We start from the raw sequence: 144,179 nt of genomic DNA on the forward strand, positions 1-144,179 counted from the left end.
TACCATAGCCTTGGAGAGGAAAGGAGCAGTCACCAAAGGAAGACATTTAATTGCTGAAAAGAAAGTTATGATGCTATCAAACAGGAGTTGGGAAGTACAGACTGGGAGTAATTGTTCCACAGAAGGGGCATAGCAGATGTGTGGAGACTGTTTAAGGAGCAGTTGTTGCGAGTGATGCACAAATTTGTTTCTCTGAGACAGGTAAGAAGGGGTAAAATTGAGGAGCCTTGGATGAGGAGAACAGAGCCAGTTCTCATTAAAAAATAAGAAGGCAGCTTATGTAAGGTGGAGGAAGCAAGGATCTAGCACAGCTTTACAGGATTACAGGCTTGCTAGAAAGGAGCTCGGAAATGGACTGAGGAGAGCCAGGAAGGGGCACGATAAAGGCTTGGCAGGAAGGATTAGGCAGAACCCAAAGGCATTTTACTCATAAGTAAAAAATAAGGTAATCAGGGAGAAGGTAGGGCCAATCAGGGATAGCGTAGGGAATTTGTGCGTGGAGTCTGAGCAGATATGGGAAGCCCTAAATGAGTTTTTCCCTCAGTTTTCACTAAGGAAATGAGAACTTTGTTGTGAATGAGAACTTTGAGGAGCTGGGATATAGGCTTGAACAGATCAAGATTAATGAAGTTGATGTGTTGGAAATTTTGGTGAACATTAAGATTGATAAGTCCCCAGGGCCAGACCAGATTTATCCTAGGTTGCTCCGGGACGTGAGAAAGGAGGTTACTAAACCGCTGATGAAGATCTTTGCTTCCTCACTCTCCACAGGAGTCATACCAGAGGATTGGAAGGAGGTGAATGTTGATCCTCTTTACAAGAAAGGTAATAGCGAAATCCCTGGCAATTACAGACCAGTCAGGCTTACGTCTGTGGTCAGCAAGGTTTTGGAAAGAATTCTGAGGGATATGATTTATAACTATTTGGAAAAGCATAGCGTGATTAAAGACAGGCAGCATGGCTTTGTGAGGGGCTGGTTGTGCCGAACTAATCTTATTGAGTTCTTCAAGGAGGTGACAAGATAGGTCGACAAAAGTCGAGCAGTGGATGTGGTGTATATGGACTATAGCAAGGCATTTGATAAGGTTCCCCATGGTAGGCTCATTTATAGTCAGGATGTATGGGATACAGGGAGATTTAGCTATCTGGTTTCAGAATTGGTTAGCTGACAGAAGGGAAAGAGTGGTTGTAGAAGAAAAGTATTCTGCCTGGAGGTCAATGTTGAGTGGGGTCCCGCAGGGCTCTGTTCTTGGGCCTCTGCTCTTTGTAGTTTTTATAAGTGACTTGGATGAGAAGATTGAGGGGTGGGTTTGTAAATTTGCAGACGACACAAAGGTTGGAGGTGCTGTTGATAGTATAGAGGGCTATTGCAGGCTGCAGCTTAACATAGACAGGATGCTGAGCTGGGCTGAGAAATGGCAGATGGAGTTTAACCTGGATAAATGTGAAGCGATGCATTTTGACTGCTGAATATAGGATTAAAGACAGGAATTTTGACAGTGTGGAGGAACCGAGTGATCTTGGAATTCGAGTACATAGATCCCTCAAGTGCATAGGGTTGTTAAGAAAGCGTATGGTGTTTTGTCTTTCATTAACATGGGGATCAAGTTTAAGAGCTGCAAGGTTTTGCCACAGCTGTACAAGTCCCTGGTGAGACCACACTTGGAATATTGTGTCCAGTTATGGTCGCCCTACTATAGGAAAGACACAGAGGTTTTGGAGAGGGTGCAATGAAGGTTTACCAGGATGCTGCCTGGACTGAAGGGCTTGCCTTATGAATAGAGGTTGACTAAACTTGGACTTTTCTCTCTGGAGCGAAGGAGGAAGAGAGGTGACCTGATCAGATATAAAAGGTAATGAGAGGCATGGATAGAGTCCATGGCCAGAGATTTTTCCCCAGGGCAGGATTGACTGGAAAGAGGGGTGATAGTTGTAAGATATTAGGAGGAAGGTATAGAGGAGACATCAGAGGTAGGTTCTTTACACAGAGAGTTGTGAATGCATGGAACACATTGCCAGCAGTGATGGTGGAAGCAGAGGCATTAGGGACAGTTAAGTGCCTGCTGGATATGCACATGGGCAGCAGTGAATTGAGGGGTGCGTAGGTAAGGTTATTTTATTTTACGTTACAATTAATCCTCGGAACAACATTGTAGGCTGAAGGGCCTGTTCTTTGTTGTACTTTTCTATGTTCTATGTTTGATTCACTTTGGAAAGAGTAACAGGAATACAGGGTACTGAGCTAATGGTAAGATTCTTGATTGTGTGGATGAGCGGAGAGATCTCGGTGTCCATGTGCATAGATCCGTGAAGGTTGCTACCCAGGTTCTTAGGATTGTTAAGAAGATGTACGGTCTGTTAGCTTTTATTGGGAGGAGGTTTGAGTTTTGGAGCCATGAGGTCATGTTGCAGCTGTACAAAACTCTGGTTCAGCTGCACTTGGAGAATTGCATTCAATTCTGGCCACCACCTTATAGGAAGGATGTAGCAGCAATGGAAAGGTACAGAGGAGATTGCCCAGGATGTTGCTTGGTATGGGGGAAAGGTCTTGTGAGGAAACGCTGAGGGATCTGAGGCTGTTTTTGTTAGAGAGAAGAAGATTGAGAAGTGATTTCATGGAGACATACAAGATGATCAGAGGATTAGATAGGGTGGACAGTGAGAGCCTTTTTCCTTGAATGGTGATGGCGAGCACGGGGGGGTGGGGAACATAGCTTTAAATTGAGGGGTGGCAGATATAGAACAGATGTCAGAGGTAGTTTCCTCACTTAGGGAGTAGTAAGGGTGTGGAACGCACTGACCACAACAGTAGTAGATTTGCCGACTCTATGGGTATTTAAATGGTCATTGGATAAACATATGGATGAAAATCGAATAGCGTTGATTAGATGGACTTCAGATTGGTTTCACAGGTCGGTGCAACATCGAGGGCCGAAGGGCCTGTAACTGTGCTGTTATATCCTATGTTCTAATATTGGACCATGCTGCATATTGGAACATGCTGGGTAGCCCCAGCAGTGTTCCTAATGGGCAGTGGTCTCTGTTCCCAGGTTAGGTTTAATCTTCCCATTCCTGGGGAGGGAGGGTGAAACAGCACCAGTGAAGTCCAGTGCTGGACCCAAGGCTCTGCCAAGTGAGAGAGATGGTTTGATAGAGGGGACAAAGTTTGGTGTAAGAATCAGGGAAATAGTCTCACATCGGGAAGAGACATGGTCAACGTGAGGTCAGGGCCAGTATAAGGTTCAGGTGGGTGTGATGGTCCTGAATAAGTATGTGAACAATATAAAAGCTGTGAATTCACAAACATTGCTAAACATGCCCTGCTGCTCAGAACCTTTGGGAAATGTTTCTGGAACCCATGGATTCACCCTCTCATTGTCAACGCCTCTGAATCAGAGATGGACAACGGAAGTAGACACCTTGCTGTCTTGGTGCCGAAAGAAGAGAGAGTGAAATTCCACTGAGGCACTCCTGGTGCAAGAGGTGAGTCCCCATGTGGTACACGCTGCCCATGTTAGACACTGAGTCAGGGGAACCTCAGTTGGGGAGAACAGGAAACACAATGTCACCCACAGAGCATTCAAGCATAAGCCCAGCCCAATATCAGCTGTTACACAGAAGCTGCTGACATTTCTATCTGATGGGTTGAAGCCACAATGAGATTGGTCCCAAATCCTCAGCCTCAGTGTGGCACCATTCACTGAAATTTGGAGTCAGCCCATATCAGGTCCTTGTGGACATACAGTCATGGGGCTGGAGTTTTATTGTTCATATTCTCCAACCCAGCAAATTTTCAAAAATAAACCTGGTAGAGAAACATAATTGAATGTGTTCAATATAAAAATATAACCAGAAATAAATTGTCTTTTTAAAGTCATTTCAAGTTGCACTGCCGAATGCTGGCTCCTGGTGGTCATCTTGCTTCCATACACTCGGAGAAGCAGAGTCATTTTATTCGAAAGAATTCATCTCCATTCAAAAAGTTTTGGATTGGCTTGAATGATATGTTCAAGGTAACGTTACTGGCATTGCTGCTTTACAATATTTAGGGGAAACAAACTATATTTTTAAATAGTGTGAGTTTATATCTCCACAGGAGGGGACTTTCCTCTGGACTGATGGATCTTCATCAGATTTTATAAATTGGAAGATGAACCAACCCGATAACCATCAGGGGAAAGAACACTGTGTGCACACCGCCGGTAAGTCAAGGCTGCCGAATGTCTCAGGGAAAGGCAAATAGATCCCTGGGTGAGATTCCAACTGGACTCCATGTGGTTGAGTTTACTCGGACCGAGGCTCCTATCATTCGAGTCTCACTATTCCACCGTCCACAACACAACTGAAAAAATCATATAGATTTTATCAAGATAGTCAGTTGAAAAGCTTTACATATAGCAGGTTCTAAACAGCAAGGTCAATCCATCAGGTTTCTTCACAATTCATTAATTTATTACCAGTATAAATTATTGAATTGAGTATTAATTGATTTAACATAGTAAATGATGTTAAAGTACAAAAACTTATTATGAATCGAAATATCCCCCGAGCATAACCACATACACATGCACACACATACAGACAGACACACACTCACATACTCACATGTACACACACACAGAGGCATAGACACGCACAGGCGCACACACACACAGACACACACACACACAGAAACACACACAGAAACACACACACACAGAAACACACACACACGGAAACACACACTCCCCGGCCACCAACGCCTCATCTTCACCATGGATATCCAATCCCTCTACACCTCTATCCGCCATGACCAGGGCCTCCAAGCCCTGCGTTTTTTCCCTCTCCAGATGTCCCCAACAGTCCCCTTCCACCAACACTCTCATTTGTTTGGCCGAACTGGTCCTCACTCTTAACAATTTCTCCTTTGAATCCTCCCACTTCCTCCAGACCAAAGGGGTAGCCATGGGCACACGTATGGGCCCCAGCTATGCCTGTCTCTTTGTTGGCTACGTAGAACATTTGATCTTCCATAATTACACTGGCACCACTCCCCACTTCTTCCTCCGCTACATTGATGACTGCATTGGCGCCACCTCGTGCTCCTGCGAGGACGTTGAGCAATTCATCAACTTCACCAACACATTCCACCATGACCTTAAATTTGCCTGGACCATCTCTGACACCTCCCTCCCCTTCCTGGACCTCTCCATCTCCATTAATGACGACCGACTTGACACTGACATTTTTTACAAACCCACCAACTCTCACAGCTACCTGGATTACACCTCTTCCCACCCTACCTCTTGCAAAAATGCCATCCCATATTCCCAATTCCTCTGCCTCCGCCGTATCTGCTCCCAGGAGGACCAGTTCTACCACAGAACACACCAGATGGCCTCCTTCTTTAGAGACCGCAATTTCCCTTCTCACATGGTTAAAGATGCCCTCCAACACATCTCGTCCACATCCCGCACCTCAACCCTCAGACCCCACCCCTCCAACTGTAACAAGGACAGAACGCCCCTGGTGCTCACCTTCCACCCTACAAACCTTTGCATAAACCAAATCATCCGCCGACATTTCCACCACCTCCAAAAAGATCCCACCACCAGAGATATATTTCCCTCACCACCCCTTTCCGCCTTCCGCAAAGACCGTTCCCTCCATGACTACCTGGTCAGGTCCACGCCCCCCTACAACCCACCCTCCCATCCTGGCACTTTCCCCTGCCACCGCTGGAACTGTAAAACCTGCACCCATACCTCCTCCCTCACCTCTATCCAAGGCCCTAAAGGAGCCTTCCACATCCATCAAAGTTTTACCTGCACATCCACCAATATCATTTATTGTATCCGTTGCTCCCGATGTGGTCTCCTCTACATTGGGGAGACTGGACGCCTCCTAGCAGAGCGCTTTAGGGAACATCTCCAGGACAACACCAATCAACCGCACCGCCCCGTGGCCCAACATTTCAACGCCACCTCCCACTCTGCCGAGGACATTGAGGTCCTGGGCCTCCTTGACCACCACTCCCTCACCACCAGACGCCTGGAGGAAGAACGCCTCATCTTCTGCCTCCAAACACTTCAACCCCTGGGCATCAATGTGGACTTCAAAGGTTTCCTCATTTTCCCTTCCCCCACCTCACCCGAGTTCCTAACTTCCAGCTCAGCACTCTCCCCATGACTTGTCCGGACTTGTCCTACCTGCCTAGCTCCTTTTCCTCCTATCCACTCCACCCTCTCCTCCCTGACCTATCACCCTCATCCCTTCCCCCACTCACCCATTGTACTCTATGCTACTTTCTCCCCACCCCCACCCTTCTCTAGCTTATCTCTCCACGCTTCAGGCTCACTGCCTTTATTCCTGATGAAGGGCTTTTGCCCGAAATGTCGATTTCGCTGCTCCTTGGATGCTGTCTGAACTGCTGTACTCTTCCAGCACCACTGATCCAGAATCCTGTTCTGGCACCTGTCAAGTCACTAACCTCTGATTGTTGTCTCTGTCGTCAAATAATTCTACAGAGGCCGGTATCCCATCACTAAGTCACACTTTCGTTATACATGAACACTCCTTCACTGCAGTACAGCCTCATAAAGAGGCACATACCAAAGTGACAGCTTCTCTGATATTACCCTTTATTTTCCTTTTTCTCCTTTCTTTTTTTGTGTGAAAGACACAAGGTGCACACGTCTTTATTCGGTTTCACCACCAGAAAGAAAGGAAACACCCAAGTGGCCAGGGACAAGCAGTGCCCTTCACATCAAAGGGTAGTGCTGTGTGATCAAACAGTGAAAGAGAGGGCAGGGGTTAAATCAAAATAGAATTGGATGGGGAAATAATACACTCCACTACTTTAAATCTGTCAGCCAGGGCTCCCTGACTGGAGCAGAGTTATAGCCCCAATCAGGGAACTCATATTCTATGAGATCTACACAGCTGACCTCGTTACAATCACTGCATCCCTGACCCACTGAATCTGAGGATATAGGCTGCACCTTTTCCTTGGAAAGCTTCCTGGGGGTGTTTTAGCTCCAGGTCAGGTTCTTCTGACTTGGAACCCAACACGGGAAGCGTGTAAAGCACAGGAGCTCTCCCTTTGCTCCAGGAGCAGCTCGGTAGAATTTCACTCCCTGCTTTCAGTGACAAAGACAGCGAGGCAGCTACTTCAGTTATGTCCATCTCTGATTCAGGGGACTCGAGAATGCTTGAAGGAGAGGGTGGATCCACAGGGTCCAGCAGCATTTCCCAAAGGTTCCCAGGGGCAGGGCACGGTTTGCTCCTGCACCATTTGTGAAATTGCAGCTTTCATTCAGGAATGTTGCACGTAGCTGAATGTTATACATTACTGACCCTGGTTTCACATCGACCATGCCTCTTACTGATGTAGGGCCTTGTACATGATTCTTATATCAAACTGCATACCCTGTATCAAAATGTCTTTTACATTTGGCAGAGTCTTGGGTCCAGCATTAGAGTTCTTGATACCATTTAACTCTCCCCTGGATTTGGGAAGATTCAAACCTGTCCTACCCACGAGTGACTCTACTGGTGCTGTCCCTGTAGTAGCATGTGGCATCGTCCTTGAATCAAACAGGAACTGTGACAGCTTGGTCTTGTCCACTCTGTCACCCAGGTAGGTCACTTAGCGAGCCTGGAACACAAGTTCCCCTTCTAAAATCTCCAAAGGGCTATGTCCAATTTCTCAAAGTGTTCCTCATTAGTATTCCCTGTTTTTAGGATAAATAGTGATCTGTGTAGAAATTTGTACAATGTTCTTCATCATCTGCTGAAAAACTGCATACGCTGCTGATACCCCAGAGAGCAGTTTTGTATATTGTTATAACCCTTCTGGATGTTAATTGTAGTGTACCTCTGGGAATCCCCTCTCAATGCAATTACAAGTAACCATGGCTCATGTCCAACTTTTAAAAGTGCAGCACCTCTCCCCCACACTCCCATCAGTGCTCCATGTAAACCCTCTATCGCAGGGACTGGGTATTTATCCTGCTGTGGAAAGCAGTTCACTGTTAGTTTAAAATCCCAAAGAAGATGAACTGACCCATCGGCTTCAAAATTGGTATGACCAGTGCTGACCATTCTGCAAACTGGTTTGATAATTCCTTCACTTTTCAGCTTTCTGATTTCTGCTTCTACTTCTGTCCGTAAGGTAAAAGGCACAGGGCAGTCCTTGCAGAATCACAGAATTGCTTCCTGGTCAATATGCAGGATGGTCTTGGCTCCTTTGATAGTCCCTAGACCTTCCTGGAAACTTCCGGAATTTAATTAGGACTTGACTCAGGCAACTACTTCCAATTGAGGAATGTTAAGCCAGTCTCGGTGAATCTCTCGCAGCCAATTTTGCCCCATTAAGACTGAGCCTGAGTCTTTGACTACAAGTGTTGGTAACTGAACCAGCTGCCTTTCAGAAGAGACTGGAACAGAGGCTGGACCACTAATCTGCAAAGGGTCCACAATGTAAAGTTTCAGGTAGGCTGAACAATTTCCCAAAGTTAAGGACTGGAGTCCTAAACAAATTTTACTAAAAACTGCTTCTGCGATCACTGATGTGTTGCAGTGGTATTGATCTCCATGAGAACCACTTAACCAGAAGGTCATCTTGTTTGGTTCTGATTTGAATGTTCCAAATTGGATGCGTGTGAACTTTCCAAGGTGTGAACTCTCCTGGATACCAACCTATGAGCTATCTTACTCAATTTCTGTCAAGTAGGACTCTTTTGCTGTCTCGAGGCCCCATACTAGCAACAATGACAATGGCTTGCTGGCCAGAATCCAGAAGATAATTTTAACTGCTGGTTGAGACTTGGCGTTGTTTTGGGGTTTTGCTGTGGGCAGACCTTGAGTCACTCTGATCAGGATATGCTCTGAGTAAAGCTATGCAATAGTCTTCACTCAAGTGGTGTTCCCTAACCTCAATCAGACTGGCGAGGCTGTCCGCTTCCCACAGAGTACCCTAGACTCATATATGCTGAAGAAGGGCTCATGCTCCTTGGATGCTGCCTGACCTGCTGCACTTTTCCAGCAACACATTTTCAGCTCTGATCTCCAGCATCTGCAGTCCTCACTTTCTCCTGAACTCATATACTCTACTTGCTGCATTTTCCAATGATAAAGCCAGTTATAGCGCCTGGGTGAAATCCAGCTGAGCTTCAGTTAGCAGGTATTTTTGCACAGTTAGATCATTAATATCTAAGCAGATACTCTCTAAGCATCTCATTGAAGGTTAAACCAAATTTCCAGGCTTCTGCCAGTCTTTAAAACCTCATCAAAAATTCTGACATAGATTCCACTAATTCTCGAATTGCTGAGTAAAAGCAATAGTGTGTCAGAATTCGAGGAAGCTTTTAGCACAATCACTGGTAATTGAACCAGCTGCCTTCACAATTCCTTAACACTATCAGTCAATTCTTTTAGATTAGATTAGATTCCCTACAGTATGGAAACAGGCCCCTTGGTCCAACAGGTCTAGACTGACCCTCCAAACAGTAACCCACCCATACCCATTCCCCAACCCTAACTCCTGACTAACGCATCGAACACTATGGGCAATTTAGCATGGTCAATTCACCTAACCTGCACATCTTTGGATTGTGGGAGGAAACCTCCTGAAAGGTAAGGCAAGCTCCTCATCACAGAAAAAGCTGTGGCTCCACAGGTTGTCAGGAGAATTACTCGTTGCTTTGTATCTGCCACAATGTCATTTGTCCAGAAAAAAATAACAGATTCTTTCCCCAGACTAGGCCCAGTCATCAATGGTAGTCAAACAAGACAAGCATCCCAAAAAACATATGATGTAGGAAGTGCTTACCCCAACTCAAAGATGTCTGTTGTGAGCAACTTTCTTCAGCATTTCCCTTTATTCTTGGTGCCACCACCAAGTCACCCCTTATTTACGCATGATCAGACCATTCCTATACTACTGCCTAATACAAAGTCAGACATTCAGGCACTCTATATCCTTGCCATTGATCCTTTTCCTGTCAGCCAGGGCTCCCTAATTGGGCCAGATTAACAGTGTTGAAAAGTGTAGCACCAGAACAGCACAGCTGGTCAGGCAGCATCTGAGGAGCAGGATGGTTTGGCATTAGCCCTTCATCAGGAATGTAGGGGGGAATGGTGGCTGAGAGATAAATAGGAGGGTGGGGTGGGTGCGAGGTAGCTGGGAATGTGATAGGTAGATGCAGGTGGGAGTTTATAGGTGGGAGGGAAGGGTGGATTGGACAAGTGGGAAGGAAAATGGACAGGTAGGACAATTCAAGAGGGTGGTGCCGGGTTTGACGTTTGGATCTGGAATGAGGTGGGGAGAGGGGAGATAAGGAAACTGGTGAAATTGATGTTGATGCCACGTGGTTGGAGGGTGCCAAGGTGGACAATGAGGCCTTCTTCCACTAAGCATTGGGTAGCTTGAATTTGGCGGTGGAGGAGGCCCCAGGACTTTCATGTCCTTGACAGAGTGGGAGAGGGTGTTGACGTGGTTGGCCACAGGGCAGTGGGGTTGTTGGGTGCAGATGTCTCAGAGGTGTTCCCTGAAACATTCTGTGAGTTGGCATCCTATCTCCCCAAAACAGAGGAGACCACATCGAGAGGAATGGACACAGCAGGGATGAGGTGTTTGGATGTGCAGGAAAATCTCTGCTGGAGATGGAAGGATCCTTTGGGGCCTTGGATGGAGTTGAGGGGAGGGAGGTGTGGGCATAGGTCTTATACTCCTTGTGGTCATGATTTGGAGATGCCAGTGTTGGACTGGGGTCTACAAAGTTAAAAAACACACAACACCAGGTTATAGTCCAACAGGTTTAATTGGAAGCACACTAGCTTTCGGAGCGATGCTCCATCATCAGGTGAAAGGCTTAACTGACAATCGATTTTTCAATGTATAATTTCAGTTACATCACACTGTAAATTTTTGCTATAAATTCTGTGTGTTAGGATTGAGCCCTCCACTACCACCTGATGAAGGAGCGTCGCTCCGAAAGCTAGTGTGCTTCCAATTAAACCTGTTGGACTATAACCTGGTGTTGTGTGATTTTAACTTTGTCCACCTCTTGTGGTGGCGTTAACAGAGCCTTTCAGGAAAGGTGTATTCTCAGGGGTCCAGCAGGCTGACCTTGTTCCAGTCACTACATCAAGTCTTGCAGATGCAGCTTACCCAACAAATCCAGTCCTAATGTCCCACAGTCACTCTCTCAACAGAACAAAAAGGTTCCACAGGGATTAGTGTTAGGTCCATAATTATTTAAACCATGTACTAATGATTTACAGGATGAAAGGGAACCTACAGTTACCACTTTGTGGATCACACAAAAACGAGGTAAGCCGGGAATGCCACAATGAGTCATCAATCGGATAGAGTCTGGTCAAATGAGTCAGCAAAATCTTGACAGATAGTCCATAACGTGGAAAAATGGTGGTAATGCAGTTTGTCAGGAAGCCAACAGGAGATGAATATGATTTCAGTGGGTTCAGTCTGCAGACCAGTGCAGCACAGTGGGATGTTTAGAGTCCTCAGGCAAAAATCCTAAAAGGCCAGCATACAAACTCCACAGATAATCACAAAGGCAGGTGGAATGCTGGCCTTTCCTTTAAAGGGAATGGAGGATTGGACTGAGACGGCTTTTGAATCAGGAAAGGAATCAAGGTTATGGGGAATAGGCAGGAAAGTGAAGTTGTGGATGATCAGGTCAGCTGTGATCTCATTGAATGGCAGGGAGGCCTTGATGGGCTGAATGGCCCACATCTCCTTTGGCAGCTGCCTGTCCCACCCTGAGCCTCGTTTTCTTTAGAAATTGCAGAGATCAGCTGGACAGAGCAACAAGGATTCACTGAAGCCAGGCATTGTTTAAACACAGCCCGAGCAGGGGCCGACAGCAAAGTAACACTCATCACCAATCATGTGACTTACAACAAACCTTGTTCTGAATAACCTCCAATACCCGCGGTGAGGTTTCACAATCCTCTTTGAAGAAACCACTCCAGATCAGACTGTAACATGTGATCAGCCTGTTCCATCTCAGCCTGCTCCAGCCAGTGATCAGACAACTCCTGTTCCTGAGAGAGCTCGCTACCGCCCTGGGGCTCATTCCCTTATACTGCATTTCCTGTCAGCAGCCAGTGAGATCAAACCTTGACACTGTCCTGTCTTCAGTGATTGGTCAGTTTGACCACGGGCAAACATCACAACAGTGTCATCTGACACAGTCTGTTCATCTTCCACTCAGTAAGATCATTGCTTGTTTTCTCTGGAAAGAGGCTTATTTCCCAGCTTTAATGAACCTTGACCTCAGGCCAGTCTGTTCAGGTTGTTCATTGAAACTATTTTCTTGCAGCGGAACTGATTTGCAGATGCCGGCGTTGGACTGGGGTGTACAAAATTACAAATCACTCAACTCCAGGTGAAAGTCCAATAGGATTAATTGGAAGCACTAGCTTTCGGAGCGACGCTCCTTCATCCGGTGGTTGAGACAACAGGTGGATGAAGGAGCGATTCTCCGAAAGCTAGTGCTTCCAATTAAATCTCTTGGACTATAACCTGGAGTTGTGTGATTTTTAACCTTGCAGCAGAAGTTTGTGTTGTTTAATGAACCATCGGATATTTATACAGCATCACCCTGTGGCTATTGACAAATAATAATCACACATCTCGTAGACAGTGTCTGTTTTAAATCAGAACTCAGAACTTCAGCCAGATAGTGACAACACTTACATTATTTAATGTAAATACACATCCGTTCAGACAACACTGAAAAGAGTAATGAAGACATCGTCCAACTAATTGATCTTTCAATAGAGAAGCTTCAAATGATTTTCTTTTCCCCATTGTGGCTGACCCAGTAAATGTAAGGTTGTGACCGATATCCGACATCAAGCAATGGGATAATGACAAGATGGGATCGAGGTAACTCAGTTGGATGGATGGTTGGTTTGCAGAGCAGTGTGATGCCAACTGTGTGGGTTCATATCTCATCATCAGTTTGAGGGTACCATGAAGGACTCTTCTTCTCAACCTCTTCCCTTGACTGAGGTCTGGTAATCCTCAGGTTAAATCACCACCAGTCACTTCTCTCTCATGAGAGAGCAGCCCCTATGGTCTGGTCAAACTATGGCAATGCAACAACAACAATTGACGAGATTATTGATGCTCCCAAAAACAGAGGATGAACCAATCACACACACAGTTGTCTAATTCACTGACCTCATTCTCTCTTTCCTCCAGGGAAGTTACTTTACTGGAACGTTATGTTCTGCAATGTCAAATTACATTCCCTTTGCTCCTACAAACTGCCAGGGCTCTGCTCTACTAAAAAAATCCAACAATGCTCCATGGATCCTGTCTGGAAGTGGATGTAGTGCCTCCATCTACTTGTAGTTGCGGTCACAGCCAATGATGACTGTGCTGACCTAGTTTCTCAGCCAAGAATAAAAATTGCATCATGAGTTGTGTCTTTGTTACTGTGAGTCTAGTTTATAGCAGCCTTCCTGTCCCACTGATGCTTCCTACCCATCTGTTCTGTCAATGCTATACTGGGGAGGAGACAGCAGAACGGGGACATGGATAGTTGATAATTCATTTCCACAATGTGAGTATTACTGCAAGGTCTAATTCTATTCCCCTTTGTGAAGGTGCTGGCTGTGAGCTTCCTTCTTGAATTAGTGCAGTGTGACTGGAACAGGTACACCCCGTCTTCACAGGGAGGGTGTTCTAGGATCTAGATACAGTTGGGATGTGGGTTAACCACTGCAGAATTCACAGCCTCTGACCTGTATGTTATACAGCTGATCCTGCAAGTATTCTGGTTAATAATATTCAACTATGTTTATGGGCATTTGAAAAGCAAAGGCAATTGGTTGGATTATCTCTTGCTGACAATAATATTTGTGCATTATAAATGGTAAGTCACAAAGTCAAAGATAAAGCAGCAGAAGATACTTGTCCAAAGGGATTATCCTGAGGAAGTGGTGGTACTGTGGCTCCGTTGGTTAAAGCATCTGGCTCATTAAATACATTTGCACAGAGACACGAACAGGAAAGGTTGAGAGAGACATGGGTTATACACAGGCAAGTGGGACTAGATTAGTTTGGGCAGCTTGATTACAAGGATGAGTTTGACCAAAGTGCCTGTTTCTGTGCTTTTTGACTCAATAACTCCGTGAGTCGGTGATTGTTGTTACTCGCGCTGTCTCTCTGCGCACCACCTCAAATCACACATTGTGCAGTTAATGAGTTCCAGGGAGCAGTGAACACGCTGGGCAATGGTTCCATGGGAAGGTATCAAGGTGGGAGAGATGGAGAGGATGGTGTGGGTGTCAGAGTTGGGAGTCAACTGGAGATGGGAGTGTGGAAGGGAGATAGGGTTGTGAGGGTTTGTGGGTAGAGAGAGCTGGAGAGCACAGGAGGAGGGGCAGAGAGAGTGAGGGAAGACCCACCAACTGTCAGGCCCTCCTTGCCCAGTTACATTTAATTTGTAATAATTTCATCGCCCATCTCCCTGCAGTGAAGGTGTTTAGGGTCAGATAATGCTCACAGCTGACTTGCACAAAGCGACTGATCCTTGCAAGTTTAGCGTGAAGTGCATATACTTTAATGCAAGGAGTAGAGTGGGTAAGGCAGATGAACTTTGGGCTTGGATTGGTGCCTAGGAGTAAGATGTTATTGGGATCACAGAGACTTAGTTGAAGGAAGAGCATGGTTAGCAACTAAATGTTCCAGGATATAGATGCTTCACACAAGACAGGGAGGGAAGTAAAAGGTGGAGACGAGTTGCATTGCTGGTCAGCGATAATATCACGGCTGTGCTAAAGGAGGACACTGTGGTGGGCTTAAGCAGTGAGGCGTTATGGGTGGAGCTGAGAAATAAGAAGAGTGCAGTTACATTGGTGGGGCTTATTACAGGCCTCGCAACAGTGAGCATGAGGTAGAAGAACAAATAGATAAATAGATTCGTGGGCGGCACTGTGGCACAGTGGTTAGCACTGCTGCCTCACAGCGCCAGAGACCCAGGTTCAATTCCTGCCTCAGGCGACTGACTGTGTGGAGTTTGCACGTTGTCCCTGTGTCTGTGTGGGTTTGCTCCAGTTCCCTCCCACAATCACAAAAATGTGCAGTTCAGGTGAACTGGTCATGCTAAATTGCCCGTAGTGTTAGGTAAGGGGTAAAGGTATGGGTGGCTTGCGGGTGGATGTGGACTTGTAGGGCTGAAGTTTACACACTGCAAGTAATCTAATCTAAGATTATGGAACGATGTAGAGGCAACAGGGTGGTGGTGATGGGAGATTTTAATTTTCCCAACATTGTTTGGGATTCACTTCATGTCAGAGTTCTGGATGGGTCAGAATTTATAAGGAGTGTCCAGGAAAGTTTTCTACAGCAGTATGTCAGGAGTCCAACAAAGGAAGGGGCCATATTGGGCTTGGTGTTGGGGAATGAGTCAGGCCAGATGGTAGAATTTGCAATGGGGGATTTCTTTGGGAATAGTGACCACAACTCTGTAAGTTTTAGAATGCTCATAGACAAAGATGCGAATAGTCCTAAGGGGCAAGTACTAAACTGGGAAGAGGCCAATTATATCAAAATTAGGCAGGAGCTGGGAAATGTAGATTGGACATAGGTATTTGAAGGCAAGTCCCCATCTGATATGTGGGAGGCTTTCAAAGATAGCTTGAAGATAGTGCAGGATAGGCATGTCCCTTTGAAAACAAGGGATAGGAAAGGCAAGATTCGTGAACCGTGGATGACTGGAGAAATTGTGCGACTAGCCAAGGGGAAAAGGAAAGCATACATAAGGTCCAGGCAGCTAAGAACAGAACTGGCCTTGGAAGAATACCGGGAGAGTAGGACCATTCTTAAACAAAGAATCAAGCGGGCGAAAAGGGGTCATGAAATAGCTTGGAGGACCAGAATTTGGGAGAATCCCCAGGCCTTTTATTCTTATGTAAGAAGCAAGACGGTAACCAGAGAAAGGGTTGGTCCACTAAAGGATAAGGAAGCAAGGTAGTTTGTTGAACCTGAGAAAATGGGTGGGATTCTCAATGATGACTTTGCATCAGTGTTCACTGAGTAACAGGAGGTGGTAAATGCTGAGATTAGAGACAGAAGTTTGTTTACTCTGGATCACATTGACATAAGGAGGGAAGATGTGTTGGGTAGATGAAGGGCCTTAGATGTCATATACATGGACTTTAGTAAGGCATTTGACAAGGTTCCCCATGGTAAACTAATGGAGGAAGTGAAGTCACATGGTGTGCAGGGTGATCAAGAGAGGAGGATAAAAAAACTGGTTGAGTAACAGGAGACAGAGAGTAGTAGCTGAAGGGAGTTTCTCAAAATGGAGAAAGGTGACCAGTGGTGTTCCACAGGGATCAGTGCTGGGGCCACTGTTGTTTGTGATATACATAAATGTTCTGGAAGACGACACTGTTGGTATGATCAGTAAGGTTGCAGATGACATGAAGATTGGTGGAGTAGCAGAAAGCGTAGGAGACTGTCAAAGAATACAAGAGAATATAGATAGACTGAAGAGTTGGCAGAGAAGTGGCAGATGGAGTTCAATCCAGGCAAGTGTGAGGTGATGCATTTTGGGAAGTCTAATTTTAGAATGAACCAAACTGTAAACAGAAGAGCCTTGGGAAACGTTGATGAGCAGAGAGATCTGGGAGTTCAGGTCCATTGTACCCTGAAGGTGGCTGCACAGGTGGATAGAGTGGTCAAGAAGGCACATGGTTTGCTTGCCTTCATCGGACGGGATATTGAGTATGAGAGCTGGAAGGTCATGTCAAAATCATACAAGACTTTGGTTTGTCTGCATTTAGAATACTGTGTACAGTTCTGGTCGCATTACCAGAAGGATGTGGACATTTTGGAGAGGGTGCAGAGAAGGTTTATGAGAATGTTGCCTGGTATGGAAGGTGCTAGCTATGAAGAGACAGTGAATAGAAAGAGATAAGTTTTTTCCCAGGGTGAGGGATTCAATAACGAGAGGATATGCGTTCAGTATGAGAGTTGAAAAGCTTAAGGGGGATATATGCGGCAAGTACTTTACACAGAGGGTGGTAGGTGCCTGTAACACGTTGCCAGCAGAGGTGGTAGAGGCAGGCACTGTAGATTCATTTAAGGTGCATCTGGACAGATACATAAGTAGGTGGGGAAGAGAGTTATTCAGATACCGAGAATTGGGCGACAGGTTTAGACAGTGGATTTGGATCGACTTGGGCTTAGAGAGCCAAAGAGCCTGTCCCTGGGCTGTAAATTTTCTTTGTTCTTTGTTCTTTAACCATGCCTTCCATATTCTCATCTGAATCATTAATATAAATGAGAAACAAAAGAGAACCCACACCGATCCCTGTGGAACACAGCCGGGCGCAGGTCTCCAGTTCGAGACCCAACCCTCCCCCACTTTCTGTCTCCTTCTATGAAGCCAACTTTGTATCCAATTGGCAACCTCACCCTGAAATCCATGTGGACAACTTCATGAATTAATCTCCTATGTGGAAACTTCTCAAATACTTCACTAGCAGGAGGTCAGAGGGTATTGCTGCTGTGGGCAGTGTTAGGACAAGTGGCTGATAAGACCAACTTGACGCCTCCGTGCCCACTTTACTGCCAAAGCCTCAATAATATCTGCATCGAGTGACACCATGATTCATGGCTGGAATGGAGCTGACATGGAAGATCTCTACGTCAATCACAGCTGAAGGCTGCTCTCCTGTCGGAGCTGGGGTTTATTTCACACACACCATTCATCTGTAACTATCCTCCACTCCCTCTGTTTGGAATTTAAACCGGCCATTATTGGGTCATGTGATTGCAGGTTGAGTCATGTGTTTGCTATAATTTTTCGAGAGGTTTTAAGTCGACTCTGCTGGGAATGGTTCTGGGTGGATTACTCTTCGAAGGGTCGGTGTGGATTTGTTGGGCCAAAGGGCTGGTTTCCACACTGTAGGGATTCAATGATTCCATGAAACTGCTGTTGATACCCAGTCTACCCAACATGTGACTCCAGACTCATAGAAATGTGTTGACACTAAACTGTCCTCTGGGCAATTAGGGATGGGCAATAAATGCTGGTCAGTAAGAAATTAAAAAGTGTCAGTATTCCTTAAATTCCAATGCCATCTGAAATGAATTTACTCTCCCCATTTCTCATCCCTGGTGGGTCTCCTTCAGTCACTGACAGCACTGAGAATGTAACCTGTTCGGGCCAGTTTTCACTCTGGGGATCTGACTTGCCCAGTGCTGACATTCTGACAGAACCTGAATATAACAGGGAAGTACAGTGGGAGGAACTGTCTTTTACATACCTTTGGGAGGCAGAGCTCTGATGAAGAGTCATCTAGACTCAAAATGTGAGTTTGCTCCCTCTCCATGGATGCTGCCTGATCTGCTGTGATTTCCGGAGTTTTTTGCTTTGGGTCTCGGGGTTGGGAAGTCATGCCGAGGTTATACAGGACATTGCTTCGGCATCTTCAGGACTGCTGTGTCCAATTCTGGTTGCCCTGTGACAAGAAGGATATTATTGAGTTGGAGATGGTTCAGAAGAGATTTACTAGGATGGTGCTAGGTATGAAAAGTTTGAGTTATAAATGATTGGGAGGTGCTGGTGTTGGATGGGGGGTGGACAATGTTAAAAATCAGACAACAGTTGGTCTTTAACCTGGTATCATGTGATTTTTAACTTGGAGTTAGAAAGAAAGGAGATATAGGCTGGGACTTCTTTCATTGGAGCATAGGAGTTTGAAAGTTAACCTTATATAAGTTTTTAAAATTATAAGGGATATAGATAAGGTTAATGGGAGATGTCTTTTCCTGAGATTGGCAGATTTCAAGTTGGGGGGCATATTTTTATGGAGAGAGGAGAAAGATTTGACAAAGAACATGAGGAGCAAATGTTTCACACAGAGGGTGGTTTGCATGTGGAATGCAGTTCCTGAGGAAGTGGTGGATGTGGGTACAGTTACAATGTTTAAAAGACACTGAGGTAAGGACATGAATAGGAAAGACGTGGAAAGATATGGGCCAGGAGCAGACTGGTGGGACTAGTTTAGTTTGGGATTATGTTTAGCATGAACTGGTCAGACCCTGCTGTATGATTCTATAACTCTATGAATTTATATACAATTAACATAACAACAGAACAAGCTGATGTAATTCAGCAGGCTCAGGCGACTGACTGTGTGGAGTTTGCACGTTCTCCCCGCGTCTGCGTGGGTTTCCTCCAGGTGCTCCGGTTTCCTCCCACAGTCCAAAGATGTGCGGGTCAGGTGAATTGGCCATGCTAAATTGCCCGTAGTGTTAGGTAAGGGGTAAATGTAGGGGTATGGGTGGGTTGCGCTTCGGCGGGTCAGTGTGGACTTGTTGGGCCGAAGGGCCTGTTTCCACACTGGAAGTAATCTAATCTAAAAAGCAGGTCTGGCAGAATCTGTGGAGAGAGAAACAAAGTTAATGGTTTGAGTTTGATACGACTTTGACATCCTGTTCCCAGAAATTGACAGGGAGATCTTGAGGAAGAGGAAATGCTGAGGTGAAGCGGGTGAAGGTAAAACAAAGGGAGAATTTAATGTGAAATTGTTTGTTTAATTTGGTGACATATGTTCTAAGAGTCACCAAGAAATCAGAAAAGGAATTCAGGAGAAATGTCTTTATCCAGAGTGGTGAGAATGTGAAACTTGTTGGTATGTGGTGTGATTGAGGAAGGTCACTCAGAGCTAAGTTGCTGGAATCTCCATTGTAAGTTATTCGGTTCATTCCTCAGTGTTTCTAACGGTGAGCAAACACGGGAAATCAATGAAGCTTCACATTTGTATCTTGTTACAAAAGCTGTAAATATGGATGATCACATTTTAACTCCCACCACCTAATTTTAAGAGCTGAGACTTGCTGGGATTAAACTCATTTTCAAACAACTGGATGTAAAATTGCTGCAGTGAGCACCTGACCACAGGTTGAGGGTCGTCCAGGAACCCAAGGTGGAAGAAACAAAACTGGCTGCACCAAAATTCCCATTTTACTGAAGACATTGAAACTAGTGGGCGGCACCGTGGCACAGTGGTTAGCACTGCTGCCTCACAGCACCAGGTTCAATTCCCGACTCAGGCGACTGACTGTGTGGAGTTTGCACGTTCTCGCCGTGTCTGCGTGGGTTTCCTCCGGGTGCTCCGGTTTCCTCCCACAGTCCAAAGATGTGCGGTCAGGTGAATTGGCCGTGCTAAATTGCCCATAGTGTTAGGTAAGGGGTAAATGTAGGGGTATGGGCGGGTTACTCTTTGGCAGGTCGGCGTGGACTTGTTGGGCCGAAGGGCCTGTTTCCACACTGGAAGTAATCTAATCTAATCTGAATTAGTGTCAAGGATATTGCATCTCTGGGTTTAGTTCACACTTCCATGAAAATTGGTGTCTGCGATTCTTCAACTTGAAAGGACAATGGACTCAGTCTGGGTTTAAAATTTAATTTAGATGTAGTTTAATCTGCATAGTACCAGTTAATCATCCATTTACTGACTAGCTGAAAAATGAATTTCTTTGAACTATTATTTAATTTATTGTAAAACCTAATTCTAAATAGCAATTAGAGTTTTGCAAATTCACAAGATTAATGACTCAAATAGTCCCTAATGGAGCTTGATGATCAGCTTGCTCTTCCCATCAGGATCATGACAACATGCAGAGAGAGATTTTGTATAATCCACACACAGGCTTATCACTGACCTTTGTATGTTTGTGTGAGTTTGTTTATTGAAACCTGACACAGCCTGAAACCTAAATTACTGGCCATAACAGCAACCTGGTTGGATTTCACATTGACTGAGATCAGTGGCGGACTGGGACTAGAAAAGGAAACAGCATCACCCTCCAGCCTCAGTCACATTGTACCTTTGGGTCATGACCAAAACTGAATCCAAAGACAAAGAAGTGACATTGGAAATGAGGCAATTTTCTTTGAAGAAAAATGGGCTTTTTTATGTATTAGAGTGAAAATTATACCAACTGAGTTATCTATTCATCAAAGCAAATATGATTTTTGCAGCATAGTGTAATACATTTATATGTTTTTCAGGCATTATATAGTGACAAACTGGAAGGTGTGCCTTGGCACTTCAAGGTCAAATTTAGTTCAAAACCAAAGAATGAAAAAATTACAATAAGACCATCAAATACAGGAGCAGGATTAGGCCATTTTGCCCATCGACCCTGCTCCATCCTAATCCTGACTAACACGATTCTCAACCCCATTCTCCTGCCTTCTCTCTGTAACTTTGATCCCTTGAGAAATCAAGAACCTGTTGGTCTTTGTCTTAAATACTCTCAATGATTTGGCTTCCACAGCCTTTTGTAGCAATGAGTTCCTTAGATTCACCACCATTTGACTTTAGTAATTCCTTGTCATCTCAGTTCTAAAGCACCATCCCTTCAATCTTAGTTTGTACCCTCAGGCCCTACTCTCTCTGATGCCCAACACCTTCTCCATGTGCTTTCTATCCAGGTCTCTCAGAATTCTGTATACTTCAATGAGATTCCCCCTTATGCTTTCCTGATGAAGGGCTCCTGCCTGAAACGTCGATTTTCCTGTTCCCTGGATGCTGCTTGACCTTGTGTGCATTTCCAATGTCACTCTAATCTTGACTCTAATCTCCAGCATCTGCAGTCCTCACTTTTGCCTAGTAGCCCCATCTGACCAGAGGCTTCTCTCTCATTAGAGAGAGAGAGAGAGAGAGAGAGAGATGCCAGGTGGTGATTTAACCTGAGGGTGACCACACCGCAGGCAGGGGGAGAGGTGGAGAAGACAAGTCCTTTATGGTAACCTCGGCTGCTGCAGCAATTGAACCATGTTTTTGATATTACAAACCAGTCCCCAAATCTCCTTAACACAATTCACAAAATAAAACTGAAATATCTATTTTATTTTATATATTGCACTCAAATGACATTCCCAAGTTGGTGTCATAGTCAAATTCAATTCTTGACAGCCCATTTATGAAGTTGTACCTGTCCTCCCTAATATAACCATGCACCAACATCCTTGTTTAATTGTTTTGCTGCAGCTGGTTATTGCTGCTCCCTTTTTCCTCAGAAATATTTCTCAAGGTGTAGCCTCGGGCACTTTGCCAAGTGATCTTCATGATCACACAGGCTGTATTGTTTCTGTTTGAGGGAGTGGTGTGACCATCTCATGGAGCTGTCTGTGGTTGTATCACAGGGGCCTGGTTTAACTGCTGTCCCAGCACGGTGGCATCAGTACAGGTTGGTGCTGAAGGTTGAGAGAGTGACAGTCCCACATTCCAGACTGGTTCCCAATCATTCCCACCCTACAACCCCCAGCATTGGAACTCACTTGAAATTGGGCACTGGATGGCTCTTAATCCCACTGGAATAGATGTCCTATTTTAATCATCATCATTGGCACCCAGTCATGTAACTGGAACGTGTTAAAATATTTCATTCAAGGGATATGGGCGTGGCTGACTGGGCCATCACTTATTGCCCATCCCTAGTCGCGATTGTGAAGTTGGTGGGAAGCTGCCTTCTTGAACAATTCCAGTCTATTTAGTGTTAGTAGACCCACAATGCTGTTAGGAAGGATTTACATAATTTTGACCCTGTGCCAATGAAAGAACAGCGATATATTTCCAAGTCTGGATGGTGAACGACTTGGAGGGGAACTGGTAGGTGCTGGTATTCCCAACTATCTGCTGCCTTTGTCCTTCCAGATAATAATGGTCAATCATTTCCAAAGTGCTAAGGGGTCACTACATGACAATCTATTGTGCATCTTGTGAATTACAAACATTGCAGCTCCTGAACATTGATGGTGGAGGGAGTCAATGTGCACAAATCTCTACCAATATGAAGGTTTAGGTCAAAATAAGCAATTCGCACTGAGAGTCCAAAGGATGCAGCCGTGCATTCTAATGGCCAGGTGATGATAGGGCTCATAAGTTCTCATGAAAAGAAAGTAAGTTAGTAAGTTTGCAGATGTGACGTAAATTGGTGGTCCTCACTTTCTCCTGAACTCATATACTCTACTTGCTGCATTTTCCAATGATAAAGCCAGTTATAGCGCTTGAGTGAAATCCAGCTGAGCTTCAGTTAGCAGGTGTTTTTGCACAGTTAGATCATTAATCTCTAAGCAGATACTCTCTAAGCATCTCATTGAAGGTTAAACCAAATTTCCAGGCTTCTGCCAGTCTTTAAAACCTCAAAAATCCTGACACAGATTCCACTAATTCTCGAATTGCTGAGTAAAAGCAATAGTGTGTCAGAATTCGAGGAAGCTTTTAGCACAATCACTGGTAATTGAACCAGCTGCCTTCACAATTCCTTAACACTATCAGTTAATTCTTTTAGATTAGATTAGATTCCCTACAGTATGGAAACAGGCCCTTCGGTCCAAAAAGTCCAGACTGACCCTCCGAAGAGTAACCCACCCATACCCATTCCCCAACCCTAACTCCTGTCTAATGCACCTAACACTATGGGCAATTTAGCATGGTCAATTCACCTAACCTGCACATCTTTGGATTGTGGGAGGAAACCTCCTGAAAGGTAAGGCAAGCTCCTCATCACAGAAAAAGCTGTGGCTCCACAGGCTCTCAGGAGAATTACTCGTTGCTTTGTATCTGCCGCAATGTCATTTGTCCAGAAAAAAATAACACATTCTTTCCCCAGACTGGGCCCAGTCATCAACGGTAGTCAAACAAGACAAGCATCCCAAAAAACATATGATGTAGGAAGTGCTTACCCCAACTCAAAGATGACTGTTGTGAGCAACTTTCTTCAGCATTTTCCTTTACTCTTGGTGCCACCACCAAGTCACCCCTTATTTACGCATGATCAGACCATTCCTATACTACTGCCTCATACAAAGTCAGGCATTCAGGCACTCTATATCCTTGCCATTGATCCTTTTCCTGTCAGCCAGGGCTCCCTAATTGGGCCAGATTAACAGTGTTGAAAAGTGTAGCGACTGAACAGCACAGCTGGTCAGGCAGCATCTGAGGAGCAGGATGGTTTGGCATTAGCCCTTCATCAGGAATGTAGGGGGGAATGGTGGCTGAGAGATAAATAGGAGGGTGGGGTGGGTGCGAGGTAGCTGGGAATGTGATAGGTAGATGCAGGTGGGAGGTTATAGGTGGGAGGGAAGGATGGAGTGGACAAGTGGGAAGGAAAATGGACAGGTAGGACAATTCAAGAGGGTGGTGCCGGGTTTGACATTTGAATCTGGGTTGAGGTGGGGGGAGGGGAGATAAGGAAACTGGTGAAATCGATGTTGATGCCACGTGGTTGGAGGGTGCCAAGGTGGACAATGAGGCCTTCTTCCACTAAGCATTGGGTAGCTTGAATTTGGCGGTGGAGGAGGCCCAGGACTTTCATGTCCTTGGCAGACTGGGAGAGGGTGTTGACGTGGTTGGCCACAGGGCAGTGGGGTTGTTGGGTGCATATGTCTCAGAGGTGTTCCCTGAAACATTCTGTGAGTTGGCATCCTATCTTCCCAAAGCAGAGGAGACCACATCGAGAGGAATGGACACAGCAGGGATGAGGTGTTTGGATGTGCAGGAAAATCTCTGCTGGAGATGGAAGGATCCTTTGGGACCTTGGATGGAGTTGAGGGGAGGGAGGTGTGGGCATAGGTCTTACACTCCTTGTGGTCATGATTTGGAGATGCCGGTGTTGGACTGGGGTCTACAAAGTTAAAAAACACACAACATCAGGGTATAGTCCAATAGGTTTAACTGGAAGCACACTAGCTTTCGGAGCGATGCTCCATCATCAGGTGAAAGACTTAACTGACAATCGATTTTTCAATGTATAATTTCAGTTACATCACACTGTAAATTTTTGCTATAAATTCCGTGTGTTAGGATTGAGCCCTCCACTACCACCTGATGAAGGAGCGTCGCTCTGAAAGCTAGTGTGCTTCCAATTAAACCTGTTGGACTATAACCTGGTGTTGTGTGATTTTAACTTTGTCCACCTCTTGTGGTGGCGTTAACAGAGCCTTTCAGGAAAGGTGTATTCTCAGGGGTCCAGCAGGCTGACCTTGTTCCAGTCACTACATCAAGTCTTGCAGATGCGGCTTACCCAACAAATCCAGCCCTAATGTCCCACAGTCACTCTCTCAACAGAACAAACAGGTTCCACAGGGATTAGTGTTAGGTCCATGATTATTTAAACCATATACTAATGATTTACAGGATGAAAGGGAACCTACAGTCACCACTTTGTGGATCACACAAAAACGAGGTAAGCCGGGAATGTCACAATGAGTCAGCAATCGTGTAGAGTCTGGTCAAATGAGTCAGCAAAATCTTGGCAGATAGTCTATAACGTGGAAAAATGGTGGTAATGCACTGTAACATGTGATCAGCCTGCTCCATCTCAGCCTGCTCCTGCTGGTGATCAGACAACTCCTGTTCCTGAGAGAGCTCGCTACCGCCCTGGGGCTCATTCCCTTATACTCCATTTCCTTGTCAGCAGCCAGTGAGATCAAAACTTGACACTGCCCTGTCTTCAGTGATTGGTCAGTTTGACCACGGGCAAACATCACAACAGTGTCATCTGACACAGTCTGTTCATCTTTCACTCAGTAAGATCATTGCTTGTTTTCTCTGGAAAAAGGCTTATTTCCCAACTTTAATGAACCTTGACCTCAGGTCAGTCTGTTCAGGTTATTCATTGAAACTATTTCCTTGCAGCAGAAGTTTGTGTTGTTTAATGAACCATCGGATATTTATACAGCATCACCCTGTGTCTATTGACAAAGAATTATCACACATCTCGTAGACAGTAGTTTACAAAATACCATGCAAGGACTGCACAAAACACTATATAGGACAAACAGGAAGACAGCTAACAATCCGCATCCATGAACATCAGCTAGCCACAAAACGACACGACCAGCTATCTCTAGTAGCCATACATTCAGACAACCAGCAACATGAATTTGACTGGGAAAACACCACTATCATAGGACAAGCCAGACAGAGAACAGCCAGAGAATTCCTAGAAGCATGGCATTCATCCCCAAACTCCATCAACAGACACATTGACCTGGACACCATATACAAACCACTACAGCTGAAACTGACACCCGGAAACGGCAAGAACATCCATCAACAGACACATCGACCTGGACCCCACATACAAAGCACTGCAGCTGAAACTGACACCCGGAAGTGGCAAGAACAAACCAATATAAATACCGGAAGAAACATCAAAGCAGCGCTTCACACGAGGCTCCAACAGCACTGATGATGTTCCCTAGCCAGGGAACGAAACGTTTGCAGCAAAAACTTCCAGCTCGGCGAGCAGAACCACAACAACGGATACCTGAGCTACAAATCTTCTATCAGATTTTAGACAGTGTCTGTTTTAAATCAGAACTCAGAACTTCAGCCAGATAGTGACAACACTTACATTATTTATTGTAAATACACATCCGTTCAGACAACACTGAAAAGAGTAATGAAGACATCGTCCAACTAATTGATCTTTCAATGGAGAAGCTTCAAATGATTTTCTTTTCCCCATTGTGGCTGACCCAGTAAATGTAAGGTTGTGACCGATATCCTACATCAAGCAATGGGATAATGACAAGATGGGATCGAGGTAACTCAGTTGGATGGATGGTTGGTTTGCAGAGCAGTGTGATGCCAACTGTGTGGATTCATATCTCATCATCAGTTTGAGGGTACCATGAAGGACTCTTTTTCTCAACCTCTTCCCTTGACTGAGGTTTGGTGACCCTCAGGTTAAATCATCACCAGTCACTTCTCTCTCATGAGACAATAGCCCCTATGGTCCTGTCAGACTATGACAACACAACAACAACAAATGACAAGATTATTGATGCTCCCAAAAACAGAGGATGAACCAATCACACACCCGGTTGTCTAATTCACTGACCTCATTCTCTCTTTCCTCCAGGGAAGTTACTTTACTGGAATGATATGTTCTGCAATGTCAAATTACATTCCCTTTGCTCCTACAAACTGCCAGGGCTCTGCTCTACTAAAAGAATCCAACAACGCTCCATGGATCCTGTCTGGGAGTGGATGTAGTGCCTCCATCTACTTGTAGTTGCGGTCACAGCCAATGATGACTGTACTGACTTAGTTTCTCAGCCAAGAATAAAAATTGCATCATGAGTTGTGTGTTTGTTACTGTGAGTCTAGTTTAAGAGAGTTAACTTACAGAGTTGTGGTCACTATTCCCAAAGAAATCCCCCACTGCAAATTCTACCATCTGGTCTGACTCATTCCCCAACACCAAGTTCAATATGACCCCTTCCTTTGTTGGACTCCTGACATACTGCTGTAGAAAACTTTCCTGGACACTCCTTATAAATTCTGACTCATCCAGAACTCTGACATGAAGTGAATCCCAAACAATGTTGGGAAAATTAAAATCTCCCATCACCACCACCCTGTTGCCTCTACATCGTTCCATAATATACAGGGGGACAACATTATCTACCCTCCAGTCCTCCGGCACCTTAACTGTGTTTAAGGATGCCAGAAAGATATCTGTCAGGGCCCCAGCTATTTTCTCTCTCACCTCCCTCAGCAACCACCTGAGGAAGTGACCAAGTTGATAGATTAAGGAAGGGCCTTAGATGTCATATACATGGACTTTAGTAAGGCATTTGACAAGGTTCCCCATGGTAAACTAATGGAGGAAGTGAAGTCACATGGTGTGCAGGGTGATCAAGAGAGGAGGATAAAAAAACTGGTTGAGTAACAGGAGACAGAGAGTAGTAGCTGAAGGGAGTTTCTCAAAATGGAGAAAGGTGACCAGTGATGTTCCACAGGGATCAGTGCTGGGGATTTGTCAACATTAAAATCCTTTAGCCTACCCAACACATCTTCCCTCCTTATGTCAATGTGATCCAGAGTAAACAAACTTCTACCTCTAATCTCAGCATTTATCATCTCCTGTTCCTCAGTGAACACTGATGCAAAGTCATCATTGAGGATCCCACCCATTTTCTCACGTTCAACAAACTACCTTGCTTCCTTATCCTTTAGTGGACCAACCCTTTCTCTGGTTACCCTCTTGCTTCTTATATAAGAATAAAAGGCCTTGGGATTCTCCCTAATTCTGCTCCTCAAAGCTATTTCATGTCCCCTTTTCGCCCGCTTGATTCTTTGTTTAAGAATGGTCCTACTCTCCCGGTATTCTTCCAAGGCCAGTTCTGTTCTTAGCTGCCTGGACCTTATATATGCTTCCCTTTTCCACTTGGCTAGTCGCACAATTTCTCCAGTCATCCACGGTTCACGAATCTTGCCTTTCCTATCCCTTGTTTTCAAAGGGACATGCCTATCCTGCACTATCTTCAAGCTATCTTTGAAAGCCTCCCACATATCAGATGGGGACTTCCCTTCAAATACCTGTGTCCAATCTACATTTCCCAGCTCCTGCCTAATTTTGATATAATTGGCCTCTTCCCAGTTTAGTACTTGTCCCTTAGGACTATTCGCATCTTTGTTTATGAGCATTCTAAAACTTACAGAGTTGTGGTCACTATTCCCAAAGAAATCCCCCACTGCAAATTCTACCATCTGGTCTGACTCATTCCCCAACACCAAGTCCAATATGACCCCTTCCTTTGTTGGACTCCTGACATACTGCTGTAGAAAACTTTCCTGGACACTCCTTATAAATTCTGACTCATCCAGAACTCTGACATGAAGTGAATCCCAAACAATGTTGGGAAAATTAAAATCTCCCATCACCACCACCCTGTTGCCTCTACATCGTTCCATAATCTTCGATTAGATTACTTGCAGTGTGTAAACTTCAGCCCTACAAGTCCACATCCACCCGCAACCCACCCATACATTTACTCCTTACCTAACACTACAGGCAATTTCGCATGACCAGTTCACCTGACCTGCACGTCTTTGTGATTGTGGGAGGAAACCGGAGCAAACCCACGCAGACACAGGGACAACGTGCAAACTCCATACAGTCAGTCGCCTGAGGCAGGAATTGAACCTGGGTCTCTGGCGCTGTGAGGCAGCAGTGCTAACCACTGTGCCACAGTGCTGCCCACGAATCTATTTATCTATTTGTTCTTCTACCTCATGCTCACTGTTGCGAGGCCTGTAATAAGCCCCACCAATGTAACTGCACTCTTCTTATTTCTCAGCTCCACCCATAACACCTCACTGCTTAAGCCCACCACAGTATCCTCCTTTAGCACAGCCATGATATTATCCCTGAGCAGCAATGCAACTCGTCTCCACCTTTTACTTCCCTCCCTGTCTTATCTGAAGAATCTATATCCTGGAACATTTAGTTGCTAACCATGCTCTTCCTTCAACTAAGTCTCTGTGATCCCAATAACATCTTACTCCTAGGCACCAATCCAAGCCCAAAGTTCATCTGCCTTACCCACTCTACTCCTTGCATTAAAGTATATGCACTTCAGGCTGCCAGTTCTTTTGTGTTCATCTGCTGTCTGCCTACTCTTCCCCTTGGTAAAGCTGACTTCGTAATCCTTACTGTCTACAGTTTCCACCTCACTGTCTAGCAGACTTCGCTTCTGGTTCCCAACCCCTGCCACATTAGTTTAAAACTTCCCCAACAGCAGGTACCATAAACTCCCTCAAGGACATTAGTTCCAGTCTGGTTCAGGTGGAGACTGTCCAATTTGTAATAGTCCCACCTTCCCCAGAACCGGTCCCAATGTCCCACAGATCTGAACCCCTCCCTCCTACACTGTCCCTCAAGCCATGTGTCCATCCTGCCTATTCTCTCATTTCTACCCTGGCTATCACGTGGTACTGGTAGCAATCCCGAGATCACTACCTTTGAGGTGCTCCTCCTTAAAGTCTCTCCTGGCTCCCTGAATTCTGCTTTCAGGACCTCATCTCGTTTTTTAACTTATATTTTACTTGGTGCCTATACGCACCTCGACAACTGGCTGTTCACCCTCCCCTTTCAGAACGCTCTGCAGCCGATCGGTGACATCCCTGACCCGAGCACCTGGGAGGCAACATACCATCTGGGAGCCTCGTTTTCAGCCACAGAACCGCCTATCTACTCCCCTTACAATAGAATCCCCCATGACTATGGCCCTATGAGTCTTTTTCCCACCCTTCTGAACAGCAGTGCCCACCACGGTGCCATGATCCTGGCAACTGCTGCCCTCCTCTGGTGAGTCATCTTCCCCAACCATATCTTAAACTGTATACCTACTTTGGAGGGAGATGACTGCGGGGGACACCTGCACTGCCTTCCTACTCTTTCTCTGTCTGTTGGGTCTGAGAGACCCATTCAGTCTCTCTCAGCAATTCCAATCTGCGGTGTGACCAATTTAGATTAGATTAGATTAGATTACTTAGATTAGATTACTTACAGTGTGGAAACAGGCCCTTCGGCCCAACAAGTCCACACCGACCCGCCGAAGCGCAACCCACCCATACCCCTACATTTACCCCCCTTTTACCTAACACTACGGGCAATTTATCCTGGCCAATTCACCTGACCCGCACATCTTTGGACTGTGGGAGGAAACCGGAGCACCCGGAGGAAACCCACGCAGGCACAGGGAGAACGTGCAAACTCCACACAGTTAGTCGCCTGAGTCGGGAATTGAACCCGGGTCTCCAGGCGCTGTGAGGCAGCAGTGCTAACCACTGTGCCACCATGCCACCCATTTACTGAATGTACTATCCACGACCTCCTCAGCATTGCAGATGCTCCATAGTGAGTCTATCCACAGCTCCAGAGCCGTCATGCGGTCAAACAAAAGCTGCAGCCAGACACACTTCTTGCAAGTGTAAGAGTCAGGAACATCAGCCACATCCTTGAGCTCCCACATCAGGGAAGTGGCACATGCCACAGGCCTGAGGCCCCCTGCCATTGTAAGCTTAGCTTTATAGCAACAAACTAAAACCAAACAACACACTTGAATATATGAAAGAAAAGAAAGTAAGTTAGTAAGTTTGCAGATGTGATGTAAATTGGTGGTGTATTGGATAGTGAAGAACGCTATCTAAGATGACAAAGAGATCGCAACCAATTGAGTAAATGGGCCCAGGAGCGGCAGATGGTGTTTAACGAGGATAAATACAAGGTATTGCTTTTTGGTAAAAACAAACAAGAGTTGGACGTATCCGGTTAAAACCAGGGCCTTAGGTCATACCGTAGAACAGCAAGATGTAGGGGTTCAGGGACATAATTTGAGAGTTGCATCACATGTAGACAGGGTGGGTAAGGAGGCTTTAGCACACTAACCTTCATTGCTCAGGCCTTTCAGCGTAGGAGTTGGAACGTCATGTTGAGGTTGTACAGGACATTGGTGAGGTCTCTTCTGTGTCCAGTTTTAGTTGCCCTGTTGTAAGAAAGGTATGATTAAACCGGCGAGGGTTCAGAAAATATTTACCAGGATTTTGCCAGGAAAAGAGGGTTTAATCTATCAGGAGAGGCTGGAAAGGGTGAGACTTTTTTCACAGAATCGGAGGAGGTTGAGGGATGACGTTCCAGAGGTTTATAAAATCATGACGGGTATAGATCAGGTGAATGCCAACTGTATTTCTCCTCGGGAGAGGGATTTCAAGTCAAATGGGCACATTTTTAAGGTGAGCAGAGAAACATTTAAAAAAGAAATGAGGGACAGCTATTTTACACAGAGAGTGGTACATGTGTTGAATGTTAAAAAGCTATTTGGACAAGTGCATGAATAAGGAATGTTTGGAGGGACTTGGAGCAAGTGCAGGCAAGTGGGACTCGTTTACTTTGGGATTATGTTTGACATGGACAGGTTAGTCCGAAGGGTCTGTTTCTGTGCTGTACGACTCTGTAACTCTGTGATACTGTAACATGTACTGTCCTCCCCTGAACATGAGGTAGGCTGGCAATTAAATCAGTGTTCCACATGACTCATCCTTTCCATCGCATCAATAAAGGTGTTATATAAAGGTGTGTGTTTGTTGGATGGTGAGGTGGTCTCTCGTGGTAATGGTGCAGCAGTTCCATGTATTCCCATCGTTTCCATTGTTGCAGCTGGAGGTGCTGTAGTTCCAGTATAGAACACATGGTGGCAATGTTGAGACTAATGTTCCTGTAGCGAAACACAACCATCTGCTGGCCTATCTTGGTACTGCCAGTGCCCTGAATTATAACCATTGAAGCTTCCAGCAAAAGCAAATCTCTCCAGCTCTCTCTACCCACAACCCCTCACAACCCTATCTCCCTTCTCCACTCCCATCTCCAGTTCACTCCCATCTCTGACACCCACACCATCCTCTCCATCTCTCCCACCTTGATACGTTTCCCTGGAACCATTGCCCAGCGTGCTCACTGCTCCCTGGAACTCATTAACAGCACAATGTGTGATTTGAGGTGGTGCGCAGAGAGACAGCGCGAGTAACAACAATCACCGACTCACGGAGTTATTGAGTCACAAAGCACAGAAACAGGCACTTTGGTCTAACTCATCCTTGTAATCAAGCTGCCCAAACTAATCTAGTCCCACTTGCCTGTGTGTGACCCATGTCTCTCTCAACCTTTCCTATTCGTGTCTCTGTACAAATGTATTTAATGAGCCAGATGCTTTAACCAACGGAGCCACAGTGCCACCACTTCCTCAGGATAATCCCTTTGGACAAGTAGCTTCAGCTGCTTTATCTTTGATTATGTGACTTACCATTTGTAATGCAGAAATGTTATTGTCAGCAAGAAATAATCCAAATAATTGCCTTTGCTTTTCAAATGCCCACAAAAATAGTTGAATATTATTAACCAGAATACTTGCAGGATCAGCTGTATAATGTACATATTCTGCAGTGGCTAACCCACATCCCAACTGTATCTGAATGCTAGAACACCCTCCCTGTGAAGACAGGAGTGTACCTGTTCCAGTCACACTGCACTAATTCAAGCAGGAAGCTCACATCCAGCACCTTCCCAAAGGGGAATAGTGTTGGACCTTGCAGTAATACTAACATTGTGGAAATGAATTATAAAAACTACCCTGTTCTGCTGTCTCCTCCCCGGTATAGCATTGACAGAACAGATGGGTAGGAAGCATCAGTGGGACAGGAAGGCTGCTATAAACTAGACTCACAGTAACAAACACACAACTCATGATGCAATTTTTATTCTTGGCTGAGAAACTAAGTCAGTACAGTCATCATTGGCTGTGACCGCAACTACAAGTAGATGGAGGCACTACATCCACTCCCAGACAGGATCCATGGAGCGTTGTTGGATTCTTTTAGTAGAGCAGAGACCTGGCAGTTTGTAGGAGCAAAGGGAATGTAATTTGACATTGCAGAACATATCATTCCAGTAAAGTAACTTCCCTGGAGGAAAGAGAGAATGAGGTCAGTGAATTAGACAACCGGGTGTGTGATTGGTTCATCCTCTGTTTTTGGGAGCATCAATAATCTTGTCATTTGTTGTTGTTGTGTTGTCATAGTCTGACAGGACCATAGGGGCTATTGTCTCATGAGAGAGAAGTGACTGGTGATGATTTAACCTGAGGGTCACCAAACCTCAGTCAAGGGAAGAGGTTGAGAAAAAGAGTCCTTCATGGTACCCTCAAACTGATGATGAGATATGAATCCACACAGTTGGCATCACACTGCTCTGCAAACCAACCATCCATCCAACTGAGTTACCTCGATCCCATCTTGTCATTATCCCATTGCTTGATGTAGGATATCGGTCACAACCTTACATTTACTGGGTCAGCCACAATGGGGAAAAGAAAATCATTTGAAGCTTCTCCATTGAAAGATCAATTAGTTGGACGATGTCTTCATTACTCTTTTCAGTGTTGTCTGAACGGATGTGTATTTACAATAAATAATGTAAGTGTTGTCACTATCTGGCTGAAGTTCTGAGTTCTGATTTAAAACAGACACTGTCTAAAATCTGATTGAAGATTTGTAGCTCAGGTATCCGTTGTTGTGGTTCTGCTCGCCGAGCTGGAAGTTTTTGCTGCAAACGTTTCGTTCCCTGGCTAGGGAACATCATCAGTGCTGTTGGAGCCTCGTGTGAAGCGCTGCTTTGATGTTTCTTCCGGTATTTATATTGGTTTGTTCTTGCCGCTTCCGGGTGTCAGTTTCAGCTGCAGTGCTTTGTATGTGGGGTCCAGGTCGATGTGTCTGTTGATGGATGTTCTTGCCGTTTCCGGGTGTCAGTTTCAGCTGTAGTGGTTTGTATATGGTGTCCAGGTCAATGTGTCTGTTGATGGAGTTTGGGGATGAATGCCATGCTTCTAGGAATTCTCTGGCTGTTCTCTGTCTGGCTTGTCCTATGATAGTGGTGTTTTCCCAGTCAAATTCATGTTGCTGGTTGTCTGAATGTATGGCTACTAGAGATAGCTGGTCGTGTCGTTTTGTGGCTAGCTGATGTTCATGGATGCGGATTGTTAGCTGTCTTCCTGTTTGTCCTATATAGTGTTTTGTGCAGTCCTTGCATGGTATTTTGTAAACTACTGTCTACGAGATGTGTGATAATTCTTTGTCAATAGCCACAGGGTGATGCTGTATAAATATCCGATGGTTCATTAAACAACACAAACTTCTGCTGCAAGGAAATAGTTTCAATGAATAACCTGAACAGACTGACCTGAGGTCAAGGTTCATTAAAGTTGGGAAATAAGCCTTTTTCCAGAGAAAACAAGCAATGATCTTACTGAGTGGAAGATGAACAGACTGTGTCAGATGACACTGTTGTGATGTTTGCCCGTGGTCAAACTGACCAATCACTGAAGACAGGGCAGTGTCAAGGTTTGATCTCACTGGCTACTGACAAGGAAATGGAGTATAAGGGAATGAGCCCAGGGCGGAAGCGAGCTCTCTCAGGAACAGGAGTTGTCTGATCACCGGCTGTAGCAGGCTGAGATGGAGCAGGCTGATCACATGTTACAGTGTATTACCACCATTTTTCCACGTTATAGACTATCTGCCAAGATTTTGCTGACTCATTTGACCAGACTCTACATGATTGCTGACTCATTGTGACATTCCCGGCTTACCTCGTTTTTGTGTGATCCACAAAGTGGTGACTGTAGGTTCCCTTTCATCCTGTAAATCATTAGTATATGGTTTAAATAATCATGGACCTAACACTAATCCCTGTGGAACCTGTTTGTTCTGTTGAGAGAGTGACTGTGGGACATTAGGACTGGATTTGTTGGGTAAGCCGCATCTGCAAGACTTGATGTAGTGACTGGAACAAGGTCAGCCTGCTGGACCCCTGAGAATACACCTTTCCTGAAAGGCTCTGTTAACGCCACCACAAGAGGTGGACAAAGTTAAAATCACACAACACCAGGTTATAGTCCAATTGGAAGACACACTAGCTTTCAGAGCGATGCTCCTTCATCAGGTGGTAGTGGAGGGCTCAATCCTAACACACGGAATTTATAGCAAAAATTTACAGTGTGATGTAACTGAAATTATACATTGAAAAATCGATTGTCAGTTAAGCCTTTCACCTGATGATGGAGCATCGCTCCGAAAGCTAGTGTGCTTCCAGTTAAACCTATTGGACTATACCCTGATGTTGTGTGTTTTTTAACTTTGTACACCCCAGTCCAACACCGGCATCTCCAAATCATGACCACAAGGAGTGTAAGACCTATGCCCACACCTCCCTCCCCTCAACTCCATCCAAGGCCCCAAAGGATCCTTCCATCTCCAGCAGAGATTTTCCTGCACATCCAAACACCTCATCCCTGCTGTGTCCATTCCTCTCGATGTGGTCTCCTCTGTTTTGGGGAGATAGGATGCCAACTCACAGAATGTTTCAGGGAACACCTCTGGGACATCTGCACCCAACAACCCCACTGCCCTGTGGCCAACCACGTCAACTCCCTCTCCCACTCTGCCAAGGACATGAAAGTCCTGGGCCTCCTCCACCGCCAAATTCAAGCTACCCAATGCTTAGTGGAAGAAGGCCTCATTGTCCACCTTGGCACCCTCCAACCAAGGAAACGTATCAAGGTGGGAGAGATGGAGAGGATGGTGGGGGTGTCAGAGATGGGAGTGAACTGGAGATGGGAGTGGGGAAGGGAGATAGGGTTGTGAGGGGTTGTGGGTAGAGAGAGCTGGAGAGATTTGCTTTAGTGCTGGAAGCTTCAATGGTTATAATTCAGGACACTGGCAGTACCCAGATAGGCCAGCAGATGGTTGTGTTTCGCTACAGGAACATTAGTCTCAACATTGCCACCATGTGTACTATACTGGAACTACAGCACCTCCAGCTGCAACAATGGAAACGATGGGAATACATGGAACTGCTGCACCATTACCACGAGAGACCACCTCACCATCCAACAAACACACACATTTATATAACACCTTTATTGATGCGATGGAAAGGATGAGTCATGTGGAACACTGAATTAATTGCCAGCCTACCTCATGTTCAGGGGAGGACAGTACATGTTACAGTATCACAGAGTTACAGAGTCGTACAGCACAGAAACAGACCCTTCGGACTAACCTGTCCATGTCAAACATAATCCCAAACTAAACGAGTCCCACCTGCCTGCACTTGCTCCAAGTCCCTCCAAACATTCCTTATTCATGCACTTGTCCAAATAGCTTTTTAACATTCAACACATGTACCACTCTCTGTGTAAAATAGCTGTCCCTCATTTCTTTTTTAAATGTTTCTCTGCTCACCTTAAAAATGTGCCCATTTGACTTGAAATCCCTCTCCCGAGGAGAAATACAGTTGGCATTCACCTGATCCATACCCGTCATGATTTTATAAACCTCTGGAACGTCATCCCTCAACCTCCTCCGATTCTGTGAAAAAAGTCTCACCCTTTCCAGCCTCTCCTGACAGATTAAACCCTCTTTTCCTGGCAAAATCCTGGTAAATATTTTCTGAACCCTCGCCGGTTTAATCATATCCTTCTAACAACAGGGCAACTAAAACTGGACACAGAAGAGACCTCACCAATGTCCTGTACAACCTCAACATGACGTTCCAACTCCTACACTGAAAGGCCTGAGCAATGAAGGTTAGTGTGCTAAAGCCTCCTTACCCACCCTGTCTACATGTGATGCAACTCTCAAATTATGTCCCTGAACCCCTACATCTTGCTGTTCTACGGTATGACCTAAGGCCCTGGTTTTAACCGGATACGTCCAACTCTTGTTTGTTTTTACCAAAAAGCAATACCTTGTATTTATCCTTGTTAAACACCATCTGCCGCTCCTGGGCTCATTCACCCAATTGGTTGCGATCTCTTTGTCATCTTAGATAGCGTTCTTCACTATCCAATACACCACCAATTTACATCACATCTGCAAACTTACTAACTTACTTTCTTTTCTTTCATATATTCAAGTGTGTTGTTTGGTTTTAGTTTGTTGCTATAAAGCTAAGCTTACAATGGCAGGGGGCCTCAGGCCTGTGGCATGTGCCACTTCCCTGATGTGGGAGCTCAAGGATGTGGCTGATGTTCCTGACTCTTACACTTGCAAGAAGTGTGTCTGGCTGCAGCTTTTGTTTGACCGCATGACGGCTCTGGAGCTGTGGATAGACTCACTATGGAGCATCTGCAATGCTGAGGAGGTCGTGGATAGTACATTCAGTAAATTGGTCACACCGCAGATTGGAATTGCTGAGTGAGACTGAATGGGTGACCAACAGACAGAGAAAGAGTAGGAAGGCAGTGTAGGTGTCCCCCGCAGTCATCTCCCTCCAAAGTAGGTATACAGTTTAAGATATGGTTGGGGAAGATGACTCACCAGAGGAGGGCAGCAGTTGCCAGGATCATGGCACCGTGGTGGGCACTGCTGTTCAGAAGGGTGGGAAAAAGACTCATAGGGCCATAGTCATGGGGGATTCTATTGTAAGGGGAGTAGATAGGCGGTTCTGTGGCTGAAAACAAGGCTCCCAGATGGTATGTTGCCTCCCAGGTGCTCGGGTCAGGGATGTCACCGATCGGCTGCAGAGCGTTCTGAAAGGGGAGGGTGAACAGCCAGTTGTCGAGGTGCGTATAGGCACCAAGTAAAATATAAGTTAAAAAACGAGATGAGGTCCTGAAAGCAGAATTCAGGGAGCCAGGAGAGACTTTAAGGAGGAGCACCTCAAAGGTAGTGATCTCGGGATTGCTACCAGTACCACGTGATAGCCAGGGTAGAAATGAGAGAATAGGCAGGATGGACACATGGCTTGAGGGACAGTGTAGGAGGGAGGGGTTCAGATCTGTGGGACATTGGGACCGGTTCTGGGGAAGGTGGGACTATTACAAATTGGACAGTCTCCACCTGAACCAGACTGGAACTAATGTCCTTGGGGGAGTTTATGGTACCTGCTGTTGGGGAAGTTTTAAACTAATGTGGCAGGGGTTGGGAACCAGAAGCGAAGTCTGCTAGACAGTGAGGTGGAAACTGTAGACAGTAAGGATTACGAAGTCAGCTTTACCAAGGGGAAGAGTAGGCAGACAGCAGATGAACACAAAAGAACTGGCAGCCTGAAGTGCATATACTTTAATGCAAGGAGTAGAGTGGGTAAGGCAGATGAACTTTGGGCTTGGATTGGTGCCTAGGAGTAAGATGTTATTGGGATCACAGAGACTTAGTTGAAGGAAGAGCATGGTTAGCAACTAAATGTTCCAGGATATAGATTCTTCAGATAAGACAGGGAGGGAAGTAAAAGGTGGAGACGAGTTGCATTGCTGCTCAGGGATAATATCATGGCTGTGCTAAAGGAGGACACTGTGGTGGGCTTAAGCAGTGAGGTGTTATGGGTGGAGCTGAGAAATAAGAAGAGTGCAGTTACATTGGTGGGGCTTATTACAGGCCTCGCAACAGTGAGCATGAGGTAGAAGAACAAATAGGTAAATAGATTCGTGGGCAGCACTGTGGCACAGTGGTTAGCACTGCTGCCTCACAGCGCCAGAGACCCAGGTTCAATTCCTGCCTCAGGCGACTGACTGTATGGAGTTTGCACGTTGTCCCTGTGTCTGCGTGGGTTTGCTCCGGTTTCCTCCCACAATCACAAAGACGTGCAGGTCAGGTGAACTGGTCATGCTAAATTGCCTGTAGTGTTAGGTAAGGAGTAAATGTATGGGTGGGTTGCGGGTGGATGTGGACTTGTAGGGCTGAAGTTTACACACTGCAAGTAATCTAATCGAAGATTATGGAACGATGTAGAGGCAACAGGGTGGTGGTGATGGGAGATTTTAATTTTCCCAACATTGTTTGGGATTCACTTCATGTCAGAGTTCTGGATGAGTCAGAATTTATAAGGAGTGTCCAGGAAAGTTTTCTACAGCAGTATGTCAGGAGTCCAACAAAGGAAGGGGTCATATTGGACTTGGTGTTGGGGAATGAGTCAGGCCAGATGGTAGAATTTGCAATGGGGGATTTCTTTGGGAATAGTGAACACAACTCTGTAAGTTTTAGAATGCTCATAAACAAAGATGCGAATAGTCCTAAGGGACAAGTACTAAACTGGGAAGAGGCCAATTATATCAAAATTAGGCAGGAGCTGGGAAATGTAGATTGGACACAGGTATTTGAAGGGAAGTTCCCATCTGATATGTGGGAGGCTTTCAAAGATAGCTTGAAGATAGTGCAGGATAGGCATGTCCCTTTGAAAACAAGGGTTAGGAAAGGCAAGATTCGTGAACCGTGGATGACAGGAGAAAGTGTGCGACTAGCCAAGTGGAAAAGGAAAGCGTACATAAGTTCCAGGCAGCTAAGAACAGAACTGGCCTTGGAAGAATACCGGGAGAGTAGGACCATTCTTAAACAAAGAATCAAGCGGGCGAAAAGGGGTCATGAAATAGCTTGGAGGAGCAGAATTAGGGACAATCCCAAGGCCTTTTATTCTTATATAAGAAGCAAGAGGGTAACCAGAGAAAGGCTTGGTCCACTAAAGGATAAGGAAGCAAGGTAGTTTGTTGAACCTGAGAAAATGGGTGGGATTCTCAATGATGACTTTGCATCAGTGTTCACTGAGGAACAGGAGGTGGTAAATGCTGAGATTAGAGATAGAAGTTTGTTTACTCTGGATCACATTGACATAAGAAGGGAAGATGTGTTGGGTAGGCTAAAGGATTTTAATGTTGACAAATCCCCAGGACCAGGTGGTTGCTGAGGGAGGTGAGAGAGAAAATAGCTGGGGCCCTGAGAGATATCTTTCTGGCATCCTTAAACACAGGTAAGGTGCCGGAGGACTGGAGGGTAGATAATGTTGTCCCCCTGTACAAGAAGGGTAGTAGGGATATTCCAGGTAACTACAGACCAGTGAGCTTGACGTCTGTGGTGGGCAAGTTGCTGGGAAGATACAGAGGGATAAAATCTATTCATATTTGGAAAAGAATGGGCTTATCAGTGATAGGCAACATGGTTTTGTGTGGAGTAGATTTTGTCTAACCAACTTAATAGAGTTCTTTGAGGAAGTGACCAAGTTGATAGATTAAGGAAGGGCCTTAGATGTCATATACATGGACTTTAGTAAGGCATTTGACAAGGTTCCCCATGGTAAACTAATGGAGGAAGTGAAGTCGTATGGTGTGCAGGGTGATCAAGAGAGGAGGATAAAAAAACTGGTTGAGTAACAGGAGACAGAGAGTAGTAGCTGAAGGGAGTTTCTCAAAATGGAGAAAGGTGACAAGTGGTGTTCCACAGGGATCAGTGCTGGGGCCACTGTTGTTTGTGATATACATAAATGATCTGGAAGAGGGCACTGTTGGTATGATCAGTAACGTTGCAGATGACATGAAGATTGGTGGAGTAGCAGAAAGCGTAGGAGACTGTCAAAGAATACAAGAGAATATAGATAGACTGAAGAGTTGGCAGAGAAGTGGCAGATGGAGTTCAATCCAGGCAAGTGTGAGGTGATGCATTTTGGGAAGTCTAATTTTAGAATGAACTATACTGTAAACAGAAGAGCCTTGGGAAAAGTTGATGAGCAGAGAGATCTGGGAGTTCAGGTCCATTGTACCCTGAAGGTGGCTGCACAGGTGGATAGAGTGGTCAAGAAGGCACATGGTTTGCTTGCCTTCATCGGATGGGATATTGAGTATGAGAGCTGGAAGGTCATGTTAAAACCATACAAGACTTTGGTTTGCCTGCATTTAGAATACCGTGTACAGTTCTGGTCGCATTACCAAAAGGATGTGGACGCTTTGGAGAGGGTGCAGAGAAGGTTTATGAGAATGTTGCCTGGTATGGAAGGTGCTAGCTATGAAGAGACAGTGAATAGAGAGAGATAGGTTTTTTCCCAGGGTGAGGGATTCAATAACAAGAGGACATGCGTTCAGGATGAGAGTTGAAAAGCTTAAGGGGGATATATGCGGCAAGTACTTTACACAGAGGGTGGTAGGTGCCTGTAACACGTTGCCAGCAGAGGTGGTAGAGGCAGGCACTGTAGATTCATTTAAGGTGCGTCTGGACAGATACATAAGTAAGTGGGGAAGAGAGTAATCCGGATACCGAGAATTGGGCGACAGGTTTAGACAGTGGATTTGGATCGACTCGGGCTTAGAGAGCCAAAGAGCCTGTCACTGGGCTGTAAATTTTCTTTGTTCTTTGTTCTTTAACCATGCCTTCCATATTCTCATCTGAATCATTAATATAAATGAGAAACAAAAGAGAACCCACACCGATCCCTGTGGAACACAGCCGGGCGCAGGTCTCCAGTTCGAGAACCAACCCTCCCCCACTTTCTGTCTCCTGCTGTGAAGCCAACTTTGTATCCAATTGGCAACCTCACCCTGAAATCCATGTGGACAACTTCATGAATTAATCTCCCATGTGGAAACTTCTCAAATACTTCACTAGCAGGAGGTCAGAGGGTATTGCTGCTGTGGGCAGTGTTAGGACAAGTGGCTGATAAGACCAACTCGAAGCCTCCGTGCCCCCTTTAATTCCAAAGCCACAATAATATCTGCATCGAGTGACACCATGATTCATGGCTGGAATGGAGCTGACATGGAAGATCTCTACATCAATCACAGCTGAAGGCTGCTCTCCTGTCGGAGCTGGGCTTTATTTCACACACACCATTCATCTATAACTATCCTCCACTCCCTCTGTTTATAGTTTAAACCGGCCATTATTGGGTCATGTGATTGCAGGTTGAGTCATGTGCTTGCTATAATTTCTCGAGAGGTTTTAAGTTGATTCTGCTGGGAATGGTTCTGGGTGGATTACTCTTCGAAGGGTCGGTGTGGATTTGTTGGGCCAAAGGGCTGGTTTCCACACTGTAGGGATTCAATGATTCCATGAAACTGTTGTTGATAGCCGGTCTACCCAACATGTGACTCCAGACTTACAGAAATGTATAGATTCTAAACTGTCCTCTGGGCAATTAGGGTTGGGCAATAAATGCTGATAAATAAGAAATTAAAAAGTGTCAGTATTCCTTAAATTCCAATGCCATCTGAAATGAATTTACTCTCCCCATTTCTCATCCCTGTGGGTCTCCTTCGGTCACTGACAGCAATGAGAATGTAACCTGTTCGGGCCAGTTTTCACTCTGGGGATCTGACTTGCCCAGTGCTGACATTCTGACAGAACCTGAATATAACAGGGAAGTACAGTGGGAGGAACTGTCTTTTACATACCTTTGGGAGGCAAAGCTCTGACAAAGAGTCACCTAGACTCAAAATATGAGTTTGCTCCCTCTCCATGGATGCTGCCTGATCTGCTGTGATTTCCAGAGTGTTTTGCTTTGACTCTCGGGGCTGGGAAGTCATGCCGAGGTTATACAGGACATTGCTTCGGCATCTTCAGGACTGCTGTGTCCAATTCTGGTTGCCCTGTGACAAGAAGGATATTATTGAGTTGGAGATGGTTCAGAAGAGATTTACTAGGATGGTGCTAGGTATGAAAAGTTTGAGTTATAAATGATTGGGAGGTGCTGGTGTTGGACGGGGGGTGGACAATGTTAAAAATCAGACAACAGTTGGTCTTTAACCTGGTATCATGTGATTTTTAACTTGGAGTTAGAAAGAAAGGAGATATAGGCTGGGACTTCTTTCATTGGAGCATAGGAGTTTGAAAGTTAACCTTATATAAGTTTTTAAAATTATAAGGGATATAGATAAGGTTAACGGGAGATGTCTTTTCCTGAGATTGGCAGATTTCAAGATGGGGGGCATATTTTTATGGAGAGAGCAGAAAGATTTGACAAAGAACATGAGGAGCAAATGTTTCACACAGAGGGTGGTTTGCATGTGGAATGCAGTTCCTGAGGAAGTGGTGGATGTGGGTACAGTTACAATGTTTAAAAGACACTGAGGTAAGGACATGAATAGGAAAGGTTTGGAAAGATATGGGCCAGGAGCAGACTGGTGGGACTAGTTTAGTTTGGGATTATGTTCAGCATGGACTGGTCGGACCATGCTGTATGATTCTATAACTCTATGAATTTATATACAATTAACATAACAACAGAACAAGCTGATGTAATTCAGCAGGCTCAGGCGACTGACTGTGTGGAGTTTGCACGTTCTCCCCGTGTCTGCGTGGGTTTCCTCCGGGTGCTCCGGTTTCCTCCCAAGTCCAAAGATGTACGGGTCAGGTGAATTGGCCATGCTAAATTGCCCGTAGTGTTAGATAAGGGGTAAATGTAAGGGTATGGGTGGGTTGCGCTTCGGCGGGTCGGTGTGCACTTGTTGGGCCGAAGGGCCTGTTTCCACACTGGAAGTAATCTAATCTAAAAAGCAGGTCTGGCAGAATCTGTGGAGAGAGAAACAAAGTTAATGGTTTGAGTTTGATACGACTTTGACATCCTGTTCCCAGAAATTAACAGGGAGATCTTGAGGAAGAGGAAATGCTGAGGTGAAGCGGGTGAAGGTAAAACAAAGGGAGAATTTAATGTGAAATTGTTTGTTTAATTTGGTGACATATGTTCCAAGAGTCACCGAGAAATCAGAAAAGGAATTCAGGAGAAATGTCTTTATCCAGAGTGGTGAGAATGTGAAACTTGTTGGTATGTGGTGTGATTGAGGAAGGTCACTCAGAGATAAGTTGCTGGAATCTCCATTGTAAGTTATTCGGTTCATTCCTCAGTGTTTCTAACGGTGAGCAAACACGGGAAATCAATGAAGCTTCACATTTGTATCTTGTTACAAAAGCTGTAAATATGGATGATCACATTTTAACTCCCACCACCTAATTTTAATATCAGAGACTTGCTGGGATTAAACTCATTTTCAAACGACTGGATGTAAAATTGCTGCAGTGAGCACCTGACCACAGGTTGAGGGTCGTCCAGGAACCCAAGGTGGAAGAAACAAAACTGGCTGCACCAAAATTCCCATTTTAGTGAAGACATTGAAACTGAATCAGTGTCAAGGATATTGCATCTCTGGGTTTAGTTCACACTTCCATGAAAATTGGTGTCTGCGATTCTTCAACTTGAAAGGACAATGGACTCAGTCTGGGTTTAAAATTTAATTTAGATGTAGTTTAACTTGCATAATACTAGTTAATCATCCATTTACTGACTAGCTGAAAAATGAATTTCTTTGAACTATTACTTAATTTATTCTAAAACCTAATGTGAGTTTATTTTATTCTAAATAGCAATTAAAGTTTTGCAAATTCACAAGATTAATGACTCAAATAGTCCCTAATGGAGCTTGATGATCAGCTTGCTCTTCCCATAAGGATCATGACAACATGCAGAGAGAGATTTTGTATAATCCACACACAGGCTTATCACTGACCTTTGTATGTTTGTGTGAGTTTGTTTATTGAAACCTGACACAGCCTGAAACCTAAATAACTGGCCATAACAGCAACCTGGTTAGATTTCACATTGACTGAGATCAGTGGGGGACTGGGACTAGAAAAGGAAACAGCATCACCCTCCAGCCTCAGTCACATTGTACCTTTGGGTCATGACCAAAACTGAATCCAAAGACAAAGAAGTGACATTGGAAATGAGGCAATTTTCTTTGAAGAAAAATGGGCTTTTTTATATATTAGAGTGAAAATTATACCAACTGAGTTATCTATTCATCAAAGCAAATATGATTTTTGCAGCATAGTGTAATACATTTAAATGTTTTTCAGGCATTATATAGTGACAAACTGGAAGGTGTGCCTTGGCACTTCAAGGTCAAATTTAGTTCAAAACCAAAGAATGAAAAAATTACAATCAGACCATCAAATACAGGAGCAGGATTAGGCCATTTTGCCCATCGACCCTGCTCCATCCTAATCCTGACTAACACGATTCTCAACCCCATTCTCCTGCCTTCTCCCTGTAACCTTGATCCCTTGAGAAATCATGAACCTATTGGTCTTTGTCTTAAATACTCTCAATGATTTGGCTTCCACAGCCTTTTGTAGCAATGAGTTCCTTAGATTCACCACCATTTGACTTTAGTAATTCCTTGTCATCTCAGTTCTAAAGCACCATCCCTTCAATCTTAGTTTGTACCCTCAGGCCCTACTCTCTCTGATGCCCAACACCTTCTCCATGTGCTCTCTATCCAGGTCTCTCAGAATTCTGTATACTTCAATGAGATTCCCCCTTATGCTTTCCTGATGAAGGGCTCCTGCCTGAAACGTCGATTTTCCTGTTCCCTGGATGCTGCTTGACCTTGTGTGCATTTCCAATGTCACTCTAATCTCGACTCTAATCTCCAGCATCTGCAGTCCTCACTTTTGCCTAGTAGCCCCATCTGACCAGAGGCTTCTCTCTCATTAGAGAGAGAGAGAGAGAGAGAGAGAGAGAGATGCCAGGTGGTGATTTAACCTGAGGGTGACCACACCACAGGCAGGGGGAGAGATGCCAGGTGGTGATTTAACCTGAGGGTGACCACACCACAGGCAGGGGGAGAGATGCCAGGTGGTGATTTAACCTGAGAGTGACCACACCGCAGGCAGGGGGAGAGATGCCAGGTGGTGATTTAACCTGAGGGTGACCACACCGCAGGCAGAGGGAGAGATGCCAGGTGGTGATTTAACCTGAGGGTGACCACACCGCAGGCAGAGGGAGAGATGCCAGGTGGTGATTTAACCTGAGGGTGACCACACCCCAGGCAGGGGGAGAGATGCCAGGTGGTGATTTAACCTGAGGGTGACCACACCGCAGGCAGGGGGAGAGATGGAGAAGGCACGTCCTTTATGGTAACCTCGGCTGCTGCAGCAATTGAACCATGTTTTTGATATTACAAACCAGTCCCCAAATCTCCTTAACACAATTCACAAAATAAAACTGAAATATCTATTTTATTTTATGTATTGCACTCAAATGACATTCCCAAGTTGGTGTCATAGTCAAATTCAATTCTTGACAGCCCATTTATGAAGTTGTACCTGTCCTCCCTAATATAACCATGCACCAACATCCTTGTTTAATTGTTCTGCTGGACCTGGTTATTGCTGCTCCCTTTTTCCTCAGAAATATTTCTCAAGGTGTAGCCTCGGGCACTTTGCCAAGTGATCTTCATGATCACACAGGCTGTATTGTTTCTGTTTGAGGGAGTGGTGTGACCGTCTCATGGAGCTGTCTGTGGTTGTATCACAGGGGCCTGGTTTAACTGCTGTCCCAGCACGGTGGCATCAGTACAGGTTGGTGCTGAAGGTTGAGAGAGTAACAGTCCCACATTCCAGACTGGTTCCCAATCATTCCCACCCTACAACCCCCAGCATTGGAACTCACTTGAAATTGGGCACTGGATGGCTCTTAATCCCACTGGAATAGATGTCCTATTTTAATCATCATCATTGGCACCCAGTCATGTAACTGGAACGTGTTAAAATATTTCATTCAAGGGATATGGGCGTGGCTGACTGGGCCATCACTTATTGCCCATCCCTAGTCGCGATTGTGAAGTTGGTGGGAAGCTGCCTTCTTGAACAATTCCAGTCTATTTAGTGTTAGTAGACCCACAATGCTGTTAGGAAGGATTTACATAATTTTGACCCTGTGCCAATGAAAGAACAGCGATATATTTCCAAGTCTGGATGGTGAACAACTTGGAGGGGAACTGGTAAGTGCTGGTATTCCCAACTATCTGCTGCCTTTGTCCTTCCAGATAATAATGGTCAATCATTTCCAAAGTGCTAAGGGGTCACTACATGACAATCTATCGTGCATCTTGTGAATTACAAACATTGCAGCTCCTGAACATTGGTGGTGGAGGGAGTCAATGTGCACAAATCTCTACCAATATGAATGTTTATGTCAAAATAAGCAATTCGCACTGAGAGTCCAAAGGATGCAGCCATGCATTCTAATGGACAGGTGATGATAGGGCTCATAAGTTCTCATGAAAAGAAAGTAAGATAGTAAGTTTGCAGATGTGATGTAAATTGGTGGTGTATTGGATAGTGAAGAACGCTATCTAAGATGACAAAGAGATCACAACCAATTGGGTCAGTGGGCCCAGGAGCGGCAGATGGTGTTTAACGAGGATAAATACAAGGTATTGCTTTTTGGTAAAAACAAACAAGAGTTGGACTTATCCGGTTAAAATCATTCTGCCCATTCTAACTGTGACAGATCTCAGAAAGAGAATTCCTACTTGGCTCCAGGGAGGTCAGTTTGCATGGAAGAGCTGGGAAAATATGGAATAACTGTGTTGGGCTTGGAGCAGAAGGGGTTGCTGCCTTGCAATCTTTCTGGGTGGCACGCTGGCTCAGAGGTTAGCACAGGAGCAGGGTCCCAGGTTCGATTCTAGTCTCAGGCAACTGGCTGTGTGAAGGTGGCACATTCTCTCCATGTCTGTGTGGGTTTTCTCCAGGTGCTCTGGTTTCCTCCCACAGTCCAAAGATGTGCAGGTCAGGTAAATTAGCCATGCTAAATTGCCCATAGGTTAGGTGTATTAGTCAGAGGGAAATGGGTCTGGGTTACTTTTCGGAGGGTCAGTGTGGACTTGTTCGGCTGAAGGAACGGTTTCCACCCTGTAGGAAATCCAATCTAAAATAAATGTGCAATGTTGTAAAGCAAGAGGAATCCTTCTCCTCCCTCAGCAGAAACAATGTGAAGGACCACACAACATGAGCTCAAAGAACTTCCAATGTACAGGGAAATGGAAAGACTGGTGAAGGAAGGAGCAGCCAATTTAAGACAATGTTGGATCTTTCTTGTGTTTGTTGGTGAGGATAACTGCAAACGATCCTTCAGTAGTGTATCCTTTGTGAGTGTCTCATTGTGCCTCTCACATGATCTTTCAGGGTCATCAGATCTGCATCTCCCTCCATGCCCCCAACATGGAACAGGGCCATGTGCTGCACAGTAACCCCACTGTTCAAAGCTTCACCATCCTCCCCCCAACCCGACCAGCCTGGGGTACCAGACAGTGTAGAGCACATCCCATCCCCACAATACACCAGACCCTTGTGAGGGGATGTTGAAGGGCATTACCCAATCAGCCTCAGCACCTGAATCACATCATCAAGAGACAACGACCTGTTCAATGGTCACTCGGATTGCCCTGTGGAATATCTTGGAGTTGACATCTGCATCTGTTTATTTGTGTCACAAGAGTGAGCAGCCATTTCCTCAGTGGGTATTCCTGGTCTCCTCATATCCAGCCTGAAGGTATCTGGAACTGGAAAAGCTGTGACCATCTGAGGCAGTTATACTGCTTCCTGGAGCCACACTTCCACCTGACGGATCCATCTACGGTGGGTGTAAACCCATCAGACATTGATGGGATGGTAACCCTTCCTGTTGATGTCGGCCTCTGGCTGGGTCTGTGAGACACTAAATGCCCACATGAGTGTAACCATTCACACCCTGAACCGGGCAATCGAGCAGGGACCCCAAAGCCAACCCCCACCCGCCCCGCCTTTCACCAGGACTAACATTGAAGAACTCAAAGTTAGAAAGAAAACATCAGCTTATATAGTAAGAGAACAAGGTGTTGATTGATGGATCATGGTTGGCATGGAGATGCAGTGAGACCTGTCATCAATCTTAGCTGATGACGCTCACACCAGGCCAGTCGACACCGGTCAGGGTGTTGCCATGGGGAATGCAGCAGGGTCTGACATTCTAATTCACTTTCCCCTCAGTGTAAAAGACTCAATGTAAAGACAGGTTCCTCGTGTCTGTGCAGAACAGGGTCCTGTGTGTGTACATACGGAGCTTCCAGCTCATTAATTGAATTATACTGTGAGCCAAACTGATTATCTTACATTGATTTCCGCTGTATCTTAGCACAGTCCGGATGATGGAATCCATCTCCAACAACAGGAGCAGGGCCATACTCCTGCTGTGTCCCGGGCCATGTGGAGCCGGTGAGGTCACTGCACCGTGCTAATCCCCAGGAAACGGACTGGCAGCTGGGAAACTCTGGGCCTCCCCCTGCACACCCCATGCATCCTGAGGGGCCCTGCAGCTTTAACCTTTCTCTGGGCTGGGTGTTCCCAATCCTCTGTGCCAGACCACTGCTGCTCCTGTGAATGCTGTCAGCTCTGGTCCTCCTATACCATCATTCACCTTCTTCAGAAGGCAGTCCCAGTGACCAATATCCCACCAGAGGCAGGATGCAGGAATCTCAGTGAAAATTGGGAAACCCAAGGAGTGAAGGAGGTTCTTCAGTCTGAGGAGAGTCATTCGTGACACACACCTGCAGGTGAGGACACAACACACTCCCCCAGACAGTGGGACATGCTGCATGCACGCCAGTAATGAGGGCCTTGTCTCCATCGTACATTCAGCTTCAGCCTCAGCAACTTGGTGAATATACCACATCAGCTCAGTGAGCAGTATGTCACATCAAAATGGAGACTTACTGCACTCTGAACCCTTTCCCATCCCAGATCAACATCAATCTTTCAACTTCCCAGTGCGTTCAGGACAGACTACTATCAACCTTCCATGAGAGATGATGAAGTGATGGTGTGTGGCTCTCACATCATCCTCACACATTGAACAAACAATGCTTCACCTTTAGCCAGTGCTGGCCTTTTGTAAAATCATTGCTGCTGAGTTCAGAATCATTGAAGTGTCCGAGTTCAACTTGCAAGGACCAATGGCATTGTGCAAGTCGGCTGTGACCATTATCTGATCCTAAACACTTTCACTGCAGGGAGATGGGCGATGAAATTATTACAAATTAAATGTAACTGGGCAAGGAGGGCCTGACAGTTGGTGGGTCTTCCCTCACTCTCTCTGCCCCTCCTCCTGTGCTCTCCAGCTCTCTCTACCCACAAACCCTCACAACCCTATCTCCCTTCCACACTCCCATCTCCAGTTCACTCCCATGTCTGACACCCCCACCATCCTCTCCATCTCTCCCACCTTGATACCTTTCACTGGAACCATTGCCCAGCGTGCTCACTGCTCCCTGGAACTCATTAACTGCACAATGTGTGATTTGAGGTGGTGCACAGAGAGACTGCGCGAGTAACAACAATCACCGACTCACAGAGTTATTGGGTCAAAAAGCACAGAAACAGATGCTTTGGTCTAACTCATCCTTGTAATCAAGCTGCCCAAACTAATCTAGTCCCACTTGCCTGTGTATGACCCATGTCTCTCTCAACCTTTCCTGTTCGTGTCTCTGTGCAAATGTATTTAATGAGCCAGATGCTTTGACCAACGGAGCCACAGTGCCACCACTTCCTCAGGATAATCCCTTTGGACAAGTAGCTTCAGCTGCTTTATCTTTGACTCTGTGACTTACCATTTATAATGCACAAATGTTATTGTCAGCAAGAGATAATCCAACCAATTGCCTTTGCTTTTCAAATGCCCATAAACATAGTTGAATATTATTAACCAGAATACTTGCAAGACCAGCTGTATAACATACAGGTCAGAGGCTGTGAATTCTGCAGTGGCTAACCCACATCCCAACTGTATCTGAATGCTAGAACACCCTCCCTGTGAAGACGGGGTGTACCTGTTCCAGTCACACTGCACTAATTCAAGAAGGAAGCTCACAGCCAACACCTTCCCAAAGGGGAATAGAATTAGACCTTGCAGTAATACTCACATTGTGGAAATGAATTATAAAACCTATCCATGTCCCTGTTCTGCTGTCTCCTCCCCAGTATAGCATTGACAGAACAGATGGGTCGGAAGCATCAGTGGGACAGGAAGGCTGCTATAAACTAGACTCACAGTTACAAACACACAACTCTGGATGTAATTTTTATTCTTGGCTGAGAAACTAAGTCAGTACAGTCATCATTGGCTGTGATTGCAACTACAAGCAGATTGAGGCACTACATTCACTCCCAGACAGGATCCATGGAGCATTGTTGGATTCTTTTAGTAGAGCAGAGACCTGGCAGTTTGTAGGAGCAAAGGGAATGTAATTTGACATTGCAGAACATATCGTTCCAGTAAAGTAACTTCCCTGGAGGAAAGAGAGAATGAGGTCAGTGAATTAGACAACTGGGTGTGTGATTGGTTCATCCTCTGTTTTTGAGAGCATCAATAATTTGTTGTTGTTGCGTTGTCATAGTCTGACCAGACCATAGGGGCTGCTCTCTCATTGGAGAGAAGTGACTGGTGGTGATTTAACCTGAGGGTCACAAGACCTCAGTCAAGGGAAGAGGTTGAGAAGAAGAGTCCTTCATGGTACCCTCAAACTGATGATGGGAATTGAACCCACACTGTTGGCATCACACTGCTTTGCAAGCCAACCATCCATCCAACTAAGTTACCTCGATCCCATCTTGTCATTATCCCATTGCTTGAAGTCGGATATCAGTCACAACCTTTTATTTACTGGGTCAGCCACAATGGGGAAAAGAAAATCATTTGAAACTTCTCTATTGAAAGATCAATTAGTTGGACGATGTCTTCATTACTCTTTTCAGTGTTGTCTGAATGGATGTGTGTTTACATTTAATAATGTAAGTGTTGTCACTATCTGGCTGAAGTTCTGAGTTCTGATTTAAAACAGACACTGTCTACGAGATGTGTGATAATTATTTGTCAATAGCCACAGGGTGATGCTGTATAAATATCCGATGGTTCATTAAACAACACAAACTTCTGCTGCAAGGTTAAAAATTACACAACTCCAGGTTATAGTCCAATAGGTTTAATTGGAAGTACTAGCTTTCGGAGCGTCGCTCCTTCATCCACCTGTTGTCTCAACCACCTGATGAAGGAACGTCGCTCAGAAAGCTAGTGCTTCCAATTAAACCTATTGGACTATCACCTGGAGTTGAGTGATTTGTAATTTTGTACACCCCAGTCCAACGCCGGCATCTCCAAATCAGTTCCGCTGCAAGGAAATAGTTTCAATGAACAACCTGAACAGACTGGCCTGAGGTCAAGGTTCATTAAAGTTGGGAAATAAGCCTTTTTCCAGAGAAAACAAGCAATGATCTTACTGAGTGGAAGATGAATAGATTGTATCAGATGACACTGTTGTGATGTTTGCCCGTGGTCAAACTGACCAATCACTGAAGACAGGGCAATGTCAAGGTTTGATCTCACTGGCTGCTGACAAGGAAATGGAGTATAAGGGAATGAGCCCAGGTCGGTAGCGAGCTCTCTCAGGAACAGGAGTTGTCTGATCACCGGCTGTAGCAGGCTGAGATGGAGCAGGCTGATCACATGTTACAGTCTGATCTGGAGTGGTTTCTTCAAAGAGGATTGTGAAAGCTCACCGCGGGTATTGGAGGTTATTAAGAACAAGGTTTGTTGTAAGTCACATGATTGGTGATGAGTGTTACTTTGCTGTCGGCCCCTGCTCGGGCTGTGTTTAAACAATGCCTGGCTTCAGTGAATCCTTGTTGCTCTGTTTCAGTTAGAGTGAAGGCTGCTCTGGACCAGCTGTCCAGCTGATCTCTGCAATTTCTAAAGAAAACCACGTTCAGGGTGGGACAGGCAGCTGCCAAAGGAGAAGTGGGCCATTCAGCCCATCAAGGCCTCTCTGCCATTCAATGAGATCACAGCTGACCTGATCATCCACAACATCACTTTCCTGCCTATTCCCCATAACCTTGATTCCTTTCCTGATTCAAAAGCCGTCTCAGTCCAATCCTCCATTCCCTTTAAAGGAAAGGCCAGCATTCCACCTGCCTTTGTGATTATCTGTGGAGTTTGTATGCTGGCCTTTTGGGATTTTTGCTGAAAATGCGTTGCTGGTTAAAGTGCAGCAGGTCAGGCAGCATCCAAGGAATAGGAAATTCGACGTTTCGGGCAGAAGCCCTTCATCAGGAATGAAGGAAGTGTGTTCAGCAGGCTAAGATAAAAGGTAGGGAGGAGGGACTTGGGGGAGGGGCGATGGAGATGTGATAGGTGGAAGGAGGTCAAGGTGAGGGTGATAGGCCGGAGTGGGGTGGGGGCGGAGAGGTCAGGAAGAAAATTGCAGGTTAGGAGGGTGGTGCTGAGTTCAAGGGAATCGACTGAGACAAGGTGGGGGAAGGGGAAATGAGGAAACTGGAGAAAACTGAGTTCATCCCTTGTGGTTGGAGGGTTTCCAGGCGGAAGATGAGGCGCTCTTCCTCCAACCGTCGTGTTTGGGATTTTTGCCTGAGGACTCTAAACATCCCACTGTGCTCCCCTGGTCTGCAGACTGAACCCACTGGAATCATATTCATCTCCTGTTGGCTTCCTGCCTAACTGCATTAACACCATTTTTCCACGTGATAGACTGTCTGCCAAGATTTTGCTGACTCATTTGACCAGACTCTATACGATTGCTGACTCGTTGTGACATTCCCGGCTTACCTCGTTTTTGTGTGATCCACAAAGTGGTGACTGTAGGTTCCCATTCATCCTGTTAATCATTAGCATATGGTTTAAATAATTATGGACCTAACACTAATCCCTGTGGAACCTTTTTGTTCTGTTGAGAGAGTGACTGTGGGACATTAGGGCTGGATTTGTTGGGGAAGCTGCATCTGCAAGACTTGATGTAGTGACTGGAACAAGGTCAGCCTGCTGGACCCCTGAGAATACACCTTTCCTGAAAGGCTCTGTTAATGCCACCACAAGAGGTGGACAAAGTTAAAATCACACAACACCAGGTTATAGTCCAACAGGTTTAATTGGAAGCACACTAGCTTTCGGAGCGACGCTCCTTCATCAGGTGGTAGTGGAGGGCTCAATCCTAACACACGGAATTTATAGCAAAAATTTACAGTGTGATGTGAAATTATACATTGAAAAATCGATTGTCAGTTAAGCTTTTCACCTGATGAAGGAGCGTCGCTCCGAAAGCTAGTGTGCTTCCAATTAAATATATTGGACTATACCCTGATGTTGTGTGATTTATAACTTTGTAGACCCCGGTCCAACACCGGCATCTCCAAATCATGACCACAAGGAGTGTAAGACCTATGCCCACACCTCCCTCTCCTCAACTCCATCCAAGGCCCCAAAGGATCCTTCCATCTCCAGCAGAGATTTTCCTGCACATCCAAACACCTCATCCCTGCTGTGTCCATTCCTCTCGATGTGGTCTCCTCTGCTTTGGGGTGACAGGATGCCAACTCACAGAATGTTTCAGGGAACACCTCTGGGACATCTGCACCCAACAACCCCACTGCCCTGTGGCCAACCACGTCAACACCCTCTCCCACTCTGCCAAGGACATGCGAGTCCTGGGCCTCCTCCACCGCCAAATTCAAGCTACCCAATGCTTAGTGGAAGAAGGCCTCATTGTCCATCTTGGAACCCTCCAACCACATGGCATCAACATCAATTTCACCAGTTTCCTTATCTCCCCTCTCCCCACCTCATCCCAGATCCAAATGTCAAACTCGGCACCGCCCTCTTGAATTGTCCTACCTGTCCATTTTCCTTCCCACTTGTCCACTCCATCCTTCCCTCCCACCTATAAACTCCCACCTGCATCTACCTATCACATTCCCAGCTACCTCGCACCTACCCCACCCTCCTATTTATCTCTCAGCCACCATTCCCCCCTACATTCCTGATGAAGGGCTAATGCCAAACCATCCTGCTCCTCAGATGCTGCCTGACCAGCTGTGCTGTTCTAGTGCTACACTTTTCAACACTGTTAATCTGGCCCAATTAGGGAGCCCTGGCTGACAGGAAAAGGATCAATGGCAAGGATATAGAGTGCCTGAATGTCTGACTTTGTATGAGGCAGTAGTATAGGAATGGTCTGTTCATGCGTAAATAAGGGGTGACTTGGTGGTGGCAACAAGAATAAAGGGAAATGCTGAAGAAAGTTGCTCACAACAGTCATCTTTGAGTTGGTCTAAGCACTTCCTACATCATATGTTTTTTGGGATGCTTGACTTGTTTGACTACCATTGATGACTGGGCCCAGTCTGGGGAAAGAATGTGTTATTTTTTTCTGGACAAATGACATTGTGGCAGATACAAAGCAACGAGTAATTCTCCTGACAGCCTGTGGAGCCACAGCTTTTTCTGTGATGTGGAGCTTGCTTTACCTTTCAGGAGGTTTCCTCCCACAATCCAAAGATGTGCAGGTTAGGTGAATTGACCATGCTAAATTGCCCATAGTGTTAGGTGCGTTAGTCAGGAGTTAGGGTTGGGGAATGTGTATGGTTGGGTTACTCTTCGGAGGGTCAGTCTGGACTTGTTGGACCAAAGGGCCTGTTTCCATACTGTAGGGAATCTAATCTAATCTAAAAGAATTGACTGTTAGTGTTAAGGAATTGTGAAGGCAGCTGGTTCAATTACCAGTGATTGTGCTAAAAGCTTCCTCGAATTCTGACACACTATTGCTTTTACTCAGCAATTCGAGAATTAGTGGAATCTGTGTCAGGATATTTGATGAGGTTTTAAAGACTGGCAGAAGCCTGGAAATTTGGTTTAACCTTCAATGAGATGCTTAGAGAGTATCTGCTTAGAGATTAATGATCTAACTGTGCAAAAACACCTGCTAACTGAAGCTCAGCTGGATTTCACTCAAGCGCTATCACTGGCTTTATCATTGGAAAATGCAGCAAGTAGAGTATATGAGTTCAGGAGAAAGTGAGGACTGCAGATGCTGGAGATCAGAGCTGAAAATGTGTTGCTGGAAAAGCGCAGCAGGTCAGGCAGCATCCAAGGAGCAGGAGAATCGACGTTTTGGGCATGAGCCCTTCTTCAGCGTATATGAGTTCAGGGTACTCTGTGGGAAGCGGACAGCCTCGCCAGTCTGATTGAGGTTAGGGAACACCACTTGAGTGAAGACAATTGCATAGCTTTACTCAGAGCATATCCTGATCAGAGTGACTCAAGGTGTGCCCACAGCAAAACCCCAAAACAACGCCAAGTCTCAACCAGCAGTTAAAATTATCTTCTGGATTCTGGCCAGCAAGCCATTGTCGTTGTTGCTAGTATGGGGCCTCGAGACAGCAAAAGAGTCCTACTTGACAGAAATTGAGTAAGATAGCTCATAGGTTGGTATCCAGGAGAGTTCACACCTTGGAAAGTTCACACGCATCCAATTTGTAACATTCAAATCAGAACCAAACAAGATGACCCTCTGGTTAAGTGGTTCTCATGGAGATCAATACCACTGCAACACATCAGTGATCGCAGAAGCAGTTTTTAGTAAAATTTGTTCAGGACTCCAGTCCTTAACTTCGGGAAATTGCTCAGCCTACCTGAGACTTTACATTGTGGACCCTTTGCAGATTAGTGGTCCAGCCTCTGTTCCAGTCTCTTCTGAAAGGCAGCTGGTTCAGTTACCAACACTTGTAGTCAAAGACTCAGGCTCAGTCTTAATGGGGCAAAATTGGCTGCGAGAGATTCACCGAGACTGGCTTAACATTCCCCAATTGGAAGTAGTTGCCTGAGTCAAGTCCTAATTAAATTCCGGAAGTTTCCAGGAAGGTCTAGGGACTATCAAAGGAGCCAAGGCCATCCTGCATATTGACCAGGAAGCAATTCTGTGATTCTGCAAGGACTGCCCTGTGCCTTTTACCTTACGGACAGAAGTAGAAGCAGAAATCAGAAAGCTGAAAAGTGAAGGAATTATCAAACCAGTTTGCAGAATGGTCAGCACTGGTCATACCAATTTTGAAGCCGATGGGTCAGTTCATCTTCTTTGGGATTTTAAACTAACAGTGAACTGCTTTCCACAGCAGGATAAATACCCAGTCCCTGCGATAGAGGGTTTACATGGAGCACTGATGGGAGTGTGTGGGGGAGGTGCTGCACTTTCAAAAGTTGGAAATGAGCCATAGTTACTTGCAATTGCATTGAGAGGGGATCCCCAGAGGTACACTACAATTAACATCCAGAAGGGTTATAACAATATACAAAACTGCTATCTGGGGTATCAGCAGCCTATGCAGTTTTTCAGCAGATGATGAAGACCATTTTGCAAGTTTCTACCCAGATCACTATTTATCCTAAAAACAGGGAATACTAATGAGGAACACTTTGAGAAATTGGACATAGCCCTTTGGAGATTTTAGAAGGGGAACTTGTGTTGCAGGCTCCCCAAGTGACCTACCTGGGTGACAGAATGGACAAGACCAAGCTGTCACAGTTCCTGTTTGATTCAAGGACGATGCCACATGTTACTACAGGGACAGCACCAGCAGAGTCACTCATGGGTAGGACAGGTTTAAATCTTCCCAAACCGAGGGGAGAGTTAAATGGTATCAAGAACTCTAATGCTAGACCCAAGACTCTGCCAAACATAAAAGACAGTTTGATACAGGGTATGCAGTTTGATATAAGAATCATGTACAAGGCCCTGCATCAGTAAGAGGCATGGTCGATGTGAAACCAGGGTCAGTAATGTATAACATTCAGCTACGTGCAACATTCCTGAATGAAAGCTGCAATTTCACAAATGGTGCAGGAGCAAACCGTGCCCTGCCCCTGGGAACCTTTGAGAAATGCTGCTGGACACTATGGATCCACCCTCTCCTTCAAGCATTCTCGAGTCCCCTGAATCAGAGATGGACATAACCGAAGTAGCTGCCTCGCTGTCTTTGCCACTGAAAGCAGGGAGTGAAATTCTACCGAGCTGCTCCTGGAGCAAAGGGAGAGCTCCTGTGCTTTACACGCTTCCCGTGTTGGGTTCCAAGTCAGAAGAACCTGACCTGGTGCTAAAACACCCCCAGGAAGCTTTCCAAGGAAAAGGTGCAGCCTATGTCCTCAGATTCAGTGGGTCAGGGATGCAGTGATTGTAACAAGGTCAGCTGTGTAGATCTCATAGAATATGAGTTCCCTGATTGGGGCTGTAACTCTGCTCCAGTCAGGGAGCCCTGGCTGACAGATGTAAAGTAGTAGAGTGTATTATTTCCCCATCCAATTCTATTTTGATTTAACCCCTGCCCTCTCTTTCACTGTTTGATCACACAGCACTACCCTTTGATGTGAAGGGCACTGCTTGTCCCTGGCCACTTGGGTGTTTCCTTTCTTTCTGGTGGTGAAACCGAATAAAGACGTGTGCACCTTGTGTCTTTCACACAAAAAACGAAAAATAAAGGGGAGTATCAGAGAAGCTGTCACTTTGGTATGTGCCTCTTTATGAGGCTGAACTGCAGTGAAGGAGTGTTCATGTGTAACAAAAGTGTGACTTAGTGATGGGATACCGACCTCTGTAGAATTATTTGACGACAGTGACAACTATCAGTGGTTAGTGACTTGACAGGTGCCAGAACAGGATTCTGGATTAGTGGTGCTGGAAGAGCACAGCAGTTCATTCAGCATCCAAGGAGCAGCGAAATCGACATTTCGGGCAAAAGCTCTTCATCAGGAATACAAACAGTGAGCCTGAAGCGTGGAGAGATAAGCTAGAGGAGGGTGGGGGTGGGGAGAAAGTAGCATAGAGTACAATGGATGAGTGGGGGAGGGGATGAAGGTGATAGGTCAGGGAGGAGAGGGTGGAGTGGATAGGTGGAAAAGGAGATAGGCAGGTAGGACAAGTCCGGACAAGTCATGGGGACAGTGCTGAGCTGAAAGTTTGGAACTGGGGTGAGGTGGGGGAAGGGGAAATGAGGAAACTGTTGAAGTCCACATTGATGCCCTGGGGTTGAAGTGTTCTGAGGCAGAAGATGAAGCGTTCTTCCTCCAGGCGTCTGGTGGTGAGGGAGCAGCGGTGAAGGAGGCCCAGGACCTCCATGTCCTCGGCAGAGTGGGAGGGGGAGTTGAAATGTTGGGTCACGGGGCGGTTGGTTGATTGGTGCGGGTGTCCTGGAGATGTTCCCTAAAGCGCTCTGCTAGGAGGCGCCCAGTCTCCCCAGTGTAGAGGAGACCACATCGGGAGCAACGGAAACAATAAATGATATAGTGGATGTGCAGGTAAAACTTTGATGGATGTGGAAGGCTCCTTTAGGGCCTTGGATAGAGGTGAGGGAGGAGGTGTGGGCGCAGGTTTTACAGTTCCTGCGGTGGCAAGGGAAAGTGCCAGGATGGGAGGGTGGGTTGTAGGGGGGCGTGGACCTGACCACGGAGGGAACGGTCTTTGCGGAAGGTGGAAAGGGGTGGTTAGGGAGATATATCTCTGGTGGTGGTGTCATTTTGGAGGTGGCGGAAATGTCGGCGGTTTGTGCGAAGATTTGTAGGGTGGAAGGTGAGCACCAGGGGTGTTCTGTCCTTGTTACGGTTGGAGGGGTGGAGTCTGAGGGCGGAGGTGCGGGATGTGGACAAGATGCGTTGGAGGGCATCTTTAACGGCGTGGGAAGGGAAATTGCGGTCTCTAAAGAAGGAGGCCATTTGGTGTGTTCTGTGGTGGAACTGGTCCTCCTGGGAGCAGGTATGGTGGAGGCGGAGGAATTGGGAATATGGGATGGCATTTTTGCAAGAGGTAGGTTGCGAAGCGTCGTAATCCAGGTAGCTGTGGGAGTTGGTGGGTTTGTAAAAAATGTCAGTGTCAAGTCGGTCGTCATGAATGGAGATGGAGAGGTCCAGGAAGGGGAGGGAGGTGTCAGAGATGGTCCAGGTAAATTTAAGGTCAGGGTGGAATGTGTTGGTGAAGTTGCTGAATTGCTCAACCTCCTCGCGGCACCAATGCAGTCATCAATGTAGCGGAGGAAGAGGTGGGGAGTGGTGCCGGTGTAATTACAGAAGATCAACTGTTCTACGTAGCCAACAAAGAGACAGGGATAGCTGGGGCCCATACGTGTGCCCATGGCTACCCCTTTGGTCTGGAGGAAGTGGGAGGATTCAAAGGAGAAATTGTTAAGGGTGAGGACCAGTTCGGCCAAATGAATGAGAGTGTCAGTGAAAGGGTACTGTTGGGGATGTCTGGAGAGGGAAAAACAGGAGGGCTGGGAGGCCCTGGTCATGGCGGATGGAGGTGTAGAGGGATTGGATATCTATGGTGAAGATGAGGCGTTGGGGGCTGGGGTGTGTGTGTGTGTGTGGCTGGGTGTGTGTGTGTCTGTATGAGTGTCTGTGCGTATGTGTGTATGTGAGTGAGTCTGTGTGTGTGTGTGTGTGTGTGCATGTGTGTGTGTGTGTGTGTGCCTATTTGTGTGTGTGTGTGTGTGTGTGTGTGAATGAGTCTGTGTGTGTGTGTGAATGAGTCTGTGTGTGTGCCTATTTGTGCATGTGTGCATGTGTGTCTGTGTGTGTCTGTGTCTGTGCGTGTGTGTGTCTGTGCGTGTGTGTGTCTGTGCGTGTGTGTGTGTCTGTGCCTATTGTGTGTGTGTGTGCGCGTGTGTGTGTGTGCGCGTGTGTGTGTCTGTGCGAGTGTCTGTGTGTGTGTGTGCGCGTGTCTGTGAGTGAGTCTGTGTGTGTTTGTCTGTGTGTGTGTCTGTGCGTATGTGAGTGAGTCTGTGTGTGTTTGTGTGTTTGTCTTGTGTGTCTGTGTGTATGTGTGTCTGTGTGTGTGTGCGTATGTGTGTATGTGAGTGAGTCTGTGTGTGTTTGTGTGTGTGTCTTGTGTGTCTGTGTGTCTGTGTGTGTGTGCGTATATGTGTATGTGAGTGAGTCTGTGTGTGTTTGTCTCTGTGTGTGTCTCTGTGTGTGTCTGTGTGTGTGTGCGTATGTGTGTATGTGAGTGAGTCTGTGTGTGTGTGTCTGTGCGTATGTGTGTATGTGAGTGAGTCTGTGTGTGTGTGTCTGTGTGTATGTGTGTCTGTGTGTGTGTGCGTATGTGTGTATGTGAGTGAGTCTGTGTGTGTTTGTCTGTGTGTGTGTGTCTGTGTGTGTGTGTGTCTGTGTGTGTGTGTGTCTGTGTGTGTGTGTGTCTGTGTTTCCCATTTCCCAAAGGTTCCGAGCAGCAGGGCATGTTTGGCAATGTTTGTGAATTCACAGCTTTTATATTGTTCACATACTTATTCAGGACCATCACACCCATATGAACCTTATACTGGCTCTGACCTCACGTTGACCATGTCTCTTCCCGATGTGAGACCATTTCCCTGATTCTTATACCAAACTTCGTCCCCTCTATCAAACTATCTCTCTCACTTGGCAGAGCCTTGGGTCCAGCACTGGGCTTCCTGGTGCTGTTTCACCCTCCCTCCCCAGGAATGGGAAGATTAAACCTAACCTGGGAACAGAGACCACTGTCCATTAGGAACTCTGCTGGGGCTACCCCTGCAGTTGCATGCGGCATGGTCCAATATTAGAACATAGGATATAACAGCACAGTTACAGGCCCTTCGGCCCTCGATGTTGCACCGACCTGTGAAACCAATCTGAAGTCCATCTAACCAACGCTATTCGATTTTCATCCATATGTTTATCCAATGACCATTTAAATACCCACAGCATGGGCAAATCTACTACTGTTGCAGTCAGTGCGTTCCACACCCTTACTACTCTCTGAGTGAGGAAACTACCTCTGACATCTGTTCTATATCTGCCACCCCTCAATTTAAAGCAATGTCCCCCCGTGCTCGCCATCACCATTCAAGGAAAAAGGCTCTCACTGTCCACCCTATCTAATCCTCTGATCATCTTGTATGTCTCCATGAAATCACTTCTCAATCTTCTTCTCTCTAACAAAAACAGCCTCAGATCCCTCAGCGTTTCCTCACAAGACCTTTCCCCCATACCAAGCAACATCCTGGGCAATCTCCTCTGTACCTTTCCATTGCTGCTACATCCTTCCTATAAGGTGGTGGCCAGAATTGAATGCAATTCTCCAAGTGCAGCTGAACCAGAGTTTTGTACAGCTGCAACATGACCTCATGGCTCCAAAACTCAAACCTCCTCCCAATAAAAGCTAACAGACCGTACATCTTCTTAACAATCCTATCAACCTGGGTAGCAACCTTCACGGATCTATGCACATGGACACCGAGATCTCTCCGCTCATCCACACAATCAAGAATCTTACCATTAGCTCAGTACCCTGTATTCCTGTTACTCTTTCCAAAGTGAATCAAACATAGAACATAGAAAAGTACAACAAAGAACAGGCCCTTCAGCCTACAATGTTGTGCCGAGGATTAATTCTAATGTAAAATAAAATAACCTTACCTACGCACCCCTCAATTCACTGCTGTCCATGTGCATATCCAGCAGGCACTTAACTGTCCCTAATGACTCTGCTTCCACCATCACTGCTGGCAATGTGTTCCATGCATTCGCAACTCTCTGTGTAAAGAACCTACCTCTGATGTCTCCTCTATACCTTCCTCCTAATATCTTACAACTATCACCCCTCTTTCCAGTCAATCCTGGCCTGGGGAAAAGTCTCTGGCCATTGACTCTATCCATGCCTCTCATTACCTTTTATACCTGACCAGGTCACCTCTCTTCCTCCTTCTCTCCAGAGAGAAAAGTCCAAGTTTAGTCAACCTCTATTCATAAGGCAAGCCCTTCAGTCCAGGCAACATCCTGGTAAACCTTCATTGTACCCTCTCCAAAGCCTCTGTGTCTTTCCTATAGTAGGGCGACCATAACTGGACACAATATTCCAAGTGTGGTCTCACCAGGGACTTGTATAGCTGTGGCAAAACCTTGCAGCTCTAAAACTCGATCCCCATGTTAATGAAAGACAAAACACCATACGCTTTCTTAACAACCCTATCCACTTGAGGGATCTTTACACAGCGGGTTGTGAGTTCATGGAATGCCCTGCCAGTAGCAGTGGTGAACTCTCCCTCTTTATGGTCATTTAAGCGGGCATTGGATAGGCATTTGGAAGTTATTGGGCTAGTGTAGGTTAGGTAGGATTCGGTCGGCGCAACATTGAGGGCCGAAGGGCCTGTACTGCGCTGTATTTTTCTATGTTCTATGTTCTATGTTCTATGTACTCGAATACCAAGATCCCTCAGTTCCCCCACACTGTCAAAATTCCTGTCTTTAATCCTATATTCAGCATTCAAAATGCATCACTTCACATTTATCCAGGTTAAACTCCATCTGCCATTTCTCAGCCCAGCTCTACATCCTGCCTATGTCACATGGCAGCTTGCAATAGCCCTCTATATTATCAACGACACCTCCAACCTTTGTGTCATCTGCAAATTTACTAACCCACCCCTCAATCTTCTCATCCAAGTCACTTATGAAAACTACAAAGAACAGACGCCCAAGAACAGAGCCCTGCGGGACCCCACTCAACATTGACCTCCAGGCAGAATACATTCCATCTACAACTACTCTCTGCCTTCTGTCAGCCAATCAATTCTGAAACCAGATAGCTAAATCTCCCTGTACCCCATACATCCTGACTTTATGAATAAGCCTACCATGGGGAACTTTATCAAATGCTTTGCTGAAGTCCATATACACCACATCCACTGCTCGACTTTTGTCGACCTATCTTGTCACCTCCTTGAAGAACTCAATAAGATTAGTTAGGCACAACCAGCCACTCACAAAGCCATGCTGCCTGTCTTTAATCATGCTATGCTTTTCCAAATAGTTATAAATCACATCCCTCAGAATCCTTTCCAAAACCTTGCTGACCACAGACGTAAGACTGACTGGTCTGTAATTGCCAGGGATTTCACTATTACCTTTCTTGAAAAGAGGATCAACATTCACCTCCTTCCAATCCTCTGGTATGACTCCTGTGGAGAGTGAGGAAGCAAAGATCTTCATCAGCGGTTTAGTAACCTCCTTTCTCACGTCCCGGAGCAACCTAGGATAAATCTGGTCTGGCCCTGGGGACTTATCAATCTTAATGTTCACCAAAATTTCCAGCACATCAACTTCATTAATCTTGATCTGTTCAAGCCTATATCCCAGGTCCTCAAAGTTCTCATTCACAACAAAGTTCTCATTTCCTTAGTGAAAACTGAAGAGAAAACTCATTTAGGGCTTCCCATATCTGCTCAGACTCCACGCACAAATTCCCTACGCTATCCCTGATTGGCCCTACCTTTTCCCTGATTATCTTATTCTTTACTGATGAGTAAAATGCCTTTGGGTTCTGCCTAATCCTTCCTGCCAAGCCTTTCTCATGCCCCCTCCTGGCTCTCCTCAGTCCATTTCCGAGCTCCTTTCTAGCAAGCCTGTAATCCTGTAAAGCTGTGCTAGATCCTTGCTTCCTCCACCTTACATCAGCTGCCTTCTTTTTTAATGAGAAGCTGCTCTGTTCTCCTCATCCAAGGCTCCTCAATCTTACCCCTTCTTACCTGTCTCAGAGAAACAAATTTGTGCATCACTTGCAACAACTGCTCCTTAAACAGTCTCCACACATCTGCTATGCCCCTTCTGTGGAACAATTGCTCCCAGTCTGTACTTCCCAACTCCTGTTTGATAGAATCATAACTTTCTTTTCCGCAATTAAATATCTTCCCTTGGTGACTGCTCCTTTCCTCTCTAAGGTTATGGTAAATGTGAGACAGTTGTCGTCACTGTCACCAAAGTATTCTCCCACCAGGAGATCTGAACCTGTCCTGGCTCATTGCCAAGCACCAAATCCAAAATGGCCTCTCCCCTCATCGGCCTGTCTACATCCTGAGTATGGAAACCCTCCTGAACACACCGAACAAAACTAGCTCCCTCCAAACCATCTGCACTAAGGAGGTTCCAGTTGATAGTGGAAAGTCACCCAGAACAACAACCCTGCTACATCTGCATTTTCTCAAAATCTGCCGGTTTATCAGTTCTTCAATCTCTCTACTGCTATTAGTGAGTCTGTAGAAGGTCCCAATGAGGTGGCAGATCCCTTGCTGTTTCTAACTTCCACCCATACTGACTCAGTAGGCAAACCTTCCTCAACAACCTTCATTTCTGTAGCTGTGATGCACTTTCTGATCCGCCCTGCCTGTTCTTTTTAACTGAGAGGGTGGAATCAACTCAAACTTTGCCACATTAAACTCCACTTGCCACCTCTCAGCCCAGCTCTGCAGCTTATATCTATGTCCCTCTGTAACCTGCAACATCCTTCGGCAGTGTTCACAGTTCCACTGGCATTAGGCTCATCCACAAATTTACTAACCCATTTTTCCATGCCCTCATCCAAGTCATTTATAAAAATGACAAACAGCAGTGGCCCCAAAACAGATACTTGCCCTTACACACCACAAGTAACTGAACTCCAAGATAAACGTTTCCCATCACCACCACCCTCTGTCATCTTTGAGCGAGCCAATTTCTGATACAAACTGTTAAATCACCCTCACTCCTATGCCTCTATATTTTCTGGAATAGCCTTATCAAACACTTTACTAAAATCCATATACACCACATCAACCATTTTACCCTCATCTACCTGTTTGGTCACCTTCTCAACAAGGTTTTTGAGGCAGGACCAATGCTTCACAAAACCGTGTTGACTATCACTAATCAAATTATTCCTTTCTAGATGGTTATAAATCCTATCTCGTATAATCCTTTCCAACACTTTGCCCACAACCAAAGGAAGGCTTACTAGTCTATAATTACCAGGGATGTATTTACTCCCCTTCTTGAACAAGGGAACAATATTTGCTATCCTCCAGTCCTCTGGTATTATTCCTGTAGACAATTATGGCATAGAGATTAAAGGCAAAGGTTCTGCAATCTCTCCCGAACTTCCCAGAGAATCCTCGTATAAATCCCATCCAGCCCAGGGGACTTATCTAGTGGCACACTTTTCAGAATTGCTCACACCTCCTCCTTATGAAACTCAATCCCACCTAGTTCATTAGCCTGTATCTCAGTATTCTCCTTGACAACATTATCTTCTTCCAATGTGAATACTAACGAAAAATATTCATTTAGCGCCTCCCCTAACTCCTCAGACTCCAAGCACAATGTCCCACTACTGTCCTGGACTGGACCTAATCTTACTCTCGTCATTCTTTTATTCCTGACATACCTATAGAAAGCTTTAGGGTTTTCCTTTATCCTTCTGGCTAAAGACTTCTCATGTCATCTCATGGCTCTTCTTAGCTCTCCCTTTAGTCCTTCCTGGCCAACTTGTAACTCTCAAGCGCCCTAACTGAGCCTTCACATGTCATCTTTACATAATGCTTCTTCTTCCTCTTGACAAAAGATTCAACTTCTTTCGTAAACCATGACTCCCTCACTCAACCAGTTCCTCCTCACCTGATAGGTACAGTTCCTTGAACAAACTCCATACTTCAATTGGGCCCATCCCCTGCAGTTTCCTTCCCCAACCCTGTGCATCATAAATCTTGCCTGATCATATCATAATTGCTTTTCCCCCAGCTCTTAATCTGGCCCTGTGGTATATACCTATCCCTTTCCATCACGAAAGTAAACTTAACTGAATTGTGATCACTATCATCAAAGTGCTCACCTACCTCCAAATCTAACACCTGACCTGGTTCATTAGCCAATACCAAATCCAATGTGTCCTTGCCTCTTCTTGGCCTAACTACATACAGCGTCAGGAAACCCTCCTGCGCACATTGGACAAAAACTGATCCATCTAAAGTACTCAAACTATAGCGTTTCCCGTGAATATTTGCAAAGTTAAAGACCCCCACAACAAGTACCCTGTTGCTTTCGCTCCTATCCAGAATCATGTTTGCAATCCTTTCCTTTGCATCTCTGGAACTTTTCGGAGGCCAAAGAAAACTCCCAATAAGGTGACTTTTCCTCTCCTGTTTCTAACCTCAGCCCTTACTACCTCAGAAGACAAGTCCTCATCAAACGTCCATTCTGCTACCATAACACAGTCCATGCCACACCGCCCCCTCTTTTGGCACCTTCCCTGTTCTAACTGAATTACGTAAACCCCAGAACCTGCAACAACCATTCCTGTCCCTGCTCTATCCATGTCTCTGAAATGGCCACAAAATCGAAGTGGGTGAAAGTGAGGACTGCAGATGCTGGAGATCAGAGTCAAGATTAGAGTGGTACTGGAAAAGCACAGCCGGTCAGGCAGCATCCGAGGAGCAGGAAAAGTGACATTTTGGGCAAAAGCCCTTCATCAGGAATGAGGCAGGGTGCCTCCCAACTGGAGAGATAAATAGGAGGGGGGTGGGATTGGGGGGAAGGTAGCTAAGAGTACAACAGGTGGATGGAGGTGGGGATGAAGGTGATAGGTTGGAAAGGAGGGTGGAGCGGATAGGTGGGAAAGGGGGTTGGCAGATAGGACAGGTCATGAGGATGGTGCTGAGCTGTCAGGTTGGAACTGGGGTAAGTTGGGAGCAGGGAAATGAGGAAACTGGTGAAGTCCATAAACCCTGGGATTGAAGTGTTCCGAGGCCATTAGATGAGATGTTCTTTCTCCAAGTGTCGGGTGTGGAAGGAATGGTGGTGGAGGAGGCCCAGAAATTGCATGTCCTCAGCAGACTGGGAGGGGGAGTTGAAATTTTTGGCCACGGGGCGGTGGGTTTGATTGGTGTGGGTGTCCTGGAGATGTTCTCTGAAGCAATCTGCACAAAGGCGTCCAATCTCCCCAATGTAAAGGAGACTGCATCGGGAGCAACGGATACAATAAATAACATTGGTGGATGTGCAAGCTCCTTTGGGGCTTGGATGGAGGTGAGGGGGAAGGTGTGGGCACAGGTTTTGCAAAGGTGTCAAGTAGGGAGGGTGGGTTGTTGGGGGGTGTGGACCTGACCAGGTAGTCACGGAGGCAATGGTCTTTGCAGAAAGCAGAAAGGGGTGGGGAGGGAAATATATCTCTGGTGGTAGGGTCCGTTTGGAGGTGGCGGAAATGTCGTCAGGTGACGTGGTTTGTGCGGAGGCTGGTAGAGTGGAAAGTGAGGACAAGGGGATTTCTGTCCTTGTTGCAGTTGGAGGGGTGGGGTCTGAGGACGGAGGTGTGGGGGGTGGATGAGATGCATTGCAGGGCATCTTCAACCACATGGGAGGGGAAATTATAGTCTTTAAAGAAGGAGGCCATCTGGTGTGTTCTGTGGTGGAACTGGTCCTCCTGGGAGCAAATACGGCGAAGGCAGAGGAATTGGGAATACGGGATGGCATTTTTGCAGGAGGTAAGGTAGGAAGAGGTGTAATCCAGACAGCTGTGGAAGTCAGTGTGTTTGTAAAAAAAGTCAGTGTTAAGTTGGTCATCATGGATGGAGATGGAGAGGTCCAGGAAGGGGAGGGAGGTGTCAGAGATGGTCCAGGTAAATTTCAGGTCAGGGTGGAATGTGTTGGTGAAGTTGATGAATTGCTCAACCAGCTCGCGGGAGCACAAGGTGGCGCCGATGCAGTCATCAATGTAGCCAAGGAAGAGGTAGGGAGTGGTGCCACTGTAATTACAGAAGATGGACTGTTCTACATAAACCTTTATCCCCACCTCCATCCACCTATTGTACTCTTAGCTACCATCTCCCCGGCACCAACCCCCTTCCATTTATCTCTCCACGCCAGAGGCTCCCTGCATCATTCCTGATGAAGGGCTTTTGCCAGAAACATCAATTTTCCTGCTACTTGGATGCTGCCTGACCTGCTGTGCTTTTCCAGCATCACTCTAATCTTGGCACAACATCGATGTCCCAGCTCCCAACCCATGCTGCAAGTTCAGCTATCTTACTCTGGATGCTCCTGGTATTGAAGTGGACACAACCTTGTGTGTCCTCCAACCTTGAAACTTTATTTATGAGCTCACTACTTTCAACCTCCTGTACACTGGAGCTACAATTCAGGTTCCCATCCCCCTGCTGAATTAGTTTAAACCCTCCAGAAGAGCATTAGCAAAATTCTGCCCCCCCCCGCAAGGATATTTGTGCCCCTCTGGTTCAGGTGTAGACCATTCTGTTTGTAGAGGTCCCACCTACCCCAGAATGAGTCCCAATTATCCAGGTATATGAAACCCTCCCTCCTGCACCATTCCTGTCGCCACATGTTCAACTCGTCCCTCTCCTTATTCCTTGCCTCACTAGCACATGGCACAGGCAACAATCCAGAGATAACAACTCTGTTTGTTCTTGCTGTAAGCTTCCACTCTAACTCCCTGAATTTCTCCCTGACACCCCCATCCCTTTTCCTACCTATGTCATTGGTACGTATGTGGACCATGTATGTGGCTGCTCCCCCCTCCCTCTTGAGGATCCTGAAAACACGAACCCTGGCACCAGGGAGGCAGCACACCATCCATGAGTCTCTTTCGTTCCCACAGAGTCTCTTATCTGGCCCCATATCTATGGAGCCCCCAGTGACTAATGCTCTGTTCCTCTCCTCCCTACTCTTCTGATCAACAGGAACAGACTCTGTGTCAGAGACCTGTATCCCATGGGTTACCCCTGGTAAGTCACCACCAACGCCCCCCCAACCCCCCCAACAGTATCCAAAACGGCATACTTGTTATTGAGGGGAATGGCCACAGGAGATCCCTGCACTGTCTGCCTGTCCCCTTTCCATCCCCTGACTGTGAGCCCTTTATCTTTTTCCTGTACCTCAGGTGTGACTACCTTCCTGTAACTCCTCTCAATTACGTCCTCAGCATCCCAAATGATCCAAAGTTCATCCAGTTCCAGTTCCAATTCCCTAATATGGTTTCCAAGGAGCTGCAGTTGGGTCCACTTCCCGCAGATGTAGTCAGTTGGTCCATTAGTGGTGATCCTTACCTCTCATATTCTACAGGAGACACATTCAACTGCAGTACCATCCATTTCCACTGATCTCCATTCCCAAAGAGACTATTGAAAAAAAGCCAGTAACCTTACCAATCCGGCATACAGAACTTGCTTTTTGATCAAAGGAGCAGGATAGGTGGGAGACAGTACCTAAGTGGTGTTTTGGGTAAGCAACCCCCCAAATATATTACCTCACTTACTCAACAGTCCCGTGTCCCCTCCTGCTCAGTGTGCAGTCTGCCTTTCCATGAGGTAAGTTATTAAAGGATTAATTTACCTTCCCAGCAGCCCCTTGGTCCTTGCTCTCACTGCTCCCGCTGCTGCTGAAAATGTGACAGCTTGGTATCTCGCAAGGCTATCGGCTGTTTCTTTAAGCCAGTCTTCAAAGTTTGGACTGCACTTTCTGGCAGAAGGTAGGTAGAATCGAGCTGTCCTGATATGTCAAATCCCATTCGATTTTAAGAAATAACCAAATTCCCTGCTGGTTGACGATAGTTAGAAAGCTGTCACCAAGACTTGCAGGATTCTCTGTGCTGCAGAAGATGTGACTAGTTTTTCTATCGTCATCCCAATGTTTGATGAATGTCCAACCACTTTGAGTGGGTGTCTGCAATGACTATAAATACTGAACCCATAACAGAACTTACAGAGTTGATGTAAAACCAAGTCTAAAGTTTACCCGGCCATTCTCACAGATGTGGGGGAGCTGCTGGGGGTAATGGTGACCTTATTGACACTCTGGCCACTGTCCCACCACCATGCCCAAATCTGGCCACCAGCAGACATAACGTCTCACCAACATCTCCATTTTGGAGACACCTGGATAGCCCTAGTGGAGCTCACTCACTATATGACAGCGACCTTTGCTTGGGACAATCATTGTCACTCCACATAACCATGAGCTGGTCTTTCCAGATCCACAAAGGTTTCAATTCTAGTGATGGCCCTTTGGTTTTCCCCATCAATACCAGTTGTTTCAGTTTGAAAAGCCTGGATCTTTCTATATCCCAAGTCTGATATTGATCACTGTCACTGGGAGCATATCTAGAAAATTTAGTATCATGACAGAATCTTTCATCAGGGTACTACCAGTGGTATATCAGCTCATGGAAGGCACGTCAATGCATCCACATTCGCTACTCAGCGTCCCAGACAGTATTCTAACTTGGAATTATATACACTTCATATGACAGCCCATCACTGAATGTGGCCTGAAGCTATGGGCAGCATTGCCTTGTCCTCTTTAAGCAGACCGAGTCTGGGTTTTTGGTCTATGATTATCACAAATTATCCTCCTGACGCCAAATATGATTGCCAATCCTTCTCTTACTACCTGGGAGATTAACCAATGTCCTGGATGCTTAAGCTATTGAATATTCCTGTCCACTGAGTTGACCATGAGCTAATTCCACCCCAGTGTCAAACAGAGAGGCATTACATGTCAGTACATGCTCTTTCTCGGGATCACAGTATACAAAGATGTTAGAGGAGGATAACTGTCATTTTTCTTCATTGAAAGCGAAGACTTGTCTATGAGACCATTCCCAAGGCTGACCCTCTTTTAGGTTTTGATGTGAAGGTGCCAGGATGGATGCCAGATTATGTATGAACATTCCATAATAATTTACCAGCCCAAGGAATGACCTGGGCTCCTGGAGACACGTGGGAGCTGGGGCATCTTTGATCATCCACACTTTATGTTCCAATGGGTGAAACCCAGCCTTGTCAACTCTGTACCTCAAGTCGGTCACTTGCTGAGCCTGGACCTCACATTTTTCCCCATCTTAGCAATATGCCTGCCCTCGCAAAACACCTTCGGACTACATCCAAGTTCTCCAGGTGTTCCTTATTCATTGTCCCTGTTATGGGATGTCATCTACGGAAATGACGACCTAAGGTAGACCCTGCAAACTGTTCTCCCATGTTCACTGGAAAATTAAACATGCTGACGATAGCCCAAAAGGCAGTCCACTCTGTTGGTACAAGCCCTTGTGGGTATTAAATGTGGCATATCTCTGGGAATCCTGGTCTAAACATTTAAACACAAACATGGCTCATATCCAGCTTATGAAGGGTAGCATCCCCCACCAGTTACATGTATAAATCCTTATCTGAGGGATTGGGTATTTATCCAGCTGTCAAAAACTGTTTACCATTTGTTTATAATCCGCACAATGGTGAACTGACTCACCGGCCTTCAAACTCAGAATGAGCGGTGCTGCCCATTCCTTCACTTTCAAACCTTCTCATTTCTGCTTTTCCTTTTGCCCGTAAGGCAAATGTTACTGGGTGGACCTTGCCCAATCACAGAGTTGTTTCTTGATTAACTTGCAAGGTGGCCTTGGCTCCTCTGATAGTTCCTGGAGTTTCCTGGAAGATTTCCGAGTGTTTAATTCGGACTTCGGTCTGGCAGCCATTTTCTCAGTGAAAAACCTTGATCCAGTCTCGGTGAATATCTCGCAACCAATCCCGTCCAATCAAGCTTCAGCCTGAGCCTTTTACTACAATCAGCGCTAATTGAACAAGCTGCCTTTCAGAAGAGACTGGAACAGAAGTTGTACCCTTATTCAGTAAAGGTCCCCCAGTATCATCTCTCAGTCTTGCTGACGTCTTGCACAAAGTTAAGGGTTGGAATCCAGGGCGCATTTTATGAAGACCTGGCTCTGTGATCACTGAGACAGCCACGCTGTTATCGACTTCCATTAGAAATGGGTGACGATTCAACTGGACATTTATCTTCATTGGTTCTCATATTGATGTTGTGAATTGCCGAGTAAAACTGATATTGTCTCAGAATTAGAGGAGGCTTAGAGTCATAATATTCATTCACTCGTCAGTCAATTCTTTAATTTAGTATTTAGGTTTAGTATTTGGTGGCTTGGGGAATGTCAGGCTCCAAATGACAGAAAAAGCCGCAGCTCCACAGGCTCATAGGAGAACTACTCATTATTTCTCATCTGCCACAATGTCATTTGCCCAAAAAAAATGCATTCTTTACACGAGCTGGGCCCAGTCCTCAATGGCAGGGTTTGATCACTTCCCAAAACAAAAACATGATGTTATAAAGACTTACCCCAATTCAAAGATGACGGTTGTGAACATGTTTCTTCATGATCATGCTTTCCTCTTGTCATCACTGAAATAACACCACAGAGGCCAGGATCCCATCATCAAGTCATCATTTAATTACACTTGCACAGCACTTGACACTGGTTCATTTTCCTCTGAGCCACCTCTCAGAGTCAACAGAACCTCTGACACTCCTGTTTATATCTGTCAGCCAGGACTCCCTGTTTGGGTCAGATTAATAAGCCCCAATCAGGGAACTCATATTCTAGGAGGTCCAGCTGGCTGACCTCATTCCAATCACGAGAGTTAGAATGCAGTGGTGTTTCGTTTAATACTCTCACTGTGAAACAAACGGGCTTACTTTGATTGAAATTCGGGATCTGGATGAGTTCTGCACCAAATTGTGTTGAAGATATATTTATGGCAGGCATCGAGGGCCCCTGGAATTGAGAACATCTGGTATATCTGATAAAGATAATTTATTTTATCTTCCAAAATGCTGGTGTCTCTGTTTACTCCAAATATTCAAGCTATTGTTGACCCTATCTTAAAAGGTATCTGAGAGGTGATATGATTGGAGCCAAATATGACATGCATTTCCCGAGTTGGTTGGTCATTATCTCAAACTGGGGCACACCATTGACACTCTTCAATTGTAGACATTTCCTTGAGATATGCCATGACTTCTCTGTTATTTGGTTTGACCACAAACCAAACACAGTCAGTGTGAGACTCCCACACTTTGTCCAAAAATGTAACATTCACCCGATGATGTTCTGACCCATTTAAAGCATTTTGTACAGCTCTGGGTCTGGACAAAGCACCTCAAGGCAGATCGTATTGATAGGCCTTGATAAGGATAGATGAACAGATTCAGGAGAACACCACCAAGGCTTACAAGGCTAATTTGGCGTTTTACTTTTTTGTTTTCCGTTCTCTCACAGCAGTAGTGTTTATATCCCACAACGCTCATGCTGTGTGTGTGTCGGTGCAAGACACAGTGAAAACACCAAGTGCAAATAACTTTATTGATATTCCAGCACCAGGAAACCCACCCCGTGTATCCAAGGAACCCGTGCCAATCAGAGGCCCCTCAGGGCAATGCCGGTGTGATATAAAGAAAAGTAAAGGGGAGGGATTAAATCAACATAAAGCACTCCACACCCAGTGGTGACCACCTCTCTCTTTTGGCTGGTTATTGATAACTAATTGCAGAATTTAAGATCTATTTAAAGCAGGTGACAGGTTGGATAGAGAGGAAAATATTTTATCTGCTGGGGGATTCCAGAATGAAAGGGAAAATTTGAAAATTAACTTTAGGTCATGTCAAAAGCACTGCCTTACACAAAGGTCCCAGGAAATCTGGAACTCTCACACCAAAAATGTTGCGGAGGCTGGGACTGAATGGAAAATGTCAAGGTACAAATTCATAGGTTTTTGTTCAGCAAGAAGCTTAAGGGATAGGGAACTAAGTCAGATCAATGCTGTTAAGATATAGATCAGTCACAGTCTAAATATATGATGGAACAGGTTTGAGTTGTTGAAGATGCAAGAATCTTGTGAAAATTAAACAATGCTGCACTGAAAGATCTATCTCAGTTTGTTTATTTATCACAGGGAAACAGGTTCTTGGTTGGAGCACCCAGCCAGGATCAGGGGCCTAGTTTACACAGCATCACCGGTCCTCAGGAATGTAATTTAAAACAATGAGCCCAAGCTGTTACAAATGTTCTCATTGAAGCTGAGAAAAATGACTACCCTGCACAGGGGAGACGCAGTAAATGGTGTTTCTAAATTTTTATAGATTCCTCATTGGCCAAGAGGAGCAGGAGGGCCCCTCCTTCAAGGATATCTTCAGACCCCCACGTTGTTGATTCCCATGTGGTCTGGGCGAGCAGTTGGTAATTATTTGAGATGTTGGATGCAAATATGAGCTTTTTCTTTCAGCAACAAAAACACTAAGTGCATACAGATGAAGAAATCAACCCCATCCAGAAACCATGAGCGAGAACAATCCCTTCATAGTATGTGATCTTCCATCATTCCGAATTATAATGTAAACAGATTGTTTACATATTGCCATTAACCCTTTAGCCTGCCTCTCCCCCTGCATGGCTCTGACTTCATCTCTGACTATCAACGGCCTTTGACAATGTCAAGAATACACTTAAGTACAAAGACATATAGTCCAAAGATGTGCAGATTAGGTGATTTGGTTGATTGGCCATGTTAAATTGCCCTATTGTGTCTAGAGATGTGCAGGCTAGATGGATTAACCATGAGAAATGTAGAATTACAGGGAAAGGGTAGGGGTCTGGGTCTGGGTCTGGTTAGAATTCTTCTCAGAGGGTCAGGAAGGACTTGATCGTCTGGAAGGCATCTTTCCTCATTGTAAGGATTCAGAATCAAAATTACATCTTGCAGTTTTCCGTCAGTCGGTAAACCCATTAATGCTCTCTTCCAATCGCAGGTGTGTTTATTAAAATTTACTTGCTCAACAATGGCATTGTTTCTGAGTGTTATTTGAATATCAAACACTTTACCTTCCATATACCATATGCAGTTGCCTCCTTGATGATCTCTTGTCTGATTAGAATACCATCTGCATCAGCTCCCAGTACATGCAGTCAGCACTAACCTGCTTCTTTCCAAGCTTTATAGCTGGTGCTAACACAATGAGATGCCTCGTGAATCTCTGATATCTGTGCAGCCACTGTCCAGCGTACTTTCCAGTGAGTATGAAGTTAAATACAGCCTGGACTGGGACTGAAAATTGGTCAAAGCACTCTGGTAATGGCAATGAACTCTCCATTCCTTTCTCTTTCATGTTGCTGTCCATCATTGTTTGGTTGCTCAATCAATTTTCTGTTCCTCATCAATCTGCTCGCACCATATCAGACAGAGAGGGATTGGTAAATACTGCAGGAGTCTTTTGGATTTCAAGTCAAATAAAACTTTTTTAATGTAACCGTGGTCAGAGCTAACTACAGACAAGAATTCACAGCTACCATAAGGTCACTGGAAAGAACCATGACCTGGTAATTTTGTAATCTTCCATCACTTCCCAGAAATCATCTAAACTACATTATTTGCATATCCATCAACTTTTTACACTACAGGTACTTGACATATTCACATTAACCCTTTACATTACAGGTACTGGGAATGTGGGCGGCACGGTGGCGCAGTGGTTAGCACTGCTGCCTCACAGCGCCTGAGACCCGGGTTCAATTCCCAACTCAGGCGACTGACTGTGTGGAGTTTGCACGTTCTCCCCGTGTCTGCGTGGGTTTCCTCCGGGTGCTCCGGTTTCCTGCCACAGTCCAAAGATGTACGTGTCAGGTGAATTGGCCATGCTAAATTGCCCTTAGTGTTAGGTAATGGGTAATGTAGGGGTATGGGTGGGTTGCGCTTGGGCGGATCGGTGTGGACTTGTTGGGCCGAAGGGCCTGTTTCCACACTGTAAGTAATCTAATCTAATCTAAAAGAAAGACTTCAAGGATGTGACAATAACTGAGATGCTGGGATTGTTCTCCTTAGGACAGGCAAGACTACGGTATGATTTTAGAGCATAGGAACAACAGGATGCAATTCAGCCTCTCAAGCATGTTCTGACATTCAACAAGATCAAGACTGACCTGTGGCCTACCTGCCTTTGTTCCATATCCCTTGATTGCTTTTGCTGAACAATATTTTTCATCACAGATTTGAAATTAACAACTTGCCTCACATCCATTTGTGGAAGAGAGTTCCAAACAGCGACCAAACTTTGTGTGTCAATGTGCTGTGTAACAGCTCTCCTGAATGGTCTGGAGTTCATTTTTTTGCATGAGTTTTGCATTACCATGGCTGACAGAGCTCTCAGTCATGCTTGTCCCAATGTTGACTGTCCCTAATTTTTCCAGACCTTTCAATATGGCAATCGATGCTGGTAGCTTAGCCATAGATCAGTCCTGTTACAGGATGATGTGTTGGGAGCAGAGAAACCAGTGTGACTCTTCAAGTAACCTGACATTATTGGAAGGAAATCAGAAATTGCCAAATAAACTCAGCAGGTCTGTCAGCATCGATCGAGAGAAAGCACAGTTAACCGTTCAAGTGCAGTGACTTTTCTTCACATCTGATAGACTCAGGTAAAAATTGAAATTCATTTTGATCACAAAGGGTTAGGGGAGAAACAATGAGCTGATAGACAGAGACAGAGCCCAGAGAGAGAGGGAGGGAAGAGAGTAGGGGGGAGAAAGAAAGGGATTGTTGATTGGAGGCCAGAGAAGAAGAGAAAATGATAATGGGGACTCTGAGTGAGTGAAAATGAGTTGGCTGTGCTGAAAGCATTTCATGTCATGACTGATCCTGGAGCATAGGGATGGGGAAAGGACATAGAAGGAAGTGTTTAGGCTTTAAAATTATTGAATGTGACATTGAGTCCTGAGGCTCCATAGTTTGTAAGTATTGTTTAAACAGCTACTTGTTCAGTTGTGGGAGCTGAGTTCATAGCTTAGATGGAGCAAAGGGGTGTGTATGAACAGAGATTAGACCAAAAAAAGTGAATGGTTGGTCTATTGGCTCGTGAGCATGATCAATACAAAAGGCCTACTGCCGACCAACAAGTCAATGCTTGGGGTTCAGGTAAATGGACAGCTTCAAGGTGGGAAGGTTTCAGAAGAAATGACACAATGTCTGGAGGAGAAGGAGTCATGATGTCCTACACTAAAAAGCTTTTCAAGCCTGAAGGCAGACAGTTTATTTCCCCTTACCTTGTGATGCTTAGTTGTTAAGTCAGAGATCATTTCATGTGTGAGCCAGTTATGTCATGCCTCCCACAAACTTGTGGAAGGATCTGGTGAAGAAAGTTCAAGAAGCAGGTTCAGATTAGCCCAAGAATCATCTCAGCAAATGCTGTGAGCAGGGATATTGGAGCGACCTTCCCAACGTTTCCCTGTGCCACTACATCCGTGTTTTTATTGTTTCTGTCTGTGCAGTCTGCATCTGTGTTCAGAATGGGAGCTGAAAGGGATTAGTATTTTAACGAGAGGAGTTATTAGCCAACTGTCCATAATTATTAATCTGTGGCGAGAACCTATTTCTGTGTCATCAATATTCATTCTTCCTAAGTATGGAACCCTGGTCAATGCAGTCTATCCACTTACAGCTGAAACACAGGTAAATTGGGGAATTGTATGTATTTTTATAAAATCTTTAACTTTTGTAAAAACTCTCAGAACAATGGGGATTGATTTCCAGTGCACTACCGCAGTGAGGTGTGACAATTTGTGATGAATAAATGCTTCTATTCCCAATAAGATTTATTACCATTAATAGGCCACAAGATATTGAATGAAATCTGACCATTATTCATGGATTTCTTGGATTTTAAAAATAAGTAGAGAAAATATTTCAACTATCAATTGTCCATTGTGGAAGCTCAGCCCGAGCTTGCTGGCTTCTTGTGAATGCCTGTCCGAGAACAGAGAACCACCACTTGATTAATAGAGTCAACAGTACTGTCTTTATTCAAGATTGCAAGTATACACGTATACAAACAAGCTTGGGAGCAGATCCACTCTAGCCCACGCTGGATGCTAGACAGTGGTCTCTCGCTCTCAATTGGGAACGTTGTCATATTTATACATAACTTCTTACACAAGGCAGAATCCCGTGTCATGGGGTCATCACAAAGTATGTTAATCAAGTTATACTTAAATGTAAACGTACACATCAGGAATGTTCTAAGTCCGACATACAGATGCCAGCATTACCTCAAGTTAAGACATTAGCATTTTTCTGAAGATAAGCTATCAACATTTTCTTTAGTTAAGACATCAGCATTCTTGTACTGCTCTCAAGTTAAACATTCAGATATCAGCATTGTTCTGGTGACTGCCCCTTGACTTGGTGGGTGTACTATGGACTTGTTTATTCGGACTTCTTTCAGGGAACCTTACAGGTTGCAGTGTTAGCAGTTTATATGAAGTTGCAGTGTTAGCAGTTTGTCTCTCGCTCAGCATGTCGGTCAGTACAGCAAATGCCCCACAAACATTGACCATTTTACCCGACACGCCGGACGCTATTTTCTACATGGTCACTGTTTCTATCTTCAACTTATCATTCCTCCCTTTTTATCATTTTATGATAAAACTCAGATATTAATACGTTGAAGTCGGGCAAACTCCCTGCCTGTTTCTACATCTGAACCGTCATCAGCCAAAAGTGTAGATGTCAACCCTTCCTTCTGTGTCCATATCGGGCTTGACTCTTTTTCACGTCGGCGTCGTGTGGGACAAGTCTGACAACTTCTTTTGATAAGGGCCCAAGCGATTCGGATACAAATACAGATGCCAAGAATGATGGCCAGAATGGAGAGAATGTCCAACCCAATAGACCTTAGCCATCCCAGCAGTGGACACAGTAGGTTCCACCAGGCACAGGCCTCATCTGAGCCTGTGTGGTCCAGACCATATGCCTTAGTGGCAACGTCGTTAATTAGTGAAGTGTCATTATATACAGCCGAGCTCTCATCCTCAATATAGGTACAGCACTCAGGGCCAATAATTGCACATGCTCCCCCTTGGCTTGCTAGGAGATAATCTAAAGCCATCCTATTCTGTAAGACCACCATTCGTATGGCAACCTGTTCGTGTGCCAAATGACCCAGGGCATCCGTAGCAGCTCTGGCCATTGCCTCAAGTTCGTGGCTGAGATCGCGGATCTGGTCCAGGGCTTGCATAACCCCATAATTGGGCAGAAGGGCGCCAAAGAATCTGCTCCAAAATGACTGTTGGTGGAACAGGTCTCTCTGGCCTCGAGTATGAGGTTTGTAATTTGAATTAAGGTCGTGCCACTTCTTCCACTCGCTGTTAACTTCTGGGGTTGAATTCAATAACCAGAATGCTGGGAGGTAGTATATCAGCGCACAGGAGCCCTTAAACTCAATGGGTAGGTATTCATAGGCTGTGTGATTGCATAACCAAAATGTCCCGTTAAGTGCAGGCGTAATACAGTGTTTAGCATGAAAGAGGACAGCACCCATGCGACTTGTAGGTGCATCGGGATGAGGCTTTTCGTTAACACACTGGTCCCAATCGTCTTCTGGGAAGCCCTCAAAGGGGTCTGACTCGGTTTCGTCCTGATATATTATTTCCTGGCATCTGTTGTCTTCTAAGTCCCCCATGTCATGCGTTCCTGTAGCACTGCGAATGCACCATTTAAATTCTGGCACCACCGCGACTGCAAAACCTTTCGGTATCACTTGCCAGGTGTTATAACAACTCCTGAGGTAACCATAATGGATCGGATACTGGTCAGAAATGTCTCTATAGGGAATAAGTTTTGGGATTTGTTGGGTACGTCTATAGATAAGACTGCAGAGTTCATCCTGACTCGTAGGGACTGCCATCATGAGGAATCTGGACCCTACCGAGTGTGGGCCTGGGACGCAGACTATTTTGGGATTCTTTCCCTCATCAGTCTGATTGTCAAGATGATTTTTTAATTTTTCAAGGAAGCCAGTAAAGGTGTTGCCGATAAGACTCGTTGCTTCCAGTGGATTGCTTTGTTTCTTTCGGTGGATCTCAAGGAAACGGTGCGGTAGGCGGGCGAGGTTTTTGGATTTTAAGCAACCGGGAAAGTTGAACAAATAGTCTCTGGGGTCCGCTGCTGTATTATTCACAAAAGCAGGGCAACACGTGCGTGTATCATTTAGGTGCGTATAGGTATCACCGGATTTGGTGCCATTTCCGCGTAGGCATACATACATTACTTCCTGGCAGGTGCCAGTGTTATGAATTGTTATATTACGGGGACATTCTGTCCTGGCATCCAGAGTTGTGATATTATATTCAGGGCACCACTGTCTAAGTCCTGTTAGGTTTTGTAAATGCTTTACGCAATCCTGCGACCATGCAATATTCTGGATGACTATGCTGCTATAGTTAAAAGTGGCATTGGAGTAGTCGGGAAAGCCGACCAAGGGACAAATTGTCTGGTTAAAACCACTGCCATCCGAGCCATGATAATTGCACGTGGCGTTCAATCTGACCTGAACTATTCTAGTGGGGCCTGTGTTATTCAGCGTTATGCTATTCTCCTGTTTCCATACCCACCAATCCCCGGTAAGGTTGCAAGGGGTAGCTAGGGCCTGACTGGACTCACTTATATTATTAGACTGGGTATCTGTCACTCTGGGCGGTGGTAAACTCATTGGGTGGGTGCTGGTAGTCATATCGTCACTCATAGTACTCACGAGGCCACTAAGGGTTGTTACTACACCATTGGGGTCACCAGGAACAATGCTTGATGCCATACTCACAAAACCATTAGTAATATTAGTAGTAACATCTGTAGAGTTTAAAGTTGTCGCAGGGGTGCCTGCTCTTGTTGAAGTATCAGTGGTGACTGCACTAGAGTTGCTTGTAGACCCTTGAAGAGTAGAAGGTGCACCGCTGGTGGTGTTACTGATTTGCATCGATGTCCATGCCACAGTTAGGCAGAGGCCAGAGAGGAAGATGGTGGTTTTCATCGTTTCAACTTTCCTTTAGTCTTCCTTCCTTAGTGGCACCTATGTCAAGGGAAGAGAAAATACATACAGCAGTAGCTGCCCCTTATTATCATTCCTCCCCAATAAGCTTGCAATGGTATAGGCTAATCCAGACTTTACGACCTTCAACCTTAACAGCAGTAAGGGTGGTAAGGAGGACTTGGAAAGGGCCCTCCCACCGGGGTTCCAGGCCGTGCTTTCTGGCAAAGTTTTTGATCAATACAAAGGTGCCAGGTCGGATGTTTGGAGGCAACGGCAAATCCGACCGCAAAGGCCTGGCAGCTTTAACCATCGCATGGTTCATGCGTAAGGTATCAGTTAAGGATAAAACATAGGAGATCATCCCATCTGACATCTGATGGATGTCAACAGGAGAATCAGAGAAGTCAGAGCTAAAGGGAGTGCGGAGGGGCCGGCCATACAAAATCTCGGCGGGGGAGAGACGGTGGGCCCCTGTCGGAGACACCCGGAGCTGAAACAAGGCAATGGGCAAATTTTGGAGCCACGAGAGACCGTTGTCAGCTGACAGTTTGGCCAATTTGGATTTCAAGGTCTGATTAGCACGTTCCACCAAACCCGCGCTCTGAGGGTGGTAGGCACAGTGGAACTGCTGTTTGATATTTAGAACTTTACAAAGTTCTTGACTAACAAGGGCCACAAAGTGAGGGCCATTATCAGAACTGAGTGTCCGCGGTACACCAAATCTAGGAATAATCTCCTTGAGTAAAGTCTTAACAACAGTGTCAGCCTTGTTATCGGCTGCAGGATAAGCCTCAATCCATTTACTAAAAACATCGACAATAACTAAAACATATTTACACTTGGCCGTTCTGGGTAGCTCAATGAAGTCCATTTGCAACGTGTCGAAGGGGCCTTCAGGCAGTGGGGTTCTACCCTGTTCACAGGGGACCCCCTTGCCGGGGTTATGCTGCATACATGTTAAGCATGTTTTGCTTTGTGCTCTAGCCAATTGCAAAACTCTGGGATGCCACCAAGATTCCCAGACTAAATCTGCAGTTTGTCTGGCCCCATAGTGCGTTAAGTGATGGACAACATCGACCACCCAGATGGCTAGAACATCAGTCATACACACCTGGCCTGCTGGGGTTTTCCAAAGACCGTCAACGTCCTTGAAACATCACAGATCAGTCCATTCATGAAGTACATTGTCAGGGGTGTCCCCCTGTAAAGCAACAATATCAGCGGTGGAGGGAGGCTGCTTGTCAGGAACTGAGGCCCTAATAGATTTCCTCTGAACCATCATAGAGGAGCCAGGGAGCTCCATAGCCTGTTTAGCAATTTCATCTGCCTGTTTGTTTCCCATAGAAACCGAATCCGTTCCGGCAGAGTGCGCGAAGCATTTAATAATGGCCAATTCGCGAGGACTTTGAATGGCCTGTAACAAATTAATAATTTCCTCCCTGTGTGCGATGGGGGTCCCAGATGAGGTGAGGAAATCTCGATTTTCCCACAGTGTCCCAAAATCATGGGCGACCCCGAAGGCATATCTAGAGTCAGTATAAATATTAGCTGTAAGTCCGGAGGCTAGCTCACATGCCCTAGTTAATGCAATTAATTCAGCTTTTTGAGCGGATACCGCGGGTAGGAGGCGACACTGCTCCACAATCCTACCCCCCGCATCCACTATACCATATCCAGCCACCCGTTCTCCATTCTTGTTTACAGAGGAGCTACCATCCACGAACAAAGTGACATCGGGATGTGGGAGGGGGCGGTCAGTCAAGTCAAGTCTGGGCCTAGTGTCTAGCATGATTTTGTGGGCACAATCGTGAACGGGGACAGGAGTCTCAGCAGGAATGTCAGACATAAAAGTTGCCGGGTTGATACTTGCGCAATATTTGAAGGTCAACAAGGGGTTCCCTAAAAGGAAGATTTCATAGCGAGACTGGCGGGCAGATGTCAGGTGTTGCGTCTGCATTTGGCCCAACATAGAAAATACTGCATGAGGACTAAAAACAGTGACCGGTTGTTGGAGTGTGGTGTTTGCTGCAGCCAACACCATCAAATACGTGGCAGCCAGTTGTTGAATACAATGAGGCTGACCACTAATCACAGAATCCAACTTATTAGAAACATATGCCACCGGTCTGCGGGAACCTCCATGGTCCTGCGTCAAAACTGCGACCGCGCAGCCCGCGGTAGTGGCCACAAAAAGCTGGAAAGGCCTATCGTAGAGGGGTCTCACTAAAGCAGGAGCATTGGTTAGCGCCTGTTTCAACTGGTTAAATGCCTCAAGTGCAGCGTCGGATAGAGTGAAAGGCTGTCGCTCAGTGGTAAAGGGGGTGAGAACCTTTGCTAAGGGGACAATGTTAGGAATCCATTGTCTGCAGAAGTTAATTAATCCCAAAAATCGTCTCATCTGCTTAGCCGTGGTAGGGGCCGGAGTATTGACAATCGGACCAATTCTATCCGGGGCCAACCTACGCTCATGCGCTGAAATTTCTACCCCCAGGAACTTAATTTTACGTTGGCCGACGACGACCTTGTCATAGTTAACTACATAACCTAACTTGGCCAATTTGTTGAGGAGATGCTTAGTGTCCTTTTCATTCAACAGGGCATCAGGACTGGCAAGTAAAAGGTCGTCCACGTATTGTACGAGGGTGGATTGACAAGGCAAATGGATCTGGTCTAATTGCCTTTGGAGAATCTGAGAGAATATTGTGGGGGAATCACAAAATCCCTGTGGTAGTCTCGTCCATGTATATTGCTTGCCCAAAAAAGTAAAGGCAAACAAATATTAGCTGTCAGGGGCTAGGGGAATAGCAAAATAGGCATTTTGCAGGTCTATCAGGGAGAACACACACGCCTCTGGAGGGATTGCCGCAAGTATGGCGGCAGGATTAGGGACGATAGGGTGCAAGGGCGCCACGATTTTGTTAATTTCTCGGAGATCCTGAACTAAGCGATACTCGCCCGGTTTACCTGGTTTAGCTACAGGAAGGATAGGGGTATTGGCTTGCGATTGACACTCGACCAAAACTCCCTGAGCCAGTAGATGATCAATCAGGCCACGTAGAGGGGCCACGGCTTGACTCTTGATAGGGTATTGCTTAACACTGGGGATCCGTGCTCCTGGCCTTAACATGACACTGACAGGGGCAACTCCCTTCGCCAAACCCAAACAGTACTTGTCGGTGGCCCAGACCGCAGGGTCAATTTCGACCTGGCTGTAACCACCTTCATGCTGCCGTAGCGTGGATAATACTGGTTCGGGATGGTTAAGGTAGACGATAGAAAGGCCGTCTCTTAAGTCCTGATACCCCATTACATTCGGATCTGACAAGGCTACAGCCTGTGCTACCATGGGTCCTAAGTCCTTTGCTGCATATCCCTTGTAAACTAAGACAGTTTGATGTGGGGCAATACCGGGCTCTTGGTTCCAAAGCTCTGGTGGCACCCAAAGGTACCAAGCCGTACCCTGTTTCCCATTAACTTTAGCCAATCGCGTAAATGTATACTGATTGCCTAGCAAGGATTCAACCTTCTCTTCCTTTCTCTGGTCAACTCCTGACTTATCATAACACAGCGTTACATGAGGGGGGTAACGATAAGGGGTCTGGAGTTCACTGTCAGATTTAGGGAAGAGCGCCCAAAAGCGTGCCGGATTTAGGAGGCAGTACTGGCCTTTCTGTGTCAAGCGGATTTCCTCTGGGGTGCAGGTGATGACCACCCCAAGACCACCCAGAATGTCTTGTCCCAAGATATTGATGCCAATGTGGGGGTTCATCACAAATTCATGCTCCCATTCCTCGTTTTCCCAGCTAACTTTCAATGGTTTGGTAATTTGGTAAGGCACAGACTTGCCCTCAAAACCTTTCAAATGTTGAATCTTGTCACCGCAAGGATAGTGGGTCCTTACTAGTGAGGATGCGCATGCCCCTGTGTCAACCAAAAAGCGTTCAGGGGTACCTTCAATTAATAGGGTTACAACGGGCTCCAGTAGGGGGTGTTGGGAAAAGACAGGCAATGTCTCAGTAGGTCATTGTTGTGGGGGCGGTTGGGGTGGTGGTATGTCACGGAACGGATTGTGATTGCCATACCCACCTCTGTGTGTGCCTATGGCACCCCTGCCCCTTCCTCCTCTGATGCTTCGATCTCTTGGCTGTCTAGGGCAATCTCGTCTCCAATGGCTAGGATGTCCACAGTTAAAGCAACCCTCCCCTTTAGAGTTATTTGTGAACTGAATTGCCTGGGGCTTACCAGGATAACCCAAGTTCCAGAAGTTAGGAGTCCATGCCTGGTCACACCAGTCAGGGGGACATGGTGTATAAGGACCACTCCTAGCTGGACAATTTGGGTGCTGCATCGCATGGAACTCGCTCTTTTGGTTTTGCCAGCCTGGGACATAAAAATCCGGTTCCAGCTGATAGCCTGTATTGTCAGAGTGCAGCTGGGGACCGGGTAATCTCCACAGCCCTTGCTGCTGGGTCTGCTGGGGAGGGGCAGGAGGTTGCCGCAAGGGGGCCATGGTATTTTGATCACTTTCCCGTACAGCAAATTCAGATTTAATAGGTTTCTCGGTCTTGGGACCGTCACCCTCACCCCATAATGCTTTAATTGCCCTAGCTGTATCACCCTGTGAGGAATTGATCCAATTTAAGTTGTTAGTTTTCCACCTACCTTGTGTGGGTTTAGGCAGAGTGCTCATCAAGAGACTATTATACTGTTGCGAGACAGCCCCCGCTCCCAAGGGGAAAAGGTCCCCAGAATATGTGCCACAAATTTCATTAAACCTTTGTAGGTATTCATCAGCACCCTCCCCCTTTTTTGGTTTTAGATCAATGATTTTTGCTAAGTCAACCGGTTTTCTGAGGACCTGCTGCATTGCTTCCTTAATTTCCTGTTCCTGCTGTGGTTGGTTCGGGTGTTGTGCTGTAAAGGCAGTCCAACTGTTGGCACCAGGGGGCATATTTAAAATTTCCAAAAAATTTTGTCCACTTACAGCCAATAAACACAACCCTCAAAAAGTTCCAGATATCTTCTCCCACTGCCCCGTAAGCCTGCCAAATACTTTCCACTGATTCACACCATTTTTGTGGGTCCCTATCTTTGTCAGGGAGATTCATAGTCAGTGCCAAAATTTCCTGCGGTTTCCATGGCGTAAAAATTTCTAGGGTAGGGGGGAGACGAACCGCAGCAACAGGAGGGTTAGCGTTCGGCTGGGCGGGGACTATTACCCGTCCAGCTTGAGGGTTAGGAACAGTACGCATAGGGAACATGTGACCTGAGGGTTCTTCTGTCTCTAAACTGTCATCGTCAGCCTCCTCTGTCCAAGGTTAGGGCAATTGCCGTTCGGGTTCACAATGAGGTGGAGGCCGATATCCCTTTTTCCCTGTGCTTGGGGTAAAACTTCTTTCACTACGTGCCTTCGGGGGTGTTGTGCCCAGTGGAGGGGGTTGGGGATGGGATTCCACATTCCTAGAACTAATTCCCTTATCTTCCCATCCTGCACCCAGCCTCAGATCTGACAATGCCGTCTCCACCGCTGGGTTGGCCAACCGTTTGTTCTCGTGAGTATTCTCATCAAATTTTGCCCATACAACCTTGAGCTCACGGAGGGTCAAAGGAAGCCCATCCTTGGTGACACTTAACCCCCTTTTGGTAGCATTATGTAACCCACTGTTGTAAACCTTCTGCTCGTGTTGTTTTTTAGCTTCCTCTTTCTTTCTTAAGCATGCATTTCTTAGTTTGGCCATAATTTTCTTACCCTTCTTTCCCCCTGTTCCCTGTTTCCATACTAACTCCGTAGCTCTCTCTACAATCTCCAATTTCCACGTACCCCCTACAGGCCATTCGTCGGGTCCCAATTTTTCTGTTAGCCATCCTGACAATTTCCTGAGTGACTGCGCATCCTCAGGATATTCTGCGCAGACTGTTACAATTAATGATCCCGGATCCTCACATTTATCCATGAACTGTCCCATAATGTTCGCTAAACTTTCCCTAAACTTTGTGGGTGGTGCTTTTATGAGATTCTGCTCAAAGGACTTTAAACCTTCCCACACAGACGTACTTTGGTGCTTTTATGAGGACTCTAACCTCAGGGGACTTTAAACCCGTACATATCTAACTACCCTAACTACACTTGTGAGCAGTGCTTTTATGACGTCCTGCTCAAGGGACTTTAAACCCTCTCACACAGATGTACTTTGGTGCTTTTATGAGGACTCTAACCTCGTAGGACTTTAAACCCGTACGTATCTAACTATTCTTATTTCTCCCCGCGCTCCCAGCGCTTTTTAAAGTTTCCTACCTTCTATAGCGCTCCCAGCGCTTGGGTGGTGGTTCCTTTCAAAGGCTGATCACGGGTTCGTTCTGGATCCCGTCCGGTAGCAGTTCCTGCTGCGGTGAGTTGGATCCAGGTCCGCCCCTGGCTTGGGGAGACACTAGTCACGAGTCCCAAACTGTATACTCACGTCCTAGTTGGGCCCGTGTCCACCTTGCCTCGGCAAGACCGTATCCTGTTCAACCGTCACCAGGAGCCGCCTTCCGTTGGGATCCCACCGCTGCCACCAAAATGTGGAAGCTCAGCCCAAGCTTGCTGGCTTCTTGTGAACGCCTGTCCGAGAACAGAGAACCACCACTTGATTAATAGAGTCAACAGTACTGTCTTTATTCAAGATTGCAAGTACACACGTATACAAACAAGCTTGGGAGCAGATCCACTCTAGCCCACGCTGGATGCTAGACAGTGGTCTCTCGCTCTCAATTGGGAACGTTGTCATATTTATACATAACTTCTTACACAAGGCAGAATCCCGTGTCATGGGGTTATCACAAAGTATGTTAATCAAGTTATACTTAAATGTAAACGTACACATCAGGAATGTTCTAAGTCCGACATACAGATGCCAGCATTACCTCAAGTTAAGACATTAGCATTTTTCTGAAGATAAGCTATCAACATTTTCTTTAGTTAAGACATCAGCATTCTTGTACTGCTCTCAAGTTAAACATTCAGATATCAGCATTGTTCTGGTGACTGCCCCTTGACTTGGTGGGTGTACTATGAACTTGTTTATTCGGACTTCTTTCAGGGAACCTTACAGGTTGCAGTGTTAGCAGTTTATATGAAGTTGCAGTGTTAGCAGTTTGTCTCTCGCTCAGCATGTCGGTCAATACAGCCAATGCCCCACAAACATTGACCATTTTACCCGACACGCCGGGCGCTATTTTCTATATGGTCACTGTTTCTATCTTCAACTTATCACCATTTCCCTGTGATGTTGCAATTATTTATCTTGTATTCAGTCAATTGCCCTTCAGTCTTGAGAGAACAGGACTAACAAAATGGATTCCTGATGAAGAACCCCAATGTATCACCAGATCCTTCCCCACAAAAGACGGCCAACAAACAATCACCACAGGAACAGTCCTGATAGCTGTGACCACCGTCTCAAATGATGGAGAAGGAAAGTATTCTCATCGTGAGACTGGATTTTCTAATCAGACCCTGAAATATATCACTGGATACTTTCCATAAAGGAATTTCACAAACAGCCTCAAGCTATTCAGACTGTTCCATCAGATGATTTGGACTAAAAATCTGAGGGCAAGATTGAGATGATTTATTTTTTCCTTTCACCACCAAATGGAATGAGAGAAACATTGACTGTCAAATGTTTGGGAATTTCAAGCTTATGTAAGTTCATGACTTTCTTTTATTGATCTGATTAAATAGTAGTTATTTCTATTGTAAAGTGTAATGCTGGCATTCTGGGAGGATGTTGAAAAGATTAAGTGTAACATGTGAACATTTGATAAACAGACTTTTATTTGAAGTTGACACCTACTGATATGTGAATACACCCATGTTTATAGTATAAAAATAAATAACAGCTCATTTTCCTATAATATTTCAGTGTGACAATGGAACAGATAATATTTACAGCCTTAAAATACAATTTTTTAATTTACTTCTCTATATTTCCTGCCAAATAGAAATAAGTTCCAACTTCCTTCTTGATTGTTTCGCTCAATCTCCCGTGTTACTTGGAATAGCTTCTCGATTAACGATCTCGGGCACTTTGCCAAATGATCTTTTATAAACCCACAGGCTGCATGACTTCTGTTTCATTGTGTGATAAGATAGTCTCATGGGGCTGCCTGTGTATGAATTACTGGAGGCTTGTTTATCTGTTGTCATCACCAGTTTCCAATGGTGCAGGTGGGTGCAGAGATTTGACACAGTGGCAGTATTTCATTTCACATTCAGATTAGTGTCTGCACACCACCTCAGCACTATCCCCACTATTGAATCCCACTGAAATTAGGAATTGGATAAGAACATACAGACATAAGCAATGGGAGCAGGAGGAGGCCATATGGCCTTATGAGCCTGCTATGCTATTCAACAGGATCATGGTTGAACTTTTCGTGGACTCAGCTCCATTTACCTGCCCACTCACCATCAAAGTTGGCCACCCATCCCACAGGAACAGGGAAACTAGTTGAATTATAATGTGCCCACTCTGGGTCATGGGTCTGCACAATCATAAATCCTGCAGCTGAAGCTCACTGCAGTGAGGATCCTGGATACAGGTGACCCAGTTAAATGATTGGGAATCGAGCAATGTTTAAACCTCTTGACCAGGAGGAACAGGAGCGTCACTCCACGCTGCTTCAAGGAAATATTGAGTATCCTCGGTTGTTGATTCCCTTCCCATCCCAATCTGCAGATTTACTACAAAGTTACCAGGAACAAGGAACTTTAGTTATAGAGTCATAGATTTATACAGCATAGTAACAGAGACTTTGGTCCAACTCGTCCATACCGACCAAATATCCTAAAATAATCTCGTCTCATTTGCCAGCATTTGGCCAGTATCCCTCTAAACCATTCCTATTCATATACCCATCCAGATGCCTTTTAAATGTTGCCCCTCATGATTTTATAAACCTTTATAAGCTCACCCCTCAGGCTGTGATACTCCAGGGAAACAGCCCCAGCCTTTCCAGCCTCTCCTTCAAGCTCAAACCCTCCATCTCTGGCAACATCCTCGTCAATCTTTTTGGAACCCTTTCAAGTTTCACAACAACCTTCCCATAGCAAGGAGACCAGAATTACATGCAGTATTCTAAAAGTGTCATAATCAATGTCCTATACAACCACAACATGACCTCCCAACTCCTGTACTCAGTGCACTGACTAATAAAGGCAATCATACAAAACGGCTTCTTCATTATCCTATCGACCTGTCTCTTTAGTTTCAAAGAATTATGAACCAGCACTCCAAGGTCTTTTTGTTCAGCATTACTCCTCAGGACTTTACCATTAAGTGTATAAGACCTGCCCTGATTTGCCTTTCCAAAATGCAGCACTTCACATTTATCTAACTTAAAGTCCAGCTGCTACTCTTCAGCTCATTGGCCTGTCTGATCAAGATCCCGTTGTACTCTGAGGTAACCTTCTTTGCTGTCCACTACACCTCTAAGTTTGGTGTCATCTGCAAATATACTGATCATACCTTCGACGTTTACATCCAAATCATTGATATAAATGACGAAAAGCAGTGGGCCCAGCACCTATCCTTGTGGCACACAGCTGGTCACAGGCCTCCAGTCTGAAAAGCAATCTCCACCACTACTCTCTCTCTTCTACCTTTGAGCCTGTTTTGTATCCAAATGGTGAGTTTTCCCTGTATTCCATGTGATCTAACCTTACTGAAGTCCATACAGATCATGTCCAACAATGTAATGGTAGCAGAGAAGCTCCGATGTTCTTCTTTGGGCTGAGTGAACGATGGTCAGATTGAGTTGAGGTTAGATTACTTACAGTGTGGAAACAGACCCTTCGGCCCAACAAGTCCACACCGACCCGCCCAAGCGCAACCCACCCATACCCCTACACCCACCCCCTACCTAACACTACGGGCAATTTAGCATGGCCAATTCACCTGACCCGCACATCTTTGGACTGTGGGAGGAAACCGTAGCACCCGGAGGAAACCCACACAGACACGGGGAGAACGTGCAAACTCCACACAGTCGCCTGAGTCGGGAATTGAACCCAGGTCTCAGGCGCTGTGAGGCAACAGTGCTAACCACTGCGCCACCGTGCCACCCACTAACTCAAACTCATCAGCAAGTAGGTAGAGGCACATTTAAATGAATTGACAATGAACCAGAGAATTGTCTCTTCAGCACAGCTTTTTGTCTTATTTACAACAGAAGGCCTAACAGGGTCATCAAAGCATATTTCTAAACAACTTTACAAAGATATTGATCAAATACTTAAAATGGAAATGTAGACAAGATGGTGCAGAATGAGAATGGCAGGGGTACCAGATTGATAGTTCTTTCTAGGAGCTAGCACAGAGTTAATGGGCCAAATGGCCCCCATCAACACACAGTATTATCGTGCAATTTTAAGATTTTCTGACATAGTAAACGTGCTGCATTTACTTCTGGTCAGTGAACTGCAGGACTATTATATTGACCATGATAAAGCTGCAGCAAAGATTCAGCAGAGTGTTCCTAGGTTGAGAATGATGCTTGTGGTGCAGTGGGAATGGTCACAAGTCACGAGTGTGGTGCTGGAAAAGCTCAGCCGGCCAGGCAGCACCAAAAGAGCAGGAGAATCAATGTTTCGAGCAGAAGCCCTTCATCCTTCATTCTTGATGAAAGGCTTATGCCTGAAATGTCGATTCTCTTGCCCCTCAGATGCTGCCTGACCTGCTGTGCTTTTCCAGCACCCCACTCTCAACTCTGACTTTCAGCATCTGCAGTCCTCACTTTCTCCAAATGGACACAAGGCCTGGGTTCAAGCACTATTTCCCCCAGAGATGGGTCATAACATCTCTAAACAGTTTGATTAATAGCATCTAAACAGAGTCCAAATGTTCACAGGGATTGTTTCTGTTAAAGAAAGTGTGAAATCTTCAATTAAATCAGGCTGATTTAAAAAAAATACTATACTTCGTGTGGCTGACAGGACTGAGGGGAAAATCTTTAAACTAGATCCTTACAATTCAAAGTGATGTCATAAGGCTCTGTCTCACATGAAGGATCATGGAAATCTAGAACTCTGTCTCCAATTGCTGTTGAGGCTGGGCTGAATGGAAAATTCCAAAGGAAAATCTGAATGATTGGCGAGATGGAACCAAAGTGGAATCAAGACACAAATCAGTCACAAAATTCACAAACCTGACTGCCCTGGTCAACCCATCATCTCCGCCTGCTTCTGCCCCCACCAAAATTATCTCCTTATATATTGTCAGTGTTCAGTCCCCCTTGGCCCAGGAACTCCCCACATTCATTCGGGACATCAGCCACACCCTCCACCTCGTTTCCCCAGCCCCAATGCCTCATCTTCACCATGGACATTCAGTCCCTGTACATGTCCATCCACCATAGCGAAAGCCTAAAATCCTTTTATTCCCACCTCCCCTACCAACTCAACCAGTACCCCTCCACCGACACACTCATTCGATTGGCTGAACTGGTCCTCACCCTCAACAATTTCTTCTTCGATCCTCCTACTTCCTTCAGACCAAAAGGGTGGCAATGGGCACCCACACAGGCCCCAGCTAGGCCTGCCTCTTCTGCAGTTACACTGGCATCATCCCCTACCTTTTCCTCCGCTACATTGATGACAGTATCGGTGCCACCTTGTTCTTCCAGAAGGAGGATGAACAGTTCATCAATTTCACAAACACCTTCCACCCTGACCTCAGATTCACCTGGACCATCTCCCTTCCCTTCCTGACCTCTCCGTTTCTATCTCCTCCACTTCCCGCTCCTCCACCCTTGAATCCCACCCTTTCCACCGCAACAAGGTAGAACAACCCAAATCCTTGCTCCACCCTACCAATCCCTGCATTAACCTCCACTGTTGCTGCCACCTCAGTCAGATACTACCACCAGAGATATATTTCCTCACTCTAGCCCAATCAGCTTTCCGCGGAGACCATTCCCTCCGTGACTCCCTCATTAAGTCCATGCCCTCCCCACCAACCCTCCTTCCACTCCAATCAATGAGTTCAACACGCGGCGAGATATTGAACAATTCTTCCGCCGCCTTCGCCTCCGTGCCTACTTTCACAACCAAGACTCCCGCCCACACTCTGACGACCCCTTCTCCCGCCTCCAACGCACCCCATCCACCTGGACACCCCGTGCTGGCCTCTTACCTGCCCTCGATCTATTTATAGCCAACTGCCGCCGCGACATTAACCGACTCAACCTGTCCACCCCTCTCACCCACGTCAACCTCTCACCCTCAGAACATGCAGCCCTCCACTCCCTCCGCTCCAATCCCAACCTCACCATCAAACCGGCAGACAAGGGCGGCGCGGTAGTAGTTTGGCGCACCGACCTTTATACCGCTGAGGCCAAACGCCAGCTCACGGACGCCTCCTCTTATCGCCCCCTCGACCATGACCCCACCTCCCACCACCAAACCATCATCTCCCAGACCATCCATAACCTCATCACCTCAGGGGATCTCCCATCCACCGCCTCCAACCTCATAGTCCCACAACCCCACACCGCCCATTTCTACCTCCTACCCAAAATCCACAAACCTGACTGCCCCGGCCGACCCATTGTCTCAGCCTGCTCCTGCCCCACCGAACTCATCTCCGCATACCTTGACACGGTTCTGTCCCCTTTAGTCCAAGAACTCCCCACCTACGTTCGGGACACCACCCACGCCCTCCACCTCCTCCAGGATTTCCGCTTCCCCGGTCCCCAACGCCTTATTTTCACGATGGACATCCAGTCCCTGTACACCTCCATCCCCCATCACGAAGGATTCAAAGCCCTCCGCTTCTTCCTTTCCTGCCGCACCAACCAGTACCCTTCCACTGACACCCTCCTTCGACTGACTGAACTGGTCCTCACCCTGAATAACTTCTCTTTTCAATCCTCCCACTTCCTCCAAACTAAAGGAGTTGCCATGGTAACCCGCATGGGCCCCAGCTATGCCTGTCTCTTCGTAGGATATGTGGAACAGTCCATCTTCCGCAACTACACTGGCACCAACCCCACCTTTTCCTCCGCTACATCGATGACTGTATCGGCGCTGCCTCGTGCTCCCACGAGGAGGTTGAACAGTTCATCAACTTTACTAACACCTTCCATCCCGACCTCAAATTCACCTGGACTGTCTCAGACTCCTCCCTCCCCTTCCTAGACCTTTCCATTTCTATCTCAGGCGACCGACTCAACACAGACATCTACTATAAACCGACTGAATCCCACAGCTATCTGGACTACACCTCCTCCCACCCTGCCCCCTGTAAAAACTCCAACCCATATTCCCAATTCCTTCGTCTCCGACGCATCTGCTCCCAGGAGGACCAGTTCCAACACCGCACAGCCCAGATGGCCTCCTTCTTCAAGGACCGCAGATTTCCCCCAGACGTGATCGACGATGCCCTCCACCGCATCTCCTCCACTTCCCGCTCCTCCGCCCTTGAGCCCCGCTCCTCCAACCGCCACCAAGACAGAACCCCATTGGTTCTCACCTACCACCAACCTTCGTATACAACGTATCATCCGCTGTCATTTCCGCCACTTCCAAACGGACCCCACCACCAGGGATATATTTCCCTCCCCTCCCCTATCAGCGTTCCGCAAAGACCACTCCTTTCGTGACTCCCTCGTCAGGTCCACACTCCCCACCAACCCAACCTCCACTCCCGGCACCTTCCCCTGCAACCGCAGGAAATGTAAAACTTGCGCCCACACCTCCTCCCTCACTTCCCTCCAAGGCCCCAAGGGATCCTTCCATATCCGCCACAAGTTCACCTGTACCTCCACACACATCATCTATTGCATCCGCTGCACCCGATGTGGCCTCCTCTATATTGGGGAGACGGGCCGCTTACTTGCAGAACGCTTCAGAGAACACCTCAGGGATGCCCGGACCAACCAACCCAACCACCCCGTGGCTCAACACTTTAACTCTCCCTCCCACTCCACCAAGGACATGCAGGTCCTTGGACTCCTCCACCGGCAGAACATAACAACACGACGGCTGGAGGAAGAGCACCTCATCTTCCGCCTGGGAACCATCCAACCACAAGGAATGAACTCAGATTTCTCCAGTTTCCTCATTTCCCCTCCCCCCACCTTGTCTCAGTCGGTTCCCTCAACTCAGCACCGCCCTCCTAACCTGCAATCTTCTTCCTGACCTCTCCGCCCCCACCCCACTCCGGCCTATCACCCTCACCTTGACCTCCTTCCACCTATCACATCTCCATCGCCCCTCCCCCAAGTCCCTCCTCCCTACCTTTTATCTTAGCCTGCCTGGCACACTCTCCTCATTCCTGATGAACGGCGTATGCCCGAAACGTCGAATTTCCTATTCCTTGGATGCTGCCTAACCTGCTGTGCTTTAACCAGCAACACATTTTCAGCTCTGATCTCCAGCATCTGCAGACCTCATTTTTTACCCAATAAATAACAGATTACAAGCAGCCCGTATGCATAAGCAAGTCTGGGACAGATCTGAAGGAGTATACCCAGTAACTCTGGAATATGAATGAATCAGATGCAGAGAAAGATCCCAAGGCCTGGAGATTACAATTTTGATTAAACACCATGCGATCAGGGAAACTTGGGGCTGCCCATTATTGATTAGGTGTTTCACAGGATTGGGTGGATAGAATAAAGGGACAGACACAGTGACCATGATCTATGTGATTATTGTAACACAAAATGTATAAAAATGCTGTATTTGACTGTAACAATCAGAGTGTGTCATTGATCTCTCTTCCAATCTGAACCACAGATTAAGGGAGTGACTGAGTTCTCACATCGAGGTCAGATTTGGGGAAGGTCTTTGACCCTCTCCCTGCATTAACCAGCTGTTGCTTGAATAAGAATAAAGTCTGCCACTTGCCTGAATCCTGCCGCCTCCTGAGCCTTTGTCCTCGGTCAGGAGTTATGCTCCTACACCTGGTCAGGCTTCATTGCACTGGTGCCTATTGATAGGAGTTTGGACAGGGACAGCAGAGGCACTAATACATGTATCTCTTCAGAAAACATGCCGACCAGGTATCCCAAAGTTAAATAATCCCATTTGCCAGCATTTGGTCCATATACCGCTAAACCTTTCCTACTCATGTCCCTGTCCAAATGTTGTTTAAATGTTGTAACTATACGTATCTCTATCACTTCCTGTCACTGCATATTCCATACACACATCATCCTCTGTGTGAAAACATTACCTCTCAGGTTCCCTTTACATCTTTCCCCTCTCACCTTAAACCTATGTCCCTTTTTTTTGGACTCTTGGCTATTCACCCTATCCGTGCCCCACTTGATTTTATAAACCTCTATAAGGTCACCCCTCAGCCTCCAACACTCCAGTGAAAAAAAATTCAAGTCTATCCAGCCTCTCCCTGTAGCTCCAACCCTCCACTGAATAAGCCAAGAAACAAGTGGTTTAACCACATTGTCAGAAAAAGAAGGAAACAACAACTAATAATTTCATGCACATTTAATGGAATAAAACATTCCAAAGTTCTTCTGTGGAACACAAAAACTAAATTTAACATCAAGTTTTGTGAATATTATCCCTTTATTCTGGGAACTTCATCTCATAACAATAATAAGTAATCCTAATTGTTTGCACCAATCACATTTATTAAATCCTATTTTCTGAAGTGCAATCTGATTATGGTGTTGGGAACTGTGACTGCCAATTCCATCTCTCACTCAGCACTCACAATGTCACATCATAAATTTTCAGGTGTAGCACATCAAATATTTTGAACATTTTTGAATATCCTGTTGGCTGTCAACCACCGATTGTTCAACAATAATATTGATATCATGAATGGTTGAACCAATCAGATTTGAGTCAATGATTCCATGCTCCTCACAGCTGATGATATATATTGGAAGTAGCAATCAAAACCCCATCACATCCATCATCTGGGAAAGAGAGAGGTAACAATGGGAGCAGGAAATTCCTACCTTTATCCTGACGTATTGATGTTAATGTTGAATCTTTTTTCTATTTCAGATTTGAGGAGAGGCACTTCACCTCAGCCATGAAGCTGATTGGAGTTTTGCTGCTGAGTGTATTGCTCATCAGTAATGCGGCAGGTAAATGGATTCTCTTGTCTCCAAAAATCCACCATAGCAAACGAAAATCAAGATGTAAATTGTCATGTGGAAAGCGTTCCCACAGAAGCTGGGAATTTGGGGCAGTCAGACTGAACGGGATAAGTGCACCTGCAGCAAGTCTCTGTTACCTGAGACCCTGCAGCTCACAGTCACTGTCCTGAAGTGTCAGTCAGACACACTCCAACACAAGAGGGCACACCTTTCGCTCGACCTGATGGAAAAGTACATTGTAGGAAGAACACTGTCTGTGAGAAGGTCGAGAATGAGGCCTCATAAATACTGACTGCAGCCAATGGTCAAATGTTTGAAAAATTGTCCAGGGTCCTGCAATGCTGAATGGGGATGGGAATGAATGAAGTGGCAGAAATATGAGGTGATAATGTGAACAATATGGAGATCTGAGGGGTGGAAGATGAGGTAAGGGAAACTTTTTAACATGAAGGAATGAAAGGAATTGGGGAAGTGTGGGAAATGGGACAGTTGGAGGGATTGCCAACCACTGTGGAGTGAGCTCTCATTTTGGGAAGAAACAGGAGAGATATCAGAAATATTAGTATTGACCGTGGCATCATCAGGACAGAGAAACCAAATGGAACAGATTCCCTACGGAATGTGACATGGGAATATGTGTAATGATGGCATCAGTGGGAGCTGGTACATTTATCCAGTTCTGCCATTGACAGCCTGAGATGAACCATGAAGGCAAATGAAGGGTGAAAATTTGGAGTAAAAAAAGTTTGATGATACTTTAGATGGATTCATAAAATATAAGCACATCACCGACAAGTCAATTAAGGAATTTATATGAAATGACCTCCTCCAGAGCATTGAGAATGTGGAACTTGCGATTATACGGTGCGCTAGAAACAGAGCCCACAGTCCCCATTGAGGGGAAAGTAGACAAGCAGAAGGGAATGAAGTTAATTGGTGACATTGTTCGAGGAAGTGACCAGAAAGGAAGGGGACTCCTGTGGGAAATAAACACTGTCTTTGACTAACTGGATGAAAAGCATCTTTCTGTACAGTACTTTCTCTTTGTTTCCACAAAAATAAACAGAATGAGCATGAAGAAAGTTATTGCAGTCAGGTGGAACGTCTCACTCTGAGGCAGGCCCCATCGAACATGTGCTCACCAGTTTCTAGCCTCATGAAGGGGCAATCAACTGTTAATGATGTGATTATTGCAACTTGTTTTAATCTGCAGATGCTCAACTGACACTGAATTCAACACGTATGGATCAGGACCTGGAGAAACGTAGCCTCAATGGCAAAGGGGATTGTCCTGGTGGTTTCGTTTATTTTGGTTATTGCTACAAGTTTGTTTCTCAGCCAAAGACTTGGATTGATGCTGAGGTAAGTCCTTGGAATCTCCATTGTAAGTTATTGGGTTGTGTTCCTCAGCATTTCTAAAATGACTGGACACAGAATGAAAGAAGCTTCTTGTATATTCCTGGATGTTTCTGAAGCCGTGTATACATTACCTGGGTAACGTGAACTCCATAATATCCCAAAGCAAATGAGGAGGGTAATGAGCTGTGACATGAATCTGCCAGACATAGAGGGTTCCTTATTCATCTAAGGACAACAGTGAGACTTGACTTATTCATTTGTTGGATTGGCGACATACTTTAAAAATTAAAGCCAGACCGTTCAGGAGAGAGGTTAGAAAGCACTTCGACACTCAAAGGGTTTGTTATAGCAAGAACTCTGTTCTACAAACAGCAGTGAATGTTGGATCTGTTGTTCATGTTAAATTTGAGATAGATAATATTTTTGTTAAGCAAAGTTGCCAAGGGGAAGGGGCATTAGGTAGGTATATGGAGTTGGCTACAGATTAGCAATGATGTAACTGAACGTCAGAACAGGCTCAAGGGGCAAGATGGCTACCCATGTTCCTATGACCTTTGTTTGTATGTGGACAATTCCAGCTAGGTCAGCATTTACAGCCCAGCTCTATTGGCCCTGAGAACATGGTAGTGAGCTGCCATTTTGACATTCTGCAGCCTCTGCAGTGTCGGTGCACCGTATAATGTTGTAATGAAGAAAATTCCAGGATGTGATCGAGCAACAATGAAGAAAAAGAGATTACAGGTACAAGACAAGATGATGTGTGGTTTGGTGGTGGTGCCATATAACTACTATCATTCTTGTTCTAGATGGCAGAGGTCACAGGTTTGGAAGATGCCGTTTGTGTAGCCTTGCTGAGTTATTGCAATCCATCCCTTGGATGGTATACACTCTGCATTAGTGATGGAGGGAGTGAATGTTCAAGGTACCTACTGGGTGTGCCAATCTAGTGAGCTGCTTTCTCCTGAATACTTTCAAACTACTTGAGCTTATTTGGTGCTGTACTCATCTGAGGAATTGAAGAGTACACCCTCTCACTCCTGACTTCTACTTTGTATGTGGTGGACCGGCTTTGGGGAGTCAGGAAGTGAGTTAATCACAGCAGAATTCCAGAGCTCTGCCCTTGTAGCAACAGGTATTTATTTATTTATTTATATGCTGCTCCAGTTCAGTTTCTGACAAATGGTACTGTGATGTTAATGGAGGATGATTCAGTGATGATAATCTCATTGAATATCAAAGGGAGATGTACAGATTCATTCTTTCTGAAGGTGTTCTGAAGCATGTTTCCTTTGATGGGTGAGTCCCGAACCAGAGGACACAGTTTGAAAATAAGGAGTAGGCCATTTGGAACAGAATTGAGGAGAAACATCTTCACCCAGAGAGTGGTGGGTGTGTGGAATGCTCTGCCCCAGAAGGCTGTGGAGGCCAAGTCTCTGGATACTTTCAAGAAAGAGTTGGATAGAGCTCTTAAGGATAGTGGAATCAAGGGTTATGGGGATAAGGCAGGAACAGGATACTGATTGTGGATGGTGGTGCTGGCGCGAAGGGCAGACTGGCCTACTCCTGCACCTGTTGTCTATTATCTATTGTCTATTGTGGTCATTGCCTGTTTTAACTGATCTGAGCTTCTCTGGATTGGAGGAGAGTGAAATCAGCATGTGCCTGATCTGATCATCATCCAGGGAAACGTCCTGCAAAATAAATGGTGTGGGAATTCTGTGGGACCAGGATTGGAATTCTGATCTTCAGATCATAGAAAACATGGTTCATTTTGAAGATCTGTTCCCAGCCCATTGAAAAGCCAGATACTGCTTAAAAACCTACAGCCACTCAGCTATATATTCAGGCATTCTCAAAAATGCACAAATGTGTTTAATATTTGGTCTGACTTGTTGACTGGAAATTTATTTTTTGTGGCTTCCTCAGGTCTCTTTCACTTGGTCAGTGATGTCTGCTTCATCAATTAATTTTATGCCTTCCTGTCAGGCAATATTTTTCACATATATTCTACACATAATACATTACATATCTTTGTTTTTTTACTCATATTTGGAAAGCAATGGATTTATCAGAGATAGCCAGCATGACTCTGAGCAGGAGAAGTCTTGTGTCTCAATTTTGATTGCATTTACTGAGCAAGCTGCAGGTTGGCTAACATGGTTCCACCGTTTAAGAATGGTAGTTAGGACAAGCCAGGGAACTATAGACCAGTGAGCCTAACGTCGGTGGTGGGCAAGTTGTTGGATGGAATCCTGAGGGACAGGATGTACATGTATTTGGAAAGGCAAGGACTGATTTGGAATAGTCAACATGGTTTTGTGCATGGGAAATCATGTCTCAGAAACTTGATGGAGTTTTTTGAAGAAGTAACAAAGAGGATTGAGGGCAGAGTGGTAGATGTGATCTATATGGACTTCAGTAAGGCATTTGACAAGGTTTCCCATGGGAGACTGTTTAGCAAGGTTAGATCTCACAAAATACAGGGAGAATTAGCCATTTGGATACAGAACTGGCTCAATGGCAGAAGACAGAAGGTGGTGGTGGAGAGTTGTTTTTCAGACTAGAGGCCTGTAACCAGTGGAGTGCCACATGGATTGGTGCTGGGTCCTTTACTTTTTGTCATTTACATAAATGATTTGGATACAAGCATAAGAGGTACAATTAGTAAGTTTGCAGATGACACCAAAACTGGAGGTGTAGTGGACAGGAAAGAAGGTTACCTCAGATTACAACAGAATCTTGATCAGATGGGCCAATGGGTTGAGAAGTGGCAAATGGAGTTTAATTCAGTTAAATGCAAGGTGCAGCATTTTGGGAAAGCAAATCTCAGTTGGACTTATACACTTAATGGTAATGTCCTAGAGAGTGTTGCTGAACAAAGAGACCTTGGAGTGCAGGTTCATAACTCCTTGAAAGTGGAATCACAGGTAGATAGGATAGTGAAGAAAGCATTTGATATGCTTTCCTTTATTGGTCAGAGTATTGAGTACAGGAGTTGGGAAATCATGTTGCAGCTGTACATTGGTTAGGCCACTGTTGGAATATTGCTTGCAATTCTGTTCTCCTTCCTATCAAAAAGATGTTGTGAAACTTGAAAGGTTTCGGAATAGATTTACAAGGATATTGCCAGGATTAGAGGATTTGAGCTATAGGGAAAGGCTGAACAGGTTGGGGCTGTTTTCCCTGGAGGGTCAGAGGCTGAGAGGTGACCTTATAGAGGTTTACAAAATTGTGAGGGGCATGGGTAGGATAAATGGACAAAGTCTTTTTCCTGGTGTGTGGGAGTCCAGAACTAAAGGGCATAGGTTTAGAGTGAGACGGGAAAGATATAATAGGGTCCGAAGGGGCAATGCTTTCATGCAGAGGGTGGTACATGTATGGAATGAGTTGCCAGAGGAAGTGGTGGTGGCTAGTACAATTGCAACATTTAAAAGGCATTTGGATGGGTATATGAATAGGAAGGGTTTGGAGGGATATGGGCCAGGTGCTGGCAGATGGGACTAGATTGGGTTGGGATATCTGGTCAGCATGGATGAGTTGGATCAAAGGGTCTGTTTCCACGCTGTACATCTCTATGACTCTATGACTCTATGACTCTAAGTGACCAAGATGATTGATGAGGTTAGGGCAGTGGATGTTGTCTCCTTAGACTTTACTTAAGTATTTGACAAAATCCCTTCATAGGAGCTTGGTCCAGAAGATTAAATCACTTCGAATTCACAATGAGTTAGTAAGTTGGATACAAAATGGATTGTCCATAGAAGACAGAGGGTAGTTTTGGAGGGGTGCTTTTCTGACTGGAGGTCTATGACTCGTGGTGTTCTGCCAGGATCAGTGCTGGGACCTCTGTTTGTTATATAGATAAATAGAATATATCATCTGGAAAAAACATTGATGGTCTGATTGGTAAGCTTGCAGATGATACAAAAATTGATGGAGTAGTGAAGAAGGTTGTCAAGGAATAAAGATCAATTGGGAAGTTGGGCAGAGCAATTGCAAATAATGTGTCATCTGGGCAAGTGTGAGGTGATGCATTTTGGGAGGTTAAATGCAAGAAACAAGTGTATAGTAAATGGCAGGCCCCTTATTAACATTGATACACAGAGGGAACTTGGGGTGTCAGTCCGTGGTTCACTGAACATGGCACCAAAATTCTGATTGCCCTGCTAAGGGAAGGATGTTGGTAAACCTGCGGGGGTCCAGAAAGGATGTACAAGGATGTTGCAGGGACTGGAGGGTTCGGGTTAGAGGAGGGGGTTGACATGCTGGGGCTTTTATCCCTGAAATGTCATACGCTGAGGGGTGACTTGATAGAGATTTATAGAGGGCGGCACAGTGGCACAGTGGTTAGCACTGCTGCCTCTCAGCACCAGAGACCCAGGTTCTGTCTGTGTACCCAGGGCTGTAACATCAAAGGAGACCATTATTTAGATTAGATTAGATTAGATTTCATCCTCATTTGAACTATTGTGTGCAGTTCTGGTTGCCACACGGTCGGAAGGATGTGGAGGCTTTGGATAGAGTGCAAAAGAAGTTTATCAGGATGTATTAGCTGTAGAGAGAGATAAGACAAACGTGGATGGTTTTCAGTAAAGCATCAGAGGCTGAGAGGCGACCTGACCGAAGGTTTGAATATTATGAGAGGCATGGATATGGAGGAGGTCGGAATCTTGCTCCCAGGGTGTAAATGTCAAATAGTAGGTGGAATAAGTTGAAGGTGAGGGGGAAAAGTTTGAAGGATATGTTTCAAGGTCAAAAGAGCGTATGGTCAGTTTAAGATAGAAAGGGTTTTCTGAATTTAAAGTACAGCCCCAGCTGCCAGTTTACAGACAGGCTTTTCCAAAATACATACATGTAACTATTGGCTGTTCAATGGATACCTGAGTTTTATTTGCAGTTTTGACAACAATTTGAATTTAACCATTTAATTTAAATTACGCCGAGGATGCTAAACCCAATTGAGTTTGAATTTATTGTATTGACAACATCAGACCAATGAGAAGGTACGATGTTGTGGGGTATAAAATACCAGGGAATTTTGAAAATTGGTCAAAGCAACTGACAGAGAGCAACCATCATCTGAAGAAATGAACATCTTGCTCTCAAAGATGTCTCAGAAGACGCTATCTATCAGAAGGTATCTTTTCCTGGAAAAGCAGCAGAAAGTAAGAAGACAACTCAGAGAGAAGACAGCAGAATAGGAAGGAGATAAGGAAGTAACTGTTTCTGATGGCTGGAGGGAAGACAATGTAAGAGTCTGTTTGGACTTGGGATGAAATTAATGTAATGTTTAATAATTGTCTTATTGGAGCAACAGTTTTGTAGAGTTGATGTCAAACAGTAATTAGTTAAGAAAAAGGTGAGGCTTGGATCTGTTACTAGTTTTTGCTTAGTGTTCACTGTTAGAGTTAGGAAAATACATTGTTATATTTCTTTAAACAGTGGAAATTAGGAGGTCTCTTCCACTCACTCACACTCCAGCAAATTACAAAGTGAGTCAAGCTTTTCTGGGTGTTAGCAGAGGGGTTTGTCTTCTGCATAGTAACAGATATGTGCAAGACAAGGTTTTTTTATACAGAAGATGGTAGGTGACTGGAATGCGTTGCCAGGACAAGTGGTGGGTGCAGCTATGATAGCTACATTTCAGAAATATTTAGACAGACACATGTACAGGTGGGGAATAAAGGGAGACAGGTCATATGCAGACAGATGGGATTACTTCAGAATGCCACCACGATCTGCGCAGAAATGCTCAGGGTGAAAATGTCAAATACAAGGTGGCATAGGTTTAAGCTGAGGCGGGAGAGGCTTAAAGGATCTGTGCAAGGCACGCTTTTCATAGAGGGGACAGTTGGCGGCTGGAACACACTGCCAGGGAAAGTCGCAGATATGTGTTAGAGCTATTGAAACAGACGCACGAGCAGGCTGGAGATAGAGGAATCCTCCCATATACAGGCAGATGGGATGCATTTAGAATGGTACCATGGTCATCACAGAGCTGGTGAGCTGATGGGCCAGTTCCTGTGCTGTATCGTGGACTCAAATGTTGTACTTTCCACTTGGAGCTGCAGCAGATAAATTTATTAAGAGTCTTTCGTTGTTAGGGTTTCCATAATATTTTATTTTTAGCGTGGTTTTTGGAAATGTCATAACTATGTTAGATAGATTGATGATCAGAAATAGTAAATCTTTGCAAAGGCATTGCATTTCTTATCCACACTTTTGAGTGAAATTTTATAATGGGAAAAAGCAATGTGTCCATAAAAGAAAAATTAATGCCAATTGCAGCAAATTTTCAACATTAACCTGGTGGAGAAACATAATTGAATATGTTCAATGTAAAAATGTAGCCAGCAATAAATTGTCTTTTCAAAAATCATTTCAAGTTGCACTGCCGAACGCTGGCTCCTGGTGGTCATCTTGCTTCCATACACTGGGAGGAGCAGAATCGTATTATTGCAGAGAAATTCTCTCAAAGAGAACGAACTTGGATTGGTTTCAACGATATCTACAAGGTAACGTTGCTGGTCTTGTTGCATCACATTATTTAGGGGAAGCAAACAATATATTTTTCAGTGTGAACTTATATCTCCACAGGAGAACTCTTTTCTCTGGACTGATGGATCTTCATCAGATTTTACTCATTGGGCCAAGAACCAACCCGATAACTCTCATGGTAAAGAACACTGTGTGCATTTCTTTGGTAAGTCAATGCTGTCAAATGTCTAAGGAAAAGGCAAATAGATCCATGAATGAGATTCTAACTGGACTCCGTGTGGTTGAGTTTCTTACGACCAAGGCTATTGTTGTTCCAGTCGCAGTATTTCACCAGTCATAACATAACTGGAAAAACATTATACTGATTTTACCAAGATGATCAATTGAAAGCTTTATCTATAGCAGGTTTTAAGCACAAAGAGCCATCAATCAGGTTTCTTAATGAATCATTGATTTATTCTCATAACAGAACTTATCAATTGAAGTCTTCATCGATTTAACATCGTCGGTGATGTAGAAGTAGGTTATTATACTCAATGCGAACACACACACACAGAGGAAATAAAGCCCAGCTTTCTCTCTCATAGTTGGCTTTGTCCTCTTTAAGCAGACTGAGTAAGGGTTTGTGGTCCATGATTAGCATGAACTTTAACCCACAAAAGGGATTGATGGAACTTTCTGACTCCGAATCTCCTTTGTATTCTATCTGGGTGATTTATGCTCTGCGTGAGCAAAAGACTTGGATGTGTAAGCTGTTGGGTATTTCTCACCATTGAGCCACATTAGAGCTAATACCACCCCAATGCCATATGGAGATGGTAGAATGCCAACACCTTTGAGGATAATAACTTCAACTTTACTTCATTGTAAGCTTGGGAATGTCTGAGACCATTTCTAAAGCTGACCCTGCATTAGAAGTTGATGCAACGGCACCAGGATGTATGTCAGGTTATGTTTGAACTTTCTGTAATAAATTACCAGGTCAAGGAATGAGCTGAGTTCCTGGACAGACATGGGAGCTGGGGTATGTTTGATCACCTTCACATTATCTTCCAATGGGTGGAACTCGAGTAGGTCACTTGGGGAACCTGGAACATTTGTGGTTCACTTGTAAGGCATCGTCCCACTTAGGAAAAACATTTAAAGGACTATGTCCAAGTTCTCTCAGTGTTCCTTATTGGTTTCCCCCATTATTACAACATCTTCAAGGTAAATATTGACCTGAAGTAAACCTTGCAAAATGTTCTCCAACATCTGCTGAAAATTACACCTATTATGATTCCCCAGATGGCAGTTTTGTATACTGGTACAAAACCTTGTGGGTATTAACTGGGAATCCTCGTCAAACTGCAATTGCAATTCAGTGTGGCTCATGTCCTGCTGAAGGACAGCTTTGTGTATAAATCCTCTAACTCATGGATTGGGTATTTATTCAGCTGCAAAAATAGGGTTCACCATTTGATTTAAGATCCCCAAAATGGTGCACCGACCCATCAGGCTTCAAAACTGGTAAAACCGGTGCTTCCCATTCCGTGAATTGGATCGGTTTGATGATTCCTTCAATTTCCAGCCTTCTCACTTCTGCCTCTTCTTTTGCCTATAAGGCACATGGCACTTGGCAGGCCTTGCAGAATCTCAGAACTGATGGATGGTCAACATGCAAGGTGGCCTGGGTTCCTCAGATAGTCCCTAGGCTCAGTGGCTAACTCTGCTGCCTCACAGCACCAGGGACCCGGGTTCAAATCCTGCCTCGGGTGACTCTCTGTGTGAATATTCTTCCTTCTGGGTGCTCTGGCTTCCTCCCACAATCCAAAGATTAGCCATGGGAAAGCAGGAGTAGGATCAGGGTGGGATGATCCTTGGAGAGTTGATATGCACTTGTTGGGCCAAATGACCTGTTTCCACACTGTAGAGATTCTATGAAATTCTACGCCTTCTAAGAAGATTTCTGGACATTTAATTCAGACTTCACTCAAGCAGCTATTTTCTATTTGACAAATCTTAACCTATCCTAGATGAATCTCGAGCAGCCCCCATTAAGCTTGTGCCTGAGTCTTTTATGATAATCACTAGTAACTGAACCAGCTGCCTTTCAGAAGAGACCGGAACAGAGGCTGAACCATTAATCTGCAAAGGTTCCATCGGATAGATTCTCAGCCGAGCTGAGGTCCTGCATAAAATTCAGGGCTGGAGTCCAGAGCAAATTTGATCAAAAACTGGTTCTGTGATCACTGATGTGGGTGCACTGGTACTGACCTCCATTAGAACCTATGATTAATAGAGGTTTATCTTGATTGGTCCTAATTTAGATATTCCAAATCAGATAGAGGCAGCCTTTCCAGGATATGAACTCACCTGAATATCTCCGAGTAACCCTCCACCTCTCGACAGGATTTGACTCCCTGATTTAAAACTATATCATCCAAAACACGTTATTCTAAATTCATGATTCAGCTTTTGTTCCTGCTTTTCCTGGTCTGTCTGGTTTACACTGGATATCAATATTCCAAGGCAATCCCAACAAAGGAAAGGACCTAATTGCCCTGTACGTATAATTGTTTGTGACCCAGATAATGTGGACCTGTCGAAGGATCAGACTGTAACATGTGATCAGCCTGTTCCATCACAGCCAGCTCCAGCCGGTGATCAGACAACTCCTGTTCCTGAGAGAGCTCGCTACCACCTGGGGCTCATTCCCTTATACTCCATTTCCTTGTCAGCAGCCAGTGAGATCAAACCTCGACACTGCCCTGTCTTCAGTGATTGGTCAGTTTGACCACGGGCAAACATCACAACAGTTGTCATCTGACACAGTCTGTTCATCTTCCACTCAGTCAAACAATTGCTTGTTTTCTCTGGAAAGAGGCTTAACTCTCAACTTTAATGAACCTTGACCTCAGGCCAGTCTGTTCCAGTTGTTCATGAAAGCTATTTCCTTCTAACATTGGTGTTTTTTAATGAATCGTGTGGTATTTACACATCATCACCCTGTGGCTTAGGGTTACGACCAATGCTCTAAATAAAGCAATGGGGAAAATGACAAGATCATTGATACTCTCAAAAACACAGAAGGAACCAATCACACAAATAGTTGTCTGATTTACCGAACTCTCTTCTTTTCTCCAGCATGGAAACCTGATTGGAACGATCTGCCTTGTGATTCAAAATTGTGTTTCCTTTGCTCCTACAAACTGCCGTCTCCCTGCTGCGAGTGAAAGAATCTATCGCTGCTCCATGGATCCTGTCTGGGAGTGAATGTAGTGCCTCAATCTGCTTGTAGTTGCGGTCACAGCCAATGATGACTGTACTGACTTAGTTTCACAGCCAAGAATAAAAATTGCATCATGAGTTGTGTGTTTGTTACTGTGAGTCTAGTTTATAGCAGCCTTCCTGTCCCACTGATGCTTCCTACCCATCTGTCCTTTCAATGCTATACTGGGGAGGAGACAGCAGAACAGGGACATGGATAGTTTATAATTCATTTCTGCAAAGGAAGGATTAGAGTCACAGAGACACAGAGATGTACAGCACAGAAACAGACCCTTCAGTATCAACTCATCAATGTCCACAAGATATTCGAAAATGATCGAGTCCCTTCTTATCCACATACCCATCCAGCTGCCTGTTAAATGTTGTAATTACACCAGCCTCCACCGCCCCTTCTGGCAGTGTATTCCATAAACACATCCATCTCTGCGGGAAAACATAGCCCCTTAGATTCTTTTTATATCTTTCTCTCTCACCTTAAACCTCTGCCCTCTAATTCTGGTCTCCGCTACCCTGGGGAAAAGACCATAACTGTTCACCCTACCCACACCCCACATGATTTTACAAACATCAATGAGGGCATACCTCAGCCTCCAACGCTCCAGGGAAAATAGTCCCAGCCTATTCAGACACTCCCTATAGCTCACACCCTCCAAATCTGGCAACCTCCTTGTAAATCTTTTCTGAACCAGCTCAAGATTCACAGCATCTTTCCTATAACAGGGAGACAAGAGTTGAACATAGTATTCCAAAAGTGGCCTAACCAATGCCCTGTACAGCTGCAACATGACCCCCATATTCTGATACTCATTGTACTGACCAATAAGGACAAACATACCAAACACCTTCATTAACCTGTTAATCTGCAACTCCACTTTCAAAGAACTATGACCCTGCACCCCAAGGTCTCTCTTTGTTCAGCAACACTCTTCACGACCTGAACATTAAGTGTATAAGTCTTGCCCTGATTTGCCTTTCCAAATTACAGCACCTCACATTTATCTAAATGAAACTCCACCTAAAACTCCTCAGCCCATTGCCCATCAGATCAAGGATCCATTGTCCTCTGAGGTAACATTTTCACTCTCCACTATGCTCTTCGGGAACTGGGCCGACCAATCCTCGATCCCCTTCACTGTCAGGACCGACCACCTGAAGGTACTGGGTATTTGGTTCAGGGGGCCTGGGGCATGCGCCAAGTCTTGGGAGGAGTGTATCAGCAAAGTGAGGCAGAAACTGGGCAGATGGAAGCTACGGTTGCTCTTCATTGCGGGAAAAAACCTGGTCATCAGGTGTGAGGCACTGTCATTGCTATTATACGTGGCAGAGGTCTGGCTTATTCCCAGAACCTGTGCCGCTGCAGTCACCTGGGCCATCTTCCAGTTTATATGGAGATCAAAGATGGACCGGGTCCGAATGGACTCGCTGTATAAAAATCTGGGAAACGGGGGAAAACGTACACCCAATGCCACCCTCACCCTCATGGCCACCTTTGTGTGTGGCTGCATCAGGCTGTGCGTGGATCCCCAGTATGCAATCACCAAATGTCACCAAGGTTCTACCTGTCCCCGGAGTTGTGAAGGATGGGCCTGGCCTCGCTGCCATGGAACGCTTCGACCACAAGTCCATCAGGAAGTGGTCAGCACATAGTGTCCTTGAGACCCTTCGGGAAAAGGAGAGGGCGGATCCTATCGAGCGGTTCCCTGAGCAGACTGTCAAAGCCATTTGGCAGAATGCCTCATTGCCAGAACTTTCCAACAAGCACCAAGACATGGCTTGGCTGGTGGTGAGAAGGGCTCTGCCTGTGAGATCCTTTATGCACGCCCGGACTCTCAGCCACACTGCACGCTGCCCTCGAAGCGGCTGCGGGATAGAAGAGACTGTTACACACCTCTTCTGGAATGTGCCTATGCAGAGGAAGTCTGGAGAGGAATGCAGTGGTGTATGTCGAGGTTCGTCCCGAGCGCCGTGACGCGGGACTCCGTGCTCTACGGCCTGTTCCCCGGGACGCACACCGAGACAAACATCAACTGTGCCTGGAGGATCATCAACTCGGTGAAGGACGCTCTCTGGGCGGTCTGAAACCTGTTGATCTTCCAGCTGAAGGAGTTGACCCTGACTGAGTGTTGCAGACTGGCACATTCCAAGGTCCAGGACTACGTATTGAGGGACGCGCTAAAGTTTGGGGCAGCTGTCGCCAAGGCGCGGTGGGGAAAGACCACCGTGTAACGTCTGCCTGCCTAAAGAAGAACAGGGATCCAACCCAGACATTTGGGCTCTGCTGACACCTCAGCTAAATATATGGGCATATGATTGTAAAATGTACAGATCTGTATATAAAAATGATAAATTCTGATCTCTGCATGCAAATGTTTACATATGTATGGCATGACCAACTTTACAGACCATCAAATTATTTTATGAATAAAGTATATTTTTGAAATAAAAAAAAACTATACTACCAATTTTGTTATCGGCAACGTTATTAATCATGCCTCCTATGGTGACTTTCAAATCATTTATATAAATGGCAAAAAGCCTTGCACCCCGCACCAATCATTGCTGCACACTTATAGTCACCAGTCTACAGTCTGAAAAGCAATCCTCTACCAATATGCTCTGACTCCTACATTGAAGCCAATTTTTTTATCTAAGTGGCTAGTTCTCCCTGTATTTCATGTGATCTAACCTTGCTCACCAGTCCACCATGTATGACCTTGTGAAATGCCTCGCTAAAGTCCAATTGGCAACTTCCACCATCTTGCTTTCATCAATCTTCTCCATCATTGTTCAAAAGAAATTCAATCAAGTTAGTGAGACATGATTTCCCAAGCAGAAAGCTATGTTGACGATTGTTAATCAGTCCTTGCTTTTCCAAATACATGTAAACCCTGTCCCTCAAAATCCCCTCCCACAACATACCCATGGGTGACATCAGGCTCACCATTCTGTAGTCCCCTGGCTTTCCCTTACCACCTTTCTTCAATAATAGGCCACCACATTAGATTGCAAGGTCCAACTCCATTCCTCTTTGGGAAGGTGCTGGCTGTGAGCTTCCTTCTTGAATTAGTGCAGTGTGACTGGAACAGGTACACCCCGTCTTCACAGGGAGGGTGTTCTAGGATTTAGATACAGTGACAGTGAAGGAATAACATTCGTTCCAGGTCAGGATGGAGTGTGCCTTGGAGGGGAACTGCAGTTTGTGGTGTTCTAATGCCCTTGCAGGTCTGGTTCATACAGCTCACTGATTAGGAAAGTGTAGTCAAAGGAGCTGTGGCCAGGAGCTGAAGGCCATCTTGTAGATGGTACACACTGTTACCAGGGGGTGCTGTTGGTGGAGAGAGTGCCAAGCAAGCAGCATGTCTTGTCCTGGGTGGTGCTGAGTTTCTTAAATATTGTTGGGACTGTGCATACCCAGGCAAATGGAGAGTATTCCATTACATTCCTGACATTGACCTTATCAACAGCCTGTGGGGAGTTGGGATGTGAGTCAGTCACTGCAGAATAACACCTTTGACCTGCATGTTATCGAGCTGGGCTCAGGACATTACCCTGAGGAAGTTGGGGCACTGTGCCTTCGATGATTCAAGTGTCTACCTCATAAAAATGAAATGCTGGGTTCATTTCCCAGCAATGCCTCTATCTTACTTTTAGTGACCCCTTGGAGCACAGTGGTTGTGTCCCTAGCCCTGGACTGAGAGGCCTGGATACAAACCCCACCTGCTCCAGAGGTGTGTAATAATGTCTCTAGACAGGTTGGTTAGAAGGTTATCCTGAGGAAGTCCTGCAATGATGTTCAGGGGCTGAGATGATTGGTCTTCACTGACCACAACCATTTCCCACACCCTGCCCCTGACCCTACACCCTGCCCCTGACCCCCACACCCTGCCCCGATATCCACACTTCGCCCCAACCCCCACACCCTGCCCTGACCCACACACCCTCTCCTACACTCCACCCACATGCTTAAGCCAGGCCCGAGCCCCACACCTTGCCCCTACCCCCACCCCCACCCTGCCCCTACCCCCACCCCCCCCCCCCCCCCTACCCCCACCCCCACCCCCACCCCCACACTCAGCCCGGCCCCTGCACTCTGGGCCAAAACCAGACACCCAGGGCCCAAAGCAGACCCACCAAAGGGGTCACTGTTAACAAGCTATCGGAAGCCATTAACAACATCTCAAGGTGATCAAACCAATTAACCCAATGCCCCTGAACGGTGAAGACCTTGTAAAATTTGAGTAGCTGCCCAGGAAGGTATGAGAAGCCGGCCCTGGCAGGGGCCCAACCTGACCCCACTCTCCCTCTGACCCGAGAGGTCCCTCTTTTCACGGCAGAGACCAGAGCAGCTTGGCCTCTGACCAGAGAGAGAACCAACCCGTGAAGAGAGAGGAACAGGCCAAAGAATTCAACAAACCAGCAAACGTTACCAGTCTCTGGGAAGTATTAAAGTTTAGAAAGAATTGGATAGTTAGAGATAGCCTTGTTAAAACTGTAAAGATTAGCTTTTATTGTGTTGTCTTCAAATAAAGACATGACTGTCCCACTCACTGCTGCCACGTGCTGCATCATCCTCCATCTGACACACACAAAGGAAATACATTTCACACTTACTGGTCAGGTGGCTCTACAGGGTCCTAGAGACAGAATTGACATTTTGAGAGAAGCCCTTCATCAGGAAGGGCTCCGGCTCAAAATGTCAAATTTTCCTGCTCCTCGGATGCTGCCTGACCTGCTGCGCTTTTCCAGCAACACACTCTTAACTCTCATCTACAGCATCTGCAGACCTCACTGTCACCAGAAATTTGATGTCTGTTTGGCACAAACCACACGATAAAAGTTCCTTTTACATACTTCTCTGCCTCTTCATTCAGAGCTATACAAAGATTCAACAATGAGTTTTTTTTATTAAACTCATTGATTTGCTAATATCTTTCTTTCTCCACTTTCAGATGATCTGTGATATTATTGATCCTTCGTGTCCCTTCCCTCTATGCATTTAGAATCTGTTCCTACCTTAATGTTAGTCACCATCCCTTTTTGCTGCTGCCATATTATCTGTGATTAGAATTGATTCAACATACGTTCCTTCTTTATACCTTCATCTTGTTGGGTTTCAGTTATCCCAACTGCATCTGGTCCTTAGTGACTTATAGGACCCAGATGATATGAATACTGGATAATTCAGAACCCAGAGTGAAACTTGGTTTGTTAGATCCTTTTTTTAAAAAGAAAACCAGGGAATTCAGAAACTGAACATAGTTACTAGAGCCTCTCAATGTACTTTAACAAAAAACAAACATTGAATAATCCAGATCAGCTAAAGCAAATTGCAAACAAACTTTCAACTCACAGCATCAATATGGACTTGACCAGTTTCCTCATTTCCCCTCCCCCCACCATACACCATTTCCAACCTTCCAGCTCATCACCATCCCCATGACCTATCCTACCTGCCAATCTCCCTTCACATCTATCCACTCCACCCTCCCCTCTGACCCATCACCTTCACCCCCACTCACCTATTGTACTCTTTGCTACCTTCCCCCACCATCCTATGACATATCACCTCCATCCCCACCCCATTCACCTATTATACTCTTCGCTACCTTCTCCCCACCCCCACCCCTTATTTATCTCTTCACCATGGAGGCTTTCTGCCTCTATTACTGATGAAGGACTTTTGCCTGAAATGTCAATTTTCCTACTCCTCAGATGCTGCCTGTCCTGCTGTGCTTTTCCAGCACCACTCTGGTCTAAAGTCTGGTTTCCAGCATCTGCAGTCTTCACTTTTAGCTAAACTCACAATTACCTCAAGATCAACCAAACATCCCTATCCTGTATCCAACTGCTTTGCCTCAATTCCCTTGCACCCCAACAAAATCAACTCATTAACCTTCTGAATTATATTCTCCATCTGTCTGCTTTGCAACTCTGTTGTAAAACAATAGGACTTTTTTTTTGCCTCCCTACAGTTTCTTCATGCACTGAACTTTTAAGCCCTATCAGAAGGAATTTGCAAATGCAACAGACCCGTTTCATTAAAAAAAGGTGATTGAAATGTTTAATCTTTGCAGCAATGCCTGACCAATCAGAATCTGCCTGCCTAGATTGAGCATTAAGGTTGACTGTTAACTATTCTCACTGCAACCCACAGGCCAATGATAGATCAACCAATCAACATCCTCTTCTCATGATGAATAAAATCATGTCCTTTTTTTCAAGACTGTTGAGCTTCTTTGAAAACATTCATTCACAGGATGTGGGCATCGCTCACTGGGCCAGCATTTATTGCCCATCCCTCAATGCCCAGAGGGCAGCTAGGAGTTAACCACATTGGTATGGATTTAGAGTCACACATAGGTCAGATCAGGTAAGGTTGGCAGACTTTCTTCCTCAAAGAATATCAATGTACCAGATGGGCTTGTCCCCTGCCAATCAGTGAAAGATTCATGATCATCATTTGGCTCTTATTCCCAGATGTTTATTGAGTACAAATTCCACCATCTGCCATGGCAGTATTCAAGCCCAGTCTCCAGAACATTCTCTGGCTCTCTGGATTAATAGTCTGTGTATTAAGCGATATTCAGTTGACAACAGGTTGCCGATTGGTTTCTGGAGTTGTGGCCTGTTGTGGATGCTAAAGCTCATCAACCTGACAACAAGTATCTGATTGGCTCTTGGGCAGCTGAATAGTTTATGGATGTGCATGATGCTGGCAGAACCCTTTGGATTGCTGCAAGGGCAAATGACATGGAGATAGTGGCTTTCTCTTCATTAAATCCCTGAAGCCTGAAGAAATCTAGATTTCTTTTCCCTCATCAGTTATTATAAACTATAACCTTTAACCAGCAATTAAGAGACTTTACAGTTATAGTTAAACACTAAATATTAAGATCAATACTCAATGCAATTCAAAATGACTAATTCTAGAGTCAAAAATGAATTGCATTAATATTTGCATGAATGAATATGCTAAATCATTTAAAGATTTTTGAGATTCAAAGGGAAAATAATAACATATATAAACACAGTTGCAATGTTTTTACTGCAAATAAGAAATTATGACAGTTCCTTATGAAGAAAAATGAAGAAATATCAAAGGGATCATGCCAGCTGATAAAACTTCTTTGAATTTAAGAAAATTTTGACATGTAAAGGAAAGAAAAGGCATGATTTATCGAGATACTTTTCAGGAGGAAAAATAATGCCATCTAAGATGAAGGATAAGCAAATAAAACATGTTGTTGGCTAGAATTAAACAGAACTGTTTAATTTCTGCTTTAAATTTATTGAGAATATTTTATTGGACAGCAACATTCTTCAGGACTCATGAATGAGATAGAATAGTAATAAATAGGATATGTAAAAATAAGTAAGAAGTGATTAAGGCAAGAAGCTAAATCATGAAAAAACACAGCAGCAAATAAGAATTGGAACAATGTGTCCTGGTGTAATTCAGTAGAATGGCACTTTGGTATTAATATGTATTTTAGTGGAAGAAAAGTTTAGATGAGAGTCATACGTTGATAGCTTTCTCTTGGTGCTGTTTGTAATCTTGTCTATTTCTTTGAAAGAGAATTGAATTTGTTGGTTGGGCCACCAGCCAAGGCATCAGCACCAGAACAGGAGAATTAAACAAAGAATTAGATTAGGGTCCCTACAGTGTGGGACAGGCCCTTCGGCCCAACAAGTCCACATTGACCCTCTGAAGAGTAACCCACCCAGGCCCATTTCCCTCTGACTAATGCACATAACACTACGGGCAATTTAGCATGGCCAATTCACCTGACCTGCACATCTTTGGACTGTGACATAAAATCGGAGCACCCGGAGGAAACCTACGCAGACACAGAGAGAATGTGCAAACTCTCCACACACAGTCGCCCAAGCTGGAATTGAACCTGGGTCCCTGGCGCTGTGAGGCAGCAGTACTAACCACTGAGCTGCCAATTTATTACATTTTTTGTAATTAGATTTCCTACAGTATGGTAACAGGCCCTTCAGCTCAACAAGTCAACACCGACCCTCAGAAGAGTAACCCACCCAGACCCATTCCCCTACCCTAACTAATGCACCTAATACTATAGGCAATTTAGCATGGCCAATTCACCTGACCCACACATCTTTGTGACTGTGAGAGGAAACTCACGCAGACACAGGGAGAACATACAATATCCATACAGACAGTCGCCCGAGATGGGAATTGAACCCAGGTCCCTGATGCTGTGAGGCAGCAGTGCTAACCACTGAGCCATCGTGCCATAGGCGTTTTGACTGATCACATGAGTGTCAAAAGCGCATGGCATGGTGTGCCATGTAATTATCCTAGAAAATGTTGGAAACCTGTTCAAAGTGGAATTGTTCAAAAGTTGGAAATTGTTGCACTGAAAACCATGATCAATTCAGGGAGTTTGTTCACTGAAAGTCAAAGACAGTTATCAGAGATTACTTTGAAGAGGGAACATTGAGGAAGTCAATTGTGGAATTTGAAGGCACCCTGCTAGGATGTAGAAGGGATAATAATCCTACAGGGGATGTCTCAAGGTGTAGAGGGAGAGACTATAGAGCCTGCAAAAGACACCGGGTATTGCAGGGAATGGGGGAAATGTTTATGACTGTCACTACTCCAGTTTCAATGGGAGGCAGTGCAGGATAATATTTGCACAACCATCATAACTGGCTGGGGACGTGGTGGTTATACTAGGAGCATTACCACATGAGTGGTCACAGTCCTCTCCCACTGAGGTAGGGATTGCCCCCTTATGAGGAGAAGAATGTTGGACTCTCCCCTCCCTATTGCAGGGTGTTTTCTTCTGGAATGAGACAAAAGGAGGAATTGAGTTAAAATGGAAATGGCTGTTAGTGCTGGTGCAGGTTGTGAGGAAAAGTGTTGAGTTACCCTGAGTGAGTGAGAAGGCAACACAGAGGATAACAAGGGTTAGTAACTTTAGGGGATTGGGGTGAGTGAGAACCATTGGAGGAGGATGATGGGAGTGGGAGACCATGAACTTTGGTGGGACTTTGGAGCAATGACCAACATGACACCCCTGGTCTGAATGCTGTAAGGTCCCAGCATCAGTGAGTACTACTCCTCCACTGCTGAGCCCAGCCCAAGATAGAGTATGGTGCACATTTAATGAGGTGAGACGGGATCAGAAAAATCAATAAGATTCACAGAGTGAAGCCGATCCCAAAACTCATATTAGACACTTTGCCCAATTTTGGGAAAAATTCACCCTGTGAAGAAATCCTCGACTTCAACATTATGTGTAGCCAAAAACATTTCTTTTGGCTTGTCTGTAAATTCCTTTGTCAGTCACTCTTCTGGAAAACCGCATGATCTTTCTTCACCTCTGTCTTGCCCAATCAGTTACTGGGCAGGCAGCTTTTGAACTTTCAATTTCTGTTTCAATCTCCAATAACTTTGATATTTTTATTGCACTTCCTATTTCTTTCACCCCTTTAAATATACTTTTCCCCCGACGATCCTTCCTGTCATTAATATCGCTGTGAAATTAACAGGACGCACTCACCAAGTTATTTTTCTCCTGACTGGAATATTCACAACGCAATTCACATCAGTGTCCTGAATTATTTTGTGTACTTTCTTTTGCTCCATAAAACAAATATTGTTTCCAGCTGCATAGTTTCTATGATTTGAATTTCCTTTTCCTTGTTGGATTTTCCACATTGCTGCCTACCCACCTGTAACACATTGTGCGAGATATTATAAGTACCTGTCAGACATGCTACTTTTCAAATCTTTGGTACTTAATGCTCATCTAAATATGTTAAAATTTATTTGAACACTAGTTTGGAAAACTTGTGCAATTCCAATTGCTCTCACATTTTCATTCTTTTTCCTTAACTTCACCGACCCAGCATACTGTCCCCATAACATTTCCTTTTCTTTTTCAAATTCTACAAATTTCCAATTTGGTTTCTTTCTTATTGTCTCACATTTTAATTGATAAGCTTCAGCATCATCCCACAAATATTAAGTATCGCTCTTTTAACAGTTTTCTAATCTGAAGATTGTTCTTATGATAAATTGGCATGCATATTATACCTGTTCCTATCATAATATTCTGTAACATCTTTAGGCTTGAATGCCCTCTAGTTTTCCTCACTTGAACCGGCCTCCTCCATACTTTTGGATCTGAAACACTCATTGTGTTTTTATTTTACACAGCTGATATATGAATGAACGTATCCACAGATAATGGAAATGATGTCAGGGTATAACTGTTACTTTTAAGGGAACCGATTAGAAACTGATCAGAGACCATCTGGTCAATTGAAGATTGAAGATGAACTGTTCATGAACTGTGCGTACATTACCTAGCCAATTAACAATCTACTCATACAATCCTGGACCAATCAGGTTTCAAAGGTTAAGCTATTGTTGTGGTTTGGGAAGAGCTAATAAAAACTTGCTTATTCATAATTGTCTATGCAAACAGGAGAAAGAAGATAGGAGAGGGAAAGAAGATGAAGTGATAGCATCCCAGCCATCTGTTCTGTTCTCTGGATCTGTTAGCTCCCATAGATTTAAATGAAACAAGGGTAATGTAGCACTCAAGGATTCATGTAAAGCCTGTCATTTTATTTTTCAGTATTTTTGATTGTGAACTAAAGTGTGAAAAGAATAGTTTTAAAACAAAGAATGGCTGAAAGAATGCTGCATGATTTAAGAAAACAATTAGTCTGACACTCACTGTGAGCACTGTTTACACAGCTGATGGTCCAAGGAATTGTAAGAAAAGGTGCAGACAAGCTGAAGCCAAGGGGTGGTCACAAATGGAGCTTTGGCTGGCAACAAGTAGTTGATCAGTCTGTAGATTAATAACCAGTCATTAATAATAAATATTTCTGCCTGCTGTAAGCTATGATTAGTTGTTAGGGAGCTGAACAGCATGGGGTTGTGAACAGGACACAGTCATCACCTCAGGAGCCACGTCTGTTCTCTGCAGCAAAACCCAAGTCTGATCTGATAGTCAGTTCAGGAAAACAAAAACTATTTTGTTAATTTGCTCATTGTTTTTATCAAGAATCATTCAAGAATGTGAAATCTTCCAGAACGTGTTAAAACATAATGGCATTGCATCTTTGTTGATGGACATTTCACTTACTATGTGCAACCTCGTGTTTATAGGCTGCAACCTTTGTTCCTTAAGCCATGGAATTTAATCTGAAGGAAGGTGACACATCGTCTAAGTTAAACACTCTTTAACTGTTTCAATCATCAATTTCCCTTATCAATGTCTGGGATACTGTTGTTACAAGCAGGATGTCCACAGCATTGATATGTTTACATGAAAATGTCTTTGACTGATTTCTGCTCTCAAACAGTATTCTGTTTCTGCACATTCTGTGAAAGTGACTTAAAGTTCTGCAGACATACCATTCTTTGTCTTGCCTGAGCATGGTTATAGCCAAGACTCTTTCCTATTTCACAGTTGTCTCGTTGTAGGTGCTATTTTAAATCTTGTATTCTTGCATTTACCAAAGCTGCTTTAAATTGAATTCCTATTGAGTTGTTAGACTTTGCTGTACAGCAATGTCGCAGTTCTTCCTTTATTGCCAATCTTTTTAAATCTGTATTTCTATTACATTGAATTTAATTCATTTTAATGTATTAAATCAAACAGCACACTGTTCTGTCAGGTTTTTATCATTTTGAAGCTTCTTAATTCTGTTTCTTTGTAATGTTGTATACCTTTTGTTACTTACTGTTATTCCCACACATTTTAATGACTAAAACTATAGCAACCACGTTTATCTGCCTTCAGCAATGAAGGTGGAGTGTTCCCACTTCTTCCAGGGTGAAGTAGATGTTTTCTAATCTTCCTCAATCTCAAACAATAAGAACTTATTTCTACACAGAGATTTTAGATGAAGTTTTCTGGCTGCAGCATTTATAAATCTGCCCATTGATGTTGCAAATTCAATACCAAACTTCCAATTATTCATGACTCTTTTGCTCGACTCTTTCACTTGTTTTTTAAATTGGCTTACTTTCACCTTAAATAAATTCTGAAACCTCCCCAATTCTATAATGTCAATCTACATGGTCACTGGGAGAAGTGAGTAAGCACTTTCACACTTCCTGTCCCTCTTTTTCCTGGTCTTTGCAATATTTTTCATAAAATTATGCCCCTTGCCCTAAACGGACTCCAATGTAAATCTGGGAGTCTTCAGCTGCTTCTCCTTTGCTAAGGCTTTTATTTTTTGAAGTGTGTTTGGAATTTCTCTTTGGTCCAGTCCAAAGTCTTGCTTTAGTATTTCTTAACAGCTTCTGAATAGATTTTGCCTGTGGAGTGCTGTGCTTCTATTAGTTGCTGCTTCCACAGCTACTGCAGTCTCTCTCAGTTGATGATTCCACTTCAGCTCCACTGACAGACAGGGCCTTCATTAAATAGGAATGTTCTTAAAGTCACAAACTCATCTGATTCAGATATTTTCCCTTAATTTCACTCCTGACCAAACGTCGACCATGTTCCTTTCTGAAAGCTGCCAGTGATTGTGAATGGACCTGTTCTTTATAAAAGGATTAAACTCACTGCTGCTATTGGATGAAGGAAACCTCCCAACAGGGGGAGTAATGGGGGACAGATGGAATTCAGATCTGATATAACAATCTTGTTCACGAGATCAAATGGTAAAGTACTTCACATATCTATGTGAATATTATTCACTTAGGTTGAGAGTGCTCAATGCAATCTAATACTGATGACCTCGTAAATACTCTGACTGTAAACACACATTAACTTGTGAGCTTAGACATGCATTAACTTCCAGCCTGATTACAGGGGTCAGGAACGATGAGTACCATTTCTTTTCTCACTGAGCTGTTCCAGTGCCACGTTGTACAATTTAATGTGTAACTCCAGGAACATTCTCATGTTTTCCAAACCCTTCTGTGCTGCGCTGTCAGCCTCTGATTGGTCAGCAGGAATTTGGACATCATTGATTCTGGAGTCAATTAGATCTGATTTCAAAGGTTCCTTCCTACTTTATGGTCTGCTATACATATTGACAGTGAGACTTGACACCTCATCACTTCAGACAACGGGGTGGGTGGGGGGAGAGAGAGAGAGAGAGAGAGAGACGTAGATGTAGATGTAGATGTAGACGGAGAGGGAGAGGTAAGAAGAGGAGCAGGACAGCCCCATCTTAGCTGTGAAACCTGGACACTGATGCTGAATCATTTTTGTTGTGTTTAGGTGAGGGGAAAGGAACTTCACTGCAGACATGTTGCTGCTGATGGGATTGGTGCTGAGTACATTGATGGTCAGTGATGTCGCAGGTAGGGTCAGCCTAACATTGTGTGTGAGGACAGGTTAATGCTGTGAACTGAGGGGTTAATGGATGTCCTGTTGTGTGAATGAGAGAGAACAGACAGAGATGGTACCTTGAAGAATCTTCAAAAGTGAGCAATGACCTAACCATTGACACGTGTTTGATATTCTACACATTCCACATTCACTGTCTGCCCACTCCCCATATGGGCACGGCATGCTTCACCATCCCACCTGATTTTACTGCCCCTCCCTGCCCACCTGCCTGTGCCCAGGGCAAATGGAAATGCCCAGCCCTGAATTATCTCTTAGTCTGATCCCACATTCCTGCTCATTCCCACTCTCATCCCACTCTCCTGCTCCCTCTCCATGAATTCATTTTCCACTCAGTCCAAACCTACCCTCCTGCTCACCGCTCAAATGTTTTAATAGACTCCCACCGACTAATCCCTTTCTATTCTCACCCACAGAGACCCATTACTGACCCACTCAATCTGATCCTATTCTCACATTTCCTCCGCAAACATATCTCACTCAGTTATCTCCTGCTGCTCACTCTCCATGTTATTTAATATCCAAATCAATCAAATCCCACTGTCCTGCTCACTCCCCATAGTCATTAATATTCACCCAGTCCAATCCCATTCTCCACCTCATTTCCAATACACTGCCATTGATAAGAAAGCTTCTTATCTTTTTTTTAAGAATTGACGATCTCTGTTGTCAGTTTATGGCTCAGGATTGTCCCCACACCCCACCCCTTCCCAGTCCTAACAGTGGGAAGAAATGGTGTGTCCCACTTTTGGGGGTATGACTTCAGCATCAGGAGCACCTCCTGAATATAGACCACTCTTTTCCTCCTTCTCTGACCACTTTTCCCAGTTCCTGGTGGGCATCCTGTATCCGGATTCCTGTGATGTTACGGCTGGAATGGGCTGGGAGGCTATGCCAGTTTGGGGAGGTAGTTTATTTTAATTCATGTCACTTGTTACCATGACAATGAGCAGCAGAGACTGATCCAGTGAATTCCTCACTTGGTGCAGGGTACATTCACACAGATTTTATTCACTGATCATTGATGAACCTGCAAGTGATGGGAATGGTGTCTACTAACATGGAGGGGGAGGTTACAAGATTAGGATATCGGTTACTGGGGTTTCAAGGTGCATAAATATCCTGTTTGGGAGAGTAAAGCAGTGAAGTATAGCTACTATCTTACCTCTTAAATTTCAAACTAAATTGACTCTTTCACACCCTTCTCCTTGGACTGTTGTCACCTTTTAAAGGCATCTTTTCTGTTCTGATGGTCTGGATTGTTCTTTCTAACACTGACAGCCTGAAGCAGTGGACACCATGGATGGTGCCAAATTCCCAGTGTGAAAATCTGAGTGGTAGTCTGACACCATATCATGCTGCGTGCTTCTCTGTGCCTTCACTAAATGTCACTGTCACCATCATTTCCCTGCCTGCTCCATAGACACCATCCACTTTGAACCTTCCTTGATGCAACTGGGCGTTGCCAAACCACCAGCCTCAGTCAATTGTCCAGGCTGCTTTCAGATCAACTTATATACAACTTCAGCCCTGGAGGCTTCACCCTGTGCTCCAGATCATGTATTTACATGTTTCTACCAAGTTGCTTTGACCAGAGGGATGCAATTGCATCTCATGCATCTACACAGGATGCATCTTGTGAGTCTTTGCTTAAACTCTTCACAGTCACTCACTTTGCACTGGCTTGGAGGCTGCCAGCCTCTGTCACTTGCATTGTGGTGTAGGACAGAAGGAGAGGCAAAAGGTTGTTACCGACAGAGCACTGAACAGTTACAGAGGTGGAGATACTTCTGTACGGCACTGTGAAGTCACAACTACTGCATGTGTCAGCAGCTAACATGGCAAATACACTGCATGGACACTAACCAACTTGCCATGTCCATGTATCAAAAGGGATTGGCACTGAGTTCAGTGAAGTAAGTCCTTAGTCATTCAAGGAATGCTGCCATACCTAATTCAGGGGGTTAGTAATGATCAGTCTGGTACTTAGTCTGACTACAGTTCAGGGTCAGTGTGCTTGCAGTCCATTGACTCAGCCAGTACTGCAGGTTCATTGAGGCCAGTTAGGGAATTACAGATACACCAGTTGCGGTGATGTGGAGACATCAGTCCAGGATCTCGACCGAGATCATTCAGAACAATCCTCCCAAGTTCTTCTTAGGGAAGGACTGTAGGGGGTACACAGTGGGCCACTGTCAGTCCTGTGGGTTTGGATATTAAGGGAGAAGGGGCATATCAGGTGGCAGTCTGTGAAATCCTGGGTAAGTAGGAAGTCTCAGTCTTGGGATGGGTTCACTTAGGATGGATCATTGAGGGAATGATGTTAGTGCAAGTGGGCAATTCAAGATAGGAGGGTGGTCTCTCATAATCAAAATGGAGAGGCCAGGAAGCTGTGGCAGGTGGGATTGTCACAACCACTTCAAGTTCAGCTTAAGAGGTGTGTCTGGCCAACATTGGCCTTGGAACCTCATGAAGCTATGGACTCTGGGGGCAAATTGGAGACACAAACAGTTAGATAAAGTGGTAGAACTGAAATGGGACGAGGTTGAAAGACTATTTGGGGTGGATGGACAATTAATAAAAGGGAACATAAAAGATGGTGTCATTCACCTTTAGTTTCAGAAGAGGCTATAACTAACTGATGAGGACAGGAAGTTAAAACCTTATACTCTTTGCACCAGATAGTTCAATGGAGAGTGCAGGAGGGCATGCTGGGAGCAGCACCAGACAAACCTCAATCTGCTGAAACTACAAAACAGGACTACTTACATACCAAACAGCAGAAGCAGCAAGCGATAGATAGAGACAAACAATTCCACATCAAACTGATCACAACTAAGCTTTGGAGCCCTGCCACATCTAGCCGTGAATGGAGGTGGACAATTATACAACTCAATGGAGGAAGAGGCTCCACAAATATCCCCATCTCAATGATGGAAGAGCCCAGCACATCAGTACGAAAAAGTAAAGCTGAAGCTTTCACAGCAATCTTTAGCAAGAAGTGCCAACTAGATAATCCATCTTGGCCTTTCCCCCAGTCCCCTGCATTAGAGATAGCAGTCTTCAGCTAATTCGATTCACTGCAAGTGATATCAAGAACTGGTTTGGAGGCATTGGATACTGCAAAGGCTATGGGTCCTAACAACATTCTGACAAGAGAGAATCCAACCATTGTGCCTTGACATTCAGTGTCAATACCATCACTGAATCTCCCACTCGCAACATTTGTCTAGTGAGCCTTCCTGATGCAGTCTCACTTACATTTTCAATCATAATCTGAATGTAACAGGAATGAGTGACAATGTGGGGCAATATGCTGAAGCAACAATTTTCTTGAATAATAATAATAATAACAAACAAGTATAAGTTATAGTAGAATACAAAGAGGAAAGATATACCAGAAGAAAGGAAGAAAGCAACAGTACCAGCACACAAACAGTAACTCCAAATTGTATGTCCACAAATAAGATCGTCAAATCATTCCAAATTAATGACTTAAACTTGAAATCAAAAACAACCCTTGTTACATGGATCATCAAGTCCCAGAATAATCTGCACAGTGACAGACTTTCTGGCCAGTAACTCCATCAATGTCTTTTCCTGTGAGGTCTTAAGTGGTTGACTATGAACCACTCAAGTGAATCCTGGAGACCGTGTCCTCTTTAAGACAAATCTTTAGCTCCACTCCAACCTTTCAAGATTTCCATTCAGAGTTTCTGAAACAAAAGGTCTGGACATCGAGACCTCTTGGCAACTCTCCACACAGTTATAAAGAGCCAGTGAGTTGTTTACGTATCCTCGTCTTGATTATGCCGTCCAGCAATTAAACTCCATCTCCTGACTCCATTCCACCCGACCTCTTCACAGGCCTGGCCTATATCTCCAGAGTCATCAAATACCCAAGAACTGTTAACTGTTTAAACATTAAACACCAACAACTTTTATCTTTAATCCTCTTGTCAGAAAAGATAAACGGTGGTTTAGATCAAATGACAGCTGTGAAAATTTTGCTTCGATCAATGTAAAATAACAAGACAAAGCAGTTTTGGAGGGGGGAGGAAAAATAAAATTAAGGTCACAATTAATAATATTAAAGCTGCTTGCCTTTAATTCCATCACTGATTAGCTTCTTATCTTGATCAGACCCTTTACATCAAGGTCTATGAAGTAATTTTTAAAAATTCTATGCAGGTTAATTATGTTATTTTTAAAATAAAAAATAAGCTAAAGTAAAATGACAAAATTATAAAATTGGAAAATGTAGTGGCTGCAGGCCTCACCCTATACTGTTGTTCAGAAACTGGACTTGACATTTCCTGTGATGACAAGAGCAGGTCAGGGGCTGGGATTTCTGCAGCAAGGAGCTCACCTCTTGATTCCACAAAGCCTGTCCACCACCGCCCCCCACCCCACCCCCCACAAGACACATGACAGAGGAGTGATGGAACACAACCCACTTTCCTGGAACAATGTAGCTCTGACATGGAGATAAGAACCTCAATATCTTCCAGGATAAAATGGATTCAATTGACAACTTTGACCTTCACTTCCTCCACTGATGACACATGGAGGCAGCTATGTGTACCATCGAGACGATACACTGCAGCAACTCACTGAGGTTCCATGAGCTGACGTCAATGTGTTGGCACACTGATTGATATACGTGAAACCTCCAAGTGGGTACACAGCTAGGCAGCTTAGAGACAATGTTGTCCCTCGATAACACCTTCCAAACCTGCAAACTCTGCCACATAGAAGGATAAGAGCAAATAATGCAGGAACACCATCACCTGCAAGTTTGTCTCCAAAACGAGATGAGATGAGGAGAATTTTATGATATGGAGTAAATTGTTCTGCTGAGAGCAGGAGTACTATCTGAAAGGGGGATGGAGCAGATTCAGTAATAACTTTCCAAAGGGAATTCGATGTATATCAATAAGGAAGCAGCTGCAGGGCCCTGAAGAAATCGCAGCAGTAGTGGGTTTAATTAGACATTCCTTTCCAAGAGCCAGCACAGGCATTGTGTGCCGAATGGCCTCCCTTGGTGATTTATCATTCTTTGATTCTGATGCCTCGAATCTGAACTACACTGTGAATGCTCGGAATTGCTGTTTTTTGAGGATGACTTGTTATAATCCAATTCTCTTGAACTGTAGATGATGTTGCTGTGGGTTATGAAGTGGAGAAACCTGAGCAGGAAACAAAGAAACAGCCTGAAAGGACCTTTGATACAATTGATCTTACTCAGAATGACTTCTGTTCCAATGGTTGGTATTATTATGGTTATTGTTATCAGTTCATTCCAAAGAAAAGGACTTGAACAGATGCTGAGGTAAATCTCTGGAATCTCCATTGGATTTGTTCCTCAGGGTTTTCACCTTGACCAAATGCTGCACCCCATTCTCAAGGAAACTTTTATTAGATTACCCAAAAAAAATATTCGCAGTCCTTCAGATGTGTCTTTGTAGCAAGATTGCCTTAAATCCCCAAACAAAGACTCACAAGCCACATATCCTCCTATTTTATTCCTGGATCTCAATGTTAATTTTCTGTGATTTATGTTTATGGGTACATCCCTCTGCATTTCACATTTAAAATCACTTTCCTTAAAAAACATCTTTACTATTCCTCCTCACAGAGCAGATAATTTCATATGTTCCTACCTTGTACTCCATCCGTTATCATCTTGCACATTCACTGAATCAACTTATATCTGTTTGTCATCTTTTCTCATTGTTCGTGCCCAAGCAGATACCAAATTGGGTATTGCTGAGCAGGTCGTTTCTCAGCAAGTGTCATTTGATCTCACCACTGGGATCAAGTTTCAACACTTTGCTGATGACTGAGGAAAATTCTGATGGAACAAGAATTGACTGGAATTCCTGGAAACTGTGGTTGGAAATCCTCTTTTTGATCAAGCTGCTTTCGGGCTAACACATTGATCCTCTGCCTCTGGAACCTTTGATCCTTGTTGTATCTTGATGTTCAGCTGACTTTCCAGGTACAAAAGCTTGGACAAGCACAGTCAGAGAAGCATTGGATGAGCTTACAGGGATGGAAGTGGTCGGGTTCATAAAGGAGCAATGTGAGGTTGGAAACTCAACTCAAGATCAAGGAGGAAGACAGGGTTGCAAACAGCTTAGTTCAGCATCAGACAGCAATGAAGACCTGGTAGGAAATGCAATTCTAGTTGAGGAACTTAGATGATGATGATGGCTGTCATATTTACTTTTAATGACAACAATACAATGTGATTAAAGTAAATGATATATAAATAACATTTATTTAGAGTTTGTATTTGCATTAGTGGCATATGGGATTATCTATATGTATGAATTAGTGGCATATGGGATTGTCTATATATCTGAGGAGATTTAACGGTTAACTTGCCTATAATTTCCACCTATACTTCGCCTACACACCCAGAACCCTCTGCATATCTATACTCCTGAAGGTTGTGCCATTCAGTGTATAATTTCCACCTGTACTTAGCCTTCCAAAATGCATCACCTCACATAGGTCCACATAAACCTCCATCTGCCATTTTTCTGCCCATTTAGGCTTTATGCCTATTAGCTATGGTAATTTAAAATTGGTGTGTACCTGTTTATTTGGAGATATTGTGATCCAAGATTAAATTTAATGTTTCCAACTGATTGATATCCCATTGTATTCTCTAATTACCTTCCTCACTATCCTCAACTCCACCAATCTTTATATGGCCTGCAACCCTATGACTTTGATAGCTACATTTTCCTCCAAAACATTTATGTAGATCACAAACAGCAGAGATCCCAGCACTGATCCCATGGAACACCACTAGTCACAGCTCTCCATTCCAAAAGGCATCCTTCCACCACTACCCTCTGTCTCCTATAAGTAAGGCAGTTCTAGAGTGTAGGTTTGCTCACTGTGTTTGATATCCAGACGTTTCATTACCTGGCTAGGTAACATCATCAGTGGCGACCTCCAAGTGAAGTGAAGCTGTTGTCTCCTACTTTCTATTTATATATTTGTCCTGGATGTTGATGTTATTTCCTGTTTTCTGATTCAGTATGTGGATGTACCTACTAGAGAAGGTGCAAAACTTGACTTACTCTTGGGAAATAAGGCAGGGCACGTGACTGAGGTGTCAGTGGGGGAGCACTTTGGGACCAGGGACCATAATTCTACTCGTTTTAAAATAGTGATGGAAAAGGATAGACCAGATCTAAAAACTGAAGTTCTAAACTGAAGGAAGGCTAATTTTGACGATATTTGGCAAGAACTTTCATTAGCTGATTGGGCGCAGATGTTCTCAGACGGCTGGAAAATGGGAAGCCTTCAGAAATGAGATGACGTGGGTCCAGAGAAAGTATGTTCTTGTTAGGGTGAAAGGAAAGGCTGATAGGTATAGGGAATGTTGGATGACTAAAGAAATTGAGGGTTTGGTTAAGAAAAAGAAGGAAGCATATGTCAGGTATAAAATCTTCGAAGATAAAGTGAGGAGTGTAGATGCTGGAGATCAGAGCTGAAAATGTGTTGCTGGAAAAGCGCAGCAAGTCAGGCAGCATCCAAGGAGCAGTAGAATCGATGTTTCGGGCATGAGCCTGAAGAAGGGCTCATGCCCGAAACGTCGATTCTCCTACTCCTTGGATGCTGCCTGACCTGCTGCGCTTTTCCAGCAACACATTTTCAGCATATGTCAGGTAGACATATACAAGATAGATCGAATGAATCCTTGTAAGTGTATAAGACATTAGGAGCTAACTAAAGAGGGAAATCAGGAGGCCATAAAGAGGATCTGAGACAGCTTTGGCAAATATAGTTAAGGAGAATCTAAAGGGCTTTTACAAATACATTAAGGACAAAAGGGTAACCAGGGAGAGAATAGGGTCTCTCAAAGATCAGCAAGGCAGACTTTGTGTGGAACTGCAGGAGATGCGGGAGATATTAAACAAGTATTTTGCATCAGTTTTACTGCGGAAAAGGGCATGAAAGGTATAGAATGTAGGGATATCGTGAAAAATGTCCATATTACAGAGGAGGTAGTGCTGGATGCCTTGAAACACATAAAAGTGGATAAATCCCAAGGACCTGATCAGGTGTACCCGAAAACTCTGTGGGAAGTTAGGGAAGTGATTGCTAGGCCCCTTGCTGATATATTTGCATCATCAATAGACACAGGTGAGGTGCTGGAATACGGGAGGTTGGCTAACGTGGTGCCACTGTTTAAGAAGGGTGGTAAGGACAAGCCAGGGAACTATAGACCGGTGAATCTGATGTCAGTGGTGGGCAAGTTGTTGGAGGGAATCCTGAGGGACAGGATGTACATGTATTTGGAAAGGCAAGGAATGATTAGGGATAGTCAACATGACTTTGTGCGTGAAAAATCATGTCTCACAAACTTGATTGAGTTTTTTGAAGAAGTAACAAAGGGGATTGGTGAAGGCAGAGCAGTGGACGTGATCTATGTGGACTTCAATAAGGCGTTCGACAAGGTTCCCCCATGGAAGACTGGTTAGCAAGGTTAGATCTCATGGAATACAGGGACTATCCATTTGGATACAGAACTGGCTCAAAGGTGGTGGTGGAGGGTTGCTTTTCAGTCTGGAGCCCTGTGACCAGTGGAGTACCACAAGGATTGGTGCTGGGACCACTACTTCTTCTACAAAGAATAATAAATTTCCCCTGGTCCTCACTTACCAGCAGCCTGTGAGTGGAACCTGTTCTTTATAATTAGATTCAATCTCACTGCTGTTATTGCATGAAGGAAACCTCCCAACCAGGAGAGAAATGGGGGACAGATGGAGTTCCGATCCGGTATAACAATCTTGTTCATCTTGGCAAAATATTTCACACATCCATGTGAATATTATTCACTTACAGTGACTGCACTGTAAATATTCTCTCCTGGGGAGGTGATGGCCAAATGGTATTATCACTTACCTATTAACCCAGAATAATGCTCTGGGGACCTGGGTTCAAATCCTGCTATGACAGATGGTGGAATTTGAATTCAATTTTTTAAAATCTGGGAATAAAGAGTTGACAGATGACCATGAAACCATTGTCAATTGTTGGAAAACCCATCTGGTTCGTTAATGTTCTTCAGGAAAGAAAATCTGCTATCCTTACCTGGTCTGGCCTACATGTGACTCCAGAGCCACAGCAATGTGGTTGACTTTCAACTGCTCTCTGAAATGGCCTCGCAAGCCACTCAGTTGTAACAATCACTAGAAAGTCAAGTGGACTGCAGCGATTCAAGAAGGCAGCTCACCACCACCTTCTCAAGGGCAAATAGGGATGGACTATCAATGCTGGGCCCAGCCAGTGATGCCTAGAGAAATTGAGGTTTTAATTAAGATAAAGAAGCAAGCATAAGTCAGATAGAGACAAGAGATATCAAGTGAATCCTTAGAAGAGTATAAAGGCAATAGGAATATACTTAAGAGGGAAATCAGGAAGACTAAAAGGGGACATGCAATTGCTTTGGCAAATAGAGTTAGGACAGGGTTTTTATAAATCCATTAATGTCAAAAGAATAATGAGGGAGAGAACAGGGTCCCTCAAAGATCAGGAGACAATGAGGATCTGCAGATGCTGGAGATCAGAGTTGAGAATGTGTTGCTGGAAAAGCACAGCAAGTCAGGCAGCATCTGAGGAGCAGGAACATCGATGTTTTGGGTTGGAGACGTTCATCAGGAAATAAATTTTAAAATTCTCATTGCGAACATTCATTAATTCCTGATCTGAGCAAAGCATTCATTTCCACCTGATTACAGAGACCAGGAACGATGAGTACAGTTTCCTTTCTCACTGAGCTGTTCCAGTGCCACGTTGTACAATTTAATGTGTAACTCCAGGAACATTCCCATGGTTTCCAATCCCTTCTGCGCTGAGCTGCCAGTCTCTGATTGGTCAGCAGGAATTGAGACATCATCGATTCCCGAGTCAATTAGATCTGATTTCAACGGTTCCATCCTTCTTCACAGTCTGCTATATTTATTGACAGTAAGACTTGACACCTCATCACTTCAGGCAACGGGGAGAGAGAGAGAGAGAGACGGAGAGGGAGAGGTAAGAAGAGGAGCAGGAGAGCCCCATCTTAACTGTGAAACCTGGACACTGATGTTGAATCATTTTTGTTGTGTTTCAGGTGAGGGGAAAGGAACTTCACTGCAGACATGATGCTGCTGATGGGATTGGTGCTGAGTACATTGATGGTCAGTGATGTTGCAGGTAGGGTATACCTTACATAGTGTGTGAGGACAGGTTAATGCTGTGAGCTGAGGGGTTAATGGATGTCCTGTTGTGTGAATGAGAGAGAACAGACAGAGACGGTACCTGAGGAATCTCTGAAAGTGAGCAATGAACTAACCATTGACATGTGTTTGATATTCTACACATTCCACATTCACTGTCTGCTCACTCCCCATATGGACACAGCATGCTTCACCATCCCACCTGATTTCACTGCTCCTCCTTCTGCCTGCCTGTGCCCAGGCACATGGCAATGCCCAGCCCAGCTTTCTCTATTAGTCTGATCCCACATTCCTGCTCATTCCCACTCTCATCCCACTCTCCTGCTCCCTCTCCATGAATTCATTTTCCACTCACTCCAAACCTACCCTCCTGCTCACTGCTCAAATGCTTTAATAGACTCCCACAGACTAATCCCTTTCTATTCTCACCCACAGAGACCCATTACTGACCCACTCAATCTGATCCTATTCTCACATTTCCTCCGCAAACATATCTCACTCAGTTATCTCCTGCTGCTCACTCTCCATGTTATTTAATATCCAAATCAATCAAATCCCACTATCCTGCTCACTCCCCATAGTCATTAATATTCACCCAGTCCAATCCCATTCTCCCCCTCATTTCCAATACACTGCCGTTTTTAAGAAGCGCCCTCGTTCCCTTTTTTAAGAATTGAAGATCCCTGTGCTCAGTTTATGGCTCAGGATTGCACCGTCCCCCTCCCCCACCACACTGGAGGAAGAGCACTGTCTGTGAGAAGGTGGAGAATGAAGCCTCATAAATACTGATGTTGGCCAAGTGACAAGTGTTTGAAGAACTGACCAGGGTCTTGCAATTCTGAATGGGGATGGGAATGAATGAAGTGGCAGAAATATGAGGTGATAATGTGAACAATATGGAGGTCTGAGAGGATCAGGGAAAGGCAAACTCTAACATGATTCTTGGAAGGAACAGAAGGAATTGGGGAAGTGTGGGAAATGGGACAGTTGAAGGGACTCACTGTGGAGTGAGCTCTCATTTTGGGAAGAAACAGGAGAGATATCAGAAACACTGGCATTGACCGTGGCATCATCAGAACAGGACAGACAGAGAAACCGAATGGAACAGACTCCGTACAGAATGTGACATGGGAGTAAGTGTAATGATGGCATCAGTGGGAGCTGGGGCATTTATCCCATTCTGCCATTGACAGCATCACCTCAGAAACAGAAATATTGAAGAAGCGGGGAGCCTGAGATTAACCATGAAGGCAAATGAAGGGTGAACATTTGGAGTAAAGTTGATGATATTTTCAATGGGTTCATAAAATATATGCTCATCACCAAAACATTAACTAAGGAACTTATGAGAATGACCTCCTCCATTATAGGGTGTACCAGAGGCAGACTGTACAGCCCCATTGGGGGGAATGTAGACAAGCCGAAGGGAATGAAATGATTTGGTGGTAGTGTTGGAGGAAGTGATCAGAATGGTAGGAGACCTCTGTAGGAAATAAACACTGTCTTTGACCAACTGGACCTAGCAGCTTGTTTCTGTGCTGCACTTTCTCTATAATTCCATGGAACGAAACAGTGTGCGCAAAGGTTATTGGAGTCAAGCGGAAAGTCTCACTCTGAAGTAGGCCCCATTAACCACGTGCTCATCAGTTTCTTGTCTCATGAAAGGGAAGTGAACTGTGAATGATGTGATTATTGCAGTTTGCTTTAATCTGCAGCTGAGGACCTTGCGAAATGTACTCTCCTGGACGAACAGGATTGTCCTGGTGGCTTCATTTATTTTAGTCATTGCTACAAGTTTGTTCTTGAGAAAAGGAATTGGATTGATGCTGAGGTAAGTCCTTGGAATCTCCATTGTAAGATTTTGGGTTTGTTCCTCAGTGTTTCTGAAATGACTGAACACAAAATGAAAGAAGCTTCTTGTATATTCATGCACATTTCTGAAGCCATGTGTCACATTACCTGGGTAACATGAACTCCACAATCAACTATGACATTGAATCTGCTCGAAATGGAGGGTACCTCAATAAAATAATTTAGCAGTGAATGAAAAGTATGAGCCAAGTTTTAAAATTGTCCCAAAACAATTTTAATTTAAGAATTTTCTTCTTTGGATACTTAATATCAAAATGATTTTCTGTGTTCCAGTAGAACATACTGTGACTTACACATGCATCGTTGTAATGGTGTTCACTAAAGTTCATTGTTCAAAATGTTTGTGATTATTCTGCTCAAGTTTGAAGTAGGTCCCCGACGTTAAAGATCATTGCATTGCAGAGACAGAAAAGTGGTTCAAGGAACTAAAAGTCTTTCAGCTGTGAAGGTAACTGGGAAAGGAAGTTCTTTTGCTTTTAAAATGTTGACAGGAATAGATATCGTTGGGGAGTATCCAAACCGCTCGACCACATTTCCTCAAAGCCTGGAGCATCAGAGGGTGAGGGGTGAGCTTTCAGAAGTTTATAAAATCATGAGGGACACAGATAGAATGAATAACTAAGATCTTTTTGCAGGGTACAGGCACCAAAACTAGGAGGCAAAGGTTGAAGGTGAGTGGAGAAACATCTGGAAGGGACCTAAGGGGCACCTTTTCCACACAGAGGTTACTGTGTGTATGGAGTTAGCTACCAGATTGACTTGGTGGAGGCAGGTGCAATTACAATATTTAAAAGGCATTAGGATGTGAACATGAGCAGGAAGGGTTTAGAGGGATATGGGATAATACTAGAAAACGGGACTAGATCAGTTTGGCTATCTGGTTGGTATAGATGAGTTAGATCAAAAGGTCTGTATAACTCTGACTCTTCATGAATGGACCCCAATGAGAATTTATTTATCCCTCATGGGATTGGAAGCATAGTCTAAAAGTTAGGGACAGATTATTCAGCAGAGAGTTTGTCAGCACTTATTCAGTCATAGAGTCTTTAAAAAAAAATGAGAGGCAATTTTGATGGGCAGAGGTGGTTTGTGTGTGAAATGAACTTTCAGAGGAAGTGGTGGATGCAGGTCCAATTACAACATTTAAAAGATATTTGGATAGGTACAAAATAGGAAAGGTTGGAGGGATATGAGCCAGGAAGAGGCAGGTAGGAGTAGTTTAGTTTGGAATTATATTCAGCATGAATTGGAATGTTTGGCATGGATTAGACCAAAGGGTCTGTTTCTATGCTGCCTGACTCTATGACTCTGTCATATCCCCTCTCTGCCTTCCTGATTCCTTTCTTAAGAATGCCCCAACACTCTTTACATTTATTAAGAGATTCAACTGAACCAAGTTGTCTATGTTTAAAAGTAAGATTTTCTTTTATCCTTGACTAGAACCTCTCTATCTTTATTCATCCATTATTCCTGAATCTTACCAGCCTTAATGTGGATGTGCCAGTGTTGGAATGGGGTGGACAAGGTCAGAAGTCACATGACACCAGGTTATAGTCGTATGACTTCTGACCTTTACCAGCCTTACCCTTTCGTCAAATAGGAGCAAAATGCCTCTGAACTCTCATCATCACACTCTTGAGCACTTCCCACGTTTCAGACATACTTTTACCTGCGAAGAGTTCACTCAAATCAACTTTTGAAATTTCTTGACTCGTATCATTAACATTTGTCTTTTTCCAATTTAAAAAAAAATCTAACTTTCATGGAAGATTTATTCCTTACCATAACTGTTTTAAAACTAATAGAATTATGATCATTTGACCCAAAGTGTTCCCGCTCTTTTTCTCCAGTCACCTGCCCTGCCTTATTTCCCAAAGAAAGGTCTAGTTTTGCTCTGCCTTGAGTTGGAGCATCCACACACTGACAAAGATAACTTTTTGAACAAAATTGACAAATTCTTGATCATCCAAACCATTGACACTATGCTACCCCCAGTTAATGTTTCGAAAATTAAAATTCCCCCATTATTACAACCTTCTTCTGAGATCCCTCTTCATAGTTGTTTCTCAGTTTCCCTCTTATTATTGTGGGGCGTTTAGCCCTTATTTATTTCTAGCTTCTACCCATATATTTTCACTGACCGATTTTTCAGAAATATCTTCTCTATTCCAGCAGTAATTTATTCCATAATCAAAAATGCCACTTCCCCTCCTTTCTTGCCTCCTTTCTGATCCTTCCAATAGCATCTAAAACTTAGATCATTGAGCTACCAGTCTTTCCCATCTCTCAGCCAAGTTTCTGTAATAGCTATGATGTTTCAATCTCCTGTTCCTAAACATGCCCTCAGTTCATCAGCCTTACCTGTAAGGCCTCTTGCACTGCAATAGGAGCAATTTGCTCCTTCAGTGTTACTACAGACTCTGACTCTTTCCTGTCTTTCTTTTCTAATTGATGTTCTCACCACATTCTGAACCTTACCCCTCAATCCTTCTATTTAATTGCTGCTTAAACTTCCTCCACTCCCACTCTCTTTCATTACAACGTCTCTCTTAATGGAACGAGCAAATCTCCCTGCTTAGATAGTTGTCCCTTTCCAGTTCAGGTGCGACCCATCTTTTTTTGAACAGGTCTTAGCAATCCCAAAAGACATTCCAATTGTCCAAAAAGCTGAATCCCTGAACAAAACACCAGCTCGTCAGCCATTGATTTATGACCTTTAACCTTTTGTTTTTTCCCTTGTTTGAGTTTGGCATTGGAAATAATGATGGAGACTCCACTGTAACAATAATTCCGTGAAATGTTGTTAAACGTTGCCGAACATTAGAATTATTCCAAGTGTCCAATAACTGACTGGCCTTCCATTTAGGAATAGCCAGTGGAGGCTTATGAATATCTCATTATCTTTCCTGACAGTCACCCATCTGTCTGACTGATCCTGTTATGTAATCATTTTTCTCAATCTATTAGCCATCTCATATGTACCAATGACATTACACCTAAAAAAAGGAACTTTCAATAACACCTTTTATATCAAATCAGCTATCTCTAATTACACACAGAAAATAATGTTAAAATGGGAAAGAACATATTAGACTTAAATAAAATCAATCACCTAGCTGATTAACTGAATTTAAAAAATGACTTCTCCTCAATAAATTACTCAAAGAAAGAAATAATCGTTTCCAGAGATGAACATGTGTAGGACACCCAGAAACAAAAACACTGCACTTTATTTTAAAACAAATTTTTGGCTTTTCAAAACAAAACCTAAAAGCGTGAATAGTTTTTTTTAACTCCTGAAGTTAGAGTAAAAAACTCAGCCATTCACTATCGACCCTGAAAAACTTGTCTTAAAAAATGTCCATCTGAAAAAAATAATTTTGTTTGGTATTTTTGTTATTTTTAAATTTTATTAAAACAGAATGAATATAAGTCTTATATTAGCAACATATAATAACTAATAAAACTATAATAAATCTTTAATTAAGCCTGCAACCCCAGGAGCAGCTGCAAGATCCATGCTGCCTTCCAAAGAGGGAGAGCACCTAAAGGGTGCGAGATATGCTCCACACACAGCAGTGGATACAAGATCAATTATTAACTTTAGGAGAAAGTGAGAACTGCAGATGCTGGAGATCAGAGCTGAAAATGTGTTGCTGGAAAAGCGCAGCAGGTCAGGCAGCATCCAAGGAGCAGGAGAATCGATGTTTCGGGCATGAGCCCTTTTTCCTGATTCTCCTGCTCCTTGGATGCTGCCTGATCTGCTGCGCTTTTCCAGGAACACATTTTCAGCTCGATTATTAACGTTATACCAGCAATGAATAGGGTTTTGTTGAGCAAAGGGCAGAAATTACACAGTCAATGCTAGGGCCATGGGGAATGTAGTCAAATAGAGATACATGGGGGTGTAGTCCCATAGTTCCTTGAAAGAGGTGTCTCAGGTGGACATGGTGTTGAAGGCAACATTGGGCACACTTGTGCTCATCGCTCATTGAGGAAACTGGGGACATCATGTTACACCAGTACAAGATATTGGTAAGGCCACATTTGGAGTACTGCGTACAATTCTAGTCAGCCTGCTACAGGTTGGATGTTATTAAATTGGAAAAAGTGCAAAAAAAATTTACAAGGATTTTAGACCAGATCTAAAAGTTTTAAATTGGACAACGGCAAATTTTGATGGTATTAGGCAAGAACTTTCAAAAGCTGATTGGGTGCAGATGTTTGCAGGAAAAGGGATGGCTGGAAAATGGAAAGTCTTCAGAAATTAGATAAAAAGAGACCAGAGAAAGTATATTTCTGTTTGGGTGAAAGGAAAAGCTGGATAGATATAGGGAATGCTAGATGACTAAGAAATTGAGGGTTTGGATAAGAAAAAGAAGGAAGCATATGTCAAGTATTGACAGGATAGATCAAGTGAATCCTTAGAAGAGTATAAAGGCAGTAGGAGTATACTTAAGAGATAGTCAGGAGGGCAAAAAGGGACATTAGATAGCTTTGGCAAATAAGAGTTAAGGAGAATCCAGAGGGTTCTTACAAATGCATCGAGGACAAAAGGGTAACAGGAAGAGAATAGGGTGTCTCAAAGACCAGCAAGGCAGACTTTATGTGGAGCCGCAGGAAATGGGGCAGATACTAAACGAGTATTTTGCATCAGTATTTACTGTAGAAAAGAACATGAAAGATATAGAATATAGGGAAATAGATGGTGACATCTTGAAAAATGTCCATATTACAGAGGAGGAAGTGCTGGATGTCTTGAAATGCATAAAAGTGGATAAATCCCCAGGACCTGATCAGGTGTACCCTAGAAATCTGTGGGAAGCTAGGGAAGTGATTGCTGAGCCTCTTACTGAGATATTTGTATCATCGATAGTCACAGGTGAGGTGCCGGGAGACTGGAGGTTGGCTAACGGAGTGCCACTGTTTAAGAAAGGTGGTAAGGACAAGCCAGGGAACTATAGACAAGTGAGCCTGACGCTGGTGGTGGGCAAGTTATTGGAGGGAATCCTGAGGGACAGGATGTACATGTATTTGGAAAGGCAAGGACTGATTAGGAATAGTCAACATGGCTGTATGCGTAGGAAATCATGTCTCACAAACTTGATTAAGCTTCTTAAAGAAGTAACAAAGGGGATTGATGAGGGCAGAGCACTGGATGTGATCTATATGGACTTCAGTAAAGTGTTCAACAAGGTTCCCCATGTGAGATTGGTGAGCAAGGTTAGATACAATGGAATACAGGGAGAACTAACCATTTGGATACAGAGCTGGCTCAAAGGTAGAACACAGAGGGTGGTGGTGGAGGATTGTTTTTCAGACTGGAGGCCTGTGACCAGCGGAGTGCCACAAGGATCAGTGCTGGGCCCTCTACTTTTCATCATTTATATAAATGATTTGGATGAGAGCACAAGAGCTATAGTTAGTAAGTTTGCAGATGACAATGAAGAAGGTTACCTCAGATTACAATGGGATCTTGATCAGATGGGCCAATGGGCTGAAAAGTGGCAGATGGAGCTAAATGCAGATAAATGTGAGGCGCTGTATTTTGGGTAAGTAAATCTTAGCAGGACTTATACACTTAATGGTAAAGTCCTAGGGAGTGTTGCTGAACAAAGAGACCTTGGAGTGCAGGTTCATAGCTCTTGAAAGGAAGTCGCAGGTAGGTAGGATGGTGAAGAAGGCTTTTGGTATGCTTTCCTTTTTTGGTAAGAATGTTGAGTGCAGGAGTTAGGAATTAGGAGGTCATGTTGCAGTTGTACAGGACATTGGTTAGGCCACTGTTGGAATATTGCATACAATTCTGGTCTCATTCCTATTGGAAGGATGTTGTGAAACTGGAAAGGGTTCAGAAAATATTTACAAGGATGTTGCCAGGGTTGGATGGTTTGAGCAATAGGGAGAGGTTGAGTCGGCTGGGGCTTTCTCTGGAGCGTCAGAGGGTAATGGGTGACCTGACAATGGGTTTGTTTATAAGGAGAGGCTGGATAGACTGGGACTTTTGTCCTTGCACTATAGAAGGCTGAGAGGTAACCGTACAGAACTTCATAAAATCAGGAGAGGTATAGATAAGGTAAATAACTAAGATCTTTTCCTGAGGATATGGGAGTCCAAGACTAGAGGGCATTGGTTTAAGGTGTGAGGGGAAAGATGGAAAAAAGACCTGAAGGATAACCTTTACATGCAGAGGGTGATTCGTGTATTGAACAAGCTGCCAGAGAAAGTGGGTGCAATTACAACATTTAAAAGGCATCTGGATGGGTGTATGAATAGTAAGGGTTCAGAGGGATGTGGGCCAAATGCTGGCAAATGGGACAATGTCAGATTGGGATGTCTGGTTGGACCAAAGGATCTGTTCCCATGCTGTATGACTAGGACAAGTGGATAAGGCAGTAAAGAAGGTGAACAGCATGCTTACCCTCATCAGTGAGGGCACGGAGGATAAAAGTTGGCAAGTCATGTTGTAACTGAATAAAACTTTAGGTTGGTCACATTTAAAATAGTATGTGCAGTTCTGTTTGTCACATTATAGGAAGGATGTTGAAGCTCTGGAGAGAGTGCAGAAGATGTTTACCAAGGTGCTGCTGCATTGGAGTGTATTAGCTCTCTAGGGGAGATGAGGTAAATTTGGATTGCTTTCACTAGAGCAGCAGTGGCTGAGAGGTGACCTGAGGAATATATAAGAGATGCACAGATCAGGTGGATAGTCGGAATCTTTTTCTCAGAGTGAAAATGTCAAATACTAGGTGGCATAGGTTTGAGGTGAAAGGGGAAAGTTGAAAGGATGTGTATGAGGCACATATTTTATCCAGAGGGCAGTCAGCATCTGGAATATACAGCTGGGGCAAGTGGCAGATGCAGATATGTTTGAAGATGTCTTTAGACAGACACAAGAACAGGCTGGGAATAGAGGGAAGACGGATCACATACAGGAAGGTCGGATCCATTTAGAATGACATCACGGTGATCACAAATGGTCAGCTGAAGGGCCTGTCTGTCCTGTTCCACGTTATATTTTACATTCAAATGTTGTACCTTCCACTTGGAGCTTCAGCGGGTGGGATAGCTTATTTAGAGCCTTTGGTGGATTTCCATAATATTTTGATATTAGCAGTGTTTTTGCAAATGTTGTAAATATGCCGTATATAATCATGATCTGAATTACAGTACAGACAGGTGTCAGGTTGAATTTATCAGACAACTATTAAGGGTTCAATTTAGAGGGTGGACGAATACACAGATGCTCATTTTGAGAAGCTGAAATTCATGCTGCAGTTCAAAATACTATATTATTAGCAGAAGTCGATTTGATCGCACAACTAATCCCAGGTAAAAAAGAAAAACACAATGAATTACAGTAAAGGTAATTACCAGATAAAAGCAAGAGATCATTATGAAAATTTTATATGTTACAGATTCATAAAATCCTTCGAAATCACACTGTTCAACATCATCATGGCCTGGTATAATTGCACTCGGAAAATGAAACATTTATTACATTCTGAATGTGGAAGCATCTTGAACTTTCCCGCCAAATTCTTCCATTTTCCTCCCATTTACTTTTGTATGTTCTGAACCTCGACAACATTAACAAACCTGTCAAAGAACTAAAGATAAACCGGCATTTGACTAATACATCTCACTTTCATTCAGATATAATGGCACAATTAAAATGATTAATTTTTAAATGATATTAACTTTTGGATGTGTAGTGAATAAAGTGCAATAAGTATTGATAGACTTAGTACCAGTCTGAATGAATGAATGAATCAAAACGTGCTGTAATAAACCAAGTGCAGTAAGTAGAATTATGAATGGATGAATAAATGAATGAGTGAATGAATGAATGAAGACACAATATAGTAAACAAAGAGCAATGAATAGAGTTACCAGTACGAATGAATGAATGTGATTTTGTCTAAGTGGATTAATGGGATCATGCAGTTTCCTTTGTAAGAGGTTTATAACACAGGGTCAACTAATGCACAAGATATATGGAAAATACATGATGTTTTGGCCAAAGTAAGGAATCTATGTATACAAACAATTGACCTATCCATGGGTATATACGATAGTAAATCGCTGTACATGCATTGAATTTCCTGTCTACATTTTAAGTCCAATTTTATAATGGAAAAACACTGAAGTGCAGATATGGAAATATTAATGACTATATTTTGGTTTCACAGTATAATTAACAAATTCCAGTTGAGCAATCAATAGCAATGGTATAGGATATGTTTGGATTCAATTTTAAATTCTCATGCATCATTTTTCACTGTAATAATGGGGAGGGGATGTAGCCTTATTTTCCTCTCTCTCGTCTCAGACCTGGAATGCACCCGTTCTGGTTGATTCTCCCCTCCTTTCCTGGGGGGTAGCTCCCTGAGACTCCCAACCTGCACTCCAGTACTCAGTTTCACTATAACCCCAGCTCTCAGCGATACCCAAGATCACCAAGCTAGTCTTACCCTGGGATTCCACACACCCCACCCCCAAGAACCAATCTTCCTCAGCTCCACCCAGTAAACACTGCTTGTGGGCTTTTCAATCCCCTTGCTCTCAGCTGGACTGAAGTATTCATGCTCATGGGCTTGTTCTGAGGCCGGACCCCAGCCCCTAACACAGAATCAGCAACTTTCTCATTCCCCAGGATTTCTCCTGAATCAAACACTGAGCTGCCTGTTAATTCCTGAACTTCTCCCTGAGTTTGGTGGAATAGCACAGAGTGATCCAACTCGTATGGAGTCCCCCACACAGATTCTGTGTATTTAGCTGCCTTCCTGCAGTGCACACAGTTGCAGCATTGCTAAAACAGAGTTGGCTTCAGTTACTGGCTGTCTCCCATGTTCCCCATCTTTTCTAACTAACCTTCAAACTCCTTCAGTGACACTCACATTAATGATTGACCGAAAATCTAGCAATGTGCCCTTTTCATATTATTGGACAGAATTAAATATTCTAAATATGAGTTTCAGTTTTCTTAAAACTGAGTGTATCCTGAAGCTTCATTCTCCAAATATCTGGGCACTCGGACAAATTAAATGCAAGAATGAGCAAAGGATTCCAGCGCAGAGTCCTCATTCTAGAGAATGAATTTCCTTCTAATTTCCACATTCGATCTCAAGCTGCAATCACCCCCCACAGGCTGAATCTTATGTTTGTTGGCGAAGGGTCAGTCCCATTGAGTCTCATGGAGGGTTTCTCTCATTGAAGCTCAGTGAGATCTCTTGTCCTGGGGCAGGGCAGAAAAGGGAAATCTGGCACCTCCCCTTTGCAGACAGGGGCCTGGAGTTCCTGGTGGTGGGAAGGTGCAGAGTTGGGATGTTTACCGCCCCCAGCACTGGCAGTGGAATCTATGATACCGGACCCTGCCATCCCACTCCAATGTTGCCAGCCAGGTCAGTGGGCTCTCTGCCATCTGTTACCCACCCTGTCCCCTGACACCACTGGCCCTGCAAACCCTCGGTGCTACCAACCCACTCGCTCAGGGAACCTCTGCACCTGCACCAAAAGTAGCAGCTGAGTCACTCACTTCCATCTCCCACAATTCCTGATGCTCTCTCATAACAGACAGCAACAGCTCACAGTAGGGCAGGGAGAGTGAGGATGGCTGGTGGGATGCTCAATCTCCAGCTCCTGAGCATCCTGACTCTGACCGCCCTGAGCAGCTAATTGGCCATGTCCCAGGCCCTGGGCTGGTATTAGAGGCTGCCCTTGTCTTACCGTGCTGGGACCCCCTGAGTGAAGGCTGTCTCCTTTGACCTGACTGAGAACTGATCACAACCAGGACAAGCTTCCCAACTTTGAGTCTGTATTAAACAGCACGACAATACTGTGGGACTGTGAGCCTGGGATCTCTGCATATCTCTTGCTCAATGCTGAGGTGCAGCATTGAAAGGCAGAAGCACTATGTAAGGGGATTGGAGATGTACCATGAAGGATTTTAGACGCTGGCACATGTCAGATGTCTGTATCTGTGGACATGGGGCACATGTGGTGGTGTCCATGGAGCGTGTCAAGAGATAATTGAGCGTGATGTCCAATGTGAAGGTCCTAATGAAGCCAGCAGTGAGTTGACGTCACCAGGTACTCAATGTCCATGGTCCAAATTTTCAGCATTTTTTTGCTCCTGGCAGGTAGTAGGATGGGAAGCTGCATATTAACAAAGTGCAGTTAACAAAGAGT

The 144,179-nt window shown here is 44.7% G+C and overlaps 1 protein-coding gene across 3 annotated transcripts; it reads left to right on the top strand.

Moving 5' to 3' along the window:
- The first annotated feature begins 33,975 nt into the window (after nucleotides 1–33,975).
- Nucleotides 33,976–108,508, top strand: LOC132826874 (C-type lectin Cal-like). 3 transcript variants are annotated; one of them, XM_060843138.1, is made up of 6 exons: nucleotides 33,976–34,027; nucleotides 97,299–97,381; nucleotides 98,607–98,755; nucleotides 105,139–105,267; nucleotides 105,350–105,455; nucleotides 108,377–108,508. In XM_060843138.1, the coding sequence occupies exons 2-6, from the start codon at nucleotides 97,327–97,329 to the stop codon at nucleotides 108,463–108,465; spliced, it is 528 nt and encodes a 175-aa protein (XP_060699121.1). In that variant the 5' UTR covers nucleotides 33,976–34,027; nucleotides 97,299–97,326; the 3' UTR covers nucleotides 108,466–108,508. The 3 variants fall into 3 exon arrangements, with proteins under 3 accessions (XP_060699121.1, XP_060699120.1, XP_060699122.1); XM_060843137.1 differs by lacking the exon at nucleotides 33,976–34,027 and adding an exon at nucleotides 74,588–74,663; XM_060843139.1 differs by lacking the exons at nucleotides 33,976–34,027; nucleotides 105,139–105,267 and adding an exon at nucleotides 74,588–74,663.
- Nucleotides 108,509–144,179: the final 35,671 nt, after the last annotated feature.

The sequence above is a fragment of the Hemiscyllium ocellatum genome, chromosome 23, assembly GCF_020745735.1.
Source record: "Hemiscyllium ocellatum isolate sHemOce1 chromosome 23, sHemOce1.pat.X.cur, whole genome shotgun sequence".
Classification (NCBI taxonomy): domain Eukaryota; kingdom Metazoa; phylum Chordata; class Chondrichthyes; order Orectolobiformes; family Hemiscylliidae; genus Hemiscyllium; species Hemiscyllium ocellatum.

Excerpts from the sequence above, each read along its gene's own strand:
- LOC132826874 (XM_060843138.1), top strand. The coding sequence starts at position 97,327 with ATGAAGCTGATTGGAGTTTTGCTGCTGAGTGTATTGCTCATCAGTAAT. Across the intron at positions 97,382-98,606 it reads GCTCATCAGTAATGCGGCAG|ATGCTCAACTGACACTGAAT; the intron begins GTAAATGGATTC and ends TTTAATCTGCAG. Across the intron at positions 105,456-108,376 it reads ACACTGTGTGCATTTCTTTG|CATGGAAACCTGATTGGAAC; the intron begins GTAAGTCAATGC and ends TCTTTTCTCCAG.